General features: G+C 44.2%; 8 protein-coding genes across 16 annotated transcripts; all 8 read right to left on the minus strand.

Annotated features, from left to right (window-relative positions):
* Positions 1–24,435: 24,435 nt before the first annotated feature.
* LOC146761664 (SUN domain-containing protein 3-like) lies at positions 24,436–30,846 on the minus strand. 2 transcript variants are annotated; one of them, XM_085536914.1, is made up of 10 exons: positions 29,017–29,979; positions 28,593–28,901; positions 28,411–28,472; positions 28,198–28,258; positions 27,679–27,835; positions 27,309–27,393; positions 26,720–26,832; positions 25,800–25,970; positions 25,363–25,455; positions 24,436–24,662 (listed from the first exon to the last, which is right to left on the minus strand). In XM_085536914.1, exons 2-10 carry the CDS (start codon positions 28,625–28,627, stop codon positions 24,519–24,521), a joined length of 921 nt encoding a protein of 306 aa, XP_085393040.1. In that variant the 5' UTR covers positions 28,628–28,901; positions 29,017–29,979; the 3' UTR covers positions 24,436–24,518. The 2 variants fall into 2 exon arrangements, with proteins under 2 accessions (XP_085393040.1, XP_085393039.1); XM_085536913.1 differs by lacking the exons at positions 24,436–24,662; positions 28,198–28,258; positions 28,411–28,472; positions 28,593–28,901; positions 29,017–29,979 and adding an exon at positions 30,766–30,846 and having other exon boundaries at positions 25,209–25,455.
* Positions 30,847–32,851: 2,005 nt separating this feature from the next.
* LOC146761665 (SUN domain-containing protein 3-like) lies at positions 32,852–37,892 on the minus strand. The gene is made up of 10 exons (XM_085536915.1): positions 37,399–37,892; positions 37,009–37,283; positions 36,827–36,888; positions 36,614–36,674; positions 36,095–36,251; positions 35,725–35,809; positions 35,136–35,248; positions 34,216–34,386; positions 33,779–33,871; positions 32,852–33,078 (listed from the first exon to the last, which is right to left on the minus strand). The coding sequence occupies exons 1-10, from the start codon at positions 37,414–37,416 to the stop codon at positions 32,935–32,937; spliced, it is 1,179 nt and encodes a 392-aa protein (XP_085393041.1). The 5' UTR covers positions 37,417–37,892; the 3' UTR covers positions 32,852–32,934.
* A 3,341-nt stretch (positions 37,893–41,233) lies between these two features.
* LOC146761666 (SUN domain-containing protein 3-like) lies at positions 41,234–47,607 on the minus strand. 2 transcript variants are annotated; one of them, XM_085536916.1, is made up of 10 exons: positions 45,780–46,273; positions 45,390–45,664; positions 45,208–45,269; positions 44,995–45,055; positions 44,476–44,632; positions 44,106–44,190; positions 43,517–43,629; positions 42,598–42,768; positions 42,161–42,253; positions 41,234–41,460 (listed from the first exon to the last, which is right to left on the minus strand). In XM_085536916.1, exons 1-10 carry the CDS (start codon positions 45,795–45,797, stop codon positions 41,317–41,319), a joined length of 1,179 nt encoding a protein of 392 aa, XP_085393042.1. In that variant the 5' UTR covers positions 45,798–46,273; the 3' UTR covers positions 41,234–41,316. The 2 variants fall into 2 exon arrangements, with proteins under 2 accessions (XP_085393042.1, XP_085393043.1); XM_085536917.1 differs by lacking the exons at positions 44,995–45,055; positions 45,208–45,269; positions 45,390–45,664; positions 45,780–46,273 and adding an exon at positions 47,529–47,607.
* Positions 47,608–49,614: 2,007 nt separating this feature from the next.
* LOC146761667 (SUN domain-containing protein 3-like) lies at positions 49,615–56,341 on the minus strand. 3 transcript variants are annotated; one of them, XM_085536919.1, is made up of 6 exons: positions 56,245–56,341; positions 53,158–53,314; positions 51,864–52,537; positions 50,944–51,114; positions 50,507–50,599; positions 49,615–49,841 (listed from the first exon to the last, which is right to left on the minus strand). In XM_085536919.1, exons 4-6 carry the CDS (start codon positions 51,043–51,045, stop codon positions 49,698–49,700), a joined length of 339 nt encoding a protein of 112 aa, XP_085393045.1. In that variant the 5' UTR covers positions 51,046–51,114; positions 51,864–52,537; positions 53,158–53,314; positions 56,245–56,341; the 3' UTR covers positions 49,615–49,697. The 3 variants fall into 3 exon arrangements, 2 of the variants coding, with proteins under 2 accessions (XP_085393045.1, XP_085393044.1); XM_085536918.1 differs by lacking the exons at positions 49,615–49,841; positions 50,507–50,599; positions 50,944–51,114; positions 56,245–56,341 and adding exons at positions 53,677–53,737; positions 53,890–53,951; positions 54,072–56,238 and having other exon boundaries at positions 51,867–52,537; XR_014942389.1 differs by lacking the exons at positions 49,615–49,841; positions 50,507–50,599; positions 50,944–51,114; positions 56,245–56,341 and adding an exon at positions 54,496–56,238 and having other exon boundaries at positions 51,867–52,537; positions 53,158–54,380.
* A 1,989-nt stretch (positions 56,342–58,330) lies between these two features.
* Positions 58,331–64,739, minus strand: LOC146761668 (SUN domain-containing protein 3-like). 2 transcript variants are annotated; one of them, XM_085536920.1, is made up of 10 exons: positions 62,912–64,739; positions 62,488–62,796; positions 62,306–62,367; positions 62,093–62,153; positions 61,574–61,730; positions 61,204–61,288; positions 60,615–60,727; positions 59,695–59,865; positions 59,258–59,350; positions 58,331–58,557 (listed from the first exon to the last, which is right to left on the minus strand). In XM_085536920.1, exons 2-10 carry the CDS (start codon positions 62,520–62,522, stop codon positions 58,414–58,416), a joined length of 921 nt encoding a protein of 306 aa, XP_085393046.1. In that variant the 5' UTR covers positions 62,523–62,796; positions 62,912–64,739; the 3' UTR covers positions 58,331–58,413. The 2 variants fall into 2 exon arrangements, with proteins under 2 accessions (XP_085393046.1, XP_085393047.1); XM_085536921.1 differs by lacking the exons at positions 62,093–62,153; positions 62,306–62,367; positions 62,488–62,796 and having other exon boundaries at positions 64,661–64,739.
* A 2,007-nt stretch (positions 64,740–66,746) lies between these two features.
* Positions 66,747–73,146, minus strand: LOC146761669 (SUN domain-containing protein 3-like). 2 transcript variants are annotated; one of them, XM_085536922.1, is made up of 10 exons: positions 71,328–71,453; positions 70,904–71,212; positions 70,722–70,783; positions 70,509–70,569; positions 69,990–70,146; positions 69,620–69,704; positions 69,031–69,143; positions 68,111–68,281; positions 67,674–67,766; positions 66,747–66,973 (listed from the first exon to the last, which is right to left on the minus strand). In XM_085536922.1, the coding sequence occupies exons 2-10, from the start codon at positions 70,936–70,938 to the stop codon at positions 66,830–66,832; spliced, it is 921 nt and encodes a 306-aa protein (XP_085393048.1). In that variant the 5' UTR covers positions 70,939–71,212; positions 71,328–71,453; the 3' UTR covers positions 66,747–66,829. The 2 variants fall into 2 exon arrangements, with proteins under 2 accessions (XP_085393048.1, XP_085393049.1); XM_085536923.1 differs by lacking the exons at positions 70,509–70,569; positions 70,722–70,783; positions 70,904–71,212; positions 71,328–71,453 and adding an exon at positions 73,077–73,146.
* A 2,016-nt stretch (positions 73,147–75,162) lies between these two features.
* Positions 75,163–81,541, minus strand: LOC146761670 (SUN domain-containing protein 3-like). 3 transcript variants are annotated; one of them, XM_085536925.1, is made up of 10 exons: positions 79,699–81,441; positions 79,275–79,583; positions 79,093–79,154; positions 78,880–78,940; positions 78,361–78,517; positions 78,001–78,085; positions 77,412–77,524; positions 76,492–76,662; positions 76,055–76,147; positions 75,163–75,389 (listed from the first exon to the last, which is right to left on the minus strand). In XM_085536925.1, exons 2-10 carry the CDS (start codon positions 79,307–79,309, stop codon positions 75,246–75,248), a joined length of 921 nt encoding a protein of 306 aa, XP_085393051.1. In that variant the 5' UTR covers positions 79,310–79,583; positions 79,699–81,441; the 3' UTR covers positions 75,163–75,245. The 3 variants fall into 3 exon arrangements, with proteins under 3 accessions (XP_085393051.1, XP_085393050.1, XP_085393052.1); XM_085536924.1 differs by having other exon boundaries at positions 79,275–81,441; XM_085536926.1 differs by lacking the exons at positions 78,880–78,940; positions 79,093–79,154; positions 79,275–79,583; positions 79,699–81,441 and adding an exon at positions 81,448–81,541.
* A 2,075-nt stretch (positions 81,542–83,616) lies between these two features.
* Positions 83,617–89,226, minus strand: LOC146761671 (SUN domain-containing protein 3-like). The gene is made up of 9 exons (XM_085536820.1): positions 87,686–89,226; positions 87,504–87,565; positions 87,291–87,351; positions 86,772–86,928; positions 86,407–86,491; positions 85,818–85,930; positions 84,898–85,068; positions 84,461–84,553; positions 83,617–83,760 (listed from the first exon to the last, which is right to left on the minus strand). The coding sequence occupies exons 1-9, from the start codon at positions 87,718–87,720 to the stop codon at positions 83,617–83,619; spliced, it is 921 nt and encodes a 306-aa protein (XP_085392946.1). The 5' UTR covers positions 87,721–89,226.
* Between the last annotated feature and the right edge of the window lie 50,934 nt (positions 89,227–140,160).

Genomic DNA, 140,160 nt, shown 5'->3' on the forward strand with positions numbered 1-140,160 from the left:
TTTGAACTTCTTTTCTTCTCACTGGTGGGGATCAGTTTTGCATTTCCTTTAAATATGCCCTAGACAAATATTAATGACACTGAATTAAAAGGAAAAAAAGAAATCTGAATTCTAAGGCTGCTCATGAAATAGCTTCAATATTAGCAGGGTAAGATTGGTTTGCACTTTTGTTTTTTACTTTGTTTGTTACTTTTGGCTCTTCAGAGGGATTAAAGATCTTTAAAAAACATCCTGTAGGCTCATATATATATATAATTAGTTAAATTGCCTGTGCTTTCAGAGGAAGCATTGCCAGTATAGATAATGGCAAAACTGATCTAGTAATTGTGGAAGTTTGGTGGCCCTGCCAGGCAGGGGGGTTGGAACTTCGTGATCCTTGAGGTCTCTTCCAACCCAGGTCATTCTGTGATTCTGTGAAAACTCCCTTCTTCATGTGGTTTGTTCCCAAAACCTATGTCTTATTTCATAATTCTTCCATCACATTGTCTAGATTTGCCTTTAAAGCTTTTACAAGGAAATCAGAAATTATGGAGCAATGAAGAGGAATGGAAAACAGAAATGAGATATCTCTACTTCTCTAAGGAGCCTTCCTACCTCCTAAAACTGCTTAACAGAGCCTGTTGTCTCAGAATATCCACTAAACTGTGCCCTCAGTGTCAGATATACACCTCTCTTGAGCTCTTTCAAGGACTGTGAATCCATCACTTCCATGGGCAGCCTGTTCCAATGCACTGCCACTCTTCCTGAAGAAGAATTTATTTATTTTTTTTTCCAAATATCCGACATAAACCAATTATCTCCCACGGACTGCAGATGCATTCATCTTGAGGCCTCCAGTGCTGCTGTGTAGAATGAAGAATGCTTGGAAATTCCTTTTCAGAGACAGCTGCATACACATCAAAAAGTTTCCAACCTGGAACAGAAATACTGAATTTTTCTGTGATTTGAAAGGATTTACAGTCAGAGACCAAGAGCAGAATTTAGATGCTTTGGAAAGGGAGTGGCTGTGCAACAGCAGATGAAGTGAAGCAAATGAGGTTAGCTTGAGTAAGGAGGATACATAGACACATATTATTTGTGCTATTTTTATGTAGCAGTTCATACTAGCTCATCATACTGCAGGAAGAAGGTTGTCACTGATTGCCAATAATACATCACAGTAAGGAAGGTGCAATTCTTGTCTTTCATTTTTCCTTATCTACTGAAACATAAATAAATAAATAAATAAATAAGAATTAGATTTCAAAGATATCACAAGAAGATATGCAATTTCTCTTTCATAGACAGCGAAAACAAGCAAAAAAATAGCTATCAATTTATCAATTTCCTTTTTGATGGAAATGAATTTTGCAGAAATGCATGCTTCTGTATAATCTCCCATTAACTCCTGTCACATGCATGTATTTTCTCTGTGAGGTTTACCTCTTTACCCTGAATGATTGATCCAGATACCCCTTTACCAAAATAAACAGTAGATGCTCTCTCCTTCAATTATTCACCAAGCTGTAATTATACTGCTGCACTTCAGTGTTGTGCATTACTTTTCATAGAATCATAGAATCATAGAAACACCAGAGTAGAAAAAGACCAGAATGATAATCTAGTTTCAACCTTCTTGCCGTAGTCAGGGTCACCAGCCACCAGACCAGGCTGCCAGGAGCCACATCCAGTCTGGCCTTGAATGCCTCCAGGGATGGGGCATACACAACCTCCTTGGGCAACCTGTTCCAGTGCATCACCACTCCCTGTGTGGAAAAGCTTCCTCCTATTATCTAACCTAGACCTCCCCTGTCTTAGTTTAAAATCATTCCCCATTGTCCTATCATGATCCATCAATTCCACTATGCACTCCTTGAGTGCAGGAGGCCAAAAAAGGGAATTGAATTTCACATAGCAAATAAAAAGGAAAAAAAAAAACACAAGACAGAAAGCAAAGTTTCTTGTCAACACCACTGAACAGTAGACAATAAATTTTCTTCTGTTATTGTGATGTACATAAAGGCAACTTCATGACTTTATAGTATCATAGAATGATTTAATATGGAAGGGGCCTTTAGAGATCAGCCAGTCCGACACCCCTGCTATGGCTTGAACATCTTCCACTAAATCTGCTTGTTAAGAGCCCCATCCAATCTGGCCTTGAATGCCTCCATCCATGGAGCATCCACAGCTACTCTGGCAATCTGTGCCACCACCCTCTGTGTAAAGACCTTTTTCCTCATCTAAATCCAATTACTTTCAGTTTACCCCTTGTCCAGTCACTAATTACCCTAGTAATACCCGCCCCATCTTTCTTGCACCTGAGAGGACGTTCTGATTCAGCAAAGTAAATATTTCAATCTTTACAAAAAACAGTTTTCCTTTATAATTTGGAATAACATTATATCAACAGCCACAATGTAACTTCCAGAAGTCAACTATATTAACATATAGAAAAACGTAGAGAACATATATCTTAGGGAGATGCAACTGTGATTGAAATACATGAACTAAAAATGAATGTTTCAAAAATATTTTCCCACTTCATTAATTGAGAAAATTACAAGACTTTTTCCCTGCAATTATTGATGTAAGAAAGAAAAGATAATAAAAATTCCCAGAAGTTCCTTTCTCCTGCAGCACTTTTTCAATTATTGTGTTTTTCTTGACTTTGCTTAGGTTTGACTCAGCACACACCATATCTTTGTGTAAACAGAGAGATTTTACACTATTAACTTTCACAGGAGACCACACAAAGAGAAAGGTAACTGGCACGGGCAAGTTGCTCTGTTGGCCTCATCAGCAAACTGCATTTCAAAAGCCAGAAGTTCTACAGTTCTGCAGTTTCCCTCCTGGCTACCCAATTCTTGTCTGACAAAAAAAGGTCAAGTGAAGCTGTGTATTTTCTTTGTCTTCCTTCAAATAGAGTCAGGTCCAGAGGGAAATTATTGTCTTATGGCTGTAAACAGGAAAAGTGCTTAACACAAGGCCCTTTATTTATGGGGTCACCAGAGGGAGCTTGGCAGCTCTCAGCTGAAGAAATGTCTATCTTAGCATATTTTCACATCTGCTAGCAGAAAAACATAAATTTCTTCATATACTGGTACACATAGGAGAAACACTACTTTTGTGATGAAATTAATTTTCACAACAGAAGCAACATGGTATGTATCAGTTAATACATATAAAGTATTCCACAAAGAAATCCATGCTGGATGAAACATTTGAAATCTTCTATCCTGGTTCTGAGCAGAAACAGAATAGGGAATTCATGCCTTTGTGTAGCCCAAATTTAAATGACACAAACTATGAGCAAAATGAGCAAACCCAAATGATCTTCTTTTATTTCTGGGAAACTTCTCCTTCAATAGAACCTCAGTGTGCTGAATTTAATGTTATTTGTATTTATTTGGACAGATCACATAAATGTAAGCAAAAATTAGATTGCATAAGGAATTTTGGCAGCAAGATAGATGTTCAAAAGCATAAGGGAATAGTTGTGTGTTTTATTTTGTTGGTTGGTTGGCTTTGGAGTATTCTAAACTTATTCTTCATTTTTTTAAAGAAAATCTCAGCAGGGATTCTTAACTGTTTTTTTATGTTCTGTTTTTCTCCCCTCACCCAAAGAAGATAATATAATCATATAATATAATCATATAGTCATATAATGGCTTGTGTTAGGACCTAAAAAAGCACACAGTTTCAACCTCCTCCCCCCCTCCCCTCCCATCCCCCACCATGGATAGGGATGCTTTTCACCAAATCAGAATGCTCAAAGCCCTATCCAGCTTGTCTTTGAACACCTCCAGACATGGAGCATCCACAGCTTTTCCGGGAATCCTGTTCCAGTGTCTCACCACCCTCTGGGCAAATAATTTCCTCCTAGTATCTAATCTAAATCTTCCCTCTTTTAGTTTAAAACTGTTTTTCTTGTTCTATCTCTATCAAACTGTATAAAAAGTCAATTTCTGTCCTGTTTATAAACTCATAAACCAAATCAAAGAATCAGAGTTCAGTGGTGCTGTGTAGGCAATTTTAAACAAAAGTACATAATATGTATACTTGGAGTATGATTAGTTACTATTATGGAAGAAAACTGGTGAGAGTCAAGCTGACCTTCCCAGTGGCATGATAAATAACATGAGACCGCAGCTTAGCATGGAAGATTCAAATTGGATACTAAGTCAAATCTCATACTCCAGAGGACAGCATGTAGCTTAGCTGCAGACAGTCTGTCCAAGGAGTTTTTTACATCTTGGCATAACAAACTCAAACTGCCTGATCTGCAGATCTTGATTTTGATTATAATCCTGGCTGCTACAACTAACACTGGTGTGATTATGCTTTAGCATGCCATGGAAAACATTCTTAAAATGAAGGATCATTAATCAGATGGGGAATTCTTTCATACCTGAGGAAACAAGTACATGCACACACACAAAAAACTACACAAGAAAGCTATTCAGCACAGAGAAACAAGGATCATAGAATCACAGAATGGCCTGGGTTATTTAAAAATAAAATAAAATAAAATAAAATAAAATAAAATAAAATAAAATAAAATAAAATAAAATAAAATAAAATAATAAAATAAAATAAAATATAAAAAGAATGATAACATTATGCAATAGATAATTCAGTAAGTAAAATACAATGAAGGGTACAGTTCTTGAAGTAGTCTTTTTTCCCTTTAAAAACAACAACCTTTTCATGAGACTCCTTACCCTCTATGAAATACTTGCCACATGAGTGTCTTTGTTGCGCTGGATGCCAATGCAACCTATCTAGAGAGAATATCTCTGGGAACCAACTGATGAACAAACAAGAAGGCTTTCTTTAAGCATCTCTTTTCTGACTGAGAAAATAGTTAACTCCCTTTAATTAGTACTCTGCTAAATAGAGTTTAGATTCCTTTCCTGATGTTCTATACAGGATGAAAAGCTATGCTACATCCTTTCTACATTCCAAGAACATTCTTCCACTAGGTGCAATAATTCTGACAATGCATCTGCAATGATTACAGCTGGACAACATTTTCCTAACAAACCAGAAATAATTTCTAAAGCTTTCAGCAATCTTGGGCAAACTTCTGGCTGCATTTCAGTTAGTCTGTGTCCATATTCTGGGCATGCTCCTCTGCCAGGTTTTGCTGACACTTATCCAGTGAGGCTTTTGCCAGGAAGTTTTTCTGTGTCATCTGGATGTCACCCTAACTTGTTGATTGTGTGGTTACAAAGACATAGCAAGGGCAAAATCACTGTTTTCAGATGAGATAATTTTAATGCCCCTTCATAATGGAGATCAGATCCAAAACTCTTGAGTATGAGCCTACAAAATATAAACCAAAGGAAATGATGAAGCATCCTTCAAACCCCCTGGCAAAGAAATCCTCTCTTTTACAGAGTCTATACTAATATGCAATTCAGTCTTTATTTTTCATAGTTTTGTTGCATGTACTTTCTGCTTTTCCTTGCCTTTTAACAAAAAGTAAGCATTATTAAGCCTACAAGCCCAAGACAATCCCCTGAGATAAGGGCATTTATCTTTGAGGTGAAGAAGAGAACTCAAAGTGGAACAGAAGGGTCCCTTTGCCTGACAAAACTCTTGATTTTCACAAATGCTTTACTTAGATGTACATATCTGTCTAGGAGGCAAGACTATAAACAAGCATTGAATAACCATGTAACTCTAATACAACATCATCCCTCCTTTCTTCAAAATATGAACTACAGATAGATATGTAAATATATATATGTACATGTATGTACAAAGGCTGCTTTGAAAGTAATGACACCTATCTTATTATGTTGGCCCATGATATCAGAGGTTGAAAATTCTAAATAAAATTCCATAAAATTACTCATGAAGCAAAGATGTGTAATTAAATTCCTCCAAGTGGAAAAAAAGAAAAAAAAAAAGAAAAAAAAAAAAGAAAAAAAAAAAAAGGACTCATTAGCATTCATCAGTGCTTGATGAACAGTTATGGAGACCAAACAGTGGATGTCAGCACAGTGAGGTGGCAGTGAGTGGTGCCCTTCAGCAGTGGTGACGATGATAGTGGGTAATTCATTCTTGGTAAGCCTAAATTTCAACCCTTCTAAATAACAGGAAGTGTGCCCCAAATCAAATGAAATCAAAGTCATGTAGAAGATAACAGAACAGTGAATAACATAATTTGTGAGTTTATAGAAAAAAGAGTCATATCAGTACACTACTTTTCTTGAGTAATCAGTGAATGAAAGCAACAGAGCAGAGAATGTATCTGGACTGCACTACAGTACTGGCTATGACATCACAGGAAATTTGATTCAAATCATTTTTTGAGCACAAAAATTATCAAAGAAGAAACAGGCTGTGGAGCCATAAAAGATGATAGCACAGTGCAAGGTCAGTGGGAAAAATCCAAAGAAGCACAGAAATCAACAGTAGGCTCATTCTCATCAAGCTTCCTGGTAATGGCCTAACATAAGAAGGTGAGAAGTATGTAGAAGATATTCAAGATAAGAGATGCTGCAAGCATATGAGAATTCTAACAAAAATGGATACTCAGTAGCCATATTATTCAACAACAACAAAAGATCTATAGGTTTGCTATGAAAATACAAGGCAACGTGATGCTGTGGAAATAGGAAGCATGGCATCATGTTAGGAATGATAACACTAGAGTTTTAAACTTAGTTCTCCAGGAGATTTTAGACATGACAGTGGGTCAGGACTCTTTAAGTCTTTTGTGCATTTCCTTTCACTACAAATTCTTCATAACAGGAAACATTCCTATTCAGCATTTGCACAGCACATAGGACACCATGACATGATCTGGACCACAGCCTCTTTCAACCCTTGTCATTCAAATAAGAATGGAGAGCATAAGCATGACCCCAATTCAAACCAAGTTAAAATTTACTTATATCTGCTCTAGCAAGAGGTTGAAATCTCATATGGTTGAACAACTACAGTATGTTCCAAAATGAATATCCACAGTTCCTCCCCACCTTCTCCATGTAGAGTCAGTCATTTGTGAAGCAGAATTTATTCACCATTCATTCAAATAAGGAACAGAAAATGGATTTTACATATTTGAGAAAATGAATTCCTGTCTTTCCCTTGTATTTGCAATTGTTTGCTAAAAATCAGAAGCAATTCCAAGGGAAGATGGGGTTAAAAAATACACCCGATATTTTCCAGTTTTGCGTGATAATACTAACAGAACAGTATGGAGAGGATATTAAACTTCATGTATCAAGATTTATTCCATTCTCTGTTACTGAAAGTTGAGTTCATTTACATTTCATATAGAGTAGGAGACCAATTTCCAGAAAGCAGGTACTTCACTGAATGTTCACTATGTGTATTACAGTATGGTAACTTGTTCGTACTGTCTTACTTCTGCCAGAGGATCTCTCTAGATAATCTTTTTATCAGCCACAATCATCAACATGATACAAGACTCAGAAGGTCCTTGCAAGTGGTCTTTGTAACCCAAATTTGACTCTGAGCCAGTAACGTCCCTGATAGCATGAAACATCACACAAACTTGGAAATACAAGCAAAAGTAAACAGCATGATATCATTTAAAGAAATAACATTTACACAATGTAACGAACACCTTGAGCACAAAGCAGAATAAAGACAGGCAGTTCATCTATTAGCTGCAAATGAATAAAACGGTATTTATAAAATGAGTAATTTGGATCTGATTAATGTTTTTGAATGTGTTTACATAAGAATTGGATATTAACCTATAGCTTTAGAGGGTTTAATTAGCCTTGGAATATTGTCTCAGTGTACAATGAAAAATAACTAATTCACAAAGGAAAATGCAAAAGAAATCTGCAAGCCCAAATGAGGTCAATTAATTAAGCAATTTACATAAATTTAAATGGTTATTTTCAGGGCAGTTCTGACACTTTGCACTTGCTATTCCCATCACACCAAGAAAAATACTTTTCTGTCACCCTATTTATATGATACATCAATCACCTCATGGGATCACAGTGCAGAAGCACACTGCAGTGTAACAGCTTCTACACACAAGCTTTCTGAACCGTGCAGAATCTAGCATCCCATTTCCAGCTGTACTATCTTATCAGCAGCAGATGCATTTACAGCCTGTTATAGCTTCATTCTTACCTCCAAATGGAGAAAAGAATATGAAATATGACTTCATCCCCATTACGTTTTTACACCCTGAATACCAAACAGATGGTAACAATTACAGATGGGAGGATATTTCTCACACAAGATGCCAAATGCTGCATAGCTCACCAATAGAAATCTGGAACACATCACTTAATGCATTTAATTTATCCTAATCTGAGCTGGTGAAAAAAGGGAGAGGAGTTTGGCCAAACAATTACATATTCCCATGGTAACCCTGAGAATACTACAGCAGAAAACTCATCCTAATAGAGCTGTGTAGACACACACCCTTTGCCTTTTTTCTCTTACCATCATAATCACCACAGCAAATACTGATTTCCAGAGGAGTCCCTTGAAGGATTAATAGGTCTGTTTGGCTCTTTGCTGGTTGAGCAGTGTTGATCTATCAGACCAAAGCCGCGATTCAGGAAATGTGTCATTAGCTCAGGACAGGCTGAAACAGCCTCTCATTCTCAATTCCATAACCTTACAAACTTTTATTCTTTTAGTTCATGTCAGCTTCAGTGAGAATAATGTGGGACTTTTGTCCAAGACTGCAAAATAAACTTATTGCCGCTGTGTCACAAAAGCATTTATTGTAATGTAATGTTATATTGTACCTACTCTGATACATTTTACAACAGGCTTCACGGATTATACTACTGAAAGTTGAAATTTATGGTGACCCTCTATTTTGATCCTTTTCTCTTTAGTATAATCGATGGTTTTAATCTCACTGTACTATTTCTACCTAGTAGTACCTAAACTATAAACTGATGTAAATAAGCACTCTTGACCCAATGAAATAGAACTGACTTAAAACATATACAATATAAAATTTTCTACATAATATATGTCAAATGTTATCATGGAACTGAAAATATAAATTCAAATCTTCAAAACTAAAGTAAACTGTAAAATATTGTAAGAAATCATTTGTTTGTTTTTTTTTAAATCACATGGGAATATTTGAAATTTTTAAAAAAGATGTGCTTTAAAATTGACAGTAACATGAAAGTCTTGAAATACATACTCACAGGAATCTGCAAAACTTCCAGTTTCTGAATGCAGTTGAATTGCTTCATGATATTTCATTTGATTTTGATGCTTTTCAACGTCTGCCTTTTTTTAATTATTATTATTCTCTAGATGAAAGTATATTAAAAAACAAAACAAAACAAACAAAAAACACCTTTAACTTCAGTAAGATAGAAAGTGTTCATTTAGAAAAGGTCATTTTCATTCATTCCAATATTTTTCCCCTTGCTATTTTTGCTAAGCAGTCTTTTCTTTCAAACATTTGTGAACGCACCATTCTAATAATATCATAGAGAAGATAAGCAGATATCACAGCCATGAAGTTTTCCCTTGTTTAATCCTTTGCTAGCCCATTTTGCCTTTGTTCCACTTCTGTGTACCACTAAGTCTCTTACATATGTTATTGCAATTGCTAAAAGATGGTAACAGCAGAAGTTACCTCCCCAGCTTTCCTGTGCTGCTGCTTTCTCTTTAGAGACTGCTTGTTTGGCACCCACAGTGTTTCCATCTGTCTTAAGCTCAGTCTAGTCATGGAGAAAGCAGTACTTCCAAGCAGCTTAAAAGAAAAATATGTTCAGAAAAGAGGAAGTGATTAAGACAACCAGCAGATAGTAAAAGAACAGAGAAGATCTACAAGATCAGGAGACATTATTTTCACAGATTTTATCTTTCCTCCTGCAGTGCTTCAGGACTGAGTGTGTTTTGGTTAGAACTGCCCTTTTCATCACAACATGCGTTACTGAAATCAGAAATTTCTCTTCTTGACAGACTTGTTATCAGCCAGAAATCCTTGGGACCCTGCTGGACTGGTGGTAACTTGAAAAATGTGAAGAACTGCCAACAATTCAGCAGTTAAACTATTCACCAAGACTGCACTTGTTGGATTTCCTCATCCTCTGAGATTGTGCTTAAAACACTAAGTCTACGATTTAAGGGTGTTTATTCTCATCTCTCCCCATCCTCTTCCATAATAAACCTGGAAGATTTCTCCCTTAAGGCAGAACAAAAAAATCAAAAGTTTTACAGAATGGGGATGCCATGACCTTCCCAGCTGTAATTCAGTGCACTATCTAATCTGAAGCATTTAAAAGCTGCAATATCTCTTATAAAGTTTATGACCCTATGGGAATTACTCCTTGTCTCCTGCAAGGAAACAAAGCTGAAAGAAATGGCCAGTGCACTAAAATTCATCTGCAACATGGAGAGAAATGCAGAGTTCAAGCCTGTCTTTTCAGGATGAAGGCAATGCTTTATCTGTTGTACTCTTTGTAGAAAATAATAATAATAATAAAAAAATAGCTGACATGCTCTGATAAAGGACTGAAATTTAAAGGATATACAGTCTTCCTAGTGAAGTTAGTCAAGAAGAAAAGTTTAAACAATTCGAAGCTATCTTGCCTGTATCCTTGCTCATTCTTACACCCTTAAAGATCATGCTAGTCATTTGTTCAACTGTGGATGATCCATATGTCACAGCATCTTGCTGTATATGAGCTGGATTCTGGCACAAATGACTCAAGCAGCATGCAGACCTCTCTATAAAAGCAAACACAACTTCCATGCTGCCCTGTAACTGAATGTAGAGACCTCCAGACACATTTCCTCTGTGCTGCTCACTCCCCAACCATATTCCCTGCTTTCCCAGAATAACTGGAGTCAACACTTACCACATGAGTATTTTTCAGAAATAAGTGCCATGTTTGCAAAGTACAGTTCTTGCTCCTGGGCATGTAACACTTGCTCTGTGCTCTGGTTATGAATTTAATGAACTTGACTGTTACCAAAGGTGCGACGTGCTTCATTTGCTTATGTTGAAGAATATATCAACTCACTCCTAAGAAATGATGGGCAGAGAGAGTCCCAGCTAAGCGTAGGTCCAGGATACCAAGATTTACACTGAATTTGGCAAAAGTGATTTTGGTCCACAAAGGGTTGTAATGTCCACACTATCAAATTTTCCTTCAAATTCTCTGAAGAATTTCCAGCTGTCATAGATGATAAATCAGAGTCAAGGCACAAGTCTGAGCACTGTCCTGAGATTGTCACTAAATATTAATTATTAGCACAGTTGTAGCATGTTTTTTCCCAGGCAAGTTAGCACTTTTTCAGGCAATGATCAGGTGTGTTTGAGGATTTTTCTCAACAGGCTGTAGGGATGAGGCCACTCTGTTTTGTATGGAGAAAGAACTGACTATATGAATATGAAGAAAACTGTGCCACTTGCCCTCAAGGGCAGGGAGCAAGCCCTTTCCCATATGATCATATGCAAAGATATCCCCAGCATAGTGAAGAAAATTGTATGAGACTGGCTGCTTGAGAGTATTGGAGGACTGTGCAGAGGCAAGGCACAAAAACCTGATACTAACTCAGCCATTCTGACACTTGCAAAGGTTAAAGCAATAAACTGTTACCAAACTGCAACTAGTTATTCTTGTTTTGAGGTGACTCACTAAAAATAAAACTCAGAAGTAATTTTGTATTTGTGTAACATGTAAAATCAGTTTTTCTCAGACGTGGGATTGCACTATTGAGTTATTTAGCAGATACTCTGCTTCTGTAAGACTGCTCCGCTGCTATCAAAAAAGAATCAGCTAATCAGCTATAAGGAAAATGAACATAGACAACCAAACCAGTTTGTGAGAAGGTAATGGGGATTATTCCTGGACTCTCCCCATACAAAAAAAAAAAAAAAAAAAAAAAAAAAAAAGAGGAATTTTGGAAAGACACGAAACCTTCTAAATACAGAAGAAAACCTATAAGCACAGCAGAAGAAGCTCAGAGTAAAACAAAGATAATGAAAACTCACAGTGGCAGAAGCATAAAAGAGAACAGGAGTGGTTACCAGTAATCCCACTTAAATCCACCAGATCACTTTTGGTAGAGTTGTGGCTCGAATGAAATTGAAGAAGTCTGCATTTACTGAGAGTTTCATCCAGTCTCCCTTTTCTCACATAGCTTCATACTCATACAAAGAATCTATAAAAATAAGGGAGACTTTTTCTCAATTTCTTGCTAAATCTCATTAGCAAAAGGACTCTTCAAGGGTGATAACTTGAACAGCAACTAAACATGAATTGGGTGCTTTTGGTCTAACAGTTTCTGGATAAGAATTCAGAATTAACGGAATTGCATCCAAATGCTTTGATAAGGAAAAAAATAGGTGTGTTTGGGTTGTTTTAAGATGAATTTCTGGGTTTTCAGCAAGACTGTAAAGTTTTATTAAGGTGTCTATGAAGGCATAATAATGTTTTCATCCAGGCATTATGCAAATTAGAGAAACAAGTTTTGAGAGAAGAAAGATACATTTCTTAATCAGAAATTTATAGAAGTTTTTCACATAATGAAAATACAGAGTCATTTCTACCTAGGAGCTATTTGTAACATTGCAGGGACAGAGTATTACCTTGTATATTAATTTTGTTGCAATTAAACCATTTTAGTTACAAGCAATTACAGAAAATGACCTCTAGAATATGAGAGCAGCCACTCTTCACTAGCATTTTGGTGGACAGATTATCAGCCTCAGGTGCTACACCAGCCATCTCTTTATGCTTCAATCATTTCAATCTCTGAATTGTAAGCCTAAAAGCAACTGAATGCATCCTGCTTCATGGCAGCCAGACTGACTATGTGAAGTCTGGTAGAAGGTAAGAAGCTGGTTAAGCCTGTGAGCTTGATTAAGAAGCTGTCAATGAAACCTGCTAACACTGCTCCTTACAAAATATAGGAGGTTTTTGCACAGTAGTTATACCTGGCAGATTAAAGCTTTGTATATAAGGACTGGGGTGACCTGGTAAACAACAGGTTGGCCATGAGCCAGCAGTGGCCAAGAAGACCAATGGTATCCTGGAGTGCATTGTAAGCAGCATGGCCAGCAGGTCAAGGGAGGTGATCCTCCCCCTCTACACTTCCCAGGTGAGGCCACATTTAGAATACTGTGTCAAGTACTGGGCTTCCCTGTTAAAAGTGACAGGTATCCTCTCCTACAGGAATCCAGTGAAACGCCAAAAGATTATTTAGACTTGGGACATCTCCTGCATACGGAAAATCTGAGTAACCTGGGTCTGTTAAGCCTTGAGAAAAGAAGACTGGGGGGGGGGATCTGATTAATACTTATACATATCTGAAGAGAGGTGGGAGGCAAATGGATGAGGCCAGACTTTTATCAGTGGTGTATAGCAATAGGGCAAGCAGTAATAATCTAAAACTTGAACATAGGAAATTCCAGACAAACATGCAGAATATATTCTCTATAGTAAGAGGAAGAATTCTGTGATTCTGTGATTCTTACAGAACTGTTATCCTTTACTGAAAAGGAAAGTAAAGGAATGGAAGGAAGGAAAGTAGGCAGGCAAGCAGGAAGAAGGGAGGAAGGGAGAGGGGGGATAAAGGAAGAAAATTTTCATAACAAAAATTTAATAATGTCTTTTGTGAAATGTTTTTTCACTGTCTGAGTACTGTGATCTCCAGTGGTATTTGGACAGGTCCATTACCTAAACACTTATGGTGAATTTAAGTTGCCATGGGATCAGAAAGAGTATTTTGACTGGGACTTCCTGAGCCAGAGATGGTGGTTTTGCTTTCAATAGCTTGATAAGCTTTTCTTCCTTCCTTCCTTTATTTATTTACTTATTTACTTATTATTTTTAATTTTAGCATATGTAAATTTTGGCTTCCAGTGCTTAAATTTTATTTCTTTGCAATAGAAGATTATCATTTTAAATTTATCTTCTCTAGGTCAGTTGTGACCATAAAGACTCTCCTGATTAAGCATGTAGTTAGAAAATTGGTCTTATCCTTTTTGTATCAGCTAAGACACTTTCAGAGAAATCACAAAGGGCTAGAAAGATCTGCAGTGCCACCAGAAGTGTGAGTTTTTGTTCACATGTAACACAAATCTATTAATTACATTTGTACTATTGCTGAACTGTAAATACTGATGATAGCTGGAAATCTTTACACACTGTGCTTTGGCTCCACATGTTATCTATGAAAGGCTACACCACACATTGAAGTTATAGGAACTTCACATTGAAGTTAATAAAAGTTACCCCTCTGCAGCATTTATTGGTTCTTCGCTCCTTCCTGTCACTTTTTTGGGTGTAACCCACAAGGGAAGATAAGATGTTAGAGTTTGGCTCAAGTTAAACATCACTCTGATTCCTCAGTACCATGTATTTGGTGGGATTGGTCTGACAGATTTCCTAGCATTTAATATCTGAAGTTTAACTGTAGTATAACATATTGAAACATAGCTGAGAAACTGCTGATGACACTCTTTGTCTATAAGTTCTGCTGGCATTATTAACTTTCAGATCAACTGGCCAGTCATGCAATTAGCTGAGGTAGGCTTTAAATCCAAACTTTTATCCTTCAATGCATGTGTTTTCTAGCACTAATTTATCCTTTCTTTAACAGGAGAACTACTCCAATAGATGAATATTTCAAGCATCCTTCATCAGATCCCTGCAAGGTTTCTGATCAACTCATGTTGATAAGACGTATGTAATGGAGAGTTTGTTTTTCACGGTTTCTTACTGCGTCTCACTAGATTTCAAAACAAGGCATGTGAAGCAGGCTGTAAAGAAGAATGTCATCATAACCACTCTTGAATCAGCATGTTCTAACACCTGGTAGTGTTGAAGCCTCATAAATAAAAAAGGATGATATTTCACTATTCCAATGTTATGGGGTTCTTGGTAAGACAAACATTTAAAAACATTGCAAAAAAAAAACCACAACATTTTGCAAACAAACTATGGGCTTCATTTCATTATCTTTGTTTTTTCCTCTCAGAATGGAATATTTCATGATTTTTACTTACTGCCCATTCTAAAGCATTTAGATTCACTGACAACAAAAATGATGAGGAAAAAGAGGAAAAATAAAAGTGATGTGAGCATGACCACATGTATAGATAATTCTCTTTGACTGAACCTGGAACAACTACAGTACTTCTGCACTAAAACTACTAGAGATTTTTCTGTTATCTGCCGTATGCAGCAACCACCTGACTATCAAAGCTGTATCTGTCATACTTCTAACTCAACATTATCTAAACAGCACTGCACAATAATAGCAATTCCATAGAATCACTGAATTATTTGGTTTGGAAGTGAACCTTAAATGTGATCTAGTCCAGCTCCTTGCAGTGAACAGACAAACCTACAGCTAGAGCAGGCTGCCCAGAGCCCAGTCCAGCCTGATCTGAATGTCTCTGAGGATGGGAAATCTATCAGTTCTCTGGGCAACTTTCTCCTTCTGTATGTTATATTTATCACAAATAATATATGTATATATATTATGAAAATATATATATAAAAGATAAAAGTATATTTTGATATACTTTTTATAAGTTGAATACTGTGTAGTAACTGAATACTATTTTTCTGTGATGTTTGTGATACATTTCTTCACTAGTATTTCAGAAGGCTATGAGTAACTTTTTTAATTACAGAAATGCTCAAAACATTCCCGAAGCATATTAGATTTCTTTTCCATCCACAGCTGTAATATATTTCAGAGCCACATCAACATTCCCTTTGACATGCTTGACAAGAGATGATATCATATTGCTGTGTTTTCCACCCTCATCACCTCATGATTAAAAAAACCGTAACATTAAATAGATCAGATGAGATATGGCTTTACTCTAAGAAAATAAATCTTATGGACAAATAAAAGAAAAAATATTGATACTTCAGTCAGAGAGGCTCTTTAGCACTCATTTGAAAACAAACTGAATTCCGAAGACTTCAGAAAAGACTACAAAAGCTGGGAGAAGATCAGGTAAAACTCATTTTAAACAACTTTATTGTAAGAGATTTATTGTTTTTCATATCTGAACGTATCTTTGAACATAATATAGAATCAGTAATGCAGGTGTTTTTTTTGTTGCTTTTTTGTATTTTATTTTTTTTTTAATAACAAATGCAACAAAGGGTATCAACATGGTTTCAATACATTATTAAGTAAATTCTATATGGAAGATAATACCTTTTTAATTTATTATTAATTTATAACCTACTGTTATACATTATTTGGGGAGATAATGTAGATATTTGGATCAGACATTCATAACTGAAATAAGAAAATTTCAGGTTAACTATAGGTTTAGAGTCTTCTTACTCAGATCAGCAGATTGATACAAGTATGTTTGGTACTTTATCGGAAAGAAATATGGAGTAACACATAGAGAAAAGGGAATTTTCTCAGAATTTGTATCCACAGGCAAAAATAGATATAAAATGCTAGCTCCTGAGAGCCAAACCTCTTATGTAAAATATATCAAAGATGTGATCAGCTAAAGTGTTCATCTCTGGGAGGAAACAGTGTGCGAGTATAGCTTCTTTTATTCTATATGTAAAGGCACTGATATAAAACTAGTGTTTTACATTCAAATACTTTCCTAACTCAGGAATATAGGGTTGCTTCATAGTACAGGCCGAGCTCTCAAACTATCCTGGTAGGACAAATCACTGCTTAATCTGAAAAAAATTAGAATCCTGATTTTATTCCTGTAAGAAATAATAATTTCATAAAACTGGGAAAAATAAAAAGCTTACTTTGGGAGAATGAGCTCCTATGAACTCCACCAATAACTTGCAGCATTAGATCACATTCCCAGGGGAATAATTGCATGAGCTAGTAGAAGTAATGAGCTGTTAGTCTCTAGTGAACCAAACAGTGAAATGGGACATAAAACATCCTCTGTCAATGTTTATATCATAAAAAAATTTCCTATATTCTTCTTATCTCTGATTTTGAAATGTCAGAAATCTGGAGGGAAAAAATAGTTATTCTCATGAGATTTCTAGTGTAAAGTAGATTGGGAATGTGTACTAATATCAGTGTGCATTGATCTTGGCCTCTGTCTAGCATGTCTCTATTTTTCTGAAGATAGACAAAATAAAAACAAACAGATGAACCAACAAAAAAAAAACAAAAACAAAAAACAAAAACAAAGTCATGAAATACATCCAAAATACATCCAAAACTATACAAAACTATATTTTATTCACTGGGAAGAAAAATGAAAAGAAAAAAAAAACCAAAAAAAACCATAAGACTCAAACGATAATCAAGTTTGCATGTTAGCCATGTCCAAGATGAAAGTGTGTATTTCCACCCTAACAGCAGCACACACTCCTCAATATTCCATTATGAGAGCTGCTCACATTGGGACACATGGCATTTCTGATCATGCCTCATCATTTACGGGCTCTGCTGAATTAGGACCTAAATAACTTGAACAGACTTTGGTTAACTATTTATCCATCTAATTATCCCCTCCTCATTAACAGAAATAATAAAAATCTACCACTTTTGCTTTGGCAAAATACTGACCTTGTTCTTTCTCCTGGCAACTGAAAAGAAAGTGTCTGGAGCAGCAAATAACCACTCACCCATGATAATGTTTTCCTATGTTTTATATGTAAAATGTAGGACCAACAGAATACCATTTTATCTGACAAGGAAACAGTAATGAAGTAATAACTTTCTATTGATTTTTCTCCACACAAAATGGCAAAGGCCTACCTCTAATAAGTACATCACAACTTGATTGCTAATTTGAGTCTAACAGAACTTCTTAGTTCAACTGCTATTGATTAACTGCAAAATAAACTATTTTTAAAAATCCTATTAAAAGAAACAAACAAACAAAAAGAACAAAACAGGCAAGTTAGTCTTATTAAATATGTTTCTATTTTAGTTCTGTTAAGGAATCAGAAAAATAGCAGTATCTCAATTTCTTTGTATTTATTTATATTTATATATATTTATTGGAGAAGAGGAGGCTCAGGGGAGACCTCACTGCTTTCTATAACTTCCTGAAGGGAGGATGTAGTGAGCTGGGGGTTGGCCTCTTCTCTCATGTCATTAGTGATAGGACCAGAGGGAATGGTTCCAAGCTACGGCAGGGGAGATTCAAGCTGGACATTAGGAAGTATTACTTCTCAGAAAGGGTGTTCAGGCACTGGAATGGACTGCCCAGGGAGGTGGTGGAGTCACCGACCCTGGGGGTGTTCAAGGAAAGCCTGGATGTTGTGTTGAGGGACAGAGTTTAGTGGGAGCTATTGGTAATAGGTGAACAGTTGGACTGGATGATCTTTTTGGTCTTTTCCAACCTTGGTGATTCTATGATTCTATGATGTAAAACAAAGATGATGAATTATTCCTGGTTACATTTTGATCCTTGGATCAAACACTGATCTTCCAAGAGTAAAAGGAGAAAGAAATCATTTTATATCTAAAATCCAATAAATCAGATTAAAACAAATAAAAATGAATTGCCATTAGGAGTTTGTGATTTAACAGCCACTTAACAGTGGATTTCTAAATGGAAAATGGGAATTTTTGAATTATAAATTGGATATATATGAATATATATTGTGAATATATATAATAATGCATATAATTATATATAGATTAACCTTGCCTGTGGCTACTTTGATAAATAGTAGCTAATCACACAAGGTTCCTTGGATAGTCACTGGAGACGCAGATTTCTACTGATTGGGTTTAAATAACAGCTTTAGTGTTTTGATTTATCTCTGCCAATGCAGGAAAATCAAAAGGATCCCTTCTTCCAAACCATTCCCTATTTATAATAATTGAAAAGAGGAAACCCTTTTGATACATGCATTTTTTCAGGCAAATTCTCCTGGTACAATTAAATCAATTTAGGTGTCAATCAATTAATCAGATACAGAAATTACCAAATGTTACGATTTTCATCAAATATTTCAAATTAGATGTAAGAATCAATTTGTAAAGGTATGAAATATTTTAAGAACAATAATCAGTAACTAATACCAATAATAGGGGGAATTAAAACGACAAGTTACAGAGTTTAAAATCAATAGAACTCATCAGATTTCATAAAACTAAATAAAAGTTAATCAAGTCAAATTCAATAGCTCATTTTTTAAGAATTATTACCTCATTCTGCTGGAGAAATACTTCAGAAAACCTTAATCCAGGCTGTTCTGACTCACTTTGTTTAGCTATTTCTAGTTCTGAATGCAGCATTGCAAGAAAATACACTGCGTACTGAAACAAAACTAACGACTGAATAATTTGTTTATTTATTTCACAAGCAAAATAGCAGTTAAAGAATCCTTTAAACTGTTTTGTCTAGTGTTCCAAAATTCATGAACATTGCAGAAGAGAATCTTAAAAAAAAATAAAAAAAAAAACAAACCACTGAATTCTCACAAGTTTTACAACTTACATTGAAGACAAATGAAGTACATTTTCAGAAAACATGATCGAATTATGTATATACAGGATTGCAAGGACTTTGTATGCAGCATAAGCCACCTGAGCTGTATGTTCTGTAGTGTAAATTATATATTTACGTTGACACCATTCATTGCCGTATAAAGACCTCAGGATCAGTTCAGTAGCCTGAAAAACAAAAAACGAAAACAACCAAAACCAGCCAGTGCTGACTGAGAGGATCAAGAGTATGCAAAATAGTCACAAGGAATAACCAAAACATTCCAGTGTATCTGAAATATTACCAGGAACTGAGAGAGGTCTTTACCTTCCTGATAACTGGAGACCAAACAGCATATTCTCAATACACAATGTTATACTATGCAGTACAAGACAAGACAATATAGTATGATATAATAAAATCACCTAAAGAATTGGAATTTTCATAGGGAATGTTTTCATTCTTGATGAATCTATTTATTTATCCATGTTTAATTATCAACAGCACATATTTCCCCTTCTAGAAACCCTTGGGAGTGTCTCAAAGGATCATACTTGTCAGAGACTTTTTATCTTAAAATAACAGTTAAGATAACAAAGTTTCATACAGGCCCATTTTGGTTTTGTTGGAAATCTCCAAATAATTTTGTCAGGACAGTATTTCTGATAAAAGCAGATTTTATTTGCGACTGCAATGGTGGGCGTCCCACAAGCAGGAGCACACCGATAGCCACAATGTAGTAAATAAGCTAATAAGCTTTTGTACTTTGTCTCACCCATGCCTGCTCCCTCCCCTGTTTTCCCATTGGTTGGGTACACCAATTTTACAATCGTACCAAAGATTTACGTTTGTTAATTACATTCTGACACCTGTTGATTCATGGGTTATCTTGTGCCAGTCAGTGGCCATCCTGCTGTTTCCAAGATGTCTCAGTGCTTTCCCTTATCATGTTGATATGGTAAATCTCTCAAAGGCATTTTTTTTTTTTTTTCGTTCTGTCCAGAGGATGCTTCCTTTGTTAAACAAAGAGCACCAAGGGGGTGATGCCAGCCCTTCCCAATGCCTCTTCAGGTGCTTCCTTGGACAAGTCATGAGTTCCTCTCTGGTTTGATCAACTTCATGCAGGATATTCTTGCAATGTGTATGACAAAATCTTATTTTAGTTTAAAACCATTTCCATTAGATCTCTCTTATTTATAAGCTCCCTTTAAGTACTGGAAGATTGAAGTGTAATGTCCCCAGAGCCTTCTCTACTCCAGGAGAGTTCCCTTGGTCAGTCTTTGTAGGAGAGGTGCTCCAGCTCTCTCATCATCTTTGTGGTCCTTCTCTGGACAACCTTCAGCAGCTCCACATATTTCTCATTCTGAGGGCCCCAGGCCTGGATGCAGTACTCCAGATTGGGTCACACAAGGGCAGAACAGAGGACAAACCCCTCCCTCTCCCTGCTGACCACTCTTCTTTTGATGGAGCCAAAGATACTTTTGGCCTTCCAGATTGCAAGCATACACTGCTGACTCACATCCAGCTTTTTGTTCACCGGAATCCCCATGTCTTTCCCTTCATGGTTGCTCTCAGTGAGTTCCTTGTCTTGCCTGTGCACTTATCTGGGATTGCCCCAGCTCAATTGCAACACCTTGTACTTGGTTTTGTTAAACCTCAGTGGATTCACATTAGCCCAGTTTTCAAGTTCGTAATGTCTTCAAAGATGTTTACTGACAATTGGAGTTGTCTATTCCCAAAACATGTGTTAAAATTGCTGATCTTTTCTAAACTGCACACTACAAGATAAAATAACAGTATAGCTGACTTACTGCATGTGAGGTAGATGGGAAATGTTAATACACTGATGGGAAAAAGGAATCCTCACTTCATCTGCCATGGTATTGTTTTATTAAAATTTTCAGTTATTACATCTTGTTAGCTGAGGGACATGTTTGAACAGAGCCTGATGAAGGCCAAACTGTGGGTGAAAGAAAGCAGTAGCATGTTCAGCCCAGGAACACAGATTCTGACTGTTACAAATGATGTCGTAGAGGATTTTGTAGGTACACTGTCCAGGGCATATTCATCTTTTCTTAGTGTGGATAACAGAATTAAGGTAGTGTGAAATACCTCATATTTCCTTGTGCTGCTCTTACTAACAAAATTAGAGCTACAAAAATTCAGTCCCAGATTATGCTGCTTCTAATCTTTTGAACACTGAGTCAATTGCTAAGTAAAACAGGAAATATGGGCAAAATCACAGCAAATTATTGTGTCTTTATGAACAGCATAAACTCAGTTGTTTGAACACTTCGAGTTATTTAATAGACTTTACGTTAGCAACTTCACTGTAAAGGAAGAAAATGTTAAATTTTAAGGAAAAGACCTAAAGTATAGAAAAGGAAAGAGTCGAGATTTAAAACAAAACCTATCAAATAAATAAATAAATAAATAATAATAATAATAAATAATAATAATAATTAAAAAGACAACTAAAATAAGATGCAATGAGGTGGGTATTTGATGAGTGGAATATTCAAACTGCTCTAAACTGGGGCAAAGGTTGGAAGGAAACAGTGATGAAGGCTACTGACTTCATCCAAGAATGACCACAAGAGGAGGCTACAGCACATGTGCCAGGAGGAAGGACATTATGTAAACAATTTCTCAGAAAAGGACAGAATATGCAAATGAGTTCTCAGAAATCTGCTGATTATGTATGAGCTTGGCTTTTATAAATGTAATGCTTCTGCTTGTGGGTGTGTGAGTTAAGTGGGGCGATCCCCCTTGCGCCTGGCATTTGTGCGCAGCGCTGTACTTAAATCATACATGCTTTATAACCTAACTCTGGGTTGTAGAGTTTGATTTCTGCAAATCATTGATCCATATATCTATGCAAAAGGAGGGAAAAACATTCTTAAAGAAAGAAAAAAACATTAAATAACAGAAATCACTTTAGTGCACGAAAGTTACAAAAATGCCCCCTCTCATTTCAATAAATGTTTTCTTAATTATCACAGAACCATGACCAATTCAGCTATTGAGCAGCCTACGTCAGTGCAGAGTCTTATTGATTTTAGTATGATTTTGTGTTACTGGATCCAAGAGCAGAATTGGAGCCAAAGTCAGAACAGAGAGAACATTGATCTGTGACGGTATGGTGATTCCTGTGTTTCTGTGCTATTGAATCACATCACGTTTGAAAGTCACTGAATTAAAATGAATATGCTTGGATAGATGTGTGAGGCTTTTGCAAACCACAGCACAAAGTGTGTCAAATTACTATCTGAATGATTCAGCCAAAAGTTCTAAATGACTCGGTCACACAATCCATAGAGTTTATAATTAAAAGTATGCAGGTGCATGAATGCGGGTGCATTTTTCTCAGATATGCTTCAGAGACCTATAAAAGCCTCAGACATTAGTAGAGATGTGCCGAATTAACCATAAATAATTTAGATAGTCTGAAAACCTTTGCATCTGCTGTTTTGCAGAGAATCTGCATGTACTGTTATTAACTTTGCTTCTTCCCACTATAATTATTTTTGAAACAGTCCCTTGCTATTTAAAAGGACAGCAGGTATTTGAAAGAAAAGCTCTTACCCCAAAAAAATAATATAATAAAATTGTCCAGATATGTTATGCCAAGTTTTTCTAAGGTACATCAATAGGTTATTTGGAAGACTGATGCTATGTGACTTTAAATGTCGAATATGAGAAAGAAATAAATTACTTCTCAGCTATGGAGAGATGGTTCTGTTCCTGTGCACAGTATACTATCTAAATTCTTGATTGCTTTATAGAAGATCATGCCCCTAATAAAAATACTACTGCATTTCTGACATTAGTCTATTTCTTTTTCAGTTCTCCCGTTCAGTAAAACTGATTCATGCAGCACATTTGGTTCTCACATGCACGTTGTTATCTTGATATGTTAATATTACATGGAATTACATAAAATAATAAAGTGCTAGAGAAACAGAGTAAGTTATTATGAATACAAAAGAAAGTAAAAAAAAAATTAAAATTTGAAAGAGAATCTGACTATTTTGAGCTGAGTTCAGCTGTAAGATCTATAGTCTCCTGAGTGGGGATGGGTGAAATGTTTTTGACCTAAATATTTCTGCTGAAAAAATGCAGCTTTGTGTCAATAATAATAAAAAAATAAATCTAAAAGCGACATAAAGTAGCAGATTTATTTCAATATTTATAAAAGAACAACTACATTTTTGAATATATTTATGCAAGTGCATATGTGAATTTTATTTCATGTGAAAAATTCATTTGTTCATTCAAAAATTAAAAGTATTTTTACAGTGTTAAAAAGCTAACAAATTGAGAAAAGGAATATAGTTCAGTTACGTAAAAACATTTTATTTATAGAATTGATAGAATAACAAGTGTTAACTATTTTATCTTCTCTCAGGTTTAAACAAGAGTCGCAAGCGATTTGTCTAGCCCAGGTATAATTTGCCTCCTTTTGTCTTTCTAGTGAGGAATGGCATTTTTTTCAACTTATGAAGATAAACTTGAAATGATAATCTGCAGAATGTAGGTGGTCTTTGCTCAACTTCAGTGTGGTCTTGCATGATATATGGACTTCGAACAGTTGTAAGTAGCTTGCCCATTCTTCCAAATACCATAAACATTCCTGTTGTCCCGGACTTCCAGTCAAAATTCTCCATTCTGCCTGAACGGCCTCCTTGCCCAGTCAGCTCCTGTCCCTCTAAAATAACTTCCTAAAGGTATTCCCAGCCATCCTGGGCTCCCATGCCCTCCACAACTGCCTCCCCAGGGACCCTCTCAACCACAATCTGAAAGAGGACAAGCTCTGCCCCCTGGAAGTCCAAAGGGGTACCAGTCCTGCTGACTCCCACCTGTGGTACAACGAGGATCAAAAAACAAAACCAGCACGTGGAGATCACTCTGCCAGCTCCCACCCAGTCGCTCCCTTGTTCTTCCTACCCAGGCGGAGAGCAAGAGAAAAGGGGATGAAAAAGCACGTGGGTCGAGATAAAGACCGGGAGATCTCTTAACAGTTACTCTAACGGACAAAAGAGATTCAACATGGGAAATAAATTTTAAGTAATTTATTTTGAGATAAGCCAAATAGATTTCCCCAAGCCAAATCAATTTCCCCAAGCCAATTAAATTTCCCCTAGCCAGATAGTTTTCCCCTGGCATCGTTGTCACGGGCTGGATCGCCGTGGAGTCTGAACTGATACAGACAGGTGTACTCCGGGTGGCCCCAGTTGCTCAGCACTTGCAGCTTCACATAACTGATGAACCCAGAGAGCTCGTTCTGCAATGAGAAAAACAAATGAAATGCGTTTTCCTCTCTGCTCTTTGACCACTGACAATGCGGGAGCGACACAGTCGCGCAACATCTTACTTCAGGCTGCCCTCCTAGTTCTTTGACACGCTGATGTGCTCCCATAGCACAGTCAAGACATTTCTTACCCTGCTCCACCTCTTTGGCCACATGAGTTTTAAGGAAATAAACAGCTACAAAAAGCTGCGGCAAATACGCAGGCAAGTTCTTTGCACTTGCTTTGCTTGTGTGCGCATGCACAAAAAACGGAGGGATGTGACACTCATTAGTTTCTCTAACAAGTCACCCAGGCAGAATGGCCTCCCTTACACTGCCTCTTACCGGCAACAACAAGACCCTTGGAAAGCCACACATCCCCAGTGTGAAAGTAGCACACCAGCAGTATCGCATACAGCGAGAGGTGGCTACTTCTGTGCAATTGCAAGCCACTTGGTCACAGTGGTTTCTGCTGCAAGCGCAGCTGAAGTTTAGCTGTGCTAAAAGCTGTAGTAGCTCGCAAGCTTAAAAGCAACATGGAAGCAAAAACAGCACGGCACTCCGAGCATATGCAGGTAGGGAGTGGCAGCAGAAGAAATGCCAGAAGGCCCTCATACACCTCTGGCTTGGAAGCTTCTGCCCGGCCAACCTGGTTCTCCTCTCCCACGCTTCACGTCCCTCTTAGACACCGTACCTTCAGTTGGAAGGTCTGACTGGGAGCCTGGCCTGGAACAAAGATGAACTCGCCCAGGAAAATTCCTTCCTCGTCATCTTCTGCCTTCATGCCCTACAGGAAGACAAATGTGGAGAAAACAGAACAATGGGATGCGCTGCCGGACAACGATCACAGAGCCCCGCAGGGACTGGAAGCAGAGGTGGTCTGGGACCATCCACTGTGCCATTTCCCTTTCCCTCCGCCTCTCAAACTACCAACTCGCCCCAAGAGTGGGAAACCTTCTTTGCTGCGCTAGGTTGGACAGAAAAGGAATGCTGTGGAAATGGAGCGACTCTAAGGAACTTCTTTCTCCCCCAAGGCAGGAAAGGACTGCATGCTGCAGCGCTCTTGGAGCTGCTACCACCGTCCACCTCAAACGCTAAGCAGAACCCCCACAGCCCAGGGCTATCACTTACATAGACAGCAAAGTCCTTAGGTGCACTGGAGATGCTGTCTGCACGGTACGCCGCTGCTGGAATCCCGTGGTTTATTGTAACTGCCGTGGGAAAGACAACCATGGGCAACTTGATGACAACGTGCCCTTGGCTTCCTGGGAAGGGCCAGCAGTTTCCTGGATGATTGTCAGGCTAAAAAGAGAAGAAGGAACAGTGTTCACGTGTGAAAGAGAGTCCCGGCTGGAATTTCTGCTCCAGCATCAGAGGCTCTAGAGTTGTATTGGCCCATCAGCTCTGCTCCGAAGCACATTCATAAGTGCACTACAGTGAGCTGGGTGCACAAATCGCAGAAGCTCTCAGGCCCCTTCTTTTGCAGAGCAACTTGCCAAAAACAAGGAGGGGCTGCAGTGGTTGAGGGGCACCTGCCAGGACAAAGAAAGGCTCGCTGGCATGAGCCTTTCCTGCAAGGGGAAGCAATCGCTCCCCCTCATCAATTCCCACCTCTTTGCACCAGCACCAGCCGGGGCTCCGATTTGTTAGGTAGCTTGGGAGCAGTGACACGATAGGCTGGCAATCACAACATGGGGCCCTCCTGCAGCGCACGCCCTTGTGCCCACCTGGGTCCACTGAGAGCCCCAGCGATCTCGCACCCCAAATCTCCCGTGGCACCTTACGGGTTCCCTTTCAATGCCAGCCTGACAGTTCCACAATGGCTGGGAAGACAAGCAAGCCAACCTGGCAGAAGCTTGCACAAGGAGGACTGGGGGCAGTCTGGCAGAAGAAATTCTCAGCAGGGATACACAAGAGGGGACTAGGGCCTTGCAAGAAGACCATAGGTAAGGCAAGCTGGGATGTGAGGACAAGTGTAAGGATAATCCTCTGCAGGGCTTTTGGTCTCCTCCACCCCGTACCATTCTTCCCCCATTTCTCAGTGTTCTTACCTCAAGAATAATCTCAGGAGACCTCACATAAGGTGTCACCAGCAGCGACTGCCAAAAGACTTTCCCACTCCCAGTCCAGGAGGGAGAAGTCTTGGAATGAACGATAGCAGCGCCTGCAAATCAAAACACGGGCCCTATTGTCAAGCAAGGTCAGGAGGAATCAAGGCCTCCTGACCTTGCTTTGCACATAAACAGCTGCACAGAGAAGCCGGCTACCCTTGCACTGTCCTCTTGAAAAAGCTGCTAAGCAGTCATACACCCTCAAGACTGATAGTTCCCTCCTCCTCTCTTGCCATTTCCCTCTGCAGCACAACGCAGGGAATCACTCAACTATCCTAACGGGCAGCATAAACTGACAGCCAGCTGAGCAATCGCGTGAGAAACAACACCAAGTAGGAGTAGTGCTTTCCAGATGTGCTCCAGCCCACTGGAGACTCTCTCTTCAAGCACACCCTCAAAGCACAAAGCGGCCGTTCACTCCTCACCCACGCTCCCCCACCGCTGCCCAAATGCCCATCCTGTCAAAGCAGACAAGAAGCGCATTGGAATCAACTTCTGTGGTCTGCTGGTTTCTACAGTGTAATGGCACCTGAAGTCTTGCTGGCATAATTCGGCATCCGGGATGGGCTTTCTTCCAGCTTCTCCAGTACTTGATTGATCATGTCCTGAACAGCCTGGGAAGGAAGACAAAGGAGAGCGCTGGTCAGAAGGATTAAGAAGGGGGAAAAGAGTTGCCTCCCAGGTTCCCTGCAAAGCCAGCCAAAGCAAACTTGGCTGCAAGTTGCCTGGGAACCTCCAGAACTCTACTATGAACATCAGGCACGGAAATGGAGAGGGGCTGCTCACTCCATTGCTCTGGGCACGGATATGGCAGGAAAGGAAAGGAAAGGAAAGGAAAGGCTTTTTCCTGTCGGGAAGCCCCATGACAGACAGGCAGCACTGGCAGACAGTCCTCTTACCTCGCCGGTGAAGCCTGGGAGCTCAGTTCTCCGGAAGGCCTCGTGGAGAGCACGCACAGTAATGTCCCTTGCTCCCCACTGCAGGAAATGAAGCTGCCGCTGGATCTTATTCTGCTCTTCTTCGCGGCTCAGCATTTCCACACTACCAACCGCCACCCTGGAGACAGCAGGTAATGGAGAGAAGTGGACACGGCTCTCCTCTCACAAGCCATGGCACTGTGAGGCAGCGAACAAGTCTCACTGCGCGTGACAACGGGGTAGCCAAGATTCAGTTGAGACTTGACTACGTTGGTTGGCAAGCTCCACGAGATCTCAACCAAGAAGGTGCTTCCTGGGTAACTCTGGGGGATCGTGGAGCTGTAGCGGTTTGAAGGAAAAGCTGGGAGAGGAGAATGGGAAATGGGAGAAGCACAGGCACTGTGCCATAGAAGTGTGACTCGGGTAAGAAGTGGTCACGGACAAGGGGCAGAGCTCCTCTCAAGAACGGTCTAGCCATAGGGAGATTGTTTTGTTTTTTACCTTGGAGTCAGTCCTGCCGCCGTCCTGACCCCTTCAACAGCGTTTCCAATGCAGTAAACGCCTGTCAGGAATTCCACAAAGCTCTCAATACATTGCCGGCACAAAGACTTGGCGTTCTGCCTTGGGCTGCCCACTCCCCTGTCCCTGGGCAGAACAAACCACTGGGGGCTTCCTAAAGAAGCATCCTCTAGTCAGAGCTCTACAGAGACTCACCGAAGGGCACCACAAACACGGTGAAGAACACCAGGGAAACTGTTTGCCTAACCAAAGTTGGCCTACAAAGGAGGAGAAGCGTGGTGATGAACCGCGACGCAGGCAGTATCTCTGCAGCTCTGAAGACAGCAACGGAGCAGCAGATTTTTCCTTTAAAACTCGTGAACGAACCATATCCTTACCAGTCCCCACGCTCGCCTTCACCTCGTTGCTCCATTTCAATGAAGCACAGGATCGCAAAGGAGTGAAAATCGCAGCTCGCTAAGGAGTGAGCCAAACCCTCTCCAACAGCTCGCTAAGGAGTGAGCCAAACCCTCTCCAACAGCTACGCTGTCAGGTCCGAGAGTGGCTAAGGCGTGGGGACAAACTGCCACTGTGCTGAGGGCCCTTTGTGACTTCACAGTGGTCAGTGATGTCACCACAGAGGAGGCGGCGCCATGTTCTGAGGGACAGCCCTGTTCCTGACAGGGAACAGATTCTGCACCTCCTGCCTGCAGGGGAAAGATCCCACATGGTCAGAACACCTCCTGCCAGCGGCCTGCTTGGCAGGATCCTGCTGAAGGGGGGACAGGCTGGGAGCTACAAGACGCTTTTTTCGGTTCCTACTTTTGATGCTCTGTACATCAGATGTCTCACTCCAGGTACCCAGACTTTTCCAACGCTTTCCTGTATCCGTCTTCCTACTGTCAGCCAGCGTTTCAAGCAGACGTGAAGGACTGCAAATGGCAGTTCCTGCAGAAATCACCAACAGGCAGAAACTGCACGTAGTTCTTCCTGCTCGTGAGAATTTCCATGCACTTCAATAAATATATGTTGTTGCCCTCTACAAGATGTCAAGTCATGTCACTGCAAATTTAAAAGTAGCCCACAGGGGAATAGCACGGGAATCACAGAATCATGACTTGGGTTGGAAGGGACCTAAAGGGTCCTCAGGCTCCAACCCCCCTGCTGCAGGCACGGCTACCAACCCCCGTATATAACACTAGACCAGGTAGTCCAGGGCCCCATCCAGCCTGGCCTTGATCGCCTCCGGGGATGGGGCATCCACAACATCTCTGGGCAGCCTCCTCCAGCACCTCACCGCTTTCTCTGAAAAGAACTTCCCTCCCTGCTATCCAACCCAAATCTTCCCTCTCTCTACTTAAAACCATTTTCCCATTACCAGCCTGGACATGTTACCAACGGGACACAGAACCATTGATCCACCCTCTCTCTGTGGCCTTTCAACCAAGCAGACCTTAGCCAACAATTCCTTAAACAGACTGAAGTTTGCTCTTCCGAACTTCAGGGTCCTGACCTCGCTCTTTGCCAGGCCCACATTCCTCAAGACCACACACTCAACCAAGGCGTGGTCAACAGCAGTAGCAACAAGATCATCACTTGTCAAGCGCAGCAGCACTTCCAACTCCTCACTTCCCACACTGCGTGCATTGGTGCAAAGGCGCTTCAGCTGGGCTTCCTGTCTCACTGCTGTTCTGGAAGATCTAGTATCCCCCAGAGCAACAGCATCCCTCAGTCCTTTTCCATCCCTTTGGACTCCACTCTCTTCATCCACCAAGTTCCATATGTACCCTCGAACTACCTGCTCAGCCCCAGAGGCCCTCATCTTGTACCCTTCCCCCTTCACAATTCATTTAACCACGCCAGTTCCTGCACTGGGATCCTTTTACCACCGGACACAGCTGAGTTTCCAGCTGCAGCCATCATGCCAGGTGCTGAGCAAATAGCCCCAGGCTCTTGCCTCCCTTCTCCGGCACCATCAGACTCAGGCACTCGCTGCAGCCACACGCTTCAACCGCCCCTTCTTCAGGCAGAGTCTCTGAGTCCCCGCTCTATTTCTTTCACCCCGGGCCTTTCTGCCTGCTGGACACCCCGCTGAGGCACGCTGTCCGGCACGCAGCCGACAGGCCCACGAACTAGCGGGCACATTCCAGGCCCCGCGCCAACTGCCGTGCCGTTCCACTTCCCGGCCCGGCCTACTGCCGCCCCGCGCCCCGGACGCCCGCCCTGCTCGCTGCGCTCCGCAGCGGCTGCCCCGTCGGATCGGCGCTGCCAGGCGGAGGACAACGGTTCCTTGACTGGGCGAACCCCTCCAGGCGAGGCGATTCCCTGCTGCGCTGCGGAGCGCGGCTGCTCTGTGCCGAGCGCCTCCCCCGAAAGAAGCGCGGGCTGGGACGACTTGGAACGGAGCTCGGAAGGACCGTCCGGGCCGCAGCCCTGCTAAAGCAGGTTCCCTCTGGTGGGCTGCCCCGGAAATCGTCCGGGCAGAGTTGCGTTAACTGTTGTTCAGGCCTTGAATCCCACAGAAGGGGACTCTGCACCTTCTCTGGGCAGCCTGCTCCACTTCTCTGATACCTTCACAGTCAAGAAATATTTCCTCCTGCTCGCAGGGCATTTCCAGCGCTCCTGTGCGTGCCCATTGGCCCTTCGTCCTGTTACTGGGCAGCTGCGAAAAGAGCCTGGCCCCACCCACTCGGCTGCTGCCTGTTGGGTATTCATAAGCTCTGACCAGATCCCCTCTCAGCCTTCCAGGCCCAACAGGCCCAGCTCCCTCAGCCTTTCCTCAGAAGGGAGATGCTCCACGCCCCTCCTCATCCTTGTGGCCCTCCACTGTGCCCTCTCTAGAAGTTCCCTCCCTTTGTTGAGCTCAGGAGCCCAGAATGGGACACGGTACTCCAGATGCGGCCTCACCAGGGCTAGAGGAGATGGGGAGGACCACCTCCCTCAAACTGCTGGCCATGCTCTTTTTAATGCAACCCAGGATCCCACTGGCCTTCTTGTCAGCACGGGCACACTGACTTTGGGGTCCCGGTCCTCTCAAAGGCAGAGTAGAGTCTGACAATCACCTCCCTGTGCCTGCTGGCCACCTCTCCTCTAGTGGAGCCCGCGATACCGTTTTCTTTCCACGCTGCAAGAGCACGCTGCTGGCTCATGTTCAGTTTCTACCAGGATCTCCAGGTCCTTCTCTGCACGGCTACTCTCAAGGGTTGCTCCTTCCAATTTGCATATATCCCTAAGAGTCCACCGGCCCAAGTGCAAAACCTTGCACGTGACTGTGCTGAACCTCATTAGATTCAGCACTTTCAAGTCAGTTGAGGTCCCTCTGAATGGCACCTCTTCCTTCCATTGTTTCAACCACACTGCTCAGCTTAGTGTCCTCAGCAAACTTGCTGAGGGTGCACTCAGTTCCGTCATAGATGTCATTGATAATGATATTAAAGAGCACCGGCCCCAGGACAGACCACTGGGGGACCCACCTTCTCCTAGAATGAAATCGGGTTTGTCAGACAGGGTCTACCGTTCGTAATCCCATGCTGATTGGGCCTCATCCCTCAGCTTACCGTTAACTGATCTGGGACACCTCCCAAGATCGTCCATTCCATGACCTTCCATGGTACCAAGGTGAGACCATAGGTCTTGTAGCTACTGGGATCGTCTTTTCAGCTCTTTTTAGAGACGGGTGTCACGTTTGCCAGTCTCCACTCCACTGGGACATCCCCAGTTAGCCCAGACTGCTGAAGGATGATGGAGAGCAGCTTGGCATCCACATCCGCCAACTCACTCCCCACTGTAGGGTGCAGTCCATCTGGGCCCATGGACTTCTGAACATCCAGCTTTCAGAACAGGCCCAAAACCATCTCATTGTGGATTATGCAAGGCCTATTCTGTCCCCCCTCCCTATCTACCAGCGCAAGGAGCTGTTCCCGGGAAGTAACGAGTCTTGCAATTAAAGACCGAGGCAAAGAAGGCATTAAGATCCTCAGCCTTATCCTGATCCTTGCCACTGTGTTGCCCTCAGCATCATCCAACGGGGGATGGAGATTCTCCATAGCCCTCCTCCTGCCGTTGACGTATTTTTGGAAATATTTACTGTTGTCCTTCCCCTAAGAGGCCAAGTTCAGTTCTAGCTGGGCTTTTGCTTTTCTAATTTTCTCCCTGCACAGCTTCACTATGGACTTGGAATAGTTGTAAGTAGCTTGCCCATTCTTCCAAATACCATAAAATTTCCAGTCAAAATTCTCCATTCTGCCTGACCGGCCTCCTTGCCCATTGGCGCATCTTCCGTGATTTGGTGACGGTCAGCTCCTGTCCCTCTAAAATAACTTCCTAAAGGTATTCCCAGTCATCCTGGGCTCCCATGCCCTCCACAACTGCCTCCCCAGGGACCCTCTCAACCACAATCTGAAAGAGGACAAGCTCTGCCCCCTGGAAGTCCAAGGGGGTACCAGTCCTGCTGACTCCCACCCGTGGTACAACGAGGATCTAAAAAAGAACAGCACGTGGAGATCACTCTGCCAGCTCCCACCCAGTCGCTCCCTTGTTCTTCCTACCCAGGCGGAGAGCAAGAGAAAAGGGGATGAAAAAGCACGTGGGTCGAGATAAAGACCGGGAGATCTCTTAACAGTTACTCTGACGGACAAAAGAGATTCAACATGGGAAATAAATTTTAAGTAATTTATTTTGAGATAAGCCAAATAGATTTCCCCAAGCCAAATCAATTTCCCCAAGCCAATTAAATTTCCCCTAGCCAGATAGTTTTCCCCTGGCATCGTTGTCACGGGCTGGATCGCCGTGGAGTCTGAACTGATACAGACAGGTGTACTCCGGGTGGCCCCAGTTGCTCAGCACTTGCAGCTTCACATAACTGATGAACCCAGAGAGCTCGTTCTGCAATGAGAAAAACAAATGAAATGCGTTTTCCTCTCTGCTCTTTGACCACTGACAATGCGGGAGCGACACAGTCGCGCAACATCTTAATTCAGGCTGCCCTCCTAGTTCTTTGACACGCTGATGTGCTCCCATAGCACAGTCAAGACATTTCTTACCCTGCTCCACCTCTTTGGCCACATGAGTTTTAAGGAAATAAACAGCTACAAAAAGCTGCGGCAAATACGCAGGCAAGTTCTTTGCACTTGCTTTGCTTGTGTGCGCATGCACAAAAAACGGAGGGATGTGACACTCATTAGTTTCTCTAACAAGTCACCCAGGCAGAATGGCCTCCCTTACACTGCCTGTTACCGGCAACAACAAGACCCTTGGAAAGCCACACATCCCCAGTGTGAAAGTAGCACACCAGCAGTATCGCATACAGCGAGAGGTGGCTACTTCTGTGCAATTGCAAGCCACTTGGTCACAGTGGTTTCTGCTGCAAGCGCAGCTGAAGTTTAGCTGTGCTAAAAGCTGTAGTAGCTCGCAAGCTTAAAAGCAACATGGAAGCAAAAACAGCACGGCACTCCGAGCATATGCAGGTAGGGAGTGGCAGCAGAAGAAATGCCAGAAGGCCCTCATACACCTCTGGCTTGGAAGCTTCTGCCCGGCCAACCTGGTTCTCCTCTCCCACGCTTCACGTCCCTCTTAGACACCGTACCTTCAGTTGGAAGGTCTGACTGGGAGCCTGGCCTGGAACAAAGGTGAACTCGCCCAGGAAAATTCCTTCCTCGTCATCTTCTGCCTTCATGCCCTACAGGAAGACAAATGTGGAGAAAACAGAACAATGGGATGCGCTGCCGGACAACGATCACAGAGCCCCGCAGGGACTGGAAGCAGAGGTGGTCTGGGACCATCCACTGTGCCATTTCCCTTTCCCTCCGCCTCTCAAACTACCAACTCGCCCCAAGAGTGGGAAACCTTCTTTGCTGCGCTAGGTTGGACAGAAAAGGAATGCTGTGGAAATGGAGCGACTCTAAGGAACTTCTTTCTCCCCCAAGGCAGGAAAGGACTGCATGCTGCAGCGCTCTTGGAGCTGCTACCACCGTCCACCTCAAACGCTAAGCAGAACCCCCACAGCCCAGGGCTATCACTTACATAGACAGCAAAGTCCTTAGGTGCACTGGAGATGCTGTCTGCACGGTACGCCGCTGCTGGAATCCCGTGGTTTATTGTAACTGCCGTGGGAAAGACAACCATGGGCAACTTGATGACAACGTGCCCTTGGCTTCCTGGGAAGGGCCAGCAGTTTCCTGGATGATTGTCAGGCTAAAAAGAGAAGAAGGAACAGTGTTCACGTGTGAAAGAGAGTCCCGGCTGGAATTTCTGCTCCAGCATCAGAGGCTCTAGAGTTGTATTGGCCCATCAGCTCTGCTCCGAAGCACATTCATAAGTGCACTACAGTGAGCTGGGTGCACAAATCGCAGAAGCTCTCAGGCCCCTTCTTTTGCAGAGCAACTTGCCAAAAACAAGGAGGGGCTGCAGTGGTTGAGGGGCACCTGCCAGGACAAAGAAAGGCTCGCTGGCATGAGCCTTTCCTGCAAGGGGAAGCAATCGCTCCCCCTCATCAATTCCCACCTCTTTGCACCAGCACCAGCCGGGGCTCCGATTTGTTAGGTAGCTTGGGAGCAGTGACACGATAGGCTGGCAATCACAACATGGGGCCCTCCTGCAGCGCACGCCCTTGTGCCCACCTGGGTCCACTGAGAGCCCCAGCGATCTCGCACCCCAAATCTCCCGTGGCACCTTACGGGTTCCCTTTCAATGCCAGCCTGACAGTTCCACAATGGCTGGGAAGACAAGCAAGCCAACCTGGCAGAAGCTTGCACAAGGAGGACTGGGGGCAGTCTGGCAGAAGAAATTCTCAGCAGGGATACACAAGAGGGGACTAGGGCCTTGCAAGAAGACCATAGGTAAGGCAAGCTGGGATGTGAGGACAAGTGTAAGGATAATCCTCTGCAGGGCTTTTGGTCTCCTCCACCCCGTACCATTCTTCCCCCATTTCTCAGTGTTCTTACCTCAAGAATAATCTCAGGAGACCTCACATAAGGTGTCACCAGCAGCGACTGCCAAAAGACTTTCCCACTCCCAGTCCAGGAGGGAGAAGTCTTGGAATGAACGATAGCAGCGCCTGCAAATCAAAACACGGGCCCTATTGTCAAGCAAGGTCAGGAGGAATCAAGGCCTCCTGACCTTGCTTTGCACATAAACAGCTGCACAGAGAAGCCGGCTACCCTTGCACTGTCCTCTTGAAAAAGCTGCTAAGCAGTCATACACCCTCAACACTGATAGTTCCCTCCTCCTCTCTTGCCATTTCCCTCTGCAGCACAACGCAGGGAATCACTCAACTATCCTAACGGGCAGCATAAACTGACAGCCAGCTGAGCAATCGCGTGAGAAACAACACCAAGTAGGAGTAGTGCTTTCCAGATGTGCTCCAGCCCACTGGAGACTCTCTCTTCAAGCACACCCTCAAAGCACAAAGCGGCCGTTCACTCCTCACCCACGCTCCCCCACCGCTGCCCAAATGCCCATCCTGTCAAAGCAGACAAGAAGCGCATTGGAATCAACTTCTGTGGTCTGCTGGTTTCTACAGTGTAATGGCACCTGAAGTCTTGCTGGCATAATTCGGCATCCGGGATGGGCTTTCTTCCAGCTTCTCCAGTACTTGATTGATCATGTCCTGAACAGCCTGGGAAGGAAGACAAAGGAGAGCGCTGGTCAGAAGGATTAAGAAGGGGGAAAAGAGTTGCCTCCCAGGTTCCCTGCAAAGCCAGCCAAAGCAAACTTGGCTGCAAGTTGCCTGGGAACCTCCAGAACTCTACTATGAACATCAGGCACGGAAATGGAGAGGGGCTGCTCACTCCATTGCTCTGGGCACGGATATGGCAGGAAAGGAAAGGAAAGGAAAGGAAAGGCTTTTTCCTGTCGGGAAGCCCCATGACAGACAGGCAGCACTGGCAGACAGTCCTCTTACCTCGCCGGTGAAGCCTGGGAGCTCAGTTCTCCGGAAGGCCTCGTGGAGAGCACGCACAGTAATGTCCCTTGCTCCCCACTGCAGGAAATGAAGCTGCCGCTGGATCTTATTCTGCTCTTCTTCGCGGCTCAGCATTTCCACACTACCAACCGCCACCCTGGAGACAGCAGGTAATGGAGAGAAGTGGACACGGCTCTCCTCTCACAAGCCATGGCACTGTGAGGCAGCGAACAAGTCTCACTGCGCGTGACAACGGGGTAGCCAAGATTCAGTTGAGACTTGACTACGTTGGTTGGCAAGCTCCACGAGATCTCAACCAAGAAGGTGCTTCCTGGGTAACTCTGGGGGATCGTGGAGCTGTAGCGGTTTGAAGGAAAAGCTGGGAGAGGAGAATGGGAAATGGGAGAAGCACAGGCACTGTGCCATAGAAGTGTGACTCGGGTAAGAAGTGGTCACGGACAAGGGGCAGAGCTCCTCTCAAGAACGGTCTAGCCATAGGGAGATTGTTTTGGTTTTTACCTTGGAGTCAGTCCTGCCGCCGTCCTGACCCCTTCAACAGCGTTTCCAATGCAGTAAACGCCTGTCAGGAATTCCACAAAGCTCTCAATACATTGCCGGCACAAAGACTTGGCGTTCTGCCTTGGGCTGCCCACTCCCCTGTCCCTGGGCAGAACAAACCACTGGGGGCTTCCTAAAGAAGCATCCTCTAGTCAGAGCTCTACAGAGACTCACCGAAGGGCACCACAAACACGGTGAAGAACACCAGGGAAACTGTTTGCCTAACCAAAGTTGGCCTACAAAGGAGGAGAAGCGTGGTGATGAACCGCGACGCAGGCAGTATCTCTGCAGCTCTGAAGACAGCAACGGAGCAGCAGATTTTTCCTTTAAAACTCGTGAACGAACCATATCCTTACCAGTCCCCACGCTCGCCTTCACCTCGTTGCTCCATTTCAATGAAGCACAGGATCGCAAAGGAGTGAAAATCGCAGCTCGCTAAGGAGTGAGCCAAACCCTCTCCAACAGCTACGCTGTCAGGTCCGAGAGTGGCTAAGGCGTGGGGACAAACTGCCACTGTGCTGAGGGCCCTTTGTGACTTCACAGTGGTCAGTGATGTCACCACAGAGGAGGCGGCGCCATGTTCTGAGGGACAGCCCTGTTCCTGACAGGGAACAGATTCTGCACCTCCTGCCTGCAGGGGAAAGATCCCACATGGTCAGAACACCTCCTGCCAGCGGCCTGCTTGGCAGGATCCTGCTGAAGGGGGGACAGGCTGGGAGCTACAAGACGCTTTTTTCGGTTCCTACTTTTGATGCTCTGTACATCAGATGTCTCACTCCAGGTACCCAGACTTTTCCAACGCTTTCCTGTATCCGTCTTCCTACTGTCAGCCAGCGTTTCAAGCAGACGTGAAGGACTGCAAATGGCAGTTCCTGCAGAAATCACCAACAGGCAGAAACTGCACGTAGTTCTTCCTGCTCGTGAGAATTTCCATGCACTTCAATAAATATATGTTGTTGCCCTCTACAAGATGTCAAGTCATGTCACTGCAAATTTAAAAGTAGCCCACAGGGGAATAGCACGGGAATCACAGAATCATGACTTGGGTTGGAAGGGACCTAAAGGGTCCTCAGGCTCCAACCCCCCTGCTGCAGGCACGGCTACCAACCCCCGTATATAACACTAGACCAGGTAGTCCAGGGCCCCATCCAGCCTGGCCTTGATCGCCTCCGGGGATGGGGCATCCACAACATCTCTGGGCAGCCTCCTCCAGCACCTCACCGCTTTCTCTGAAAAGAACTTCCCTCCCTGCTATCCAACCCAAATCTTCCCTCTCTCTACTTAAAACCATTTTCCCATTACCAGCCTGGACATGTTACCAACGGGACACAGAACCATTGATCCACCCTCTCTCTGTGGCCTTTCAACCAAGCAGACCTTAGCCAACAATTCCTTAAACAGACTGAAGTTTGCTCTTCCGAACTTCAGGGTCCTGACCTCGCTCTTTGCCAGGCCCACATTCCTCAAGACCACACACTCAACCAAGGCGTGGTCAACAGCAGTAGCAACAAGATCATCACTTGTCAAGCGCAGCAGCACTTCCAACTCCTCACTTCCCACACTGCGTGCATTGGTGCAAAGGCGCTTCAGCTGGGCTTCCTGTCTCACTGCTGTTCTGGAAGATCTAGTATCCCCCAGAGCAACAGCATCCCTCAGTCCTTTTCCATCCCTTTGGACTCCACTCTCTTCATCCACCAAGTTCCATATGTACCCTCGAACTACCTGCTCAGCCCCAGAGGCCCTCATCTTGTACCCTTCCCCCTTCACAATTCATTTAACCACGCCAGTTCCTGCACTGGGATCCTTTTACCACCGGACACAGCTGAGTTTCCAGCTGCAGCCATCATGCCAGGTGCTGAGCAAATAGCCCCAGGCTCTTGCCTCCCTTCTCCGGCACCATCAGACTCAGGCACTCGCTGCAGCCACACGCTTCAACCGCCCCTTCTTCAGGCAGAGTCTCTGAGTCCCCGCTCTATTTCTTTCACCCCGGGCCTTTCTGCCTGCTGGACACCCCGCTGAGGCACGCTGTCCGGCACGCAGCCGACAGGCCCACGAACTAGCGGGCACATTCCAGGCCCCGCGCCAACTGCCGTGCCGTTCCACTTCCCGGCCCGGCCTACTGCCGCCCCGCGCCCCGGACGCCCGCCCTGCTCGCTGCGCTCCGCAGCGGCTGCCCTGTCGGATCGGCGCTGCCAGGCGGAGGACAACGGCTCCTTGACTGGGCGAACCCCTCCAGGCGAGGCGATTCCCTGCTGCGCTGCGGAGCGCGGCTGCTCTGTGCCGAGCGCCTCCCCCAAAAGAATCGCGGGCTGGGACGACCTGGAACGGAGCTCGGAAGGACCGTCCGGGCCGCAGCCCTGCTAAAGCAGGTTCCCTCTGGTGGGCTGCCCCGGAAATCGTCCGGGCAGAGTTGCGTTAACTGTTGTTCAGGCCTTGAATCCCACAGAAGGGGACTCTGCACCTTCTCTGGGCAGCCTGCTCCACTTCTCTGATACCTTCACAGTCAAGAAATATTTCCTCCAGCTCGCAGGGCATTTCCAGCGCTCCTGTGCGTGCCCATTGGCCCTTCGTCCTGTTACTGGGCAGCTGCGAAAAGAGCCTGGCCCCACCCACTTGGCTGCTGCCTGTTGGGTATTCATAAGCTCTGACCAGATCCCCTCTCAGCCTTCCAGGCCCAACAGGCCCAGCTCCCTCAGCCTTTCCTCAGAAGGGAGATGCTCCACGCCCCTCCTCATCCTTGTGGCCCTCCACTGTGCCCTCTCTAGAAGTTCCCTCCCTTTGTTGAGCTCAGGAGCCCAGAATGGGACACGGTACTCCAGATGCGGCCTCACCAGGGCTAGAGGAGATGGGGAGGACCACCTCCCTCAAACTGCTGGCCATGCTCTTTTTAATGCAACCCAGGATCCCACTGGCCTTCTTGTCAGCACGGGCACACTGACCTTGGGGTCCCGGTCCTCTCAAAGGCAGAGTAGAGTCTGACAATCACCTCCCTGTGCCTGCTGGCCACCTCTCCTCTAGTGGAGCTTGCGATACCGTTTGCTTTCCACGCTGCAAGAGCACGCTGCTGGCTCATGTTCAGTTTCTACCAGGATCTCCAGGTCCTTCTCTGCACGGCTACTCTCAAGGGTTGCTCCTTCCAATTTGCATATATCCTTAAGAGTCCACCGGCCCAAGTGCAAAACCTTGCACGTGACTGTGCTGAACCTCATTAGATTCAGCACTTTCAAGTCAGTTGAGGTCCCTCTGAATGGCACCTCTTCCTTCCATTGTTTCAACCACACTGCTCAGCTTAGTGTCCTCAGCAAACTTGCTGAGGGTGCACTCAGTTCCGTCATAGATGTCATTGATAATGATATTAAAGAGCACCGGCCCCAGGACAGACCACTGGGGGACCCACCTTCTCCTAGAATGAAATCGGGTTTGTCAGACAGGGTCTACCGTTCGTAATCCCATGCTGATTGGGCCTCATCCCTCAGCTTACCGTTAACTGATCTGGGACACCTCCCAAGATCGTCCATTCCATGACCTTCCATGGTACCAAGGTGAGACCATAGGTCTTGTAGCTACCGGGATCGTCTTTTCAGCTCTTTTTAGAGACGGGTGTCACGTTTGCCAGTCTCCACTCCACTGGGACATCCCCAGTTAGCCCAGACTGCTGAAGGATGATGGAGAGCAGCTTGGCATCCACATCCGCCAACTCACTCCCCACTGTAGGGTGCAGTCCATCTGGGCCCATGGACTTCTGAACATCCAGCTTTCAGAACAGGCCCAAAACCAGCTCATTGTGGATTATGCAAGGCCTATTCTGTCCCCCCTCCCTATCTACCAGCGCAAGGAGCTGTTCCCGGGAAGTAACGAGTCTTGCAATTAAAGACCGAGGCAAAGAAGGCATTAAGATCCTCAGCCTTATCCTGATCCTTGCCACTGTGTTGCCCTCAGCATCATCCAACGGGGGATGGAGATTCTCCATAGCCCTCCTCCTGCCGTTGACGTATTTTTGGAAATATTTACTGTTGTCCTTCCCCTAAGAGGCCAAGTTCAGTTCTAGCTGGGCTTTTGCTTTTCTAATTTTCTCCCTGCACAGCTTCACTATGGACTTGGAATAGTTGTAAGTAGCTTGCCCATTCTTCCAAATACCATAAAATTTCCAGTCAAAATTCTCCATTCTGCCTGACCGGCCTCCTTGCCCGTTGGCGCGTCTTCCGTGATTTGGTGACGGTCAGCTCCTGTCCCTCTAAAATAACTTCCTAAAGGTATTCCCAGTCATCCTGGGCTCCCATGCCCTCCACAACTGCCTCCCCAGGGACCCTCTCAACCACAATCTGAAAGAGGACAAGCTCTGCCCCCTGGAAGTCCAAGGGGGTACCAGTCCTGCTGACTCCCACCCGTGGTACAACGAGGATCAAAAAAAGAACAGCACGTGGAGATCACTCTGCCAGCTCCCACCCAGTCGCTCCCTTGTTCTTCCTACCCAGGCGGAGAGCAAGAGAAAAGGGGATGAAAAAGCACGTGGGTCGAGATAAAGACCGGGAGATCTCTTAACAGTTACTCTGACGGACAAAAGAGATTCAACATGGGAAATAAATTTTAAGTAATTTATTTTGAGATAAGCCAAATAGATTTCCCCAAGCCAAATCAATTTCCCCAAGCCAATTAAATTTCCCCTAGCCAGATAGTTTTCCCCTGGCATCGTTGTCACGGGCTGGATCGCCGTGGAGTCTGAACTGATACAGACAGGTGTACTCCGGGTGGCCCCAGTTGCTCAGCACTTGCAGCTTCACATAACTGATGAACCCAGAGAGCTCGTTCTGCAATGAGAAAAACAAATGAAATGCGTTTTCCTCTCTGCTCTTTGACCACTGACAATGCGGGAGCGACACAGTCGCGCAACATCTTAATTCAGGCTGCCCTCCTAGTTCTTTGACACGCTGATGTGCTCCCATAGCACAGTCAAGACATTTCTTACCCTGCTCCACCTCTTTGGCCACATGAGTTTTAAGGAAATAAACAGCTACAAAAAGCTGCGGCAAATACGCAGGCAAGTTCTTTGCACTTGCTTTGCTTGTGTGCGCATGCACAAAAAACGGAGGGATGTGACACTCATTAGTTTCTCTAACAAGTCACCCAGGCAGAATGGCCTCCCTTACACTGCCTCTTACCGGCAACAACAAGACCCTTGGAAAGCCACACATCCCCAGTGTGAAAGTAGCACACCAGCAGTATCGCATACAGCGAGAGGTGGCTACTTCTGTGCAATTGCAAGCCACTTGGTCACAGTGGTTTCTGCTGCAAGCGCAGCTGAAGTTTAGCTGTGCTAAAAGCTGTAGTAGCTCGCAAGCTTAAAAGCAACATGGAAGCAAAAACAGCACGGCACTCCGAGCATATGCAGGTAGGGAGTGGCAGCAGAAGAAATGCCAGAAGGCCCTCATACACCTCTGGCTTGGAAGCTTCTGCCCGGCCAACCTGGTTCTCCTCTCCCACGCTTCACGTCCCTCTTAGACACCGTACCTTCAGTTGGAAGGTCTGACTGGGAGCCTGGCCTGGAACAAAGGTGAACTCGCCCAGGAAAATTCCTTCCTCGTCATCTTCTGCCTTCATGCCCTACAAGAAGACAAATGTGGAGAAAACAGAACAATGGGATGCGCTGCCGGACAACGATCACAGAGCCCCGCAGGGACTGGAAGCAGAGGTGGTCTGGGACCATCCACTGTGCCATTTCCCTTTCCCTCCGCCTCTCAAACTACCAACTCGCCCCAAGAGTGGGAAACCTTCTTTGCTGCGCTAGGTTGGACAGAAAAGGAATGCTGTGGAAATGGAGCGACTCTAAGGAACTTCTTTCTCCCCCAAGGCAGGAAAGGACTGCATGCTGCAGCGCTCTTGGAGCTGCTACCACCGTCCACCTCAAACGCTAAGCAGAACCCCCACAGCCCAGGGCTATCACTTACATAGACAGCAAAGTCCTTAGGTGCACTGGAGATGCTGTCTGCACGGTACGCCGCTGCTGGAATCCCGTGGTTTATTGTAACTGCCGTGGGAAAGACAACCATGGGCAACTTGATGACAACGTGCCCTTGGCTTCCTGGGAAGGGCCAGCAGTTTCCTGGATGATTGTCAGGCTAAAAAGAGAAGAAGGAACAGTGTTCATGTGTGAAAGAGAGTCCGGCTGGAATTTCTGCTCCAGCATCAGAGGCTCTAGAGTTGTATTGGCCCATCAGCTCTGCTCCGAAGCACATTCATAAGTGCACTACAGTGAGCTGGGTGCACAAATCGCAGAAGCTCTCAGGCCCCTTCTTTTGCAGAGCAACTTGCCAAAAACAAGGAGGGGCTGCAGTGGTTGAGGGGCACCTGCCAGGACAAAGAAAGGCTCGCTGGCATGAGCCTTTCCTGCAAGGGGAAGCAATCGCTCCCCCTCATCAATTCCCACCTCTTTGCACCAGCACCAGCCGGGGCTCCGATTTGTTAGGTAGCTTGGGAGCAGTGACACGATAGGCTGGCAATCACAACATGGGGCCCTCCTGCAGCGCACGCCCTTGTGCCCACCTGGGTCCACTGAGAGCCCCAGCGATCTCGCACCCCAAATCTCCCGTGGCACCTTACGGGTTCCCTTTCAATGCCAGCCTGACAGTTCCACAATGGCTGGGAAGACAAGCAAGCCAACCTGGCAGAAGCTTGCACAAGGAGGACTGGGGGCAGTCTGGCAGAAGAAATTCTCAGCAGGGATACACAAGAGGGGACTAGGGCCTTGCAAGAAGACCATAGGTAAGGCAAGCTGGGATGTGAGGACAAGTGTAAGGATAATCCTCTGCAGGGCTTTTGGTCTCCTCCACCCCGTACCATTCTTCCCCCATTTCTCAGTGTTCTTACCTCAAGAATAATCTCAGGAGACCTCACATAAGGTGTCACCAGCAGCGACTGCCAAAAGACTTTCCCACTCCCAGTCCAGGAGGGAGAAGTCTTGGAATGAACGATAGCAGCGCCTGCAAATCAAAACACGGGCCCTATTGTCAAGCAAGGTCAGGAGGAATCAAGGCCTCCTGACCTTGCTTTGCACATAAACAGCTGCACAGAGAAGCCGGCTACCCTTGCACTGTCCTCTTGAAAAAGCTGCTACGCAGTCATACACCCTCAACACTGATAGTTCCCTCCTCCTCTCTTGCCATTTCCCTCTGCAGCACAACGCAGGGAATCACTCAACTATCCTAACGGGCAGCATAAACTGACAGCCAGCTGAGCAATCGCGTGAGAAACAACACCAAGTAGGAGTAGTGCTTTCCAGATGTGCTCCAGCCCACTGGAGACTCTCTCTTCAAGCACACCCTCAAAGCACAAAGCGGCCGTTCACTCCTCACCCACGCTCCCCCACCGCTGCCCAAATGCCCATCCTGTCAAAGCAGACAAGAAGCGCATTGGAATCAACTTCTGTGGTCTGCTGGTTTCTACAGTGTAATGGCACCTGAAGTCTTGCTGGCATAATTCGGCATCCGGGATGGGCTTTCTTCCAGCTTCTCCAGTACTTGATTGATCATGTCCTGAACAGCCTGGGAAGGAAGACAAAGGAGAGCGCTGGTCAGAAGGATTAAGAAGGGGGAAAAGAGTTGCCTCCCAGGTTCCCTGCAAAGCCAGCCAAAGCAAACTTGGCTGCAAGTTGCCTGGGAACCTCCAGAACTCTACTATGAACATCAGGCACGGAAATGGAGAGGGGCTGCTCACTCCATTGCTCTGGGCACGGATATGGCAGGAAAGGAAAGGAAAGGAAAGGAAAGGCTTTTTCCTGTCGGGAAGCCCCATGACAGACAGGCAGCACTGGCAGACAGTCCTCTTACCTCGCCGGTGAAGCCTGGGAGCTCAGTTCTCCGGAAGGCCTCGTGGAGAGCACGCACAGTAATGTCCCTTGCTCCCCACTGCAGGAAATGAAGCTGCCGCTGGATCTTATTCTGCTCTTCTTCGCGGCTCAGCATTTCCACACTACCAACCGCCACCCTGGAGACAGCAGGTAATGGAGAGAAGTGGACACGGCTCTCCTCTCACAAGCCATGGCACTGTGAGGCAGCGAACAAGTCTCACTGCGCGTGACAACGGGGTAGCCAAGATTCAGTTGAGACTTGACTACGTTGGTTGGCAAGCTCCACGAGATCTCAACCAAGAAGGTGCTTCCTGGGTAACTCTGGGGGATCGTGGAGCTGTAGCGGTTTGAAGGAAAAGCTGGGAGAGGAGAATGGGAAATGGGAGAAGCACAGGCACTGTGCCATAGAAGTGTGACTCGGGTAAGAAGTGGTCACGGACAAGGGGCAGAGCTCCTCTCAAGAACGGTCTAGCCATAGGGAGATTGTTTTGTTTTTTACCTTGGAGTCAGTCCTGCCGCCGTCCTGACCCCTTCAACAGCGTTTCCAATGCAGTAAACGCCTGTCAGGAATTCCACAAAGCTCTCAATACATTGCCGGCACAAAGACTTGGCGTTCTGCCTTGGGCTGCCCACTCCCCTGTCCCTGGGCAGAACAAACCACTGGGGGCTTCCTAAAGAAGCATCCTCTAGTCAGAGCTCTACAGAGACTCACCGAAGGGCACCACAAACACGGTGAAGAACACCAGGGAAACTGTTTGCCTAACCAAAGTTGGCCTACAAAGGAGGAGAAGCGTGGTGATGAACCGCGACGCAGGCAGTATCTCTGCAGCTCTGAAGACAGCAACGGAGCAGCAGATTTTTCCTTTAAAACTCGTGAACGAACCATATCCTTACCAGTCCCCACGCTCGCCTTCACCTCGTTGCTCCATTTCAATGAAGCACAGGATCGCAAAGGAGTGAAAATCGCAGCTCGCTAAGGAGTGAGCCAAACCCTCTCCAACAGCTACGCTGTCAGGTCCGAGAGTGGCTAAGGCGTGGGGACAAACTGCCACTGTGCTGAGGGCCCTTTGTGACTTCACAGTGGTCAGTGATGTCACCACAGAGGAGGCGGCGCCATGTTCTGAGGGACAGCCCTGTTCCTGACAGGGAACAGATTCTGCACCTCCTGCCTGCAGGGGAAAGATCCCACATGGTCAGAACACCTCCTGCCAGCGGCCTGCTTGGCAGGATCCTGCTGAAGGGGGGACAGGCTGGGAGCTACAAGACGCTTTTTTCGGTTCCTACTTTTGATGCTCTGTACATCAGATGTCTCACTCCAGGTACCCAGACTTTTCCAACGCTTTCCTGTATCCGTCTTCCTACTGTCAGCCAGCGTTTCAAGCAGACGTGAAGGACTGCAAATGGCAGTTCCTGCAGAAATCACCAACAGGCAGAAACTGCACGTAGTTCTTCCTGCTCGTGAGAATTTCCATGCACTTCAATAAATATATGTTGTTGCCCTCTACAAGATGTCAAGTCATGTCACTGCAAATTTAAAAGTAGCCCACAGGGGAATAGCACGGGAATCACAGAATCATGACTTGGGTTGGAAGGGACCTAAAGGGTCCTCAGGCTCCAACCCCCCTGCTGCAGGCACGGCTACCAACCCCCGTATATAACACTAGACCAGGTAGTCCAGGGCCCCATCCAGCCTGGCCTTGATCGCCTCCGGGGATGGGGCATCCACAACATCTCTGGGCAGCCTCCTCCAGCACCTCACCGCTTTCTCTGAAAAGAACTTCCCTCCCTGCTATCCAACCCAAATCTTCCCTCTCTCTACTTAAAACCATTTTCCCATTACCAGCCTGGACATGTTACCAACGGGACACAGAACCATTGATCCACCCTCTCTCTGTGGCCTTTCAACCAAGCAGACCTTAGCCAACAATTCCTTAAACAGACTGAAGTTTGCTCTTCCGAACTTCAGGGTCCTGACCTCGCTCTTTGCCAGGCCCACATTCCTCAAGACCACACACTCAACCAAGGCGTGGTCAACAGCAGTAGCAACAAGATCATCACTTGTCAAGCGCAGCAGCACTTCCAACTCCTCACTTCCCACACTGCGTGCATTGGTGCAAAGGCGCTTCAGCTGGGCTTCCTGTCTCACTGCTGTTCTGGAAGATCTAGTATCCCCCAGAGCAACAGCATCCCTCAGTCCTTTTCCATCCCTTTGGACTCCACTCTCTTCATCCACCAAGTTCCATATGTACCCTCGAACTACCTGCTCAGCCCCAGAGGCCCTCATCTTGTACCCTTCCCCCTTCACAATTCATTTAACCACGCCAGTTCCTGCACTGGGATCCTTTTACCACCGGACACAGCTGAGTTTCCAGCTGCAGCCATCATGCCAGGTGCTGAGCAAATAGCCCCAGGCTCTTGCCTCCCTTCTCCGGCACCATCAGACTCAGGCACTCGCTGCAGCCACACGCTTCAACCGCCCCTTCTTCAGGCAGAGTCTCTGAGTCCCCGCTCTATTTCTTTCACCCCGGGCCTTTCTGCCTGCTGGACACCCCGCTGAGGCACGCTGTCCGGCACGCAGCCGACAGGCCCACGAACTAGCGGGCACATTCCAGGCCCCGCGCCAACTGCCGTGCCGTTCCACTTCCCGGCCCGGCCTACTGCCGCCCCGCGCCCCGGACGCCCGCCCTGCTCGCTGCGCTCCGCAGCGGCTGCCCCGTCGGATCGGCGCTGCCAGGCGGAGGACAACGGCTCCTTGACTGGGCGAACCCCTCCAGGCGAGGCGATTCCCTGCTGCGCTGCGGAGCGCGGCTGCTCTGTGCCGAGCGCCTCCCCCAAAAGAAGCGCGGGCTGGGACGACTTGGAACGGAGCTCGGAAGGACCGTCCGGGCCGCAGCCCTGCTAAAGCAGGTTCCCTCTGGTGGGCTGCCCCGGAAATCGTCCGGGCAGAGTTGCGTTAACTGTTGTTCAGGCCTTGAATCCCACAGAAGGGGACTCTGCACCTTCTCTGGGCAGCCTGCTCCACTTCTCTGATACCTTCACAGTCAAGAAATATTTCCTCCTGCTCGCAGGGCATTTCCAGCGCTCCTGTGCGTGCCCATTGGCCCTTCGTCCTGTTACTGGGCAGCTGCGAAAAGAGCCTGGCCCCACCCACTCGGCTGCTGCCTGTTGGGTATTCATAAGCACTGACCAGATCCCCTCTCAGCCTTCCAGGCCCAACAGGCCCAGCTCCCTCAGCCTTTCCTCAGAAGGGAGATGCTCCACGCCCCTCCTCATCCTTGTGGCCCTCCACTGTGCCCTCTCTAGAAGTTCCCTCCCTTTGTTGAGCTCAGGAGCCCAGAATGGGACACGGTACTCCAGATGCGGCCTCACCAGGGCTAGAGGAGATGGGGAGGACCACCTCCCTCAAACTGCTGGCCATGCTCTTTTTAATGCAACCCAGGATCCCACTGGCCTTCTTGTCAGCACGGGCACACTGACCTTGGGGTCCTGGTCCTCTCAAAGGCAGAGTAGAGTCTGACAATCACCTCCCTGTGCCTGCTGGCCACCTCTCCTCTAGTGGAGCCCGCGATACCGTTTGCTTTCCACGCTGCAAGAGCACGCTGCTGGCTCATGTTCAGTTTCTACCAGGATCTCCAGGTCCTTCTCTGCACGGCTACTCTCAAGGGTTGCTCCTTCCAATTTGCATATATCCCTAAGAGTCCACCGGCCCAAGTGCAAAACCTTGCATGTGACTGTGCTGAACCTCATTAGATTCAGCACTTTCAAGTCAGTTGAGGTCCCTCTGAATGGCACCTCTTCCTTCCATTGTTTCAACCACACTGCTCAGCTTAGTGTCCTCAGCAAACTTGCTGAGGGTGCACTCAGTTCCATCACAGATGTCATTGATAATGATATTAAAGAGCACCGGCCCCAGGACAGACCACTGGAGGACCCACCTTCTCCTAGAATGAAATCGGGTTTGTCAGACAGGGTCTACCGTTCGTAATCCCATGCTGATTGGGCCTCATCCCTCAGCTTACCGTTAACTGATCTGGGACACCTCCCAAGATCGTCCATTCCATGACCTTCCATGGTACCAAGGTGAGACCATAGGTCTTGTAGCTACCGGGATCGTCTTTTCAGCTCTTTTTAGAGACGGGTGTCACGTTTGCCAGTCTCCACTCCACTGGGACATCCCCAGTTAGCCCAGACTGCTGAAGGATGATGGAGAGCAGCTTGGCATCCACATCCGCCAACTCACTCCCCACTGTAGGGTGCAGTCCATCTGGGCCCATGGACTTCTGAACATCCAGCTTTCAGAACAGGCCCAAAACCATCTCATTGTGGATTATGCAAGGCCTATTCTGTCCCCCCTCCCTATCTACCAGCGCAAGGAGCTGTTCCCGGGAAGTAACGAGTCTTGCAATTAAAGACCGAGGCAAAGAAGGCATTAAGATCCTCAGCCTTATCCTGATCCTTGCCACTGTGTTGCCCTCAGCATCATCCAACGGGGGATGGAGATTCTCCATAGCCCTCCTCCTGCCGTTGACGTATTTTTGGAAATATTTACTGTTGTCCTTCCCCTAAGAGGCCAAGTTCAGTTCTAGCTGGGCTTTTGCTTTTCTAATTTTCTCCCTGCACAGCTTCACTATGGACTTGGAATAGTTGTAAGTAGCTTGCCCATTCTTCCAAATACCATAAAATTTCCAGTCAAAATTCTCCATTCTGCCTGACCGGCCTCCTTGCCCGTTGGCGCGTCTTCCGTGATTTGGTGACGGTCAGCTCCTGTCCCTCTAAAATAACTTCCTAAAGGTATTCCCAGTCATCCTGGGCTCCCATGCCCTCCACAACTGCCTCCCCAGGGACCCTCTCAACCACAATCTGAAAGAGGACAAGCTCTGCCCCCTGGAAGTCCAAGGGGGTACCAGTCCTGCTGACTCCCACCCGTGGTACAACGAGGATCAAAAAAAGAACAGCACGTGGAGATCACTCTGCCAGCTCCCACCCAGTCGCTCCCTTGTTCTTCCTACCCAGGCGGAGAGCAAGAGAAAAGGGGATGAAAAAGCACGTGTGTCGAGATAAAGACCGGGAGATCTCTTAACAGTTACTCTAACGGACAAAAGAGATTCAACATGGGAAATAAATTTTAAGTAATTTATTTTGAGATAAGCCAAATAGATTTCCCCAAGCCAAATCAATTTCCCCAAGCCAATTAAATTTCCCCTAGCCAGATAGTTTTCCCCTGGCATCGTTGTCACGGGCTGGATCGCCATGGAGTCTGAACTGATACAGACAGGTGTACTCCGGGTGGCCCCAGTTGCTCAGCACTTGCAGCTTCACATAACTGATGAACCCAGAGAGCTCGTTCTGCAATGAGAAAAACAAATGAAATGCGTTTTCCTCTCTGCTCTTTGACCACTGACAATGCGGGAGCGACACAGTCGCGCAACATCTTAATTCAGGCTGCCCTCCTAGTTCTTTGACACGCTGATGTGCTCCCATAGCACAGTCAAGACATTTCTTACCCTGCTCCACCTCTTTGGCCACATGAGTTTTAAGGAAATAAACAGCTACAAAAAGCTGCGGCAAATACGCAGGCAAGTTCTTTGCACTTGCTTTGCTTGTGTGCGCATGCACAAAAAACGGAGGGATGTGACACTCATTAGTTTCTCTAACAAGTCACCCAGGCAGAATGGCCTCCCTTACACTGCCTCTTACCGGCAACAACAAGACCCTTGGAAAGCCACACATCCCCAGTGTGAAAGTAGCACACCAGCAGTATCGCATACAGCGAGAGGTGGCTACTTCTGTGCAATTGCAAGCTGAAGTTTAGCTGTGCTAAAAGCTGTAGTAGCTCGCAAGCTTAAAAGCAACATGGAAGCAAAAACAGCACGGCACTCCGAGCATATGCAGGTAGGGAGTGGCAGCAGAAGAAATGCCAGAAGGCCCTCATACACCTCTGGCTTGGAAGCTTCTGCCCGGCCAACCTGGTTCTCCTCTCCCACGCTTCACGTCCCTCTTAGACACCGTACCTTCAGTTGGAAGGTCTGACTGGGAGCCTGGCCTGGAACAAAGGTGAACTCGCCCAGGAAAATTCCTTCCTCGTCATCTTCTGCCTTCATGCCCTACAGGAAGACAAATGTGGAGAAAACAGAACAATGGGATGCGCTGCCGGACAACGATCACAGAGCCCCGCAGGGACTGGAAGCAGAGGTGGTCTGGGACCATCCACTGTGCCATTTCCCTTTCCCTCCGCCTCTCAAACTACCAACTCGCCCCAAGAGTGGGAAACCTTCTTTGCTGCGCTAGGTTGGACAGAAAAGGAATGCTGTGGAAATGGAGCGACTCTAAGGAACTTCTTTCTCCCCCAAGGCAGGAAAGGACTGCATGCTGCAGCGCTCTTGGAGCTGCTACCACCGTCCACCTCAAACGCTAAGCAGAACCCCCACAGCCCAGGGCTATCACTTACATAGACAGCAAAGTCCTTAGGTGCACTGGAGATGCTGTCTGCACGGTACGCCGCTGCTGGAATCCCGTGGTTTATTGTAACTGCCGTGGGAAAGACAACCATGGGCAACTTGATGACAACGTGCCCTTGGCTTCCTGGGAAGGGCCAGCAGTTTCCTGGATGATTGTCAGGCTAAAAAGAGAAGAAGGAACAGTGTTCACGTGTGAAAGAGAGTCCCGGCTGGAATTTCTGCTCCAGCATCAGAGGCTCTAGAGTTGTATTGGCCCATCAGCTCTGCTCCGAAGCACATTCATAAGTGCACTACAGTGAGCTGGGTGCACAAATCGCAGAAGCTCTCAGGCCCCTTCTTTTGCAGAGCAACTTGCCAAAAACAAGGAGGGGCTGCAGTGGTTGAGGGGCACCTGCCAGGACAAAGAAAGGCTCGCTGGCATGAGCCTTTCCTGCAAGGGGAAGCAATCGCTCCCCCTCATCAATTCCCACCTCTTTGCACCAGCACCAGCCGGGGCTCCGATTTGTTAGGTAGCTTGGGAGCAGTGACACGATAGGCTGGCAATCACAACATGGGGCCCTCCTGCAGCGCACGCCCTTGTGCCCACCTGGGTCCACTGAGAGCCCCAGCGATCTCGCACCCCAAATCTCCCGTGGCACCTTACGGGTTCCCTTTCAATGCCAGCCTGACAGTTCCACAATGGCTGGGAAGACAAGCAAGCCAACCTGGCAGAAGCTTGCACAAGGAGGACTGGGGGCAGTCTGGCAGAAGAAATTCTCAGCAGGGATACACAAGAGGGGACTAGGGCCTTGCAAGAAGACCATAGGTAAGGCAAGCTGGGATGTGAGGACAAGTGTAAGGATAATCCTCTGCAGGGCTTTTGGTCTCCTCCACCCCGTACCATTCTTCCCCCATTTCTCAGTGTTCTTACCTCAAGAATAATCTCAGGAGACCTCACATAAGGTGTCACCAGCAGCGACTGCCAAAAGACTTTCCCACTCCCAGTCCAGGAGGGAGAAGTCTTGGAATGAATGATAGCAGCGCCTGCAAATCAAAACACGGGCCCTATTGTCAAGCAAGGTCAGGAGGAATCAAGGCCTCCTGACCTTGCTTTGCACATAAACAGCTGCACAGAGAAGCCGGCTACCCTTGCACTGTCCTCTTGAAAAAGCTGCTAAGCAGTCATACACCCTCAACACTGATAGTTCCCTCCTCCTCTCTTGCCATTTCCCTCTGCATCACAACGCAGGGAATCACTCAACTATCCTAACGGGCAGCATAAACTGACAGCCAGCTGAGCAATCGCGTGAGAAACAACACCAAGTAGGAGTAGTGCTTTCCAGATGTGCTCCAGCCCACTGGAGACTCTCTCTTCAAGCACACCCTCAAAGCACAAAGCGGCCGTTCACTCCTCACCCACGCTCCCCCACCGCTGCCCAAATGCCCATCCTGTCAAAGCAGACAAGAAGCGCATTGGAATCAACTTCTGTGGTCTGTTGGTTTCTACAGTGTAATGGCACCTGAAGTCTTGCTGGCATAATTCGGAATCCGGGATGGGCTTTCTTCCAGCTTCTCCAGTACCTGATTGATCATGTCCTGAACAGCCTGGGAAGGAAGACAAAGGAGAGCGCTGGTCAGAAGGATTAAGAAGGGGGAAAAGAGTTGCCTCCCAGGTTCCCTGCAAAGCCAGCCAAAGCAAACTTGGCTGCAAGTTGCCTGGGAACCTCCAGAACTTTACTATGAACATCAGGCACGGAAATGGAGAGGGGCTGCTCACTCCATTGCTCTGGGCACGGATATGGCAGGAAAGGAAAGGAAAGGAAAGGGAAGGAAAGGGAAGGGAAGGGAAGGGAAGGGAAGGGAAGGGAAGGGAAGGGAAGGGAAGGGAAGGGAAGGGAAGGGAAGGGAAGGGAAGGGAAGGGAAGGGAAGGGAAGGGAAGGGAAGGGAAGGGAAGGGAAGGGAAGGGAAGGGAAGGGAAGGGAAGGGAAGGGAAGGGAAGGGAAGGGAAGGGAAGGGAAGGGAAGGGAAGGGAAGGGAAGGGAAGGGAAGGGAAGGGAAGGAAAGGAAAGGAAAGGAAAGGAAAGGAAAGGAAAGGAAAGGAAAGGAAAGGAAAGGAAAGGAAAGGAAAGGAAAGGAAAGGAAAGGAAAGGAAAGGAAAGGAAAGGCTTTTTCCTGTCGGGAAGCCCCATGACAGACAGGCAGCACTGGCAGACAGTCCTCTTACCTCGCCGGTGAAGCCTGGGAGCTCAGTTCTCCGGAAGGCCTCGTGGAGAGCACGCACAGTAATGTCCCTTGCTCCCCACTGCAGGAAATGAAGCTGCCGCTGGATCTTATTCTGCTCTTCTTCGCGGCTCAGCATTTCCACACTACCAACCGCCACCCTGGAGACAGCAGGTAATGGAGAGAAGTGGACACGGCTCTCCTCTCACAAGCCATGGCACTGTGAGGCAGCGAACAAGTCTCACTGCGCGTGACAACGGGGTAGCCAAGATTCAGTTGAGACTTGACTACGTTGGTTGGCAAGCTCCACGAGATCTCAACCAAGAAGGTGCTTCCTGGGTAACTCTGGGGGATCGTGGAGCTGTAGCGGTTTGAAGGAAAAGCTGGGAGAGGAGAATGGGAAATGGGAGAAGCACAGGCACTGTGCCATAGAAGTGTGACTCGGGTAAGAAGTGGTCACGGACAAGGGGCAGAGCTCCTCTCAAGAACGGTCTAGCCATAGGGAGATTGTTTTGTTTTTTACCTTGGAGTCAGTCCTGCCGCCGTCCTGACCCCTTCAACAGCGTTTCCAATGCAGTAAACGCCTGTCAGGAATTCCACAAAGCTCTCAATACATTGCCGGCACAAAGACTTGGCGTTCTGCCTTGGGCTGCCCACTCCCCTGTCCCTGGGCAGAACAAACCACTGGGGGCTTCCTAAAGAAGCATCCTCTAGTCAGAGCTCTACAGAGACTCACCGAAGGGCACCACAAACACGGTGAAGAACACCAGGGAAACTGTTTGCCTAACCAAAGTTGGCCTACAAAGGAGGAGAAGCGTGGTGATGAACCGCGACGCAGGCAGTATCTCTGCAGCTCTGAAGACAGCAACGGAGCAGCAGATTTTTCCTTTAAAACTCGTGAACGAACCATATCCTTACCAGTCCCCACGCTCGCCTTCACCTCGTTGCTCCATTTCAATGAAGCACAGGATCGCAAAGGAGTGAAAATCGCAGCTCGCTAAGGAGTGAGCCAAACCCTCTCCAACAGCTCGCTAAGGAGTGAGCCAAACCCTCTCCAACAGCTACGCTGTCAGGTCCGAGAGTGGCTAAGGCGTGGGGACAAACTGCCACTGTGCTGAGGGCCCTTTGTGACTTCACAGTGGTCAGTGATGTCACCACAGAGGAGGCGGCGCCATGTTCTGAGGGACAGCCCTGTTCCTGACAGGGAACAGATTCTGCACCTCCTGCCTGCAGGGGAAAGATCCCACATGGTCAGAACACCTCCTGCCAGCGGCCTGCTTGGCAGGATCCTGCTGAAGGGGGGACAGGCTGGGAGCTACAAGACGCTTTTTTCGGTTCCTACTTTTGATGCTCTGTACATCAGATGTCTCACTCCAGGTACCCAGACTTTTCCAACGCTTTCCTGTATCCGTCTTCCTACTGTCAGCCAGCGTTTCAAGCAGACGTGAAGGACTGCAAATGGCAGTTCCTGCAGAAATCACCAACAGGCAGAAACTGCACGTAGTTCTTCCTGCTCGTGAGAATTTCCATGCACTTCAATAAATATATGTTGTTGCCCTCTACAAGATGTCAAGTCATGTCACTGCAAATTTAAAAGTAGCCCACAGGGGAATAGCACGGGAATCACAGAATCATGACTTGGGTTGGAAGGGACCTAAAGGGTCCTCAGGCTCCAACCCCCCTGCTGCAGGCACGGCTACCAACCCCCGTATATAACACTAGACCAGGTAGTCCAGGGCCCCATCCAGCCTGGCCTTGATCGCCTCCGGGGATGGGGCATCCACAACATCTCTGGGCAGCCTCCTCCAGCACCTCACCGCTTTCTCTGAAAAGAACTTCCCTCCCTGCTATCCAACCCAAATCTTCCCTCTCTCTACTTAAAACCATTTTCCCATTACCAGCCTGGACATGTTACCAACGGGACACAGAACCATTGATCCACCCTCTCTCTGTGGCCTTTCAACCAAGGAGACCTTAGCCAACAATTCCTTAAACAGACTGAAGTTTGCTCTTCCGAACTTCAGGGTCCTGACCTCGCTCTTTGCCAGGCCCACATTCCTCAAGACCACACACTCAACCAAAGCGTGGTCAACAGCAGTAGCAACAAGATCATCACTTGTCAAGCGCAGCAGCACTTCCAACTCCTCACTTCCCACACTGCGTGCATTGGTGCAAAGGCGCTTCAGCTGGGCTTCCTGTCTCACTGCTGTTCTGGAAGATCTAGTATCCCCCAGAGCAACAGCATCCCTCAGTCCTTTTCCATCCCTTTGGACTCCACTCTCTTCATCCACCAAGTTCCATATGTACCCTCGAACTACCTGCTCAGCCCCAGAGGCCCTCATCTTGTACCCTTCCCCCTTCACAATTCATTTAACCACGCCAGTTCCTGCACTGGGATCCTTTTACCACCGGACACAGCTGAGTTTCCAGCTGCAGCCATCATGCCAGGTGCTGAGCAAATAGCCCCAGGCTCTTGCCTCCCTTCTCCGGCACCATCAGACTCAGGCACTCGCTGCAGCCACACGCTTCAACCGCCCCTTCTTCAGGCAGAGTCTCTGAGTCCCCGCTCTATTTCTTTCACCCCGGGCCTTTCTGCCTGCTGGACACCCCGCTGAGGCACGCTGTCCGGCACGCAGCCGACAGGCCCACGAACTAGCGGGCACATTCCAGGCCCCGCGCCAACTGCCGTGCCGTTCCACTTCCCGGCCCGGCCTACTGCCGCCCCGCGCCCCGGACGCCCGCCCTGCTCGCTGCGCTCCGCAGCGGCTGCCCCGTCGGATCGGCGCTGCCAGGCGGAGGACAACGGCTCCTTGACTGGGCGAACCCCTCCAGGCGAGGCGATTCCCTGCTGCGCTGCGGAGCGCGGCTGCTCTGTGCCGAGCGCCTCCCCCGAAAGAAGCGCGGGCTGGGACGACTTGGAACGGAGCTCGGAAGGACCGTCCGGGCCGCAGCCCTGCTAAAGCAGGTTCCCTCTGGTGGGCTGCCCCGGAAATCGTCCGGGCAGAGTTGCGTTAACTGTTGTTCAGGCCTTGAATCCCACAGAAGGGGACTCTGCACCTTCTCTGGGCAGCCTGCTCCACTTCTCTGATACCTTCACAGTCAAGAAATATTTCCTCCTGCTCGCAGGGCATTTCCAGCGCTCCTGTGCGTGCCCATTGGCCCTTCGTCCTGTTACTGGGCAGCTGCGAAAAGAGCCTGGCCCCACCCACTCGGCTGCTGCCTGTTGGGTATTCATAAGCACTGACCAGATCCCCTCTCAGCCTTCCAGGCCCAACAGGCCCAGCTCCCTCAGCCTTTCCTCAGAAGGGAGATGCTCCACGCCCCTCCTCATCCTTGTGGCCCTCCACTGTGCCCTCTCTAGAAGTTCCCTCCCTTTGTTGAGCTCAGGAGCCCAGAATGGGACACGGTACTCCAGATGCGGCCTCACCAGGGCTAGAGGAGATGGGGAGGACCACCTCCCTCAAACTGCTGGCCATGCTCTTTTTAATGCAACCCAGGATCCCACTGGCCTTCTTGTCAGCACAGGCACAGTGACCTTGGGGTCCTGGTCCTCTCAAAGGCAGAGTAGAGTCTGACAATCACCTCCCTGTGCCTGCTGGCCACCTCTCCTCTAGTGGAGCCCGCGATACCGTTTGCTTTCCACGCTGCAAGAGCACGCTGCTGGCTCATGTTCAGTTTCTACCAGGATCTCCAGGTCCTTCTCTGCACGGCTACTCTCAAGGGTTGCTCCTTCCAATTTGCATATATCCCTAAGAGTCCACCGGCCCAAGTGCAAAACCTTGCACGTGACTGTGCTGAACCTCATTAGATTCAGCACTTTCAAGTCAGTTGAGGTCCCTCTGAATGGCACCTCTTCCTTCCATTGTTTCAACCACACTGCTCAGCTTAGTGTCCTCAGCAAACTTGCTGAGGGTGCACTCAGTTCCGTCATAGATGTCATTGATAATGATATTAAAGAGCACCGGCCCCAGGACAGACCACTGGGGGACCCACCTTCTCCTAGAATGAAATCGGGTTTGTCAGACAGGGTCTACCGTTCGTAATCCCATGCTGATTGGGCCTCATCCCTCAGCTTACCGTTAACTGATCTGGGACACCTCCCAAGATCGTCCATTCCATGACCTTCCATGGTACCAAGGTGAGACCATAGGTCTTGTAGCTACCGGGATCGTCTTTTCAGCTCTTTTTAGAGACGGGTGTCACGTTTGCCAGTCTCCACTCCACTGGGACATCCCCAGTTAGCCCAGACTGCTGAAGGATGATGGAGAGCAGCTTGGCATCCACATCCGCCAACTCACTCCCCACTGTAGGGTGCAGTCCATCTGGGCCCATGGACTTCTGAACATCCAGCTTTCAGAACAGGCCCAAAACCATCTCATTGTGGATTATGCAAGGCCTATTCTGTCCCCCCTCCCTATCTACCAGCGCAAGGAGCTGTTCCCGGGAAGTAACGAGTCTTGCAATTAAAGACCGAGGCAAAGAAGGCATTAAGATCCTCAGCCTTATCCTGATCCTTGCCACTGTGTTGCCCTCAGCATCATCCAACGGGGGATGGAGATTCTCCATAGCCCTCCTCCTGCCGTTGACGTATTTTTGGAAATATTTACTGTTGTCCTTCCCCTAAGAGGCCAAGTTCAGTTCTAGCTGGGCTTTTGCTTTTCTAATTTTCTCCCTGCACAGCTTCACTATGGACTTGGAATAGTTGTAAGTAGCTTGCCCATTCTTCCAAATACCATAAAATTTCCAGTCAAAATTCTCCATTCTGCCTGACCGGCCTCCTTGCCCGTTGGCGCGTCTTCCGTGATTTGGTGACGGTCAGCTCCTGTCCCTCTAAAATAACTTCCTAAAGGTATTCCCAGTCATCCTGGGCTCCCATGCCCTCCACAACTGCCTCCCCAGGGACCCTCTCAACCACAATCTGAAAGAGGACAAGCTCTGCCCCCTGGAAGTCCAAGGGGGTACCAGTCCTGCTGACTCCCACCCGTGGTACAACGAGGATCAAAAAAAGAACAGCACGTGGAGATCACTCTGCCAGCTCCCACCCAGTCGCTCCCTTGTTCTTCCTACCCAGGCGGAGAGCAAGAGAAAAGGGGATGAAAAAGCACGTGGGTCGAGATAAAGACCGGGAGATCTCTTAACAGTTACTCTGACGGACAAAAGAGATTCAACATGGGAAATAAATTTTAAGTAATTTATTTTGAGATAAGCCAAATAGATTTCCCCAAGCCAAATCAATTTCCCCAAGCCAATTAAATTTCCCCTAGCCAGATAGTTTTCCCCTGGCATCGTTGTCACGGGCTGGATCGCCGTGGAGTCTGAACTGATACAGACAGGTGTACTCCGGGTGGCCCCAGTTGCTCAGCACTTGCAGCTTCACATAACTGATGAACCCAGAGAGCTCGTTCTGCAATGAGAAAAACAAATGAAATGCGTTTTCCTCTCTGCTCTTTGACCACTGACAATGCGGGAGCGACACAGTCGCGCAACATCTTAATTCAGGCTGCCCTCCTAGTTCTTTGACACGCTGATGTGCTCCCATAGCACAGTCAAGACATTTCTTACCCTGCTCCACCTCTTTGGCCACATGAGTTTTAAGGAAATAAACAGCTACAAAAAGCTGCGGCAAATACGCAGGCAAGTTCTTTGCACTTGCTTTGCTTGTGTGCGCATGCACAAAAAACGGAGGGATGTGACACTCATTAGTTTCTCTAACAAGTCACCCAGGCAGAATGGCCTCCCTTACACTGCCTCTTACCGGCAACAACAAGACCCTTGGAAAGCCACACATCCCCAGTGTGAAAGTAGCACACCAGCAGTATCGCATACAGCGAGAGGTGGCTACTTCTGTGCAATTGCAAGCCACTTGGTCACAGTGGTTTCTGCTGCAAGCGCAGCTGAAGTTTAGCTGTGCTAAAAGCTGTAGTAGCTCGCAAGCTTAAAAGCAACATGGAAGCAAAAACAGCACGGCACTCCGAGCATATGCAGGTAGGGAGTGGCAGCAGAAGAAATGCCAGAAGGCCCTCATACACCTCTGGCTTGGAAGCTTCTGCCCGGCCAACCTGGTTCTCCTCTCCCACGCTTCACGTCCCTCTTAGACACCGTACCTTCAGTTGGAAGGTCTGACTGGGAGCCTGGCCTGGAACAAAGGTGAACTCGCCCAGGAAAATTCCTTCCTCGTCATCTTCTGCCTTCATGCCCTACAGGAAGACAAATGTGGAGAAAACAGAACAATGGGATGCGCTGCCGGACAACGATCACAGAGCCCCGCAGGAACTGGAAGCAGAGGTGGTCTGGGACCATCCACTGTGCCATTTCCCTTTCCCTCCGCCTCTCAAACTACCAACTCGCCCCAAGAGTGGGAAACCTTCTTTGCTGCGCTAGGTTGGACAGAAAAGGAATGCTGTGGAAATGGAGCGACTCTAAGGAACTTCTTTCTCCCCCAAGGCAGGAAAGGACTGCATGCTGCAGCGCTCTTGGAGCTGCTACCACCGTCCACCTCAAACGCTAAGCAGAACCCCCACAGCCCAGGGCTATCACTTACATAGACAGCAAAGTCCTTAGGTGCACTGGAGATGCTGTCTGCACGGTACGCCGCTGCTGGAATCCCGTGGTTTATTGTAACTGCCGTGGGAAAGACAACCATGGGCAACTTGATGACAACGTGCCCTTGGCTTCCTGGGAAGGGCCAGCAGTTTCCTGGATGATTGTCAGGCTAAAAAGAGAAGAAGGAACAGTGTTCACGTGTGAAAGAGAGTCCCGGCTGGAATTTCTGCTCCAGCATCAGAGGCTCTAGAGTTGTATTGGCCCATCAGCTCTGCTCCGAAGCACATTCATAAGTGCACTACAGTGAGCTGGGTGCACAAATCGCAGAAGCTCTCAGGCCCCTTCTTTTGCAGAGCAACTTGCCAAAAACAAGGAGGGGCTGCAGTGGTTGAGGGGCACCTGCCAGGACAAAGAAAGGCTCGCTGGCATGAGCCTTTCCTGCAAGGGGAAGCAATCGCTCCCCCTCATCAATTCCCACCTCTTTGCACCAGCACCAGCCGGGGCTCCGATTTGTTAGGTAGCTTGGGAGCAGTGACACGATAGGCTGGCAATCACAACATGGGGCCCTCCTGCAGCGCACGCCCTTGTGCCCACCTGGGTCCACTGAGAGCCCCAGCGATCTCGCACCCCAAATCTCCCGTGGCACCTTACGGGTTCCCTTTCAATGCCAGCCTGACAGTTCCACAATGGCTGGGAAGACAAGCAAGCCAACCTGGCAGAAGCTTGCACAAGGAGGACTGGGGGCAGTCTGGCAGAAGAAATTCTCAGCAGGGATACACAAGAGGGGACTAGGGCCTTGCAAGAAGACCATAGGTAAGGCAAGCTGGGATGTGAGGACAAGTGTAAGGATAATCCTCTGCAGGGCTTTTGGTCTCCTCCACCCCGTACCATTCTTCCCCCATTTCTCAGTGTTCTTACCTCAAGAATAATCTCAGGAGACCTCACATAAGGTGTCACCAGCAGCGACTGCCAAAAGACTTTCCCACTCCCAGTCCAGGAGGGAGAAGTCTTGGAATGAACGATAGCAGCGCCTGCAAATCAAAACACGGGCCCTATTGTCAAGCAAGGTCAGGAGGAATCAAGGCCTCCTGACCTTGCTTTGCACATAAACAGCTGCACAGAGAAGCCGGCTACCCTTGCACTGTCCTCTTGAAAAAGCTGCTACGCAGTCATACACCCTCAACACTGATAGTTCCCTCCTCCTCTCTTGCCATTTCCCTCTGCAGCACAACGCAGGGAATCACTCAACTATCCTAACGGGCAGCATAAACTGACAGCCAGCTGAGCAATCGCGTGAGAAACAACACCAAGTAGGAGTAGTGCTTTCCAGATGTGCTCCAGCCCACTGGAGACTCTCTCTTCAAGCACACCCTCAAAGCACAAAGCGGCCGTTCACTCCTCACCCACGCTCCCCCACCGCTGCCCAAATGCCCATCCTGTCAAAGCAGACAAGAAGCGCATTGGAATCAACTTCTGTGGTCTGTTGGTTTCTACAGTGTAATGGCACCTGAAGTCTTGCTGGCATAATTCGGCATCCGGGATGGGCTTTCTTCCAGCTTCTCCAGTACTTGATTGATCATGTCCTGAACAGCCTGGGAAGGAAGACAAAGGAGAGCGCTGGTCAGAAGGATTAAGAAGGGGGAAAAGAGTTGCCTCCCAGGTTCCCTGCAAAGCCAGCCAAAGCAAACTTGGCTGCAAGTTGCCTGGGAACCTCCAGAACTCTACTATGAACATCAGGCACGGAAATGGAGAGGGGCTGCTCACTCCATTGCTCTGGGCACGGATATGGCAGGAAAGGAAAGGAAAGGAAAGGAAAGGCTTTTTCCTGTCGGGAAGCCCCATGACAGACAGGCAGCACTGGCAGACAGTCCTCTTACCTCGCCGGTGAAGCCTGGGAGCTCAGTTCTCCGGAAGGCCTCGTGGAGAGCACGCACAGTAATGTCCCTTGCTCCCCACTGCAGGAAATGAAGCTGCCGCTGGATCTTATTCTGCTCTTCTTCGCGGCTCAGCATTTCCACACTACCAACCGCCACCCTGGAGACAGCAGGTAATGGAGAGAAGTGGACACGGCTCTCCTCTCACAAGCCATGGCACTGTGAGGCAGCGAACAAGTCTCACTGCGCGTGACAACGGGGTAGCCAAGATTCAGTTGAGACTTGACTACGTTGGTTGGCAAGCTCCACGAGATCTCAACCAAGAAGGTGCTTCCTGGGTAACTCTGGGGGATCGTGGAGCTGTAGCGGTTTGAAGGAAAAGCTGGGAGAGGAGAATGGGAAATGGGAGAAGCACAGGCACTGTGCCATAGAAGTGTGACTCGGGTAAGAAGTGGTCACGGACAAGGGGCAGAGCTCCTCTCAAGAACGGTCTAGCCATAGGGAGATTGTTTTGTTTTTTACCTTGGAGTCAGTCCTGCCGCCGTCCTGACCCCTTCAACAGCGTTTCCAATGCAGTAAACGCCTGTCAGGAATTCCACAAAGCTCTCAATACATTGCCGGCACAAAGACTTGGCGTTCTGCCTTGGGCTGCCCACTCCCCTGTCCCTGGGCAGAACAAACCACTGGGGGCTTCCTAAAGAAGCATCCTCTAGTCAGAGCTCTACAGAGACTCACCGAAGGGCACCACAAACACGGTGAAGAACACCAGGGAAACTGTTTGCCTAACCAAAGTTGGCCTACAAAGGAGGAGAAGCGTGGTGATGAACCGCGACGCAGGCAGTATCTCTGCAGCTCTGAAGACAGCAACGGAGCAGCAGATTTTTCCTTTAAAACTCGTGAACGAACCATATCCTTACCAGTCCCCACGCTCGCCTTCACCTCGTTGCTCCATTTCAATGAAGCACAGGATCGCAAAGGAGTGAAAATCGCAGCTCGCTAAGGAGTGAGCCAAACCCTCTCCAACAGCTCGCTAAGGAGTGAGCCAAACCCTCTCCAACAGCTACGCTGTCAGGTCCGAGAGTGGCTAAGGCGTGGGGACAAACTGCCACTGTGCTGAGGGCCCTTTGTGACTTCACAGTGGTCAGTGATGTCACCACAGAGGAGGCGGCGCCATGTTCTGAGGGACAGCCCTGTTCCTGACAGGGAACAGATTCTGCACCTCCTGCCTGCAGGGGAAAGATCCCACATGGTCAGAACACCTCCTGCCAGCGGCCTGCTTGGCAGGATCCTGCTGAAGGGGGGACAGGCTGGGAGCTACAAGACGCTTTTTTCGGTTCCTACTTTTGATGCTCTGTACATCAGATGTCTCACTCCAGGTACCCAGACTTTTCCAACGCTTTCCTGTATCCGTCTTCCTACTGTCAGCCAGCGTTTCAAGCAGACGTGAAGGACTGCAAATGGCAGTTCCTGCAGAAATCACCAACAGGCAGAAACTGCACGTAGTTCTTCCTGCTCGTGAGAATTTCCATGCACTTCAATAAATATATGTTGTTGCCCTCTACAAGATGTCAAGTCATGTCACTGCAAATTTAAAAGTAGCCCACAGGGGAATAGCACGGGAATCACAGAATCATGACTTGGGTTGGAAGGGACCTAAAGGGTCCTCAGGCTCCAACCCCCCTGCTGCAGGCACGGCTACCAACCCCCGTATATAACACTAGACCAGGTAGTCCAGGGCCCCATCCAGCCTGGCCTTGATCGCCTCCGGGGATGGGGCATCCACAACATCTCTGGGCAGCCTCCTCCAGCACCTCACCGCTTTCTCTGAAAAGAACTTCCCTCCCTGCTATCCAACCCAAATCTTCCCTCTCTCTACTTAAAACCATTTTCCCATTACCAGCCTGGACATGTTACCAACGGGACACAGAACCATTGATCCACCCTCTCTCTGTGGCCTTTCAACCAAGGAGACCTTAGCCAACAATTCCTTAAACAGACTGAAGTTTGCTCTTCCGAACTTCAGGGTCCTGACCTCGCTCTTTGCCAGGCCCACATTCCTCAAGACCACACACTCAACCAAGGCGTGGTCAACAGCAGTAGCAACAAGATCATCACTTGTCAAGCGCAGCAGCACTTCCAACTCCTCACTTCCCACACTGCGTGCATTGGTGCAAAGGCGCTTCAGCTGGGCTTCCTGTCTCACTGCTGTTCTGGAAGATCTAGTATCCCCCAGAGCAACAGCATCCCTCAGTCCTTTTCCATCCCTTTGGACTCCACTCTCTTCATCCACCAAGTTCCATATGTACCCTCGAACTACCTGCTCAGCCCCAGAGGCCCTCATCTTGTACCCTTCCCCCTTCACAATTCATTTAACCACGCCAGTTCCTGCACTGGGATCCTTTTACCACCGGACACAGCTGAGTTTCCAGCTGCAGCCATCATGCCAGGTGCTGAGCAAACAGCCCCAGGCTCTTGCCTCCCTTCTCCGGCACCATCAGACTCAGGCACTCGCTGCAGCCACACGCTTCAACCGCCCCTTCTTCAGGCAGAGTCTCTGAGTCCCCGCTCTATTTCTTTCACCCCGGGCCTTTCTGCCTGCTGGACACCCCGCTGAGGCACGCTGTCCGGCACGCAGCCGACAGGCCCACGAACTAGCGGGCACATTCCAGGCCCCGCGCCAACTGCCGTGCCGTTCCACTTCCCGGCCCGGCCTACTGCCGCCCCGCGCCCCGGACGCCCGCCCTGCTCGCTGCGCTCCGCAGCGGCTGCCCCGTCGGATCGGCGCTGCCAGGCGGAGGACAACGGCTCCTTGACTGGGCGAACCCCTCCAGGCGAGGCGATTCCCTGCTGCGCTGCGGAGCGCGGCTGCTCTGTGCCGAGCGCCTCCCCCAAAAGAAGCGCGGGCTGGGACGACTTGGAACGGAGCTCGGAAGGACCGTCCGGGCCGCAGCCCTGCTAAAGCAGGTTCCCTCTGGTGGGCTGCCCCGGAAATCGTCCGGGCAGAGTTGCGTTAACTGTTGTTCAGGCCTTGAATCCCACAGAAGGGGACTCTGCACCTTCTCTAGGCAGCCTGCTCCACTTCTCTGATACCTTCACAGTCAAGAAATATTTCCTCCTGCTCGCAGGGCATTTCCAGCGCTCCTGTGCGTGCCCATTGGCCCTTCGTCCTGTTACTGGGCAGCTGCGAAAAGAGCCTGGCCCCACCCACTCGGCTGCTGCCTGTTGGGTATTCATAAGCACTGACCAGATCCCCTCTCAGCCTTCCAGGCCCAACAGGCCCAGCTCCCTCAGCCTTTCCTCAGAAGGGAGATGCTCCACGCCCCTCCTCATCCTTGTGGCCCTCCACTGTGCCCTCTCTAGAAGTTCCCTCCCTTTGTTGAGCTCAGGAGCCCAGAATGGGACACGGTACTCCAGATGCGGCCTCACCAGGGCTAGAGGAGATGGGGAGGACCACCTCCCTCAAACTGCTGGCCATGCTCTTTTTAATGCAACCCAGGATCCCACTGGCCTTCTTGTCAGCACGGGCACACTGACCTTGGGGTCCTGGTCCTCTCAAAGGCAGAGTAGAGTCTGACAATCACCTCCCTGTGCCTGCTGGCCACCTCTCCTCTAGTGGAGCCCGCGATACCGTTTGCTTTCCACGCTGCAAGAGCACGCTGCTGGCTCATGTTCAGTTTCTACCAGGATCTCCAGGTCCTTCTCTGCACGGCTACTCTCAAGGGTTGCTCCTTCCAATTTGCATATATCCCTAAGAGTCCACCGGCCCAAGTGCAAAACCTTGCACGTGACTGTGCTGAACCTCATTAGATTCAGCACTTTCAAGTCAGTTGAGGTCCCTCTGAATGGCACCTCTTCCTTCCATTGTTTCAACCACACTGCTCAGCTTAGTGTCCTCAGCAAACTTGCTGAGGGTGCACTCAGTTCCGTCATAGATGTCATTGATAATGATATTAAAGAGCACCGGCCCCAGGACAGACCACTGGGGGACCCACCTTCTCCTAGAATGAAATCGGGTTTGTCAGACAGGGTCTACCGTTCGTAATCCCATGCTGATTGGGCCTCATCCCTCAGCTTACCGTTAACTGATCTGGGACACCTCCCAAGATCGTCCATTCCATGACCTTCCATGGTACCAAGGTGAGACCATAGGTCTTGTAGCTACCGGGATCGTCTTTTCAGCTCTTTTTAGAGACGGGTGTCACGTTTGCCAGTCTCCACTCCACTGGGACATCCCCAGTTAGCCCAGACTGCTGAAGGATGATGGAGAGCAGCTTGGCATCCACATCCGCCAACTCACTCCCCACTGTAGGGTGCAGTCCATCTGGGCCCATGGACTTCTGAACATCCAGCTTTCAGAACAGGCCCAAAACCATCTCATTGTGGATTATGCAAGGCCTATTCTGTCCCCCCTCCCTATCTACCAGCGCAAGGAGCTGTTCCCGGGAAGTAACGAGTCTTGCAATTAAAGACCGAGGCAAAGAAGGCATTAAGATCCTCAGCCTTATCCTGATCCTTGCCACTGTGTTGCCCTCAGCATCATCCAACGGGGGATGGAGATTCTCCATAGCCCTCCTCCTGCCGTTGACGTATTTTTGGAAATATTTACTGTTGTCCTTCCCCTAAGAGGCCAAGTTCAGTTCTAGCTGGGCTTTTGCTTTTCTAATTTTCTCCCTGCACAGCTTCACTATGGACTTGGAATAGTTGTAAGTAGCTTGCCCATTCTTCCAAATACCATAAAATTTCCAGTCAAAATTCTCCATTCTGCCTGACCGGCCTCCTTGCCCGTTGGCGCGTCTTCCGTGATTTGGTGACGGTCAGCTCCTGTCCCTCTAAAATAACTTCCTAAAGGTATTCCCAGTCATCCTGGGCTCCCATGCCCTCCACAACTGCCTCCCCAGGGACCCTCTCAACCACAATCTGAAAGAGGACAAGCTCTGCCCCCTGGAAGTCCAAGGGGGTACCAGTCCTGCTGACTCCCACCCGTGGTACAACGAGGATCAAAAAAAGAACAGCACGTGGAGATCACTCTGCCAGCTCCCACCCAGTCGCTCCCTTGTTCTTCCTACCCAGGCGGAGAGCAAGAGAAAAGGGGATGAAAAAGCACGTGTGTCGAGATAAAGACCGGGAGATCTCTTAACAGTTACTCTAACGGACAAAAGAGATTCAACATGGGAAATAAATTTTAAGTAATTTATTTTGAGATAAGCCAAATAGATTTCCCCAAGCCAAATCAATTTCCCCAAGCCAATTAAATTTCCCCTAGCCAGATAGTTTTCCCCTGGCATCGTTGTCACGGGCTGGATCGCCATGGAGTCTGAACTGATACAGACAGGTGTACTCCGGGTGGCCCCAGTTGCTCAGCACTTGCAGCTTCACATAACTGATGAACCCAGAGAGCTCGTTCTGCAATGAGAAAAACAAATGAAATGCGTTTTCCTCTCTGCTCTTTGACCACTGACAATGCGGGAGCGACACAGTCGCGCAACATCTTAATTCAGGCTGCCCTCCTAGTTCTTTGACACGCTGATGTGCTCCCATAGCACAGTCAAGACATTTCTTACCCTGCTCCACCTCTTTGGCCACATGAGTTTTAAGGAAATAAACAGCTACAAAAAGCTGCGGCAAATACGCAGGCAAGTTCTTTGCACTTGCTTTGCTTGTGTGCGCATGCACAAAAAACGGAGGGATGTGACACTCATTAGTTTCTCTAACAAGTCACCCAGGCAGAATGGCCTCCCTTACACTGCCTCTTACCGGCAACAACAAGACCCTTGGAAAGCCACACATCCCCAGTGTGAAAGTAGCACACCAGCAGTATCGCATACAGCGAGAGGTGGCTACTTCTGTGCAATTGCAAGCCACTTGGTCACAGTGGTTTCTGCTGCAAGCGCAGCTGAAGTTTAGCTGTGCTAAAAGCTGTAGTAGCTCGCAAGCTTAAAAGCAACATGGAAGCAAAAACAGCACGGCACTCCGAGCATATGCAGGTAGGGAGTGGCAGCAGAAGAAATGCCAGAAGGCCCTCATACACCTCTGGCTTGGAAGCTTCTGCCCGGCCAACCTGGTTCTCCTCTCCCACGCTTCACGTCCCTCTTAGACACCGTACCTTCAGTTGGAAGGTCTGACTGGGAGCCTGGCCTGGAACAAAGGTGAACTCGCCCAGGAAAATTCCTTCCTCGTCATCTTCTGCCTTCATGCCCTACAGGAAGACAAATGTGGAGAAAACAGAACAATGGGATGCGCTGCCGGACAACGATCACAGAGCCCCGCAGGGACTGGAAGCAGAGGTGGTCTGGGACCATCCACTGTGCCATTTCCCTTTCCCTCCGCCTCTCAAACTACCAACTCGCCCCAAGAGTGGGAAACCTTCTTTGCTGCGCTAGGTTGGACAGAAAAGGAATGCTGTGGAAATGGAGCGACTCTAAGGAACTTCTTTCTCCCCCAAGGCAGGAAAGGACTGCATGCTGCAGCGCTCTTGGAGCTGCTACCACCGTCCACCTCAAACGCTAAGCAGAACCCCCACAGCCCAGGGCTATCACTTACATAGACAGCAAAGTCCTTAGGTGCACTGGAGATGCTGTCTGCACGGTACGCCGCTGCTGGAATCCCGTGGTTTATTGTAACTGCCGTGGGAAAGACAACCATGGGCAACTTGATGACAACGTGCCCTTGGCTTCCTGGGAAGGGCCAGCAGTTTCCTGGATGATTGTCAGGCTAAAAAGAGAAGAAGGAACAGTGTTCACGTGTGAAAGAGAGTCCCGGCTGGAATTTCTGCTCCAGCATCAGAGGCTCTAGAGTTGTATTGGCCCATCAGCTCTGCTCCGAAGCACATTCATAAGTGCACTACAGTGAGCTGGGTGCACAAATCGCAGAAGCTCTCAGGCCCCTTCTTTTGCAGAGCAACTTGCCAAAAACAAGGAGGGGCTGCAGTGGTTGAGGGGCACCTGCCAGGACAAAGAAAGGCTCGCTGGCATGAGCCTTTCCTGCAAGGGGAAGCAATCGCTCCCCCTCATCAATTCCCACCTCTTTGCACCAGCACCAGCCGGGGCTCCGATTTGTTAGGTAGCTTGGGAGCAGTGACACGATAGGCTGGCAATCACAACATGGGGCCCTCCTGCAGCGCACGCCCTTGTGCCCACCTGGGTCCACTGAGAGCCCCAGCGATCTCGCACCCCAAATCTCCCGTGGCACCTTACGGGTTCCCTTTCAATGCCAGCCTGACAGTTCCACAATGGCTGGGAAGACAAGCAAGCCAACCTGGCAGAAGCTTGCACAAGGAGGACTGGGGGCAGTCTGGCAGAAGAAATTCTCAGCAGGGATACACAAGAGGGGACTAGGGCCTTGCAAGAAGACCATAGGTAAGGCAAGCTGGGATGTGAGGACAAGTGTAAGGATAATCCTCTGCAGGGCTTTTGGTCTCCTCCACCCCGTACCATTCTTCCCCCATTTCTCAGTGTTCTTACCTCAAGAATAATCTCAGGAGACCTCACATAAGGTGTCACCAGCAGCGACTGCCAAAAGACTTTCCCACTCCCAGTCCAGGAGGGAGAAGTCTTGGAATGAACGATAGCAGCGCCTGCAAATCAAAACACGGGCCCTATTGTCAAGCAAGGTCAGGAGGAATCAAGGCCTCCTGACCTTGCTTTGCACATAAACAGCTGCACAGAGAAGCCGGCTACCCTTGCACTGTCCTCTTGAAAAAGCTGCTAAGCAGTCATACACCCTCAACACTGATAGTTCCCTCCTCCTCTCTTGCCATTTCCCTCTGCAGCACAACGCAGGGAATCACTCAACTATCCTAACGGGCAGCATAAACTGACAGCCAGCTGAGCAATCGCGTGAGAAACAACACCAAGTAGGAGTAGTGCTTTCCAGATGTGCTCCAGCCCACTGGAGACTCTCTCTTCAAGCACACCCTCAAAGCACAAAGCGGCCGTTCACTCCTCACCCACGCTCCCCCACCGCTGCCCAAATGCCCATCCTGTCAAAGCAGACAAGAAGCGCATTGGAATCAACTTCTGTGGTCTGTTGGTTTCTACAGTGTAATGGCACCTGAAGTCTTGCTGGCATAATTCGGCATCCGGGATGGGCTTTCTTCCAGCTTCTCCAGTACTTGATTGATCATGTCCTGAACAGCCTGGGAAGGAAGACAAAGGAGAGCGCTGGTCAGAAGGATTAAGAAGGGGGAAAAGAGTTGCCTCCCAGGTTCCCTGCAAAGCCAGCCAAAGCAAACTTGGCTGCAAGTTGCCTGGGAACCTCCAGAACTCTACTATGAACATCAGGCACGGAAATGGAGAGGGGCTGCTCACTCCATTGCTCTGGGCACGGATATGGCAGGAAAGGAAAGGAAAGGAAAGGAAAGGCTTTTTCCTGTCGGGAAGCCCCATGACAGACAGGCAGCACTGGCAGACAGTCCTCTTACCTCGCCGGTGAAGCCTGGGAGCTCAGTTCTCCGGAAGGCCTCGTGGAGAGCACGCACAGTAATGTCCCTTGCTCCCCACTGCAGGAAATGAAGCTGCCGCTGGATCTTATTCTGCTCTTCTTCGCGGCTCAGCATTTCCACACTACCAACCGCCACCCTGGAGACAGCAGGTAATGGAGAGAAGTGGACACGGCTCTCCTCTCACAAGCCATGGCACTGTGAGGCAGCGAACAAGTCTCACTGCGCGTGACAACGGGGTAGCCAAGATTCAGTTGAGACTTGACTACGTTGGTTGGCAAGCTCCACGAGATCTCAACCAAGAAGGTGCTTCCTGGGTAACTCTGGGGGATCGTGGAGCTGTAGCGGTTTGAAGGAAAAGCTGGGAGAGGAGAATGGGAAATGGGAGAAGCACAGGCACTGTGCCATAGAAGTGTGACTCGGGTAAGAAGTGGTCACGGACAAGGGGCAGAGCTCCTCTCAAGAACGGTCTAGCCATAGGGAGATTGTTTTGTTTTTTACCTTGGAGTCAGTCCTGCCGCCGTCCTGACCCCTTCAACAGCGTTTCCAATGCAGTAAACGCCTGTCAGGAATTCCACAAAGCTCTCAATACATTGCCGGCACAAAGACTTGGCGTTCTGCCTTGGGCTGCCCACTCCCCTGTCCCTGGGCAGAACAAACCACTGGGGGCTTCCTAAAGAAGCATCCTCTAGTCAGAGCTCTACAGAGACTCACCGAAGGGCACCACAAACACGGTGAAGAACACCAGGGAAACTGTTTGCCTAACCAAAGTTGGCCTACAAAGGAGGAGAAGCGTGGTGATGAACCGCGACGCAGGCAGTATCTCTGCAGCTCTGAAGACAGCAACGGAGCAGCAGATTTTTCCTTTAAAACTCGTGAACGAACCATATCCTTACCAGTCCCCACGCTCGCCTTCACCTCGTTGCTCCATTTCAATGAAGCACAGGATCGCAAAGGAGTGAAAATCGCAGCTCGCTAAGGAGTGAGCCAAACCCTCTCCAACAGCTCGCTAAGGAGTGAGCCAAACCCTCTCCAACAGCTACGCTGTCAGGTCCGAGAGTGGCTAAGGCGTGGGGACAAACTGCCACTGTGCTGAGGGCCCTTTGTGACTTCACAGTGGTCAGTGATGTCACCACAGAGGAGGCGGCGCCATGTTCTGAGGGACAGCCCTGTTCCTGACAGGGAACAGATTCTGCACCTCCTGCCTGCAGGGGAAAGATCCCACATGGTCAGAACACCTCCTGCCAGCGGCCTGCTTGGCAGGATCCTGCTGAAGGGGGGACAGGCTGGGAGCTACAAGACGCTTTTTTCGGTTCCTACTTTTGATGCTCTGTACATCAGATGTCTCACTCCAGGTACCCAGACTTTTCCAACGCTTTCCTGTATCCGTCTTCCTACTGTCAGCCAGCGTTTCAAGCAGACGTGAAGGACTGCAAATGGCAGTTCCTGCAGAAATCACCAACAGGCAGAAACTGCACGTAGTTCTTCCTGCTCGTGAGAATTTCCATGCACTTCAATAAATATATGTTGTTGCCCTCTACAAGATGTCAAGTCATGTCACTGCAAATTTAAAAGTAGCCCACAGGGGAATAGCACGGGAATCACAGAATCATGACTTGGGTTGGAAGGGACCTAAAGGGTCCTCAGGCTCCAACCCCCCTGCTGCAGGCACGGCTACCAACCCCCGTATATAACACTAGACCAGGTAGTCCAGGGCCCCATCCAGCCTGGCCTTGATCGCCTCCGGGGATGGGGCATCCACAACATCTCTGGGCAGCCTCCTCCAGCACCTCACCGCTTTCTCTGAAAAGAACTTCCCTCCCTGCTATCCAACCCAAATCTTCCCTCTCTCTACTTAAAACCATTTTCCCATTACCAGCCTGGACATGTTACCAACGGGACACAGAACCATTGATCCACCCTCTCTCTGTGGCCTTTCAACCAAGCAGACCTTAGCCAACAATTCCTTAAACAGACTGAAGTTTGCTCTTCCGAACTTCAGGGTCCTGACCTCGCTCTTTGCCAGGCCCACATTCCTCAAGACCACACACTCAACCAAGGCGTGGTCAACAGCAGTAGCAACAAGATCATCACTTGTCAAGCGTAGCAGCACTTCCAACTCCTCACTTCCCACACTGCGTGCATTGGTGCAAAGGCGCTTCAGCTGGGCTTCCTGTCTCACTGCTGTTCTGGAAGATCTAGTATCCCCCAGAGCAACAGCATCCCTCAGTCCTTTTCCATCCCTTTGGACTCCACTCTCTTCATCCACCAAGTTCCATATGTACCCTCGAACTACCTGCTCAGCCCCAGAGGCCCTCATCTTGTACCCTTCCCCCTTCACAATTCATTTAACCACGCCAGTTCCTGCACTGGGATCCTTTTACCACCGGACACAGCTGAGTTTCCAGCTGCAGCCATCATGCCAGGTGCTGAGCAAATAGCCTCAGGCTCTTGCCTCCCTTCTCCGGCACCATCAGACTCAGGCACTCGCTGCAGCCACACGCTTCAACCGCCCCTTCTTCAGGCAGAGTCTCTGAGTCCCCGCTCTATTTCTTTCACCCCGGGCCTTTCTGCCTGCTGGACACCCCGCTGAGGCACGCTGTCCGGCACGCAGCCGACAGGCCCACGAACTAGCGGGCACATTCCAGGCCCCGCGCCAACTGCCGTGCCGTTCTACTTCCCGGCCCGGCCTACTGCCGCCCCGCGCCCCGGACGCCCGCCCTGCTCGCTGCGCTCCGCAGCGGCTGCCCCGTCGGATCGGCGCTGCCAGGCGGAGGACAACGGCTCCTTGACTGGGCGAACTCCTCCAGGCGAGGCGATTCCCTGCTGCGCTGCGGAGCGCGGCTGCTCTGTGCCGAGCGCCTCCCCCAAAAGAAGCGCGGGCTGGGACGACTTGGAACGGAGCTCGGAAGGACCGTCCGGGCCGCAGCCCTGCTAAAGCAGGTTCCCTCTGGTGAGCTGCCCCGGAAATCGTCCGGGCAGAGTTGCGTTAACTGTTGTTCAGGCCTTGAATCCCACAGAAGGGGACTCTGCACCTTCTCTGGGCAGCCTGCTCCACTTCTCTGATACCTTCACAGTCAAGAAATATTTCCTCCTGCTCGCAGGGCATTTCCAGCGCTCCTGTGCGTGCCCATTGGCCCTTCATCCTGTTACTGGGCAGCTGCGAAAAGAGCCTGGCCCCACCCACTCGGCTGCTGCCTGTTGGGTATTCATAAGCACTGACCAGATCCCCTCTCAGCCTTCCAGGCCCAACAGGCCCAGCTCCTTCAGCCTTTCCTCAGAAGGGAGATGCTCCACGCCCCTCCTCATCCTTGTGGCCCTCCACTGTGCCCTCTCTAGAAGTTCCCTCCCTTTGTTGAGCTCAGGAGCCCAGAATGGGACACGGTACTCCAGATGCGGCCTCACCAGGGCTAGAGGAGATGGGGAGGACCACCTCCCTCAAACTGCTGGCCATGCTCTTTTTAATGCAACCCAGGATCCCACTGGCCTTCTTGTCAGCACGGGCACACTGACCTTGGGGTCCCGGTCCTCTCAAAGGCAGAGTAGAGTCTGACAATCACCTCCCTGTGCCTGCTGGCCACCTCTCCTCTAGTGGAGCCCGCGATACCGTTTGCTTTCCACGCTGCAAGAACACGCTGCTGGCTCATGTTCAGTTTCTACCAGGATCTCCAGGTCCTTCTCTGCACGGCTACTCTCAAGGGTTGCTCCTTCCAAATTGCATATATCCCTAAGAGTCCACCGGCCCAAGTGCAAAACCTTGCATGTGACTGTGCTGAACCTCATTAGATTCAGCACTTTCAAGTCAGTTGAGGTCCCTCTGAATGGCACCTCTTCCTTCCATTGTTTCAACCACACTGCTCAGCTTAGTGTCCTCAGCAAACTTGCTGAGGGTGCACTCAGTTCCATCACAGATGTCATTGATAATGATATTAAAGAGCACCGGCCCCAGGACAGACCACTGGGGGACCCACCTTCTCCTAGAATGAAATCGGGTTTGTCAGACAGGGTCTACCGTTCGTAATCCCATGCTGATTGGGCCTCATCCCTCAGCTTACCGTTAACTGATCTGGGACACCTCCCAAGATCGTCCATTCCACGACCTTCCATGGTACCAAGGTGAGACCATAGGTCTTGTAGCTACCGGGATCGTCTTTTCAGCTCTTTTTAGAGACGGGTGTCACGTTTGCCAGTCTCCACTCCACTGGGACATCCCCAGTTAGCCCAGACTGCTGAAGGATGATGGAGAGCAGCTTGGCATCCACATCCGCCAACTCACTCCCCACTGTAGGGTGCAGTCCATCTGGGCCCATGGACTTCTGAACATCCAGCTTTCAGAACAGGCCCAAAACCATCTCATTGTGGATTATGCAAGGCCTATTCTGTCCCCCCTCCCTATCTACCAGCGCAAGGAGCTGTTCCCGGGAAGTAACGAGTCTTGCAATTAAAGACCGAGGCAAAGAAGGCATTAAGATCCTCAGCCTTATCCTGATCCTTGCCACTGTGTTGCCCTCAGCATCATCCAACGGGGGATGGAGATTCTCCATAGCCCTCCTCCTGCCGTTGACGTATTTTTGGAAATATTTACTGTTGTCCTTCCCCTAAGAGGCCAAGTTCAGTTCTAGCTGGGCTTTTGCTTTTCTAATTTTCTCCCTGCACAGCTTCACTATGGACTTGGAATAGTTGTAAGTAGCTTGCCCATTCTTCCAAATACCATAAAATTTCCAGTCAAAATTCTCCATTCTGCCTGACCTGCCTCCTTGCCCGTTGGCGCGTCTTCCGTGATTTGGTGACGGTCAGCTCCTGTCCCTCTAAAATAACTTCCTAAAGGTATTCCCAGTCATCCTGGGCTCCCATGCCCTCCACAACTGCCTCCCCAGGGACCCTCTCAACCACAATCTGAAAGAGGACAAGCTCTGCCCCCTGGAAGTCCAAGGGGGTACCAGTCCTGCTGACTCCCACCCGTGGTACAACGAGGATCAAAAAAAGAACAGCACGTGGAGATCACTCTGCCAGCTCCCACCCAGTCGCTCCCTTGTTCTTCCTACCCAGGCGGAGAGCAAGAGAAAAGGGGATGAAAAAGCACGTGTGTCGAGATAAAGACCGGGAGATCTCTTAACAGTTACTCTAACGGACAAAAGAGATTCAACATGGGAAATAAATTTTAAGTAATTTATTTTGAGATAAGCCAAATAGATTTCCCCAAGCCAAATCAATTTCCCCAAGCCAATTAAATTTCCCCTAGCCAGATAGTTTTCCCCTGGCATCGTTGTCACGGGCTGGATCGCCATGGAGTCTGAACTGATACAGACAGGTGTACTCCGGGTGGCCCCAGTTGCTCAGCACTTGCAGCTTCACATAACTGATGAACCCAGAGAGCTCGTTCTGCAATGAGAAAAACAAATGAAATGCGTTTTCCTCTCTGCTCTTTGACCACTGACAATGCGGGAGCGACACAGTCGCGCAACATCTTAATTCAGGCTGCCCTCCTAGTTCTTTGACACGCTGATGTGCTCCCATAGCACAGTCAAGACATTTCTTACCCTGCTCCACCTCTTTGGCCACATGAGTTTTAAGGAAATAAACAGCTACAAAAAGCTGCGGCAAATACGCAGGCAAGTTCTTTGCACTTGCTTTGCTTGTGTGCGCATGCACAAAAAACGGAGGGATGTGACACTCATTAGTTTCTCTAACAAGTCACCCAGGCAGAATGGCCTCCCTTACACTGCCTCTTACCGGCAACAACAAGACCCTTGGAAAGCCACACATCCCCAGTGTGAAAGTAGCACACCAGCAGTATCGCATACAGCGAGAGGTGGCTACTTCTGTGCAATTGCAAGCTGAAGTTTAGCTGTGCTAAAAGCTGTAGTAGCTCGCAAGCTTAAAAGCAACATGGAAGCAAAAACAGCACGGCACTCCGAGCATATGCAGGTAGGGAGTGGCAGCAGAAGAAATGCCAGAAGGCCCTCATACACCTCTGGCTTGGAAGCTTCTGCCCGGCCAACCTGGTTCTCCTCTCCCACGCTTCACGTCCCTCTTAGACACCGTACCTTCAGTTGGAAGGTCTGACTGGGAGCCTGGCCTGGAACAAAGGTGAACTCGCCCAGGAAAATTCCTTCCTCGTCATCTTCTGCCTTCATGCCCTACAGGAAGACAAATGTGGAGAAAACAGAACAATGGGATGCGCTGCCGGACAACGATCACAGAGCCCCGCAGGGACTGGAAGCAGAGGTGGTCTGGGACCATCCACTGTGCCATTTCCCTTTCCCTCCGCCTCTCAAACTACCAACTCGCCCCAAGAGTGGGAAACCTTCTTTGCTGCGCTAGGTTGGACAGAAAAGGAATGCTGTGGAAATGGAGCGACTCTAAGGAACTTCTTTCTCCCCCAAGGCAGGAAAGGACTGCATGCTGCAGCGCTCTTGGAGCTGCTACCACCGTCCACCTCAAACGCTAAGCAGAACCCCCACAGCCCAGGGCTATCACTTACATAGACAGCAAAGTCCTTAGGTGCACTGGAGATGCTGTCTGCACGGTACGCCGCTGCTGGAATCCCGTGGTTTATTGTAACTGCCGTGGGAAAGACAACCATGGGCAACTTGATGACAACGTGCCCTTGGCTTCCTGGGAAGGGCCAGCAGTTTCCTGGATGATTGTCAGGCTAAAAAGAGAAGAAGGAACAGTGTTCACGTGTGAAAGAGAGTCCCGGCTGGAATTTCTGCTCCAGCATCAGAGGCTCTAGAGTTGTATTGGCCCATCAGCTCTGCTCCGAAGCACATTCATAAGTGCACTACAGTGAGCTGGGTGCACAAATCGCAGAAGCTCTCAGGCCCCTTCTTTTGCAGAGCAACTTGCCAAAAACAAGGAGGGGCTGCAGTGGTTGAGGGGCACCTGCCAGGACAAAGAAAGGCTCGCTGGCATGAGCCTTTCCTGCAAGGGGAAGCAATCGCTCCCCCTCATCAATTCCCACCTCTTTGCACCAGCACCAGCCGGGGCTCCGATTTGTTAGGTAGCTTGGGAGCAGTGACACGATAGGCTGGCAATCACAACATGGGGCCCTCCTGCAGCGCACGCCCTTGTGCCCACCTGGGTCCACTGAGAGCCCCAGCGATCTCGCACCCCAAATCTCCCGTGGCACCTTACGGGTTCCCTTTCAATGCCAGCCTGACAGTTCCACAATGGCTGGGAAGACAAGCAAGCCAACCTGGCAGAAGCTTGCACAAGGAGGACTGGGGGCAGTCTGGCAGAAGAAATTCTCAGCAGGGATACACAAGAGGGGACTAGGGCCTTGCAAGAAGACCATAGGTAAGGCAAGCTGGGATGTGAGGACAAGTGTAAGGATAATGCTCTGCAGGGCTTTTGGTCTCCTCAACCCCGTACCATTCTTCCCCCATTTCTCAGTGTTCTTACCTCAAGAATAATCTCAGGAGACCTCACATAAGGTGTCACCAGCAGCGACTGCCAAAAGACTTTCCCACTCCCAGTCCAGGAGGGAGAAGTCTTGGAATGAACGATAGCAGCGCCTGCAAATCAAAACACGGGCCCTATTGTCAAGCAAGGTCAGGAGGAATCAAGGCCTCCTGACCTTGCTTTGCACATAAACAGCTGCACAGAGAAGCCGGCTACCCTTGCACTGTCCTCTTGAAAAAGCTGCTAAGCAGTCATACACCCTCAACACTGATAGTTCCCTCCTCCTCTCTTGCCATTTCCCTCTGCAGCACAACGCAGGGAATCACTCAACTATCCTAACGGGCAGCATAAACTGACAGCCAGCTGAGCAATCGCGTGAGAAACAACACCAAGTAGGAGTAGTGCTTTCCAGATGTGCTCCAGCCCACTGGAGACTCTCTCTTCAAGCACACCCTCAAAGCACAAAGCGGCCGTTCACTCCTCACCCACGCTCCCCCACCGCTGCCCAAATGCCCATCCTGTCAAAGCAGACAAGAAGCGCATTGGAATCAACTTCTGTGGTCTGTTGGTTTCTACAGTGTAATGGCACCTGAAGTCTTGCTGGCATAATTCGGCATCCGGGATGGGCTTTCTTCCAGCTTCTCCAGTACTTGATTGATCATGTCCTGAACAGCCTGGGAAGGAAGACAAAGGAGAGCGCTGGTCAGAAGGATTAAGAAGGGGGAAAAGAGTTGCCTCCCAGGTTCCCTGCAAAGCCAGCCAAAGCAAACTTGGCTGCAAGTTGCCTGGGAACCTCCAGAACTCTACTATGAACATCAGGCACGGAAATGGAGAGGGGCTGCTCACTCCATTGCTCTGGGCACGGATATGGCAGGAAAGGAAAGGAAAGGCTTTTTCCTGTCGGGAAGCCCCATGACAGACAGGCAGCACTGGCAGACAGTCCTCTTACCTCGCCGGTGAAGCCTGGGAGCTCAGTTCTCCGGAAGGCCTCGTGGAGAGCACGCACAGTAATGTCCCTTGCTCCCCACTGCAGGAAATGAAGCTGCCGCTGGATCTTATTCTGCTCTTCTTCGCGGCTCAGCATTTCCACACTACCAACCGCCACCCTGGAGACAGCAGGTAATGGAGAGAAGTGGACACGGCTCTCCTCTCACAAGCCATGGCACTGTGAGGCAGCGAACAAGTCTCACTGCGCGTGACAATGGGGTAGCCAAGATTCAGTTGAGACTTGACTACGTTGGTTGGCAAGCTCCACGAGATCTCAACCAAGAAGGTGCTTCCTGGGTAACTCTGGGGGATCGTGGAGCTGTAGCGGTTTGAAGGAAAAGCTGGGAGAGGAGAATGGGAAATGGGAGAAGCACAGGCACTGTGCCATAGAAGTGTGACTCGGGTAAGAAGTGGTCACGGACAAGGGGCAGAGCTCCTCTCAAGAACGGTCTAGCCATAGGGAGATTGTTTTGTTTTTTACCTTGGAGTCAGTCCTGCCGCCGTCCTGACCCCTTCAACAGCGTTTCCAATGCAGTAAACGCCTGTCAGGAATTCCACAAAGCTCTCAATACATTGCCGGCACAAAGACTTGGCGTTCTGCCTTGGGCTGCCCACTCCCCTGTCCCTGGGCAGAACAAACCACTGGGGGCTTCCTAAAGAAGCATCCTCTAGTCAGAGCTCTACAGAGACTCACCGAAGGGCACCACAAACACGGTGAAGAACACCAGGGAAACTGTTTGCCTAACCAAAGTTGGCCTACAAAGGAGGAGAAGCGTGGTGATGAACCGCGACGCAGGCAGTATCTCTGCAGCTCTGAAGACAGCAACGGAGCAGCAGATTTTTCCTTTAAAACTCGTGAACGAACCATATCCTTACCAGTCCCCACGCTCGCCTTCACCTCGTTGCTCCATTTCAATGAAGCACAGGATCGCAAAGGAGTGAAAATTGCAGCTCGCTAAGGAGTGAGCCAAACCCTCTCCAACAGCTCGCTAAGGAGTGAGCCAAACCCTCTCCAACAGCTACGCTGTCAGGTCCGAGAGTGGCTAAGGCGTGGGGACAAACTGCCACTGTGCTGAGGGCCCTTTGTGACTTCACAGTGGTCAGTGATGTCACCACAGAGGAGGCGGCGCCATGTTCTGAGGGACAGCCCTGTTCCTGACAGGGAACAGATTCTGCACCTCCTGCCTGCAGGGGAAAGATCCCACATGGTCAGAACACCTCCTGCCAGCGGCCTGCTTGGCAGGATCCTGCTGAAGGGGGGACAGGCTGGGAGCTACAAGACGCTTTTTTCGGTTCCTACTTTTGATGCTCTGTACATCAGATGTCTCACTCCAGGTACCCAGACTTTTCCAACGCTTTCCTGTATCCGTCTTCCTACTGTCAGCCAGCGTTTCAAGCAGACGTGAAGGACTGCAAATGGCAGTTCCTGCAGAAATCACCAACAGGCAGAAACTGCACGTAGTTCTTCCTGCTCGTGAGAATTTCCATGCACTTCAATAAATATATGTTGTTGCCCTCTACAAGATGTCAAGTCATGTCACTGCAAATTTAAAAGTAGCCCACAGGGGAATAGCACGGGAATCACAGAATCATGACTTGGGTTGGAAGGGACCTAAAGGGTCCTCAGGCTCCAACCCCCCTGCTGCAGGCACGGCTACCAACCCCCGTATATAACACTAGACCAGGTAGTCCAGGGCCCCATCCAGCCTGGCCTTGATCGCCTCCGGGGATGGGGCATCCACAACATCTCTGGGCAGCCTCCTCCAGCACCTCACCGCTTTCTCTGAAAAGAACTTCCCTCCCTGCTATCCAACCCAAATCTTCCCTCTCTCTACTTAAAACCATTTTCCCATTACCAGCCTGGACATGTTACCAACGGGACACAGAACCATTGATCCACCCTCTCTCTGTGGCCTTTCAACCAAGGAGACCTTAGCCAACAATTCCTTAAACAGACTGAAGTTTGCTCTTCCGAACTTCAGGGTCCTGACCTCGCTCTTTGCCAGGCCCACATTCCTCAAGACCACACACTCAACCAAAGCGTGGTCAACAGCAGTAGCAACAAGATCATCACTTGTCAAGCGCAGCAGCACTTCCAACTCCTCACTTCCCACACTGCGTGCATTGGTGCAAAGGCGCTTCAGCTGGGCTTCCTGTCTCACTGCTGTTCTGGAAGATCTAGTATCCCCCAGAGCAACAGCATCCCTCAGTCCTTTTCCATCCCTTTGGACTCCACTCTCTTCATCCACCAAGTTCCATATGTACCCTCGAACTACCTGCTCAGCCCCAGAGGCCCTCATCTTGTACCCTTCCCCCTTCACAATTCATTTAACCACGCCAGTTCCTGCACTGGGATCCTTTTACCACCGGACACAGCTGAGTTTCCAGCTGCAGCCATCATGCCAGGTGCTGAGCAAATAGCCCCAGGCTCTTGCCTCCCTTCTCCGGCACCATCAGACTCAGGCACTCGCTGCAGCCACACGCTTCAACCGCCCCTTCTTCAGGCAGAGTCTCTGAGTCCCCGCTCTATTTCTTTCACCCCGGGCCTTTCTGCCTGCTGGACACCCCGCTGAGGCACGCTGTCCGGCACGCAGCCGACAGGCCCACGAACTAGCGGGCACATTCCAGGCCCCGCGCCAACTGCCGTGCCGTTCCACTTCCCGGCCCGGCCTACTGCCGCCCCGCGCCCCGGACGCCCGCCCTGCTCGCTGCGCTCCGCAGCGGCTGCCCCGTCGGATCGGCGCTGCCAGGCGGAGGACAACGGCTCCTTGACTGGGCGAACCCCTCCAGGCGAGGCGATTCCCTGCTGCGCTGCGGAGCGCGGCTGCTCTGTGCCGAGCGCCTCCCCCAAAAGAAGCGCGGGCTGGGACGACTTGGAACGGAGCTCGGAAGGACCGTCCGGGCCGCAGCCCTGCTAAAGCAGGTTCCCTCTGGTGGGCTGCCCCGGAAATCGTCCGGGCAGAGTTGCGTTAACTGTTGTTCAGGCCTTGAATCCCACAGAAGGGGACTCTGCACCTTCTCTGGGCAGCCTGCTCCACTTCTCTGATACCTTCACAGTCAAGAAATATTTCCTCCTGCTCGCAGGGCATTTCCAGCGCTCCTGTGCGTGCCCATTGGCCCTTCGTCCTGTTACTGGGCAGCTGCGAAAAGAGCCTGGCCCCACCCACTCGGCTGCTGCCTGTTGGGTATTCATAAGCTCTGACCAGATCCCCTCTCAGCCTTCCAGGCCCAACAGGCCCAGCTCCCTCAGCCTTTCCTCAGAAGGGAGATGCTCCACGCCCCTCCTCATCCTTGTGGCCCTCCACTGTGCCCTCTCTAGAAGTTCCCTCCCTTTGTTGAGCTCAGGAGCCCAGAATGGGACACGGTACTCCAGATGCGGCCTCACCAGGGCTAGAGGAGATGGGGAGGACCACCTCCCTCAAACTGCTGGCCATGCTCTTTTTAATGCAACCCAGGATCCCACTGGCCTTCTTGTCAGCACGGGCACACTGACCTTGGGGTCCCGGTCCTCTCAAAGGCAGAGTAGAGTCTGACAATCACCTCCCTGTGCCTGCTGGCCACCTCTCCTCTAGTGGAGCCCGCGATACCGTTTGCTTTCCACGCTGCAAGAACACGCTGCTGGCTCATGTTCAGTTTCTACCAGGATCTCCAGGTCCTTCTCTGCACGGCTACTCTCAAGGGTTGCTCCTTCCAATTTGCATATATCCCTAAGAGTCCACCGGCCCAAGTGCAAAACCTTGCACGTGACTGTGCTGAACCTCATTAGATTCAGCACTTTCAAGTCAGTTGAGGTCCCTCTGAATGGCACCTCTTCCTTCCATTGTTTCAACCACACTGCTCAGCTTAGTGTCCTCAGCAAACTTGCTGAGGGTGCACTCAGTTCCATCACAGATGTCATTGATAATGATATTAAAGAGCACCGGCCCCAGGACAGACCACTGGGGGACCCACCTTCTCCTAGAATGAAATCGGGTTTGTCAGACAGGGTCTACCGTTTGTAAGCCCATGCTGATTGGGCCTCATCCCTCAGCTTACCGTTAACTGATCTGGGACACCTCCCAAGATCGTCCATTCCATGACCTTCCATGGTACCAAGGTGAGACCATAGGTCTTGTAGCTACCGGGATCGTCTTTTCAGCTCTTTTTAGAGACGGGTGTCACGTTTGCCAGTCTCCACTCCACTGGGACATCCCCAGTTAGCCCAGACTGCTGAAGGATGATGGAGAGCAGCTTGGCATCCACATCCGCCAACTCACTCCCCACTGTAGGGTGCAGTCCATCTGGGCCCATGGACTTCTGAACATCCAGCTTTCAGAACAGGCCCAAAACCATCTCATTGTGGATTATGCAAGGCCTATTCTGTCCCCCCTCCCTATCTACCAGCGCAAGGAGCTGTTCCCGGGAAGTAACGAGTCTTGCAATTAAAGACCGAGGCAAAGAAGGCATTAAGATCCTCAGCCTTATCCTGATCCTTGCCACTGTGTTGCCCTCAGCATCATCCAACGGGGGATGGAGATTCTCCATAGCCCTCCTCCTGCCGTTGACGTATTTTTGGAAATATTTACTGTTGTCCTTCCCCTAAGAGGCCAAGTTCAGTTCTAGCTGGGCTTTTGCTTTTCTAATTTTCTCCCTGCACAGCTTCACTATGGACTTGGAATAGTTGTAAGTAGCTTGCCCATTCTTCCAAATACCATAAAATTTCCAGTCAAAATTCTCCATTCTGCCTGACCGGCCTCCTTGCCCGTTGGCGCGTCTTCCGTGATTTGGTGACGGTCAGCTCCTGTCCCTCTAAAATAACTTCCTAAAGGTATTCCCAGTCATCCTGGGCTCCCATGCCCTCCACAACTGCCTCCCCAGGGACCCTCTCAACCACAATCTGAAAGAGGACAAGCTCTGCCCCCTGGAAGTCCAAGGGGGTACCAGTCCTGCTGACTCCCACCCGTGGTACAACGAGGATCAAAAAAAGAACAGCACGTGGAGATCACTCTGCCAGCTCCCACCCAGTCGCTCCCTTGTTCTTCCTACCCAGGCGGAGAGCAAGAGAAAAGGGGATGAAAAAGCACGTGTGTCGAGATAAAGACCGGGAGATCTCTTAACAGTTACTCTAACGGACAAAAGAGATTCAACATGGGAAATAAATTTTAAGTAATTTATTTTGAGATAAGCCAAATAGATTTCCCCAAGCCAAATCAATTTCCCCAAGCCAATTAAATTTCCCCTAGCCAGATAGTTTTCCCCTGGCATCGTTGTCACGGGCTGGATCGCCATGGAGTCTGAACTGATACAGACAGGTGTACTCCGGGTGGCCCCAGTTGCTCAGCACTTGCAGCTTCACATAACTGATGAACCCAGAGAGCTCGTTCTGCAATGAGAAAAACAAATGAAATGCGTTTTCCTCTCTGCTCTTTGACCACTGACAATGCGGGAGCGACACAGTCGCGCAACATCTTAATTCAGGCTGCCCTCCTAGTTCTTTGACACGCTGATGTGCTCCCATAGCACAGTCAAGACATTTCTTACCCTGCTCCACCTCTTTGGCCACATGAGTTTTAAGGAAATAAACAGCTACAAAAAGCTGCGGCAAATACGCAGGCAAGTTCTTTGCACTTGCTTTGCTTGTGTGCGCATGCACAAAAAACGGAGGGATGTGACACTCATTAGTTTCTCTAACAAGTCACCCAGGCAGAATGGCCTCCCTTACACTGCCTCTTACCGGCAACAACAAGACCCTTGGAAAGCCACACATCCCCAGTGTGAAAGTAGCACACCAGCAGTATCGCATACAGCGAGAGGTGGCTACTTCTGTGCAATTGCAAGCCACTTGGTCACAGTGGTTTCTGCTGCAAGCGCAGCTGAAGTTTAGCTGTGCTAAAAGCTGTAGTAGCTCGCAAGCTTAAAAGCAACATGGAAGCAAAAACAGCACGGCACTCCGAGCATATGCAGGTAGGGAGTGGCAGCAGAAGAAATGCCAGAAGGCCCTCATACACCTCTGGCTTGGAAGCTTCTGCCCGGCCAACCTGGTTCTCCTCTCCCACGCTTCACGTCCCTCTTAGACACCGTACCTTCAGTTGGAAGATCTGACTGGGAGCCTGGCCTGGAACAAAGGTGAACTCGCCCAGGAAAATTCCTTCCTCGTCATCTTCTGCCTTCATGCCCTACAGGAAGACAAATGTGGAGAAAACAGAACAATGGGATGCGCTGCCGTACAACGATCACAGAGCCCCGCAGGGACTGGAAGCAGAGGTGGTCTGGGACCATCCACTGTGCCATTTCCCTTTCCCTCCGCCTCTCAAACTACCAACTCGCCCCAAGAGTGGGAAACCTTCTTTGCTGCGCTAGGTTGGACAGAAAAGGAATGCTGTGGAAATGGAGCGACTCTAAGGAACTTCTTTCTCCCCCAAGGCAGGAAAGGACTGCATGCTGCAGCGCTCTTGGAGCTGCTACCACCGTCCACCTCAAACGCTAAGCAGAACCCCCACAGCCCAGGGCTATCACTTACATAGACAGCAAAGTCCTTAGGTGCACTGGAGATGCTGTCTGCACGGTACGCCGCTGCTGGAATCCCGTGGTTTATTGTAACTGCCGTGGGAAAGACAACCATGGGCAACTTGATGACAACGTGCCCTTGGCTTCCTGGGAAGGGCCAGCAGTTTCCTGGATGATTGTCAGGCTAAAAAGAGAAGAAGGAACAGTGTTCACGTGTGAAAGAGAGTCCCGGCTGGAATTTCTGCTCCAGCATCAGAGGCTCTAGAGTTGTATTGGCCCATCAGCTCTGCTCCGAAGCACATTCATAAGTGCACTACAGTGAGCTGGGTGCACAAATCGCAGAAGCTCTCAGGCCCCTTCTTTTGCAGAGCAACTTGCCAAAAACAAGGAGGGGCTGCAGTGGTTGAGGGGCACCTGCCAGGACAAAGAAAGGCTCGCTGGCATGAGCCTTTCCTGCAAGGGGAAGCAATCGCTCCCCCTCATCAATTCCCACCTCTTTGCACCAGCACCAGCCGGGGCTCCGATTTGTTAGGTAGCTTGGGAGCAGTGACACAATAGGCTGGCAATCACAACATGGGGCCCTCCTGCAGCGCACGCCCTTGTGCCCACCTGGGTCCACTGAGAGCCCCAGCGATCTCGCACCCCAAATCTCCCGTGGCACCTTACGGGTTCCCTTTCAATGCCAGCCTGACAGTTCCACAATGGCTGGGAAGACAAGCAAGCCAACCTGGCAGAAGCTTGCACAAGGAGGACTGGGGGCAGTCTGGCAGAAGAAATTCTCAGCAGGGATACACAAGAGGGGACTAGGGCCTTGCAAGAAGACCATAGGTAAGGCAAGCTGGGATGTGAGGACAAGTGTAAGGATAATGCTCTGCAGGGCTTTTGGTCTCCTCCACCCCGTACCATTCTTCCCCCATTTCTCAGTGTTCTTACCTCAAGAATAATCTCAGGAGACCTCACATAAGGTGTCACCAGCAGCGACTGCCAAAAGACTTTCCCACTCCCAGTCCAGGAGGGAGAAGTCTTGGAATGAACGATAGCAGCGCCTGCAAATCAAAACACGGGCCCTATTGTCAAGCAAGGTCAGGAGGAATCAAGGCCTCCTGACCTTGCTTTGCACATAAACAGCTGCACAGAGAAGCCGGCTACCCTTGCACTGTCCTCTTGAAAAAGCTGCTAAGCAGTCATACACCCTCAACACTGATAGTTCCCTCCTCCTCTCTTGCCATTTCCCTCTGCAGCACAACGCAGGGAATCACTCAACTATCCTAACGGGCAGCATAAACTGACAGCCAGCTGAGCAATCGCATGAGAAACAACACCAAGTAGGAGTAGTGCTTTCCAGATGTGCTCCAGCCCACTGGAGACTCTCTCTTCAAGCACATCCTCAAAGCACAAAGCGGCCGTTCACTCCTCACCCACGCTCCCCCACCGCTGCCCAAATGCCCATCCTGTCAAAGCAGACAAGAAGCGCATTGGAATCAACTTCTGTGGTCTGTTGGTTTCTACAGTGTAATGGCACCTGAAGTCTTGCTGGCATAATTCGGCATCCGGGATGGGCTTTCTTCCAGCTTCTCCAGTACTTGATTGATCATGTCCTGAACAGCCTGGGAAGGAAGACAAAGGAGAGCGCTGGTCAGAAGGATTAAGAAGGGGGAAAAGAGTTGCCTCCCAGGTTCCCTGCAAAGCCAGCCAAAGCAAACTTGGCTGCAAGTTGCCTGGGAACCTCCAGAACTCTACTATGAACATCAGGCACGGAAATGGAGAGGGGCTGCTCACTCCATTGCTCTGGGCACGGATATGGCAGGAAAGGAAAGGAAAGGAAAGGCTTTTTCCTGTCGGGAAGCCCCATGACAGACAGGCAGCACTGGCAGACAGTCCTCTTACCTCGCCGGTGAAGCCTGGGAGCTCAGTTCTCCGGAAGGCCTCGTGGAGAGCACGCACAGTAATGTCCCTTGCTCCCCACTGCAGGAAATGAAGCTGCCGCTGGATCTTATTCTGCTCTTCTTCGCGGCTCAGCATTTCCACACTACCAACCGCCACCCTGGAGACAGCAGGTAATGGAGAGAAGTGGACACGGCTCTCCTCTCACAAGCCATGGCACTGTGAGGCAGCGAACAAGTCTCACTGCGCGTGACAACGGGGTAGCCAAGATTCAGTTGAGACTTGACTACGTTGGTTGGCAAGCTCCACGAGATCTCAACCAAGAAGGTGCTTCCTGGGTAACTCTGGGGGATCGTGGAGCTGTAGCGGTTTGAAGGAAAAGCTGGGAGAGGAGAATGGGAAATGGGAGAAGCACAGGCACTGTGCCATAGAAGTGTGACTCGGGTAAGAAGTGGTCACGGACAAGGGGCAGAGCTCCTCTCAAGAACGGTCTAGCCATAGGGAGATTGTTTTGTTTTTTACCTTGGAGTCAGTCCTGCCGCCGTCCTGACCCCTTCAACAGCGTTTCCAATGCAGTAAACGCCTGTCAGGAATTCCACAAAGCTCTCAATACATTGCCGGCACAAAGACTTGGCGTTCTGCCTTGGGCTGCCCACTCCCCTGTCCCTGGGCAGAACAAACCACTGGGGGCTTCCTAAAGAAGCATCCTCTAGTCAGAGCTCTACAGAGACTCACCGAAGGGCACCACAAACACGGTGAAGAACACCAGGGAAACTGTTTGCCTAACCAAAGTTGGCCTACAAAGGAGGAGAAGCGTGGTGATGAACCGCGACGCAGGCAGTATCTCTGCAGCTCTGAAGACAGCAACGGAGCAGCAGATTTTTCCTTTAAAACTCGTGAACGAACCATATCCTTACCAGTCCCCACGCTCGCCTTCACCTCGTTGCTCCATTTCAATGAAGCACAGGATCGCAAAGGAGTGAAAATCGCAGCTCGCTAAGGAGTGAGCCAAACCCTCTCCAACAGCTCGCTAAGGAGTGAGCCAAACCCTCTCCAACAGCTACGCTGTCAGGTCCGAGAGTGGCTAAGGCGTGGGGACAAACTGCCACTGTGCTGAGGGCCCTTTGTGACTTCACAGTGGTCAGTGATGTCACCACAGAGGAGGCGGCGCCATGTTCTGAGGGACAGCCCTGTTCCTGACAGGGAACAGATTCTGCACCTCCTGCCTGCAGGGGAAAGATCCCACATGGTCAGAACACCTCCTGCCAGCGGCCTGCTTGGCAGGATCCTGCTGAAGGGGGGACAGGCTGGGAGCTACAAGACGCTTTTTTCGGTTCCTACTTTTGATGCTCTGTACATCAGATGTCTCACTCCAGGTACCCAGACTTTTCCAACGCTTTCCTGTATCCGTCTTCCTACTGTCAGCCAGCGTTTCAAGCAGACGTGAAGGACTGCAAATGGCAGTTCCTGCAGAAATCACCAACAGGCAGAAACTGCACGTAGTTCTTCCTGCTCGTGAGAATTTCCATGCACTTCAATAAATATATGTTGTTGCCCTCTACAAGATGTCAAGTCATGTCACTGCAAATTTAAAAGTAGCCCACAGGGGAATAGCACGGGAATCACAGAATCATGACTTGGGTTGGAAGGGACCTAAAGGGTCCTCAGGCTCCAACCCCCCTGCTGCAGGCACGGCTACCAACCCCCGTATATAACACTAGACCAGGTAGTCCAGGGCCCCATCCAGCCTGGCCTTGATCGCCTCCGGGGATGGGGCATCCACAACATCTCTGGGCAGCCTCCTCCAGCACCTCACCGCTTTCTCTGAAAAGAACTTCCCTCCCTGCTATCCAACCCAAATCTTCCCTCTCTCTACTTAAAACCATTTTCCCATTACCAGCCTGGACATGTTACCAACGGGACACAGAACCATTGATCCACCCTCTCTCTGTGGCCTTTCAACCAAGCAGACCTTAGCCAACAATTCCTTAAACAGACTGAAGTTTGCTCTTCCGAACTTCAGGGTCCTGACCTCGCTCTTTGCCAGGCCCACATTCCTCAAGACCACACACTCAACCAAGGCGTGGTCAACAGCAGTAGCAACAAGATCATCACTTGTCAAGCGCAGCAGCACTTCCAACTCCTCACTTCCCACACTGCGTGCATTGGTGCAAAGGCGCTTCAGCTGGGCTTCCTGTCTCACTGCTGTTCTGGAAGATCTAGTATCCCCCAGAGCAACAGCATCCCTCAGTCCTTTTCCATCCCTTTGGACTCCACTCTCTTCATCCACCAAGTTCCATATGTACCCTCGAACTACCTGCTCAGCCCCAGAGGCCCTCATCTTGTACCCTTCCCCCTTCACAATTCATTTAACCACGCCAGTTCCTGCACTGGGATCCTTTTACCACCGGACACAGCTGAGTTTCCAGCTGCAGCCATCATGCCAGGTGCTGAGCATATTGCCCTGTGAAGGGAGGTGTCACACAGATCAGTTAACGTTAAGCTGGGATATTGAGGCCCAATCAGCATGTACTCACTGAAACACATACTGCTCACTAATTATCTCATGTGTTTAAGTTTAATACCAACAACTACAGAAAATTTAGTCTACTACAAGGTAAAATAATTGCAATTTTAGAGGATTTTATTACTGTATGGAAGATCAGATTCTTGTGTTGCTCTGTGTTCTAATACTATTAAGTTAATGGGCCTCATTTTCTGCTGTCCATCTAATTTTTTTCTGTCCATCTACATATCCTATCACTACTGTCTTTAAATACTTCTGTGTGAGTTAATTTCTTTTATCCAGTCTGAGGACTGCTTGTCTGCCACAGTCAGCTAACTCTCTTTTCATGTTGCCTTCTTGAAGCCTTTATAACCACCTTTGCCCACTTCATATTTTTTAAGGCAAGAGGAGTGTCTTCAGCGAGATACCATCGGAGAAATAATGATTTGTATTTAAAGCTCACTTATGACAATTACAGTCTGAAAAATACTTTTAAACATATCCACCGAGTTGCCAGGATGTTGGAAGGACTGATGGAGCCAGGAGCAGCAGAGGATCCCCAGTGGAGTGGAGGGGGAGGGATGAGTGCAATCCATTTTCTGAAAGCCGATCCCCAAATCCACTTACACTACATGGAATGAATTGTTCTGTTTTTTTCTCTGTACTGTAAAATAATTTTATGAAGATGTGTTTTAGTCAGTGTCTCTCAGACTGTTTACCTTCCCTGCTTGATAATCAATACTGTAATATTCTTTTTGAAGTTTCACATTTTACATTTCACATTTTAATATAAGCTGTATTGCACATGTATAAAAGTTCATGCACATTTCTGAACAGAGACTTTAAAAAACAGGCACTGAACATGATAATATAAGTATTTTCATGCATCTGTATTGGTAAGCATTAACAGCAAAATTGCTCTGGCAATGTAAATCTCAGCAAAACTAAAATTTAGTCAGAATTGATTTTCTTTTTGTCTTTGCTGTAATAATGAGTGTACATGGAAATAAACCTCATATTTCTTCATTCCTACTTTCCGGAAGACTGTGACGATTTGTGAAAGGGGGATTTTTCTAGATAGCAGTAGAAATAATGTGAACAGCTTCATAGTTCTAAGTTTCAGGCTAGCTATTTATATTATAGGGATGCATGTTGTAAGCTGGCTAATAACTCACAGAGGTCTCTTCCAGTCCCAATGATTTCACAGGCTAGACCAAGTATGTGCAAACACAAAAGCTAAAGTACTTGCCACAGGTCGCAGAGCAAGTCCATTAGAAAGCTCAGGAGATAACACATTTTCACATCCAGGCAGAGGTCTTAACAACTTGACTGTTCTGATTTCTAACGCACATTTTGTATGACTGCTGTTTCCATAAAATCCTAGCCGTGCATGAGGCTATTCACGTGGCAAATCCTAATCCATTAGGATTAGGCCCTGAGCCCAAATCAGACTAGAACACAATGCTGTTCAGTAGCTTGCTAAATAATGAACTGCTTGGCTGTGTTCCCTAGAGTTTGTCCAGTGCTGAATAAAGCATATCTGTATATTGTATATGTTTTTTTTTCTCATAAGTTTGAGTATCTGACAGAAGAAAGAGGGATGTAAATGTTAACAAAAAAGTAATAATTTCATTAATTGAATTAATTGATATTTTTCAGGTATTCCCACAGATAACTTAGGTGGTAGGTAAAGAAACAAGTAAGCATGAAATGTACTGATGTTTCACTAAACTGTTCACCGAAATCAGTTTGTACTGAAACCCATTTCTAATTACTTCTGTAGTTCTGGGGAAAGCAAGAAGATTTAATAATTTCAGACTCACCATTGTCCCCTCCTATGTACAAAATTCCAACATGATATAAATTTAAAACTATTAAATTAGCTGTTAATCCTCATTTGCATTCCACTTTTCTATCATCTTAGGAGAAAGGAAGACAGTCAGCCTGGCGTAAAGTTGTTCTGCAAAGGGGAAAATAAGCGTAACAACACAGATATTACAATCACTGTCAAAGCATAAGGAGATTTAAAGGCCAGGAAAAATAAATTACATTTTAAGAATTATTCTGAAGGGCCTTGGTTTTCATGCAGTCATAGGATCATTAAGGTTGGGAAAGACCGCTAAGATCATCTAGTTCAACCATCAATCTATTCTCACCACGTCCACTAAACCATGTCCCTGAGTGCCACATATACACATTTCTTGAACACCTCCAGGGATGGTGACTCCACCACCTCCCTGAGCTCCTTGCCCTCTTCCTTTCACATAGTTGTATACAGCTAAAAGGTCTCCTGAGCCTCTTCTTCTCCAGTCTAAGCAATCCCAGTTCCCTCAGCCACTCCCCAGAAGACTTGTGCTCCAGACTCTTCACAGTTTTACTGCCTAGCTCTAGAGTTAGTCCAGGACTTCAGTGTATTTCTTGTAGTGAGGGGCCCTAAACAGAACACAGAACTCAAGGTGTAACTTCACCAGAGCTGAGTACAAGAGGAGGATCACTGCCCTGCTCCTGCTGGCTATGTCATTTGTGATACAATCCAGGATGACATTGGCCTTCTTGGCCACCTGGGAACACTACTGGCTCATGTTCAGCTGGCTGTCAGCTAAGCTCTCCAGATTCTTTTCCTTCATGCAGCTGAAGCCTCAGTAGACTACATCAGGAGCCTTTCCCTCATCTACCAGGTGGGTCACCTGGTAGCTGAAGGAGATCAGGGTGATTAGGAAAGATCTGCCTTTCTCAGACCCTTGCTGATTGTCCCATGCATGCCTTGTGATTGTACTCAGTAATATCTCCCATTAATTTTTTTTAGCCATCAAACTTTTCCCATATAATGTTGTATCTACTGATGGATTAGATTGTTTACAAAGTCTGCAACTCAACAGATTTTGAAAACTGCTGCAATTTAGAAGTTAATAGCTGGTTCTCTTGGAAGTGGAAAGCCAGAATTAAAACTCTGTGTACCATGAGGCTGTCACTGTGAAAATGGCTTTGCGAATAATTTCTGAGGCACAAACAGAATATACAACAGCAACATTTATTACATATCTTTTAAACACTTAGGAAGATGTTTTAGATTGACTCTGATGTGTAGGTACGCTAGACGCTTACTAAATGGAGCATTCTGGAAATTGTTTTGACAAACGATGCTTCCTCCAGCAATTGGCCAGCAATGGAAGTGGTGTCACTTCTAAGTGCATCTAAATTGCCCAGTACAATTAAGAAGTCATTTAAGCTTTAGCAGTGTTTTGTCTGATTCTGAAAGTGAGAACTTAAAATGAATGACTTGTCCAAACACATAATGAAAGCATTATTTTCTACTTTCTTTTTAAGCTGATCTTCCTCCACAATCACATACACATCCTGAACTGAGAAGAAATAAAATAGTAAATGATGATGACACATTCTATCAAACCAAGGAGTGAAATAAGATCTATCAGTGTCTGACTACAAGAGCTTTTTCTGGGACTCAAGGGGATATTAAAATAAGAATGCCCTTTTAGCACTTTATGTGATTTGTGTTTTAGAAGCAACATACATGAGCTTTTTAAGACAAGGAAAAGCTTATGTAAATACACAGTAAGACAAAATAAGTGAAAAGGATTTTTCTCTCTACTTGAGTGGGAGAGAGAATAAAAGAACATAATCTTGTACACAGTTCTCCAGTAAAATGAAAGGGAGAAAATTTGTGTGGAATTTAACAAGTACACAGGCTGCTCTGAAGGTAAATATTATTATCACTGTTGTGGTCTCATTATGTTATCACTCCTGTGGTCTGTATGTTGGCCCACAACATCAGCAGCAGACGTTGGTGGTATGACAGTAGAGGTTTAACATTTCCACAGGTATTCCATTACATTTTGTCGTCATGTGACAAATGAAAGCAGAGGGGCAGTCTGGCAGAATGGCTTCTGACATGGAAGTTTGTATGACACAAAAGTAAGGAAATGAATTCTTCTATTTGGGGGGAAAAAAAAATTACATCCACTAGCATTCATCAATGCTTGCTAAACATTAATGGAGAATGAACAGTGTATGTGAGCACAGTGAGACAGTGGGTGGTGCATTTCAGTGTTGGTGACACTGACAGTGGGGCATATCCACTGGTGCAGATGTTTACAAGCAAGGCATGAAAGATTTTGTTCACTGCTGGTGAAAATGCATAGCTAATGGTGATGACTGCATTGAAAAAGAGTTTTGTAGCTCAGAATTTTATCTTATCAACTTGTGTTATTGTGCTCTTTGCATTTGTTGTAGTTTCCATGGGGGAAAAGAAAAATAGGAGACATTAACTCTCAGAGCAAAGTACACCAATTCTACAAAATCATACAGAATACTAGAATTTGTTTCTCTTTTATCCTTGTATATTTTTGCAGCACCTAAAACTAGTAAGAGGCAAAAAAATTATGGGAATTAAATCCAAATCCTATTTCAGTAGTCCAAGGAAATTGAACTTTTTCCTTCTGATCAATTTTGTGGCCATTTTTCTATCTCTCCCAATGGAAATCCATGAGAAAAAGTATAGATGAGTACAATGCAGGAGTTGTCCAGTCACACAATAATGCTCTAAACAATTTAGAAGTTATTGACACCATACATGCTTATAAGGGGATGCTCAAACAATGTATAATAAGTTTGAAGAACAGTCTATCCTTATCCTCAAAAAAGGGTGGAGATATTAATGTACTGGATAAATTTAACTCTTATGAAAGCTTCCATTACATTGGTTCAAACTCCATCTTTCAATTGTTCTTCTTACACTAAGGTGGAAAATAACTAACCCGTTTGTGCAAGACTAATTCTTTTTCCTTAATGTTCTTCCAAAAACTTTGTACATAAAGGACATTAAAAAAATAGCAATTCACAGTTCAGCAAGGCCAAGTGAAAGGTTCTGCACCTGGATAAGGGCGATCTCAAGCACAGATACAGTTTGAGCTGGGAATGGCTTCAGAGCAGCCCTGAGCAGGTCTTCAGCCTGGAGAAGTCTGCAAGGAAACCTTATACAAGCCTTCCAGTACCTGAAGGAGGGCCTACAGGAAAGCTGGGGAGCAACATTTTATAAGGCCAGGTAGCAGCAGGATGAGGGGAAATGATTTCAAACTGGAAGAGGGTAGATGTAGTATAGATATTAGGAAGAAATTCTTTACTGTGAGGGTGGTGAGACAGTGGAACAGGGTCCCAGAGGCCCAAGAACAGGTCCCAGGATGCCCCCTCCCTGGAAACATTCAAGACCAGGCTGGATAGGGCTGTGAGCAACCTGGTTTAGAGGGAGGTGTCCCTGCCTATAGCAGGGGTTTGGAACTAGATGATTTTATATGTTCCTTCCAACCCAAACCATTCTATAATTATGTGATTCTGTTGTACTGAGATAATTTCTTAGCATGCCAGGTAATAATTCTAGCTTAATTGTCTTCCTCATTATATCTGTGTTGTTATGCTTTTAAATTTGATTGAGAGATTTATTCTCCAAATAAAGTATTTTTTGTTCACTTTTTTTGGAGTCTTATTTCACAGCATCAATTTTTAGGTAATATGGCACTCTATATTTAAGCCATAAGGGAATATATGAATACATACTTAACGTGAGTGAATCTTCCTTCACTTAATAGCAGGAGTGTTCAGAAGGCAAAGTGATGGTAAGGAAATTGGCATGGCAGCCATGGTGTTCCCAAGCTTAAAGATTTTATTTATTTTTTAATACAGCTATGAAAATACAACTCTAGAGTCATCTTTTTTTTTTTTTTTTTTTTTTTTTTTTACTGTATGCAATCACTGAAGGCAATCCAAAATCTTGTATAATCTTGTATTTCTTTAGTGGACAGAAGAAGGTTGGAAGGGAAATACTCCACCCAATGCAATCAAAGTTTCTCACATGCTTATCTCAGAACTTAAATGCATTATTAATGATTTGCTTTGTCCTGTACATTGTCTTTGAGTTGCTAGCACAGTAAAAGACAAGAGATAGTGTAAACTCAGTAACAGATAAGTAACCTTTCCATATTTTCCTGATCACAGAGTTGTGAACTTTCAATATACCTTTTCCAGAAATGTTCTTGAGAGCCTACCTCAAGGAAACACTTCTAACACCAAATATACATTTTTAATATCTGTGAAAAAGGTATTTTAATAACCCAGTCTCTTAGGTTACCAAAGTTCTTGTGGATTCTGTATGTATATATATATATATATATATAAATTTACTCTGAGGCAACACAATAGAGTTTGAAAAGTTTTTATTTGTATCTATTACAGTGAAACCAAGAGCTTGTAGTTAATTATCTATTGAAATAAAAACGTCATGTTGTTTTACAAGTAGAACTGGATATTAAATGAAGAACTATTGCTGTCTTGTTGAACCGTAATGCTATCTATGTCCAATTTATTTATTTAGTAGTTAAATTTAGAACTGGACTCATTCCAGAAGTTTTCAGTGTACAATCTGCTCTAAAGTACAGCATCAGAGCAATGAATATAGTAAGACAATATGCTTTTGCTACAGAAATAAGTGAAATTCAGCACTGACATGCAAACAAGTTCAACTGAGTGCCCCTTACTTCAGCTTCATTAAAGTTTCAGCTTACTAATCAATAACTGAGTCAGCCATCGCTGCAGGCAATCTGAGGAGATGAATATGAGAAAAAATACTGTTCTTGGAAGTATCACTTCCAGTAGATACTAGCTCAAAGGTTCACAGTTACATGCCACCACAGCACCCACTCAGGCACTGATGAGAGTGTATCAGACAATGGGAGAATGTATCCCATTGAGCAAATTAAAAGTTTCCAGCTAATTAAAGATATTGGTCTGGACACAGAACTTTTAAGATCAAAATGCTTACAGTGGACAGGAAGTTGAGATAAATTGGATTCACATAAATCAGTGACTTACGTAGAAATCTGCCTGTATTGTAGACATGTGCTTATGAATCACTCAGATCCACCCTGCAAAAGAAAATTAAAAATATTATAAGCCAAAATTTTCACCATCAGAATTAGTCAATTCATTGGTCAGTCATCCATCACATTACATACATATTGTTACCAGTGATTCTAAAAAAGCTCTGGCTACTACTATTGTGAAACTGGTGAGTCTCACCAGTGTACCTTCCTTTCCATGTCTTCTGCCCTGTCCTCTTACTTCTGCCACTGCTCACAATCCTGCTCTCCTCTGGCCTGGGCTGGCAGGGGGGTGCAGGTATTCTTATGATCTCCCTATGCCAGCCATGTGGCCCATGCCTATGTGACACAGGAAACTGCCAACATTCCTCCTACTGCATCATGCCCATGGCACCACCAAGGAAGTTGCCAGCAGCGGATGCCCAAAAATACAGCCAAGGTGGTGTGATTTTTATTATGTATCTTTGTGTTGATGCCTTTGTAGAAGGTGGAACATCTCACCAGCTGAGCCTCCTGGTACAAGTGGTTTCCATGGTCTGATGACATTCTCCTCTGGGCCTCCATCCCTCTGAGACAATGGAAGAGGACACACAAGCTTTGCAAGACAGCTGCCTTTGCCTCTATTCCTTCTTGCTGCAATTATTTGGGGGAGTGGACATTCTGTTTTATATTTACACCCCACAGCTGAATTAAGACACATTGAATTAAGCGGGTCAAACATTTGTCCAACAAATTTATTATAAATCTCAGCCACTTATTGATCTGGGGAAGAAATGCAGGCAATATAAATCTTGCAAACATAAGCAGAAATATTGTTGCATGGTGACACTTACCAGCTGTTTTTTAGATAATTTCCTGTTGTCTTTTAGAGCCTTATGACAAAATTAATTACAAGGTGAGCTTTGAGCTAAGGTTCAGCTACCATCTTTCACAGGTAGTTGTGGTGAGGTGGAGATCTGCCTTTTCTCCCTTCTTTCTAGAAATAAGACTAGAAAGAATGGTTTCATGTTGAACTAGCAGGGGGTTCAGGCTGGGTATTAGCAAAAAATTATTCTCTGAATGGATGGTCAAGTGCTAGAATGGGTGCTGTTTATCTTGCTCCACAGCTGCTGATCTGAACAGCTTTCCTTGTATTCCCACAAATGGGCTATCCAGGGAGGTGGTGGATTCATTGTCCCCAGAAATGTTTAAGAAGCACTGAGATGTTGTACTAAGGGACATGGTTTAGTGGGAAATATTGGTGACAGGCAGACAGTTGGACTGGGTAACCTTGGAGGTCTTTTCCAAACTTGGTGATTCTATGATTCTGTGATAGTGTTCTTCATGCATGTAGTTGTCTGTTAAATGGGAAAATAAAGGAGATCTTGGTCTGATGAAGCCAAAATATCCAAGATGCCAATCCAGGATCAGACTAGAAAATAGGTTGTTCTTTACACTTGGTCCAATTGTATCTCTGCTTGTTTTGTCATTTTTTTTTCCTTACGGGTCAATCACTGTCATCCATGAGCTTCTTGTCATCATGTGCCATGAATAAACTGAACAACATAAATCACAGTTATTTAATATGGGAGATCATACTTTTGCAATCAACTTCTGTGCAGTGGCTGGTGGAATTCAGCAATATGCAGTATGTAAATCCATTGTTTTGTTTTGTTTTCATTTTCCTAGTTGAAGAATATTTCTTAAAATTGATTTTTACTGTTTATCTTATTCTTAATAAAAAAGAGACAGGACCACCTGGATATAGATAACAGGGAGGGAAATGAGTTTTTGTGACTTCTATTTTAAGTACAGACATTGCTTTTCATAGTTAAACCTTTCGAAGGGACTGGTGATAACTTGACTGTATTTGTTTTACTTCTAGATTCAATTTACAAAAATGTCCCAGTGCAATTGTCAGTTGCCAGTGTTTTACCTAAGTATTAAATAAAGATTCCAATGCCACAGTAATTTCACCTTAGAATTTCGTGCTTAATGAATTAATAACAGTCATCTATGCTGGGAAACAGAATGTTGGAACAGGACTTGCTTTGCATCATTTGCAGGATTGATCCAACAAATAAAAAAATGCACAACTTCTCATACAAAATTCTACTATATTTGTAGTATGAAGAGGACATACTACATGTTACCATAGCAAACTAGGTCTTTCCGTTTTCCTGAATGGGAAACCTGAAGGTCAGTCTATACACCCATGCTTCTCTTGTTTGAAAATCATATCATTAAGAGAGGGTAGAGTGGAAGGGAGGTAGATAGCAAATGTTTATATGTAGTTTTGCCATGAAGCTGAGATATTAGCCAGGATGCACAGTCCCCAGAGCTAGAACTTCTTTATGGTTGTGGTAGATACTTTGCTCTATAATTTATTAAAAGCACATATAATCTGATGCAACTTTTCATAAGGTATCACATCTTACAGTATCTTCTTGCGTGATGTGAAAATTTGTTCTGTGTCTGGACGCTAAGTTTCTGCAGAAGTCCAGAGCTGACTTGTTAATGATTGGATTGATGTCATGTTTCTGTCTTAGTCCCATGACAGCCACCACAGTCTCTTGCTGAATGTCATGGGAGATGTGATGCAAAAAGGGATCATGGCAAAGCATTCAGTTTTCTGTAACAGCTGGGACATTCAGCCTAGGCTTTAGTCTGGGCTCCAAATATGACGCTTGTTTCCTGATCCAAGAACTCTTTTATATCAATGTGCTGTACAGAAGTAAAAAAACCCTCAGAACTCAGATTTTCTTCTACAGGTTAGTGGACTTAATGAAAAGCACAAAGTGCTTTCTTGTGTGTTATCTTATTTTCCCTCTCTGGACCTGTAAATATAACATGTCTCTTCTGCCTCGAGGCAGAAAAAAAAGATAAACTAACCCTTTTGTGTGCGTGCAATCCAGAAAGCCAACAGTATCTTGGGCATAAAACAAGGGGTGGACTTCAAGGTGAGGAAGGTGACTGTACCCCTCTACTTGGCCCTCATGAGGCCCCTGAAGTACTGCACCCAGGCATGGGGCACCGAGCATGAGAAAGCTGTTGAACTTTTGCAGCAGAGGAGAGCCACAAAATCAATCAGATGGCTGAAGGACCTCTCCCATGAAGAAAGCCTGAGGGGGCTGGGAATGTTTAGCCTGGAGAAGGCTCTGGGAAGACATTATGTGTGTCCCAGTGGCGCAGTGGTAGGAATGCCACGTTGCAACACCAGAGGCCCAGGTTCAAATCCCCCCTGTGGTGCAAGTGGTAGAAGTGCCGCTCTGCTACACAGGGGCTCGAATCCCAGGGGTTGGACTCGATGATCTTTAAGGTCCCTTCCAACCCGCATGAAACTGTGATACTGTGATACTGTGTGATAATTGTGATCTTCCAGTACCTAAAAGAAGTGTATGAACAGGAGAAAGGCTAACTTCTTCATGGGTAGGTAGTGATAAGGCAAGGGAATTGGATTTAAATTTGATGGAGCCCTGGGTATCCTGATCTAATGCGTGGTACCATTGCCCATGGCAGGGTTTTAGAAGTGGATGATCTTCAAGGATCCTTCCAATCCAAGCCATTTTATAATTCTATGATTCTTCTGGTGCCACTGAAATTAAGGGCATAAATAAAAATATCTTTTCTGTACATTTTCATTGGAACATGAAGTAACATGATCATGCTAAATTCTGCTTTGGATTGATTTAACATTTCTCAGAGTCATAAATGTTTAGATTCTTTTTACAGTAGGTCACTTTATTTCTTCATGGAGTAAAAGTAAGGAAATTGAGATCTTCCACTTTCTTCCAGCTTCAGTCTTTGTGTTCTCTACTGAATGACATTAGGCAAAATGCTATTTGCTCATGTTCCTGCCATTGTGAAAAAAAAATAAAAAAATAAAAAAAATCTTTCGGAGTCCATGTGCATTTGAAATCAGTGATTTCCTCTGCACTACTCTAAACCTGGTAACCAATTGGAATGCAGACATCATAAGCTAAATTAAACTAATGACATACTGTGAAAGCTCCATGTTCCATTACCGTAACTTCTTGAAGAAAGCCAAGGGCTTTATTGAATGGATTAATGGTGATGAAATATAGTTTCTTAGAGAAAGCTTCTGATCTTTCTTTTTATATCTTTTTGAGAACTACTCCACTAATGAACATTACTATTAATTGAATATTTGAAAAACAGATGTTTCAGTACAATTTCTGGCTCCCTGATGTTCATCCAGCTTGCTAATAATACTTACAGCCACTCATCAAGAGAAAATAGTCTTCGTACAGTGTAATAAGATTAAACTGATTATGCGATCTAACTAACCTCAGTGCCTGCTATCTGCTAGTGCCATCTAACTCATCTAATCATTTTAGGAAGTTTTACTTTGTTGATTTTGTTACAAAATACATTGAATGTGACACTCCTAAAACATCCCTGCTATTAACGGTAATAAAACAATGTGTGAATGTGGGAGTCCATTTGGTATTTACTCTGTTCTACCAATCCTGCTGTCATGGCAGCAATCTTTCTTGGAAGTCCTGGACAGACAGCATAACAGCTCCCAAAAATCCCTTCACATATTTAATCTCAGTGGTCAACATTTTCAGTTCCTGTAAATCAGAGTAATTCAGTTATGAAGGTGATATTAAACAGTTCAGTTGGCTTTTGTTTTTCACTTTGTTTTTCTCCTGTTCAAAAGCTGAATTTATATATACAAAAACATAAGCTAAATATAAACTCATTTTGAAGCATAATAGCCATGAGAATCAAACCTCTCAAGCACTATTTTCAATAATGTCTAATTTTTTCCCTACTTTTTTCAATTGTTTGCCCTTAAATTTCAAGTGCTTAAGGCAGATCCCAGAGAAACCTAAAACTATATTTTTAAAAACTATTTCTGAAAATGAACAGTGTCTTTCCCTGGCTAACATATTGTATATTATTTTTTGTTCCCCTTATCCCACAGGTATTTTGATCTAATGGAGCTGACTTTTCATTTCAGAGACAAAAACTCATGTTCAGATCTAAAAGTGGCATGGTCTTTGTTGTCAAAATAATTCTCATTTCTATATTTTTTCAGAAATAATTGAAGCTGTGAATGTAAGCCTGTGATTAGAATAATCATTCATGTACTTACTGGAGTTATACTGTAAGAGCTACTATTGCTAAGTGTGGAAGAAGTAGTAGTGATTGCCCTGACAAATTGCCTCCCTTAGTGTATAAATAGCACACTTTTTATTGTATTAATTGAAGAAGGATCCAGGAATAGAAAAGGCAGGTTTTATTCTATAAATCAGCTTGACAGACTGTGGCTTACCTGAAATATATCCATCAGTGACAAGCTGAAAATTAATTAATATCAGAGAAAGGAAATGAAAAAGAAAGACATCTTGGAAGATTTTTCAGATTTCCCTAGGAACTTATTAACAAAGAAACATTTCTGTTTTCAAAATCCCTTTTTCAGCCATCTTTCTTCAGGGCTTATACATGGTACCTATGAATAGAGCCACAGCTACTTACAAGTAGGCTGAAGACATGTCGCAAATCTCTCATCTCAGCAGCTCTCTAAATTCACTGTGAGACTGTACGTATTTTCATAATTATCTGGGGTTTAAAACTTTGGATCCGATGAAACAATTTGAAGATCCTCAAAGTTTTTTAGAGGCTCTACTATTTTTTACATACTATGTGATATTTCTCATAAAATGCTTTTCATGTGATTCTGAATGAGTAAACATTCCTTTTATTTGTAGCTTACTTCACCAGAACAGAATCTAAATTCATCGAGGCAATATTTGACATTTTATTCTAGTGCATTTCTGACTTTTAAAAAATAGCATTTCATTAGAAAATGAATAATTCCTTTAAAGGTTTGGGGTTGTGCTTTGTTTGCTTGTTTGTTTGTTTGTTTGTTGAAGTGATTGAGGATGAACTTGTTTGTAAGAGGCTCAGTAACTTCTGAGGATTAGGAACACTTCACATCCAATTCATGAATTTGAGCAAAGGTCAAGAATAACTCAGCCGATATATGATCATTAAGATGCATCTGCACATTCTTTACAGTTAAGTTTGTTTAACTCTTTGCATAACTGTGGATTTCAACATCGCTTCGTTGAAAATGTAAAGCATTGATTTGAATTGGACTTGATAACTGTTATTGTATCCTTTCCATTTCTTGATATGTCTTGATCTATGGTTCTATGACATATATTTATTATTTTATGATTTTATTTATGATTTTATTTATTATCTTATGATATATGTTTCACTGAGTTTTAGTTACCTGTGAAAGAGCTTGAATAAAATATCCATTATTCTAGGGATATGTTTATCTGGAGAGGGCAATCCAGATTCTTCCACACTTTTTTTACTTACTTTCCTTCTTTTGTTTCACACACAGTTAGATAATGGAGATAAAGCAGAGTAAAAGCTTCATTTCATTCAGTGGTCAGTAGTATTTGAGAGACTCTTCATAATTAAAAGCATGGTCAAAATATAACAATATATAACAAAATCTACTTATTATTTTGGTGGTAATGATTTTGAAGGTTAACAGATCTAATATCCAGTATTTTAGCAGATAGAACATAGGTAACCAGAGCAACTATTCTTAAGTTTGAATCCAAACATGGAATTATTGCTTATAGATACCAACCCAACTCTTTTTCCTTCCAGGAACAAAATAATTTTAACTAAGGCAAGTTGGACGTTGACAAGGTCAACCCACCACAGCCCTTTTGACCTGCAGCTACTGTGCACATTTTAAGGGTTTCATAAGAGAAAAGGAGACAGATAGTTTCAGGTTTAGAGCAACAACTTCTGTGAAGTCTGGTTAGTGGTTTGTTCGGCTGATACTCACAGGCTTACCTAAGGTCACTCAGTTTTATGAACTATAGTCTTTAAAAAGTTTCTTCATAGATTTGGCCTTGTGCCTATTAATCAATAAATAACATTAAAGTTAAGCTGTGTATGCAATATAACTTCCTTTTGTAAAACAAAAGTAAAATTGTAAGCTTTGTAAGTTTAGACTCAATGAAAGTCTACTTCTAAATAAATTTGCAATTTTTTTTCACTGAAATACAGAGCACTGGTACTTATAACAGTACCACAGTAATTCAGCCAGTTAGCTGCTAAAGGCATCTGTGGCCACAACACTGCACCCTTACTCCCTTCTCTGTTTATTAGGCATGTAGTGGTCTGAAAGTCAACAGATGTAGCTGCACAGGAGACTCAATGAAGAGACTGCCAGAATCCCTCTGTTTCTGTATTCAACATCTTCAGCTTAAGTTTTCCTGCTGACTTATGACTCAGTAAGCTCAGTAAGTTCAGTAAGCTGTTGTTTTCTTCACCACTTCCAATTCAGACCCATACAAAACACACTGCAATCTCATTTTGAACAACTATATCAGATGGATCTCAGTGCTGACCACCTCCAAATGTGACTAAGTAAATGCATCTTGATAACTAGCAGACTTTGTAAGTAGTAATTATGACCTATTGAGATAACGGAATGTTAACTGCAAGAGTGAATGTTAATGTGATATATAATTAATCTAACAGGACTCTAAAAGCACACCAAAATTTGGAAAGTAAAAGTAAGCAATTCAAGCCCATAATTATATATGTATAATTGGGTTGTTTTAGGTGAGACAGAAGCACAGATTATTATACTCAGAAGTACCTTTAGTTTTATCTAGTGTCTCAAGAAACAAGCTATATATTTGGGCTAATGTGGGGAAAAAATTTACTTGCCTACAGCAGAATATGACCTGAGAGGGTATAACTCTGATGTCAGAGTCCTATTACCTGTCAACAGTAGTTCTGTTTACATTACTCTAAGATGTACAGTATTTACACTTCTATAACTAAAATTTGTTGCTCTTTCTGACAAATTTCAGCAATAGAAAACGTGACCATCTCACATAAACTGTGCTATGAAAGAAGTACAGCCATGATAAAACAGCATCTTTCTAATCTTGATGGGCTGTGTACACAGAGACACTGCAACTCATGCTATTTTATGGAACATTCCTATTCCTGTCAACAGGAATTGTGTGGATGTATCTGTGGCAGTATATAGCCCTATTTCTAATAGAAAGAGTGAGATTATGAATAGGAGTATTACAGCAAAGGTTGAACCATTTCATTACGGAGAAAGAGTGAATTATACTAGCTCCTGTGTAAGGAACAATTGACAAGACAAAGAGACTTTCACTTGAAAAACAGCTGTCAGAAGCGTGGAGGAAAAGGAGCTAAGGAAGTGTGCAATACCGGCCTGTAAAATCAGGTGTGACAAAAATAAGGTGTATAGCATACAACTGAAAACAATGCTGCATTAGAGGATTTTAAGGTATGAATCTTTTTTACAGGAATCAGATAATTAGGTAAGTATCTACCGCAGTCTATTAAACAGAAAAATAACTAACTCTTCTGGCTTAGGAAGCCTCTAAAACACCAACCATGATGATAACCACACCTACTAAATCACATAATGGTAGGGATAGGTATATATACTTATTACTTAAATAAACAGAAAAGTTATGTGCTAATTTCATTTATTTTTGTTTAATATTGCAAAGGACTGCAAGGTAGGCAGTTACTGATTATATCAATTCTATCTAGGAAGGAAAAGGATTTTCAGCAAGCCAGGGGGAGATGCTTCCAAACTTCAGACACTTAGCACTGACTCTCCTGATTTCTCAATGCACTTGTGTTTTCAGAGAGTCTGAAAAAGTTGGTTGCTGACACTGAAAGAAATATTCCACTGATCTCCTTTTGAGATCCACTTATCTCCTCTTTGATATAGCTTAAATTTCAATTAAAAGGCAATATAAAAATAATCAACATTTGACCTCTGTATGTCAATAGATAAGAAGTTTGGTATCTTTGCAAGCTATGTAACTGCTTTATCACGTTTCCAGTGAGTCTAATGAGAAAAATCATCTTCTGAAACTATCTAGATCTTTTACATATCTAACAATATAAAATAAACACAGTTCATATTAAAATCAATACTCATTGACTTTTCAATGCAAAATAGTTTCAACCTCAAGAGAGCTGTGTTTTTTTGTGTTGTATCACAAAACATCATTTCAACTGGCAATACATATTTTTTACTAATAGCACTTTTCCAGTGCATTTTTACTTCTATTTATTTATTGCTGAACATCCAAGCATAAGAAAACACTTTGCAAACACTATCAAACAGAAGAGTGAAGAATGTAAGCAAAAATAACACCATTCTTCAGATTTTTCCTTCTTGCATGTTTTCAGAGCCAGGTCTGCTAGTTTACTGGCATTTAGGCAGTTAGATGTTTTTGACTGTTTTTACTCCTATTTCTTCCTACTGAAGCCACACAAGGGTGTAAAGGCAATGTTGCAGTATATTAGCCACTGCAGCAAATCTGGATTTACTTTGTGCTTCTAATATGAATCTACTTTTATCAGAAAAACAAACAAACAAGAAAAGTAAATTAGATGCCAGGAACCCAAAGTAGGATTATACAGTGAGGGTATTACTAGGACAAGAGATTATAACCTTAAGATACGCCAAGGGAGGTTCAGGTTGAATACTAGCAAAAATTTGTTCTCTGAGGGAGTGGTGAGATATTGGCACAGGCTGCCCAGAGAGATGATGGAGTCACCATCCCGGGGGGAGTTCAGGAAACATGTAGATGTATCATTGAGGGACATGTCTGAGGGTGGTGTTGGGCTGTCGATTGGAATAGGCGATCCTAATGGACTTTTCCAATCATAATGATTTCATGATTCTATGATTCTATGATATAATTCATGTCTCAGCTGCAAAGATGGATATAATGAACAAATAAACAGCAATTCCTATTAGTACTGAATTATTAGTATAATATTACTATTAGTATTAGTATATTAGTATTAGTATAATATTATTAGTATAATACTACTATTATATCTGAATTATGACAGAATTCTTAGATTGACTCTTTCAGTAGGTAATTTTATAACATTTCTGTGAAAACAATTCACAGTTTTTGGCACTAAGACACACATTTTAAGAATTCATTTTTATTCTTTACAGATATCACAGGTAAATGGTTTGGTAGATTCTTTCTTTAACCAACATTTTTCTAAAACACTGTATCAACATCCATGTTCTGCTTCCACAAGTTTTACTTTCTGATACATCGTCATCTGTCCCCATTTGCATTATTTTAACCTTTTCTGGAACTGGGATTGTGTTACAAAATGTAGAACAAATTGAAATAGACAATCCATTAAATGTTTTTGCTATTGGACAAGGCTTTTTGTGTGACCAACATTTTTTTTCCCCCCAAGTTTATATCAATTTTTATTATCTTTTAAGGCAATTCATAATTTTATTTTCAGCTCATATTGATATTTTTAATGTTAGATCAATAAACCATGACAAATTATTTGAACTTTATGCGTATGACTTTCAAATACTTTTTCTGTTTTATTTAAGGTAATTTTCAGTGCAGTGATGAATAGTACACACAAAGATTATAGCTGCTTGTTGAGTCAGGAAAATCCAGAAAAGGTCAGTATGCAGCTGAACTTCACAGTTTTTTTCCATTCCATGTTGTCCATGTCTTCGTGTGATTCAAGTTATATGTATATCCTTGCTCTGTTTTTGACTTATAGATGCCTGGCTTTAGTTTGTTAGCTAGTTAGTTCTTACCTAACCGGAATTTCTCATAACTTAATCAATCTCGAGAAGAACTGAAAAATCTCACTTTCCCTCTTTTATCTGCCTACTTGATAACTTCTACTTTCGAACCATTCCACAATCTTCTGTAGATTTTTTCTATGCAAGCTTTTGTTCCCCATTTATTAAAAATAATTACTCAACTTCATCAATTATTTTATATTTTAATTTTAAATTTCTGTATGTGGAGCTGTCTCCTACTTAAAGTTTTTTTCTAGGAACCAACGCAGCAGAGAACAGTTACTTTATTTGGAGCTTCTAGTTGAACTCAATCATTAGAAAAGCAGAACTAGAGCGGTAAGTCACAGCTTTGTAGGCCTCCAATAATCTTATGATCTCTTTTACAAAGAATATAACAAATAGAAATATTTACTTTCTTTGTCTTTCCTCCTCCCTCCTGCATATAAAAGATTCTTGATCTCTGATGTCCTTAGGGAAATAAAACACAATAAAACAGACTAGTAATTGTGCTAGCAGTTAGCACTCTCTATTGTATTGAGCTCTGAACAATTGTAGATATAACCCATGCCTGAGGAAAAAGGCTGTCATCAAAACCCCTCACTCCAAACTGAACAACTAACTAATAAAAATGCTAGCCTTTTTGAGGCTGAACCAAAAAGAATCAGTATTCTTAGAGAGGGAGATGGAAAGCAAACACCAAGCTCTCATGGTTAAATGGGAAACTTGAGTGTTTCCCTTGATAGAAAGTCTCAATACATGAAAAGGGACTTTCCTGGGTATGGCAACATAGGTGAAAACTGACATCAGAGTTTCCTAGGCTGCAGAAGAACACAGGCCATGGAAGAAAAGCCATGCACAAGCTTTGCTTAGTAAAGGGCAAGTTCACAATCACTCTGAGTCAAGCTCTGGAAATTATAATGCATTTTTAAAACTTTTTCTCTTTTTCTGTAATTCAATTCCTCTTCTCTCCCAAAGCACAAATGTATGAACACCACACTATAAGAGCGCTTGGATATCCAGATCACTACAAGGATTTCTGCTATGACTTCCTTGATTCTGTAGGTCTATATCAGCTTCAAAAGTAACTGTCAGAATATTTTCTCACAACACAAGTTTAATACTTTTCCACACAGTATAGAGGACATCATTTCATGGGCAAGTCCTAACTAGGCTGCCTGAGAATGATTTAATAAAAAGTCTTTTTTTTTTTCCTATTCTGAAATCATATGTTTAATTTAATAGTTTATAAGACTAAAATATTGTTGCAACCCATGTTAAAAAATGTTTCTTGAACTGCAGAATTTCTGCACGGCATAGCAGACAGCTACATTAACTTCACTGTCCTTTCCAACCTAAACCATTCTACGATTCCATGACACTGAAGGAAGGGTCTCCCACTCTCCCTTCTAGTTCCACCTGACCTGAAGTTAAAACCTCCCCTTCCAAAAAAAGAAAACAATTAATTGAGGTCCTCGCTAAATTTTTAGCCACTTGATATTTCTAATGAAAAGTTAATCCTTTTAAAGGTATTAATGCATGCAAAGATAGTCTTACATGGGGTGATACAGCTAAAAGTGTGAAATTTAAGCAATAATAAACTGGGGAAAAAAACAAACCAACAACTAAATTGAGAATGAAACAGATTTCAGAGTTCTGTAGCCTCACACATACTTAGCTAAGGAAAAAGGATCTGACATGCCATCCAGTTTAACCAGACACTCACCAAGAGCTGCATTTCTTCATAGGCTAACGATGCCCCAGTAAACTTCCTTCTACTGCTTTTATCTAATTTATTTGCTTTTCACATGAATGCTGCAATTTATGTGCTCAGTATCCTAGCTGACTTCCAGCATCCACTCCAGAAATACACAGGTTATAACTCTCCTGTGTCATACTTGCCTGCATTATGGATATTTATTTTGAATACTCTAAAACATTCTAAGTGGCAATAGTTGCCTGTGTGTAGAGAACTGAACTGAATCCATCAAGCAGAAATACAGAAGTTCAGAGGTTCATTCAGCTGACATGCCAGTAAATGCTTATTTCAGTATGAGTTTCTTAGATGATCAAAGTACTCAACATTTCATTAATTGTAACGGGAAATTAAATATGGATTGTATATGAGGATGGTGTACTCAGCTGTATTAAACTGGAGCTGAACTCTCAGTTTAAACTTCAGATCCTTTTTTAAACTTGCTGCATGAGCTCTGCTAAGTCATGAATAACTTTGTACTGAATATTTTCAATAGTAGAATTTCCTTTCCTGGAAAGGCACTGTGGAGATATATGTCATTTTTAAAACAGAAATGTGAACAACCCAGATGCAAATATTTCTCAGAAGTACCACTTATATACAAGGCATAGATTGTGGAAATATTATGTCCATCTCTTTGTCATATATGACAAATATTGTGCTTTTTTTTGGATGTAAATAAGTCACTCCAAAACTAATGTTGCTGAATTATTTCCATGGAAACTACAACAGATACAAAGAGCACAATAACACTAACAGGTAGAGCAAATTCTCAGATAGAAAATACTATTTTTCAACATAATCATCACTATTAGCTGTGCATTTTTGCTAGTAGTGAGCAAGAACCTGCAATGTTGCACTTGTAAAAATCTGCACCATCAGAAGTGACACAGTGCCACTCTCACCTCCACTGAAATGCCTCACTCATCACCTCTCAGTGATCCCATTCACTTTTTGGTCTTCATAAACCTTCACCAAGTGTTGATGAATGTTAATCTGTGCAATTTCTTTACCAAATAGAGGAATTCAGTCCCCCACCTTTACTTCACATACTTCCATGTCAGATGTCAAAGGAAAACAAAAATAATTTTGATTTGGTCCACAAAAATAATTAGTTCATTGTGAATATATATTTTTTTAATCCTTTGTGAAGCCTAAGTGCAGATTTACTTTCAAAAACAGAAATGTATATAAATATGCTTGATGCTATTTTATTATTTTTTCAAAAAGTAGAGAATATTCCCTATGTATTTGTTTTGATGGTTGAATTAGTTGCAAATTGAAAGAGAAAATCTGCAAACAATCTATATTGAGAAGAACCTATATAGTTCCTCCTAATCAGGTGTATAAATATATTGCATTCAAAACTGTGCTATGGGAAAAAAAAAAAAATAATCAAGCATGTAGTATTAGTGTAATTGAAATCTTAACATTCTAATCAGAGTCATTATTAGTCGAAACCAAAATACTACCGCAGATTTTATTTATTTTCTTTTACTTCGTTTCATACTTTTTCAGAGGTGATTTATACCTTATTCTTTCTTCTTCTTTGTGCAACTATATAGTAGTACTGAATTTAATGTATTTGAATTATCCTATATAACTCCAATATTTTCTCTTTTTTCTTGTCATTATTCCTAAGATCAGTTTCGTACCTATCTGGTATGCATTTCTCCAGCTCACCTTTTTTGAGTTGCTTATAGTCTTTGGATTTTCAGCATCATGGTCTACAGTTTTCTTCACTGTACTTTGTATCCTCACTTTTGAGGTCTCAGTTATTGTCCCATAATTACACACCTCCAAGCTATAGTATTATACTAGGGTCAAAAGTAGCTCACTCTACAAGGAACAAATACTTTTTGCCACTGTCTATGCGAAAATTATGTCTGTAACATGTAATTGCAAATAAAAGCAAACATAAAATACATTGTGCAATAGACATCTGATCTTTAGAAATTGCTGCTGCAAGTGAACAAACTAAAACAAAGGTCTAGGCAGGCAAAGTTAAGGTGTGGCTAAACCTGACAAATCTGGCCTTGCAGAGTTAATTTGAAACCTGTGGCGTATTTCTGACAAAGGCAAAATTGTATTTACCGGCCTTCAGGGCTACAGAAAGAAGACATAATGGCATTTGGATGGTTAACATTGTTTAGTGCTTATACCATGAGATCAGTAGTCATGACATTTTAATCTTATTCTTTACAGTTTCCCAGATGCATCTTGTCACTTACGTTTCCATAGCTCAGCTCTCTTTCTAAAAATATGGGATAATATTGTCTTTGTTGCATAGATATCACAAAGATCAATTAAGTAATGCTTCAGAAAGATTTCAGTATTCTCTGAAGGGTCTTTATCTTATGAAGTGCAGAACACCATAGCTTTATTACAGCATTTGAACACACATTTAGCTTAAACTTCTGAGACTTTCCATGTAGTTAAAGTGAAACACATGATTCACTGCACTGAAAGAAAATCAAGATAGAAAGCACTCAGTAGGACTGAACCCAGGAACACTGGAACACTGTTTGCTTGATTGTTTGTTTTATTTATTTTGTTTTTACCCCAAAGTCTTGACAGTTAGGCAGGAAAACTGAAGTACACTGAGAGTCTGATGCACCGACTGCTTTATTCAGTAAGGAACGGCATCAATACAAATTCTGTACACCAGAAGTCTTGTTCCACTAAAGCAATGCTAGAACGTGTCTAATTGAAATAATTAGGCTTCCACCAAGAAGGAAAATACTCAAAAACATTTGCATGAGTATCAGATGGTAACCTTTTTCCTTTTCTATTTCCATTTCCTTTTCCTTTTCTTTCCAGGACCCGAAGCGAAGGGAAAAAAATCTGCATCAGAACACATTTGTGCTCAGTTGTCATCCACATGCACTCCAAAGTGTCAAGCAAGAACTGTTGTTTTGTTTTCTGCACACAGTTAATTGGTAGGTATATGAACATCCATGATGCTCGTGAGCTGAAAGTTGTGGTGAACACAGCTGAGACTTCTGGCTAATGCTAAGCCGGAGTCAACAAGTAGAAATGCTTAAAAATGCCCCTAATCCTTTTACATACAAGACCACAGAAAGGCCACAGACATTGGACTTTCAGAACAACCCGGAGATATGATAGCAATTCAAATACTAAACAACATGCTGCAGAGCCATTATCTGGCTGCATAGGCTGCTGAGTAGTTAGAGATTCAAAGTGTAAAAAGCAATTGGGTGGATCTGTGTTAGTGGAGACTTTTCAACACCATCTGAGTTGTTATATTGATTAAACTATTTCAGTTATCTGGATCATCAGCCCACAATGCCAAGTCATTGATTCATTGCATAGAGATGAAGAGGACAAGGTAAGGATTTTTTCCACTATTTTTATCCCCCTATCAATGCAGTTGAAGTGCTATATTTTTTTTAAATTTGTAAGATGCAAAGACATTTACTTTTCACAAGCATCTCGAGAGAAAGATATAGTTATTTAATGAGTGAAGATCTTTATTCAGCTCAAACACACAGAACAGCAAAGTTCAGCTACCCTCAGGGCAAGCTGCTCTGCCTCTATTTGCAGGGAAGAAAGGTTTGAATTTAATTAGAACATAATTTTGTATCTGATACATCCTGAATCATTCTGCTAAACAGTGGAATCTGAAAAAATGACGAAGATCTCTTATCTGCTTGTGTTTTCAGTGACTGGACAGAGCAGCAGAGATGCAAATGGAAAGAAAAACAGAGTAAAATTTATCATGATGACAAATGAAATGATTTTTAAGTTTTGATGGAAAATACTGATAATGTATTACTAAACCAAACATTGCAATTGAGTGTAACAGTGTAGAACAGTTTGGAATAAAACAGTGAGGTATTTTAAATCTTTTTTCTTCCTTCCTTTACCCCTTTGCATGACCTAACATCTCAGGTTTAGAGGGAACAGTCAAAACATGCAGAAGCAGGGCTCCAATATACTATGCTGGAAGACTCACAGTGTTCACACTAATTGATATAACCACAGTCATTAAGCAAACATGGTGTTTTGCTTCCTGAGAGCTAGGATGTCACAGATTACATTTTATAAGGAAACAAATGATTACTGTCAAAGCAGCAGATATGTGCATACAACTAGATCAAGAAATATATTAAACTTTTTGATAAAACAGAAGCATATTATATCAAGAATGTAAATGACATCAAGTTGGAAGGAAGAGTCTATCTGCCAGGGAGTAGGAAGGCTATACAGAAATCTGGACAGGCTAAATCACTGGGCTGAAGCCAATGGGATGAAGACCAATAACACCAGGCACTATATCCTCCACTTTGGCCACAACAATTTTAGGCAACACTACAGGCTTGGAGTACAGTGGCTGGAAGACTATGCAGAAAAAAGAGAACTGGTATGAATTGATGATCAGCTGAACATGAGCCAGCAGTGTGCCCAGGTGGTCAAGAAGGCCAAGTTCATCCAGGTTTGTATCAGGAACAATAGCAGGAGCAGGGAAGTGATCATCCCTCTGTACTCTGCCTTGATAAGGCCACACCTTGAGTACTGTGATCAGTTTTGTGCACCTCACTACAAGAAAAATACTGAGGCCCTGAAGCATGTTCAGAGAAGTGCAATGCTGTCGGTGAGGACTCTGGAGCACAAGTCTTATGAGGTACAGATGAGGGAATTGGAATTATTTAGTCTGGAGAAGAAGCGGTTCAGGGGAGACCTCATTGCTCTCTACAGTTACCTGAAAGGAGGTTGTGGTGGGGGGGGAAGGGGGTCAACCACTTCTCCCAGGTAACTAGCAATATTACAAAAGGGAATGGCTTCAAGTTACACCAGGGGAGATTCAGTTTGGACATTAGGAAATACTTCTCTGAGAGAGTGATCATGGTCTGCAACAGGCATCCCAAGGATGTGGTGGAGTCACTGACCCTGGAGGTGTTCAAGAAATGTTAAGAAATGTTATACTGAGGGACATGGTTAATGGGAAATATTAGTGATAGGTGAATGGTTGGTCTGGATGATTTTGGAGATCTTATCAAACTTTGGTTATTCTATGATTCTATGAGAGAGAACACTGCTTTATGTCCTTATCAAGAAAGTCAAAAGGACACTTGTTCGATGTGGGATCTTGGACACATAGCTATTTATGCCTCATCACATTGTACAGCAGTTGGTTAAAATGGCCGTGTGTCTCTGGCCCTGCCAGCTAAATGGTTATGGAGTAACATACATATATCTTTATCTTCAAGTTATAGGTATTTTTTTGCAACAGTATGTAAATCTATGTCTCATCTTTCTATCCCATTGCTTAGTCTATGCTTTTGTGGTTAGGGTGGCTGAAATCCTCTACTTTGAGTATGGACACTGATAAGGTCTCTCGCTTTCTGTACAAGCATCCTAAAGTCATTCTGTATGTGGTTATCCCCTTCTCTGCGTGCATTTCCTAACCCCCCTCTGTGAAACTGCAGTGTGAACTGCACATCTCTGATTCAGAAAACCATGGGTTCTTCATAATCTTGGGCAGCAATCAATTACTTTCACACTCACACTGCAGCACTTTATAACCAACTTTTAGGTCTAAGTACAAATTAAGTTTTCTGCATCAAAGAAGTGATTAATGATTAGAATTCTGGAACAGTAATGTAAATCCTACCAAAGTCCTGTCTAGCACAAAAAAACAAACCACACGAACTTAACATTATGATGTAATAACACTGGAGAAATATGATCATGTTAAGATTCCTACTGACCTGGACCGTTAGTTGAAGAAGGGAGTTCTGAAAATACATGTTAGCAATATCATGCAACTTCACAAGCAAACACAGCAGAAACTGGAGAACTAAAGCATATAATTCATCAGCTACCTGCAAGCTAAAAACAATATTCTTGCTGGAAAACTAATAATTTTTCAGATTAAAGAAAAGTAAATTGTTCTCCAGAATTTATTCGTTACAAAATACTCAGTTTTATTTTTAATTCTTACTCTTCTGAACAAAACTTTCGTCTTTTAAGGTTTATACTCCTCTTTGTTGTACTCCTTGAATAGATTTAGTACATTTTGTATGAATCACTGCAAACTTACTTCAGGATTTAAATCTGTAGTTGTCTATTCTCTTGGCATCCTACATACAGTAAGACATTTAACAATAATCTGAAATGATTCCCAAATTTCAAATGAGGGATGTAGAAAAGAAGGAGAAAAGGTTAACTGACACACACAATTGTTTCTTTCTTTATGTTTTCTTGTCTTCTGTCTCTGCCAATAGATGAAACTTTATTTCTTTGTGACTCTCAAAACTCCTACCATCATTGCTTTGCAGCCTCTAGTGGCTTTCATCAATACCGGACTGCATATATCTTCATATGCACCTCTAGATCTTAAAGTGCATCCTTCATCCAATGAGTTTCAGTGTTCCATCATTCTTCATTGCCTTTTCTGTGACACATTTGGTATACACAGTCACCAATCCTGCTATACGTTTTTTTTTTTTATTTTATTCTTGTGAGAAACTTAGTGCAGTAAAAGGGACTTTATCAGATGCAGTTTGTCCATTATTTTATTCTTCAGCTAGATTCCATCATCTGTTATTCTTGCAATGCTAGAATATCTTTAATATCCCCTCTGCAAATTACTGGGACATTTCTTTCAAGAAAATTTTCCTCATAATCCCATACTCATATCATCATCCTTTTAGATACATGCAAGATGCAACCATGCATTTGTTTGTGCCTTCTTCCAAAATAAAGGATTTTTAAAAGAAAATATTCATTACCTTGTTACACTGCTTCCTTTAGATGGATTGTTCTTCAAAGACTGTATTACACAGAAATCCAATCATTCTTAAGACTTCAAGATCTCCTTCTCTATCACTTAATCTCTATCAGATTGCTTTTACATGACGAAGTGTTATGGTAGAATTCAAAACTGTAAGATGGTATAGACTACTTTCTGTCTTTTTTCTTTCTTTCATTTTCCCTACCATTTGACATCTCTATCTGCTTATAAATCTTGGATGTAATCTGAAAAGTAAATGTCAAGATCTTGCTTTAAAAATCTTTAAATAAAATGTATGGTCTTTCAACATTTTAAAATATGTATATTTTCTATTGGAATGAATATACTTGTATTCACAATGCTTAAAATAGTAAAATAGTAATTGCAACTCTTAAAATTAATTTAGAAACACATTTTCTTTGGCTAGAAGATGTGATTTTCTGATGTTCCTTCAAGTTAAAGGTCTGCTAAAGTCTTACATTAAAAAAAAAAAGAAACAAAATATATTCTACAGAGTGTAAAAGTTTAGAATGTTAAAACAGACACATCCAAAGAAACCTAGGTGTAGGATATCTTGCCCAGCATTTCCAGCATCATTTGTCTACCTTGCAAATTACCTGCTTCTCTTGGGCAGATGTTCCTTATGCCTCCTTGAGGAGCTCATCCAACCAAAGATAGATTTGTGCCATATACTTGTTCCAAAGTTGGGTTCATCAGTCTTCCTTTTAGTCCTTCTTCATCCTTGATCAGTTTTACTAGAATATATTGCAAACTTACTGGGACATCTTTTATGTGATAATTCATGTTTCCCAATCCAGACAGCAAATTAAGCCTTTCATTAGTTCTTTTAGACACTCTGCACTTCCACAGATAAGCACAACACACATAAAACACATGCACACATACTCCAAGTTAAGCTAGTGAGTACAATTCTTAAATTATATCTAGTTTGCAAAGGAAACAGCATTTCACATAATTGAAACTGTAACAATAGAAAGCAGAAGTTAATGGAGTTTACTAGATTTATTCCTGCTAATATTCTAATAGAATTCAGTAGAAACAAAAATTATTGCCTTAGAAAATGTCAGTATTTAATTTATTCAAATAAACTGCTTTTGTTACATGTCGTGTTCTAAGAGCTTTTCCTACTACTTGTAGTTAAAAGCAACAGATTACACAGCATGCTTAAAGCATCAGTGAAAATGTTCCAAAATTTCTTCTAGCAAACTCACTTGGACTGAAAGCCTTGCATTTTTCCCCATACACTGAGTTTTAGCAACATGCTTTTATAAAAATTACAAGGTAATAATATCAAATGAACCTGGGTAGTTTCTCTGTTTGAACTAATTTCCCACAAGAATGAGTTGACTTACCATGAGTGTGTGATGGTGGAAATAAAACCCCTAGGCCCTTAGAAAGCTAATTTGTCTCATTATTTTTGACCAAAAAAAAAAAAAAAAAAAAAAAGTTATAACTGTGGAGTCATAAAGCCTAAATTAGGTGAGTGTCATACTGCGTCAATCTTTTAAGTAAAATGAAGTTGGTCTTTCTTGGTTTACTGCACTGGGAAATTCTTTGCCTGGATTACTTCAGTATTTAATTAAATTTTCACGTAACACATAAAATAAAATAGGGAATAAAATAGTATTTTGCTGTGCCACTACATTAATTTCCTGACATCAAAATTGTTTATCTTGTTAGCTAACTTAAACTTGCTCAGTATCAATTAAGTATTATGTCTGAATACACTTAAAATAAATTCCTTCTTCATTGCTCTCTTGTTAAACTTCTAATTTTATTTTTGTTGTAATTAGCCTTTGGTGAAATCAGTTTCTTTGATAGTCTCTCTATAATTTACTTTTCATATTGCTCTACTTGTTTGTCATGAGATCAGTCAAATAACTCCTGATGTGTTTGACAGAAAAATGTTGTAGGAGTACAGTTCAGTTTATAAAAGATTGTATTAGCTGTATTTCCTAGGGGTGCAAATCTTACTGATTAGCATTTCAGCTTTGTGTCTCTAGACCTCACCCTACTGATTTCTGAATGCAATATTGAGTGTTAAAGAAATCTGTTGGAAAGACAGCCTGGGTCACATTCCCCTTCATGTCAGCCATGTTGTGCCTCATGGGGATGTCCCAGCATTGCCCAAATTCACTCTTCTGTGTAAGAAGGTCTCAACTATGTTACTCTTCGAAAGTGTGAAGTTGGTCTGTGTAATTAACATCAAGTTTTTTATTCCCTCTTCTCAAGTATTAAATAGTTCTTCAGAGAAATTTGTGAACTTGAATGTCTCTAATATACTCTGAGATCCATGGTTGTAATTAACTTCACAAGTGACAATTTCTCTAGCTTCTAAATGTACATTTCAGACTGGGCTGAAAAGCTCCAAGAGACCAGCCAACATCATGACTGTAATGGAAAATAAGAGTCCAGTCTCCCATGTGAATTCTATCCATAAAAATCTAAACTGCAAACACTGAAGAGAAAAGGAGAGATCTGAAGTCTCAGGAAAATACTCACTTCCACACCTTTCTTACTATCATTCTGATAAAGGGAAACTTTCAATCACTTCATCTGTGAGAATTTTTAATTCAGCAAGGTTATCTACTTGAGGATCTTGTCAATTGGGAAATGAAGGGGAGGGAAAAAAAAAAAAAAGAAAGAAAGTATATTGAGACAAAGAACAGAATGTAATGACGAGGATAAAACCCTGAAGACAAACCTTTCAGTCACACCTGATGGGCTCTCAGGAAAACACAGGTGCTGCTTCCAAGAACAAACTGGGCTTGTGTAATTGCTGAGACTGTGAAATAGGGAGGTCCATACTGGGAGAGTGCAGGAAAATGTAATACTCTGAAAAAACAGGGAGTATGCAGGGAGAAAGGGAAACAGGAAGAACAAAGATGAGGGTAAGTGGAAAAGGATGTAAAAGGACTGATCATGTCTAAAATGGGACTGGTCAGTGCTCTTGTCTGACCGATCTCTGTTCATGGTCATCATATGTACATAGCATTATAAACATATCTTGGGATCCAGAATGGTAAAAACAGAGTGTTTCATAGGAAAACTTGATATACTTAGCTGCAATACCAGTGGGATGTCTCAATAAAGCCAACCTCTTACCTAGGGAATCTGTCAACATCCTTTTTCACTTAACTGGCATTATCCACATGAGAAGTTCCTTTGAAATCCATTGAATCCTTTACTCATCCTGAAGAGGCTTATTGGTTGCTCTGAGATATTCCTGACAATGTATCAAACCAACTGCAAAAGTTTAATATAACTAATGGCAGCAGACTATTTCTTGTACTAAAAGGTCACTGAGTCACAGTCAGACATCTGGCTCTACTTAATCTTTGCTGATCACAATTATTGTTATATATTGTTTTTCTTTATTTTTAATAAATGCACACAAGTATTGAAAAAAGATATCTATCCAAAGAAGTAGGAATCTTAGCCAGAAATAGAATATGAAATTTAAATTAAAACCAGCAGCTGTGCCTAATCAGCAGGCCAAAAAGAAATAGCCAGTCACAATAACATGATATCCAGATCGTGTCTGCGTTTCATGCAAATTTCAGTCCTTAATATGTCATTTTATGAAATACTAACTGGAAAGACAGAGCACAAGCACTTCCTTGAAGTTTTTCATATTTACTCTGACCTTCAACTTTCTTTTCTCTTTAGAAGAACACTTCTTTTACAACCAATATGTAGTCTGGGTCACCTCTAAGATGTAGTTTAACATGCCATTCCTTGCAGTGCTGTAGTCCCCAGGGAACAAGACAACAGTGTACAGCAACTAAATCTGCTTTCTTTCCAAAGCTGACTTCTTTGATATTGCTGTTGTGAAATTATTAAACATTAGCTAGGAATCCAGCAAAAATCCCAGAGGCCAAATTTCAGTACCTAAACACGGATTCTAAATCTTAGTGGCTACTTCAGACTTTGCTACCTCTTCAGTCAAGTTGGAGCAGCTGATCTTTGTATGGGTCATTTATGAGATTGCTCTGGTTGTCTCAGGTACTGAAGATTCATGTATAAATCTAAATACCACGAGGAAGATAACGTTACAGTCCTATGCTTGATATATGCTCTATCTCTCCCCCTAATGCACCAAGTAGAATAAAATGTACGTTTTTTGAGTTGTGTACAGAAATGTACACACTGGGATGAAGAGCAATTGCACAGACTTATGAGACAAAAAAGAGTACAAACCGTGCTCACAGCTTTACCACTTTCTGTTCCAGTCTGTTAGCAGGCTAATAACACTCAGCTCTTGTTCAGCTCTTAATACTAGCAAACAATCTTATAATATCAATATGGAAATTGACTTTTGCTTCAGAACAGTGTTTACTTTGATCATTTGTACATGAGTACAGTGTTTAACTTGAGCAAGTAAGTGGTGATAATTTGTGCTAATGATTTTCACAAAATACATGAGTTATATGAATTATTTAATCACTTTTTAGGTTGCTTGCTTTTGAGTTTCCTGAGTTTCTTCTTTTTGTCTCTTCACTCTCATATTTGTTAATTTACTAAACCAATAAAAAACTTTGCATTTCTTTCTTATTGTCCACTTACCACAAGACAGAATCATAGAATCATAAAGGATGGAAAAGACCTCTACAGTCTTTTCCATCCTTTGATCTAGTCCAATCATCAATGCACCACCACAATGACCACTAAACTTATTGTAGTTTCTTCAGGATATGTAACTATGAGAAGTCTTCTCGTCCAGCTGCTTCTTAACTTGCATAAAACTCTGTTGGTTACATTTAGTTGTCACTCTAACAGATCATAATTTTAATAGTACTCTTTGGCCATCTCTACCTTAGAGAGAACTGTGCTTCCTGATATGCTTTCCTTTTGAAATGTGTCTTTCAGAAAAGACAAACTGCCAGTGAAAGCTGTGCTTAATAACCACTTGTGCCAATCAAAGACATTCAGCAAATGGATTATAATACCAGAGCCTAAAGCTTCAGTGTTTCAGCAACTGAATTAGGCAATAAACCAGATGCTGACAGTACAACACCTAACTTGGTAGCATCCCAAATGTGTCCTTTTTATTTACTAGAGATCATCCGAATGTTAGTCTGAGATAAATTTTGCATCACTGCTTCTCCAAATTTCTGAAGGGAATAAATGATTGTTGCTATTGTGAGTTAGGATGGTTTTGTTATTGTTGCTTTTAGCTTTTCATTCTTCTTGATTGGGAAATGCTAACTGAATGACAACATGCTATCACCTAAGCTAGGTGCAAACAACCTAGTTTCTTCATTTCAGTTCATGGTTTTTCACAAATTAATTTCAGAAGTAAATATTTCTGATGTTATCTCTAGTACCGGGAAACTACCATTTCTCCATAGTTCTGATTTTAATGTTCAGGATACTACAGTTTCACTAAAGAAAACCCCAAATGTCTGAGGATACCTATGTGGATGCATGTGACAGAGATTTGAACATCAAGTGAAGAATTCTTATTTGCTTCTTATTTCCTCATCCCTACTTTAGTTTTTAACTTGTGCTTGCACTTTCATTGCATCTTATCATGATCACTACAGGTAGCTTATGGCAACTGGAAGCACTCTCTGCTCTGTTCCTGAAAAGCTGCTCTATTTTGCCATAAGTAGGAATGATTTCTGAGTGAGTACTGATTTATATTCAACCACAGCATAAATTTTAAGAGGTATTTAGCATTCACAACTTAAGTCAATGATTCAAGAAACCACAAGAAGAGTCATATAAAATCAAATAAGGATTATCTAATACTTTGCAGGAATAGAAATTCATTCAGTCAGTTGGGTGAATTATGCCTTTGTAGTTGGGATGGATTAGATACTAGTAATTAATGTGGGTAACAGGACATTCAACAGGTAGAAAAAGTCACATTCTGCCCAGTGCTTGCATTCTATGTTTACTAAACATCTGAACAAATCCAGAACAAGCAAGACCATTGAGAAGATTAACCACATTAAATATTTTGAGATAATTAAGAAACAGAGAATTTGCTCTTTTATAGGGTAACTCTAAAAACCATTTTACAAGGATACCTCTGACAGTCCAAATGAATCTGCCCTGAGCTAGACTATGAAATGCAATGGCGCATGATGTAACTTGAGCCATCAGTTTGGGTGAACACAGTGCCTTAAGAGAGAATAGTAAATCCCAGAATCAAACTGGTGTCAGTACATTAACATAATAAATAAACTTCCTATTCTGACAGGAAGATTGTGCTAGTGAAGAAGTCAGAGTGCTGAAAGGGCTATTTGAAAAGAATGAGGTCCAGCAAGATCAAAAAGTGTTTTGATATTAACAATTAAGGTAGAGTATAGAAGACAATGCTTAATTTTAGATTACACATCTTATTTAATTAATCAAATGGACAACTACATAAGGACTTGATCTTTTCTCCTTTTCTTGTTTAATTAAAAAAAAACCACAAAACAATTTTGCAGGAGGTGATTGTGGGAAATTACTGTTATCATTCACCATAAACAGTCATGACTTACTGCACACATCTGTGAAAAAGGGAAGATTTAAGAGTAACATGTTACTTATCATGTGGGTATAAATGGGTATATATGCTGTTATTACACTAATAGAATCATAGAACGATAGAAATCATAGAACAGCTTGATAGAAGAGACCTCAAAGACCACTTATTTCCATCTCATCTGCTGTGGGGCAGGGAAGTTGACCTATGGGTCACTTGTAGATCAGGTTTATGATGTATAGGTAAATGTTAATTTTGAAATTGTACCTGGTTCCCTGGACTGATAAGTGAAGACCATGTTACCTTATTAGAATACTGAAGAACACAGGAGAGTCTAATATAGCATAACAGGGATGAACTAGAAAGCAAACAGAATTTTGCATAGGTGATGTCATTTCATCTGGGACAGTGTTGAATTTAACAACAGGAAAGCACTCAGATACATTGGTAGCCAAAATTTCATGTTCCAAGAAAAGTCTCCAGCATGTGGCAGAATCTTACTGCAACTGACAGAATCAGCTTCTTTCATATTATCACATAGAAATCTTTCCTGTAGGTTTGTCTGTTCCTAACCTATCTGAACAGTTTAATTTAAAGACTGTAACGGCAAGATTTTAGAAATACTCTCACTCAACTAATGTGATGGACAACATACAGAGACTTTTATTTCTTTCACTTTTTCTCTTCCTTCTCCCATCTGACATTTGTAAACAACTTAGTGCATTTACCCATTTAAGAATTCTATTGTAAGACACCATGAAAACAGTGACAAGAGGAACTCAACAGGGATGCAGTGGTGCCTTTTGTACTATGTTTGAAAAGTGCACAGTTAGGACAAGCAATTTCATTCAGGTTTGGTCCAATTAAGGTTTTTCAAGTTTCAGGTCATTTTAAGTTAATGCCATTTTGAAGTCTGATTTCCTCTTCTCATCCTTTGTGATATTAAAAATGTATCAGCAAATGGAAGATTTAGGCAGTTTCTATGTAAGAAAGTTCTGTGACAGGTTGAAAAAGATTTAAAGAACAGCACAGTAATTTGACAACTACTTTTGTTCCCCAGTCAAACATGTAAAAAATAAAAAATAAAAAAGTAGAATGAGGGAAGTAATATCAGGGAAGTGCCTCTATGACAGTTTCCTTTCAGTTAAATGAAAATTCAGCAGAATACTGACTGGATTTATGCACAGTCATGTAATATCCTTACTTTCTGCATATACCCCAAAGAAGACATTATGAAAAATTACTCTTTACACTTGAATTAGAGGCATGAGGAGAGCACTCTCCAAAACCTCTGCACATTAACTTGAATTCAATGGCACAGGGCCACACCTACAACCAAAGTGCTTGACACAGGTAGGAATTGTGTTTCACACAAGAGAACCACACTGTAGAGAAAAACAACATGGCTTTTGTGTCTTGTATAATAACTGGTTCAGTAGGTTTAAGAAATAATGTAAGAGTGTAAGAGAAAACATTTCTACTTTGGAATGTTCAATTTTTTTTTATTTACTGAGGGCATCAAGTTGTTTTCTTTCATACATAAACAAAAATACCTGTTTTGAGTTCCCTGTTTCCTACTCAGATTTATGAGGAATATAAATATTGACATACAAAAGTTTAAAAGTGTGCTGAGTATAAATGAAAGTATCACCCAAAGGTTTAAATTTACTTCAGCACAAAATCCCCATCCGTTTGGCTAACAGTTTTATTTAACTTAGAAACCTGACAAGCCAGAAATTTTTCTATTCTATTTTCTTTTCTATTTCCAGCATAGTAATACTGTGTAGTAACTATATGTGTAGCCAACTTCAACAAACTAAATTTTAAAGGTAATATATTTCTTTCATATGCATTAACAATTAATCCTCATGTGATATCACTGGATTTTAGGAATTCTCAGAATACTTGCAATTTTATTTATTTATATATTTTTTAAAGAAATAATATCTCTTGAAAAATGCACTCTGGATATTCACCAATGCTTAATTGTGTATAATTTAGTTTTGAAATTTGTTATTGGAACATTATCTTAATGCAAGGTGCCAGTGCTCTTCAGGTTTTGGAAATTCCTAATGGAAAGCTAAATGCTGTCTACAGGAAACACTGTAACATTTGAGATATCAGAGCAAGTATATAAATAAATGAAAATTCATGCTTAGAATGACTTGACATTTTAGAAATGTCTATTTGTCACTATCAATTTCCCTTTAAGACTTTCTAAGTACTACAAATTGCTAAAAGCAACTAGGACGTGGTCCAATATCTCTCTTCATTGCGTTCACAAAAATAACTGTATTTTCATTTGGAAAAACAAAAAAGAAAGAAAAAGAAAGAAAGAAAGAAAGAAAGAAAGAAAGAAAGAAAGAAAGAAAGAAAGAAAGAAAGAAAGAAAGAAAGAAAGAAAGAAAGAAAGAAAGAAAGAAAGAAAGAAAGAAAGAAAGAAAGAAAGAAAGAAAGAAAGAAAGAAAGAAAGAAAGAAAGAAAGAAAAGACCATTATATATATACATATTGTCAGTTTTATTCCAGATAAGAAAGATAAAACATTATGTCTGTGTGCTATTTTCATTAAAATTGCCTTTGTTTCCAGTCTCACTGCTGTGTCCAGTTGAAAAGCTGCTGAAGATGGCTCGTGGGTTTCTTTGAATGTAGCACAAAATGAGGAATTTTCTGTAACACTTCGATGACTCCTTTAAATCTGTTGCTTCCAAATCTTCCTCAGCATTTACCTTCACCACAGTGAGAAATATATTTTATACTGCACAAGTTCCCCCAGTCCTCCTCTAAGCAGTATAAGGCAAATGTAGCTGGAAGTTGGGCATTAGTCAGTACCCAAACCACTCTATCTCATTCTATATCTGACATCCTAGAGTATCCCTGATGTCTGTGTATGTAGTAGATGTAACACATGACCTACATGAGCCCCATATCCTGCAAGATCAGCAGCTGAAGGCATGCAGGATGGCATGAACCTCTCACACAGTACTGGATATTTCTGTTCAGATAACTTCATTAAACTCTTTCAGTCAAGCAATATAGTAGAAAATACATTCAGGAGGAAGGGAGGAATCAAATATAAAAGTATGCACCATTTGATGACTATTTATTTTGATACATTCCAAAGAGTAATGTCACTGATATCTAAACAGAAAGTCAAGAAGCAATAAGGAATTTGTGACGGAGTTTGCTCTCAGTCAGGGGACAAATCTCACTGCTGAATATGAATCTTATTGAGGGAATGTCAAACCCAACAATACATCATGAGCAATCAGAATGGGAACTGTTGCACAAAACATCCAGAATTACTGCATGTATTGTCACCTCAAGTGGAGGCACACAAAGTGCTTACCTTTTCTTCTTGACCCTAGAACCAAATCAGGCTTTCATTGTGCTGTGTTCACACAGGCACTCACCAAGAGTCAGCACTTAGAAAGAAAGTACCCAAAAAATTCAGTGCATAAGCCACTGATGCTGCTAATACCGCATTGCTGATTCCTGCACATTAATGGTTCCATTGAATCTGAACATGATTGTTTTCAAGAAAAGAGGTCAGAGCTCTTGAAGCACATTTAGAAAGCGGAGAGACAAAAGTACTCATGACGAAGAGAAAGTAGAACCACTTTATACATCTACATATCTATCAATGAAAAATAATAAACAAGCAGGTGTCATTTAATTACAGTACTCTTGCTGCCTCAATCCTATTTATTTTTTCTCTTTCCCAAGCCAGCTTGCTACTTCACTCTGTCTGCACACAGACAGAATGCTGCACTTCTGCCTAGTGTCTGACTGCATCAGCAGTCTGTGCATATGTCTTGAACTGTAGAAGAATTACTACTAAATAAGGTAAATACAGTTCAGAAAATGTCTGGCTTTTAAACAAATATTTGAAGCTTTATTTTTTTTTTTTTCAGTTTGGAGAAAGCTTTTATTCTGAGATCTGCTTTCAAATAGGTTGACTCCATGAATTCTAATGTAAAGTAACACTACAAAAAGCATCCTAGTTTCCAGAAAAGTACTGATTTTTATTTATTTTTTTTTCTCTCCATTTAATTTTTGTGAGCTGCGGTGTGTTTCCTCCATTTTATACACTTTTCTCTTTAAAGGGGATTTCAGGTCATATGAGTAATATGCTGAACAAGATTGTATAAGATATAGGAAAGAAACCCAGCCACAAGAAATCTCAGTATTTCTTTCCCACATGATTTTCACACAAGTTTAAACATTCTCCAGTCTTCCCCTCTCTCCCCAACATTAGAAGGACTACTGTGTACTCCCTTGTAAAAGACATTTGTTTCTTTAAAGGCAACACTTCATAAGCTGTGAAATTAGTACTATTTTAGAGAGAGAAAACAGAAATACTCGCATAATAGCAAGAAGCAACAAATTGTGTGTCCATATGTGTCGGTGTGTGTATGTAAATACGTGTGTATGTAAACGATAAGCATAAACATATCAATATATGTGAACAGATACAATCATAAAGGAGAATAACATCTGGTATCATGCATTTCAGAACTGTGAGAGGAAGTGTAAGCAAAAGTGCAATGTTTGGATGCAAAATCTTTCTTTTACAATCATGACATTAATTAGACTCCTTAAGGAACTGCCATAATAAAGTATCAATGTGCTTTAAATCATTTTCTTCCACTGTCTCCTTCTAAACTAGATCTGATCTCTGATCTTTTACCTTTCTCCCCGAGGTCCACATCAAACTTTGGTGACTGGAGATGAAAATGTAGCCCAACTAAAGTTGAGGGGAATTTCACTCCCCTTCAGTAGTGACAGTGACTTAGCCCAGTAATCTGAATTCTTGGTCGTATTTTGGGGTCTGGAGATAATCCAAAGCTAATCAGAAAGACTTCATTGTTTCCAGTGGACTTTGGAACACTTTTGTATTTCAGATGGCACCAGCACTTGACGGAAGTGCAGAATAAAATCATTCCTTCAGTCATTGCTTCTACCTGTACTTGCAGAAGTATTGGTCTTTTCTCTAATGATCTTTTCATTTCTAAATGTGTTTAAAGTTTCTGCTATCTAACACATAATTTCCCTCTTATTGATTATTATTATAAGGTAAAATGGTCTCATGTGCTCTTGAAAGAATTTGCACGCCGGGTCACATATTGGACAGCACAGGTCCCTAGCCTTTGAAAGCACACAGGGCTCATTATTTTTCCCTTTGTGTGAATTTGTAGGCCATGTTTCTTTTCAAGAATCAGTATGAATTAAATTTTCTCATTATATAAGTTGGTTTCACATCTTCATCTTTCTCAAATTGAAAATTATTTAAGATATATCTTATAAATTCCTCAACCCATGAAAGAAAACAGAATGGGATTTTTTTCCCTCCCTTTCTGCCTGTCTGGAAAGCTGAAAGAAAGCACTGAAAACTTTGCTGTAGATTATTGTTATATGGATATTATTTAGCCTTGTTTTTCTGGCTTATTTTTTTTTCATTATATTTTCAACTTTATTTCCTTTTTACAGTATTCAGTGTCTCAGAGCCTTAGATAAACATTACAAGGAACATATATCTATTTTCTATTGATTACCAATGGCAAAAATTATACCATTTCTAAAGTTTGACAAAAATCCCACCAATGACTTTAATAACAAATTCAGGTGCTGGGATTCTCTGATGGAAAAAGTAAAAGCCTATGATATTCCCAGGTGGAGAAGGCAGCAATCCACAGGAAACCTCTCTCATAACAGTCCATTCAGTATTTTAGCATTTCTTTCTTTAGTCATAACTCTCTCCTGTCTGTGATTATTACAGAATTCTGCACTTATTATAAAAAGGCTCTGTTTGCTGACTTATATTTTGCTGATGTGTAACTTCCAAAAGAAATTTCTCTTCTGCCCCCAGATACAATGGCTATCAGGCAAATTTCTTCCACGTCTCTCTGTTTATTCTACTAAGGATAAATTAGTACCTGATCATTAACTGGTGATCACAGCTAAGTGAGTTGCATCTTAGTCTGGAATTAATTCTGTAGGACAAATAAAAAGTTATCAAAACACTTTTCTTCTTTTTACGTCCAGTGATTACACTAAATCATTCAAATAAAGCATGTTAATAAGGGGGATGTGTAAACACATGCACAACCAGGATCTTCAGAGGGACCTGTCCTTATCACTTCTTTGTTTGTATTTATTGGAAAAATCAAAACAGCAGAATTCAGAATGAATTATAAAGCCAGCCAAAATTCTGCTTTCAGACTGAATGGACCCAGTTCACAGGGTCAGTACCAGGTCATGAGTCTTTTCTTGTACCACCACTACTTGGAGAAATCATTGTGTTCCATTGCTCTGAGCAAATTCATCCTCTTCTTTATACACTGTTGTGAAACTATGCTTCTTCAATAGTCTGTTCAGTACAGAAGAATGCTTGTGTGCTCCTACCTTAATTTTTAGCTTGGCCTTCCAGAATGAAGCAAGGAGGACAGAGAGAAAAGAGAAAATAACAGAGCTCAAATCTGTTGAATTGCAGTAAGGATATAAAATATACACTGTCTGTAAAAGAGTCTGAGTTCCTTCACGCACTGTGAATCTTCATTGTCCTCTTTCAGTCAGTGCTCTTTTAACAATCCCTGACATGCTGTGTCTCACTTAAAGTAAAAGCTCTTTGGGTAAGAATGTATAAGTGACCTGCCTATGTTACTGCCTAAATAACAATAACATGACTTCATGCCTTGAATTACAATTCACTCAAATGTTTACACAGAGGTCAGAACACCACCATCAGAAAAGAAAAAAAGAAAAAGAAAAGCCCTCTAATTTCTGCTAATATTACATACATCTTCCTCTTTAACTTTTACTAAGGTAGTAATAAAATACATTATGATATTTTTTTTTTTTTTACCTGAATGGTGGGAATACATGACATCTTTGCAAGTATTTTGTTACCTAAATTACAGGAGCAACTATGTCTAGAACTGAAAACACAAATGTGTTGACATGGGGCCCTGAGGTCTCAGCTATCACTGGCACAGCCCTTTTCAAAAATCTCAAAGATTTTTAATTCCCCAAATGTATGGGTAACACATTCCTGTGCCAGCTCAGCTATAATTACAAGGTTGCTTATCTATGGCAATGCATCTACAGTGATGTGGGTTGAAACTACACCTTTAAGTCACAAAGGCCCCATTGCTTTCCAAAGGGAAACAGCTTTGTTCTTTCTCCCTTTAAATGCTTTTGAACTGTGTTACCCAGAGGTTAAAAGGCTGCTTGTGACTCCCAGACCTTCAGAGACCTTCCAGGACTGTGTTAATTTATACAACAGATAGTTCTCTTTCTACAGTAAATTAACGAACTTCACTGGAACACGTGCCACATGCAGCAATGCATCTAGGCAGTGGCTGCTTTATTTCCCATAGATATAATAAATTTGAGAAATACAAAGCTTACTCACCATGACCAGCTCTGGATTTGAGAAAAATACATCAGATGGGACAGTGAGTAACATTATGCTGGCATTTTATAAGGTAGTACACACAATCTCTATCAGTTTCATAGACATTTTCTTGTTATTAATGTCAAATAATATAAATGTTTTCTACGTCTACATATTTCTGACTTTCAGTCACCATCATCTTATTGGCAGTTCTCAGGCTTTTTTCCCCTAATTTTTCATTGATGGAGATATCCTTCTTATGCCGTTCAGGTACTTTTATTCCCTGCCTACCTTTACCTAGTCTGGTAATGTGTGGGTGGTTAGCTCAGCAAGTGGGTCTTTATCTAACACTATTCTTGCCTCCCTGACTCAACCTGTGCTTTTTCCACTTCTCTTTTTCATACTCATGTTTCCTTTTTCTCCTTAATTTGCTTATATTACCCTTTCTGTAATCAACTGTTTTGACCTGTTTAATAGTTTCATTTTTTCTGTACCAGTATCTCTTTTTCTTTCTTTTGTCTTTTTTTCCCCAATGAATCTTATTAATTTCATTTTCTGCTTTTTTTTTTTTTTTTTTTTTTTTTTTTTTTTTTTTTCCCCCTCAGGGATCATAATGTACCAAAGATCCATTATTCTGATGGTGACTGGCAGTTCATGTTTCATGATGAGTATAGGGTAAAGAAACATTCAATTATGATCTTCATAGTTTCTGGAAAGAATTTGCTTTGGGATTGCTTGGACCAAAAGCTGAATCAGTCTTTTGTTGCCTTAGATAAATGCATTTCCTTGTTTTGATAGTTTGTTTTCTGTTAATTCATAATCTTCTGCAATACCCAATACCCAATAATAAAGAGTTGCACCACTAATGAATGTGGTGTTAAAAAAATAAATAAATAAAAATAATAATTAAAAAATCACTTCTTTTTCCCTGGTATTTAATTCCATTTTCTTGGGATGTTTCTTGTTCTGTCATTATAAATGCATTAAATTAGTATTCTTTTTAATATCCTTTTTTCCTTTCTCAGCCTCTCCTCTCTTCCTTCCCAGAATGTCCATGTTTTTATACTGATCAGAAATGGACCATTATCTTAGATGACTTCTGAAATGCTTTCTTGGATTCGGTAAAAAAAATGAAAATGGGGAAATGTACAGAGAGTTTTCAGTAAATCAAGAAGCTGAAACAATAGATAACCTTCTCAGTGGGCATTAGCCATTATTTCTCTCTGATCATTAGCATGGGAGAGCTGACTGTGCATGACTTCATACGGAAGAATTAATGGGCCACATCTGAAAAGATAATAGCTGAGCTATTAAAGCCAAAAAAGAACCTAAGGGAAGAGCAAGGAATGCTGAAGAAAGATTAGATGTGAAAATACTGCACCAGAGACTTTGTAGATAAATATATATTCCTATTAGTGTTGCAGACTATGCAGTTGGAAGTATCTCCTTTCATTCACTCACTCCGTTTCAGAATTTCAGAGCATTTGTGTGTAAAAACCACACAGCATCTAAACACCACACCTGCTCATGCACCCTCGAAAGCACAGCAGCCTCCAATAAAATTATGTGACCAAAAGAAAGGTTCTGCCAGGACTTAGTAAAAAGTAAAATATAAGGAGTCAATATAAAACAAAATAATATTAATAAAGATAGCAATATAATAAAATATAAAAACTAAGCAGAATCCAGAGACAATTACATAAAATATTCCAGTGCTCAAATAAGCATATTTTCCCTTTCCAAGAAAAATGAATCAGGTGAGCAAATAAGATGTTTTATAGTTAGAGGAAAAGAAAGAGATGTAGAGAAAAAGTCAGAAAGTTTCTTTATATAACTAACTCTTACAGCAAAACTATACTATTAGAAATCCACGATGTTGACTGACGGCTTTCTCTTTCCTGCAGTAACTTTCATTCATACTGTAAAAATTAAAGTCACAGTAGCCCAACTGAGGCTGAACTGACCTTTTGATGGCCACCTGTACAAGCTGTGCCTTTCTGTGCTGTCACACCATAACTCGGGTTTTGTACCAGTACTTTCCTCTAGTTTCTCCCCTCTCTCATATGTGCTTTAGCTAACTTAAAAGCTCTGCACAGTGCTTTTGCACAGTACTGGAAACTAAGAAAGATGATATACAGCATCTCCTCTTGTCCCAGCTCTCAAGGGACACCTAGAAAAAAGATCAGCTTCTCTTTCTAGTACTACACAAAAGAACCTTACACAAAAATAAAACTTGTTTTCCTTCTTTTTTCTTAACCTAAAGTCTTTGTCCTTTGTGTGAGAGGCATTTGAGTTCATGGTATCTTTTAACTCCCTCCTGGATGTGTTTGATAGTGGTGATTTTATTGTACTTCTGTACTCCAATATAATAAATGTTATCTATTTTGTAAGTATTCTTTTTTTTTCTTAAATGAAATAAATGTCAAAAGTAATAATGCAACATGCAAAATAAATAAATAAATAAATAAATTCATAAATAAATTCTTTGAACATGTCATTTTCAGTTTACCTAACAGTTTCCCCATCAAGCTGTCCTCAGAGATTCTCTTCTTCAATGCTCTCCAAGATGCAGCACTCCTATGGTGGTCCTTTGCCATCAGGTTTATTTGGATGAGAAAGTCAAACAGCAATAAAACACCTTGAAGAGGCAGATCAAATTTTTTACTCATTTTATGTCCTAAACATTATAAGTAGAGTTGAACTATCTGCCGCAAATAGAGTTCTCAAAGTATATAGAGAGCATATCAGTACTGAGAGACACGAGTAAGGGTGCAATGTGAGAATCTGAACAGAAAAATTCCTCATGTGTTAAGTAGGGATGTTCACAGTTAAATAGAGGCAGTTCTCCTGTAGAACAAGGTGAAAAGAAAAATATTTCCCCACCAAAACAACAGGCAAATATTCTTAGCATCTTGTATAGCCTTCTGTGGTCAAACAGTTCCAGAGGGAATTTCATTGTGAACTAAAATAGAGCTCCAGGGTGAGATAAATCAGCTTCTAGAAGAGATTAATTTTATCTCTGATTTCAGAAATAACCCGTGTGTTTTTATTTTGTTTTTTGTTTTTTGTTTTTTTTTTTAAGGTGTATGTTATTACTTTTGAGTTTGTCATCTAGCATCACGCAAAATGAGAACAGGATTTTTGTAGATAGTTTGTAGTGCTGATGGAAGAACTCTGTTCTTCTAGTAAGGCAGATGAAGTGTACCCTAGAGCATCTCAAATGATTAAAATGATTACAGGTACTTGTAAGCATGTAAATTATTAGATATGTTAATAATATAGAAGACAAATTCCATTCTAACTGCAGTAGTACAAATAATACAGGTGTTTAATATAATATTCTATATGACAGGAAACATGTATGCAATAGGCAACTGAGATTCAATTTTATAATTATTATTTTATATAAATGCAATTTGATATCAGATTTATTTACACTTTTATTTATTCATATGCAAGCATACACAGAGATTAGATGGACTAGCCAATTCCCAATTATAGCATATAATATAATATATAATATATAACTACTGATTACTACATCCCAAGAATATGACCTAGGCATAAAGCACCTGTTTATATACTATGTAAAAACAGTTTAATCCTTTCTGGGTTATGTTTGTCTGGTTCAACATTTAGACAAATAGTAAAAGTTATATGAATATAAGAAAAGTTATATACTTAAATTCTTCCCTGGAATGAGATTAGTCTATTGTTATGTGTTTTCTTGGTCTAGGGCTACAGAACTGGCTTTTAACTTATAGTTATTGGTGTTTATTTTTAATACGTATTTGGATTTTACAAATAACTCACTAGGAAGCATAACTTTAGCTTTATGGACATATGGAAGCTACCTCATGTAAAGAACAGGAAAAAAAATCCTATAAGCCTAGCACAAAAGAGAGAATTAATGAAAGCAGGTAGAAGAAAGAAAACACTAAAATGCGTCAACAAGGTTACAGTCTTCTTTTTAAACTGAAATGGGGGAACAGTGCTGGGGCTTAAGATTGCAAACGTTTCTAGCCTCTCTTTTTATTGGCCATAGGAATTGAAAATATTTAGAGTTTTTATAACTTGCTTTCCTGAACTCTCTGAACTTCCCATTAAGGTTTTCTACATGACATAGACTATGACAAGAAGTGAAGATTTAGAAATAAATGTTCCCTGTTTTTTGTCTTGCAAATGCCTCCTGCTGTGCTCTACAGTTTGCTCTGTCCCAGCTTTGTGAAACACAAACAGTCAACTGCCTCTATTCATTTCTTGTTCATCTCAGAGTTACAGAATACGACAGTCTTAGCATGTGACCTACAGCAAAAAAGCTGGGCAAGACCTTCAAGCGTTCAGCACCCTATAACCCAACTATAACCTTTTACATAGCATTGTTTTAATTAAAAAAATTTCCAACAAAAAACCCCCACAAAAGTAGCTCTTTGTGGAGCGTGTTCCCTATGGACTCATTAATGTCAACTGGAGACATCACTAGATAGGTTATATCTCTCACAGTCCTTATTTTTCCTTGTCTTCTTGAAGATTGAAAGTTGTACATCTAGAGTTTTCTGTCTGTGAAACATAGGAGGAAATACACTTCACTGAAGGTCATGGCCTATTAAAAATACAGGTGTGTAAGAAATGAACCATCTTCGACCAGACTTTCCAGAACTTCCTTTAATGAAAAATCATTCTGTTATTTCAGCATTTCATGAAAAAGATAAATAACATCCAAGTCATTTCCAAAGGAAATAAAAATGTTGTTTCACTTGTCCTGCTTCATGTCTAAATTTTCTCTTCCATTACTGCGTTGCTGAGAGCAGATGAAAATTTTAACCATAAACTCTGTATTCATACAGAAAAGTTGGAATGAACTGGGCAATCCTTGCCTATCCCTCTGTTATCTACTGTTTCTTCCACCAGCCTGTACACATTGTTTGTCATTTAATTTAAGTTCTACTCTCAGTTTTCAGGGACCGGCAAGTTTAAAGGACACCTCCAACTGCAGGTGAACTACAGAATAGACCTGTAGTGAGAACTACACTAATAAGACAATTTAAAATAATTCAGCAATTTTTGTATATATGCATATACATGTCCGGATGGCATGCTATAACAATTAATTCATACATTCTCCTCAAGTTTAGAACTGCTGTGATAAAAGCTCCCACATAGGACTTGAGCATTATTCATTTATTATATAGCATCATTGTTACCTAAGTACAGGTGGAGAGAAAAAAATAGTGAAAACTTGATTCTCCATACTTAGTATCATTCATTTGGTACCTTCTTCAGCTTTATCTGTAGACACAATGAAACCATTATTTTGGAAGGAATCAATGGACCAGTTGGAACAAATCCCCACCTGTAACATCTGCCAGTGCATCTGCATCAGAAGGGAATGCAAAATTGTTGTAGTGAATCTGATCATGTGGTACCTTTTTTTTCCCCCATTCCTTACATGAGGTAACTTCTGTGTTGGCCATAATGATAACTTACAAGACTGTTATGCCTAACCTCGGAGGGTCACACTGTGCCTTAAAAATGAGATCAGTTAGCTAATGTAGCTGTTCTCTTGCTGTTGTATTACCATTGTTATTTGTGCTTATTGAATGCTTCATGCTTATATACACAGAAAACTGCTGAGGTTGGAAAGACCCTCTAAGTTCATCTGCGTCAACCTCTGCTCAAAGCAGGAGGACCCCCAGAGCAGGGTGCCCTAGATCATGTCCAGGAGGCTTTTGAAGATCTCCAAATTAGGAGAACCTGCATTCTCTCTTCACAGCCTAGTCTGTTGCTTTCAAAGTAAAGACTTTCCTTACATTCAGGAACTTCCTGTGTTTTGTTTTGTGCCTGTTGCCCGTTATCCAATCACTGGGAACCACTGAAAAGAGTTTGGCTCCTTCTTGTCTGAAACCTTACTTCAATAATTTATGGACATTTTTAAGACACATCCTGAGCACCCTTGTTGCTCTCTCTGCCTCTCCTCATAAAGAAGGATGCTCCAGTCTACCCATCATCTTTGAATCCCTCTCTCCAGTGTGCCCATGTTTATTTCTTCTGTGGAGCTCTCAAGTGGACAAAATATTCCATATGTGGCCTCATCAGGGCTGAGCATTGGGCAAAGATCAGGTCCCTCAGTCTGCTGGCAGCTCTCTTCTTAATGCATCCCGGTATACCACTGGCACTCTTGGCCAGAAGGGCACACTGTTGTTTTGCAATTCACTTACTGTCCTTCAAGAATCCTTCTCCAACTCCCTGCTTGAATCTGCAAAGCTACTCAGTAGTACTGACACATTACCTTCTTGTAACAATGAGTTATACTAATGGGTTAACCAGTTTTCAATGAAATACATTATTATTTGGGCAATTATAAAATATGAATATGCCTTTAAATTGAATTCTATGCTTCTTCCTCCTGAAATTTGGTTTGCTTATGTTGAGGAAATACAAGGGTGAATATCAGCATGTCTTTCTGTATTATCCTTTATGTACATGTTTCTACAGGAGCCTCTTGACTCTGAGATCACTAAGCTTCTTGCACATACCCCTGCTAACACTGGAAAACTCAGCAGCAGGGCATCCCTTTGATCCTGAATACAACCTTCTAATCGCCCTTAACTACTGTACTGCAGAACAGAGGAATAAAGACAAACTCACCAGAGGAACTGGTTTGTAATGCCAAACTCATTTTATCCAAGCCAAATGTGAAATTGGGTCTCCTGGGCTATAGCTTGAATGCATTAATTTGGCCTTAAGAAAATCCAATGTTTTTCAGCTACCTGGCATATTCTTCAAAGCCATTGTTTCAATATACTCTGAATTTTCTCTCTCTCTCTTTCTTTTTTTTTTTTTTTTTTTTTGGGGGGGGTGGGTGTGCTGACTTCATGAAGGCTATTTCACCACAGATAAGCAGCACCTCAATGCTTGCTTTCTGAAGTATTCAGCAAATTTCTTTCTTTTGTTATTTTAAATAACTCCCTATGTATTTCCTGGTAAGCATGCTTTACGTTACATGTATCTTGGCACATGCTAAGCCTTGCACTCTTTCCTAGCCCCTGGCACTACATCTTATATTTCCACATACTCACTTACATGCAACAGACAGAGAGGTACCACTGTTACGCTTCTTCTGTCTGAAGATGTATTGCTTGAGTGTATCATCGAACAAGATCACTTTAAGAGCTTAATGCAGCGATACATTGTTATATATTATATTTTGATGATGTATTGCTGTGGTACATCAGAGAAATGCAAAATGGCAGAAAGTCTGTATATATAAAGGTTGGAATTAGATGATCTTTAAGGTTCTCCCCAACTTAAGCCATTCTATATGTTCACCTTTATTAATGTTTGAGGGCTGCTCCAAAAGTAATGCCTCCTATCTTATAATGTTAGCCTTTGAAGTCACAGGTGGATGATGGTGGTATAGCAGCAGAGATTGAACCTTTTCAACAGTATTCCATTACATTTTGTTGCCATGTGACAGGTGGTAGCTGAGGGATAGTCTGACAAAATGTCATCTGGCACAGAAGTGCATATGAAGAAAAGGCGTGGAATTGAATACCTCCATTCCTGCCTGATAGAGACCAAAAATAGTCTGCATACACTAAGAATTTAAGTAAACTTTAGCTTTAGTAAATTCAAAGTAGGAGTTTGTCTGCTTATTTTTTAGATGTCAGGTCTGGCTTGTTGCTTCCAGGGGAAAAAACAAAGCTATATGCCATCAAAATCCCAGTTCCAAATAGCTAAGGTCCTTCTATGCAACTCTATGGGACACCAGAGGACCAAATCAGTCACTCCAGGTTTCCTCATCAGTTTTATGTCTGGCTGCAGACAAAGGAGAGAGTGAGGTTCCTGTAATGTCACATTTGGTCTTCGCACTTTGCACCACTATCATTCACTCTTGAAAATAAAAATAAACAAATAAATAAATGGATATCCCTAAAAATTGGATATCCCTAAAAATTAAGAACATGTCATTTTCACAGTTGATTTTTAATGCTCAGTGGTTTTCAAAGTGTCTTTTCTTTCTTTGTGAGTATGGAGTTACTCTATAGGACAGTTTCTCTAGTAACAATAGCAAAATCTCTGCTGGAAGCAGCAAGCATAATTTCCTCTTCTACTACTAAATTGCAAGACTCTCTTTTCTACAGGTAGCATTGCCATCCAGCCTGCCATACTGAGCCCCTTGCTTATCACAAATTAACAGAAGGCATGAATCACTGAGTTGTAAAAATAGTCTCCTCACCAGAAAATCTACACTAAATCAACTTTCTTGTACTCAGTTTGCAAGAGGGAAGTAAAAGGCATTTTGACTCATAGAGTGGAACCAAAATGAGCACAGTTTTATATTAATATTTGAAAGTCTTTCTTCAATAATTCCCTACTGCTCTTCCATGATTTATCAGAAATTATCTCTCTCACATTGCATTTACAATGTCTTCTTTGATTTAACTTTAATTAGATAAATCCAACACATTCCTACTGATATGATAGAAGATATACTGAAGTAAAAGCAAGGCAATATAAGATCTAGACCTACCATTTACTCACTCCATTTATAAAAGGTGCCAATGACATAAAATATTCTCCCTCATTTATGCATAGATACTTATTCAAAGCTTATTACAGGATAACTGTTGAATCTGTTTAACCAGCTTCTATGACATCAGAAGGTACACTTTGATGTACTTCTTTCTTTGATGTTCAAAAAGATGACCTTTAGCATCTTATAAGACATCATAATCAGGTTTAAGTAAGCTGTATATTCATGCAAAATCCCTTTTATTTGGTCAACTTTCCTGCAGAATAAAATTTGGTTTGTTTTGCAGAGCTTGCACAAGCAGGTATGAATAATAATAGCATAAATACAAATACAGCTAATATAAGGCTGTTTGCTGTTTTCAGAGTTCTATGTCTCTTCCCATTTATGAAAATCCCAGTACATGTTTTCCTAAAGCCTGCTAAAAAGTTCTTCTAATGTAAATTTGTCTTACTTTATTGACTTCAATGGGGCTATGCCAATAAACATTGTCAGTGTCCTCCATCATGCCTGCATTTATAATTAGTTCCAAACACTGATTTTCCACTCTCACATGTTACTTTTTCAGAGCTTAAGGTCTTTCTAATCTTTTTAATAAAAGAAATAATACTTTCAAAACACTGATTATATTTACACTGGGATCAACTAGTGGATTATGAAGATGTTTGAATCCATCATCTGAGATGCTAGCAACACAGCAAGTTCCAAAGATGAGTATATTTTATGCAGTTTAAGTATTCTGCTATCATGAATCACTAAGTTTAAATATTACAGCTAAAAACCCTTTTTAGCCTGTTCCTAAGACATATTCATCATTTTTAACTGAACTTTTTCATTTCCTATGGAATGGATTAGTCTGGAAAAAATCTCTCTCTCCTTTCTAATTATAGGTATCCATCTAAAGGCAAATAGCAGCAGAAAAATGTTGGTTATCTGTTAACAAGTTCCTCTTAGAAGGTTACATTTGCTTAAAGATAGATCTGTTTATCCAGTGCATACTCTTCCTTCCACTGTCAGAGAAAAATCGATTCAGAATAAATTGTAGCTGATAAAGTTTAGAGGAGCATCGCCACTAATATTTGCCTGGAAGACATTAGCTATCATGGGAGGATAACTAGCTGAACTTGGGTGAATGGGGAATGTTGCACTTTCAGAAGATGAGCATCCAACCCACCACCTTCCTCTGTGCAAACCCTGAATTTCATACTCAGAGGAGGTTCATTGGTCTTGCCATACTGGAGTTCCCATTAGACTCTTTAAAAATAAGAGAAAATGTGTAGGAGGGTCTTACCAGCTGGGTTACCCAATGAGCACAAGCATTTTCTCCCTGGAATCATAGAATCATAGAATGACTTAGATTGGAGGTGACCGTAAAGATCATTCAATTCCAACCCCCCTGCCACTGGCGGGGTTGCCAAGCACTAGATCACAATGTCATCTTTTGCTCACTTTCCAAGCTCAACTCTACTACCCCAGACTTCAGAGCATCTCAGAAACACTGCACAGGAGTAACTGGAGACATTAGTCAGACTTCAAATTTGCTGTTTCTTTCCCAAATATTATTAATGACCATCATAATTCAAGTACATGTATCTGTATTTTTGATTTATTTATGCTTAATGTAATATTGCATTACCTGTCAAGAGGGCAACACAATACTTCATCGTAAATGGATCGGCAAGAAAAATGTTTTTGCAGTGTCATGAATTGTTGATGGTTTCCTCTGCCAAAGCTGACATCTGGAAGCTTAATATAACCGTATGTTACCAACAGTGTTTGTACTCCATAATGACCTTTTTTCAATTCTAGAACCAGTAGGCCATACTGAGAGCAGCCACATCATTGTGCTCAAGGGAAAAATCCTAATTTGAAGAGAAAGCAATGAATTTAAGGTGGCCGTAGTTGCCTGTGCAAAGAACCCTGATGTACTATTTCACTTTTTAAACATTTGGATGATGTCATCATGGTAAGCAGAAATAACAGTAGGATGGAGGAAGATACATTGCCTGACTATACACTAATTAGGTAAACATGTCAGTATCTAATAACACGTACTACTCTGGAGGCACAGGGTGAAAATACAACAGGTTTCATATGCTGTGTGAGAGAACATGTACAAATGCTCAGACAATCAAACGTCTGGTAGTTCTCCCTGTCTATGTCAAGACATAAATTATAAAGAGAATGAAAGCTTAACGAGTGGATTTCAACAGCTGTTACTGAATAAAATCTGTTTCTAAAAGCAATACACTGAACAAGCAGGAAGCATCCAACCATCTGATCAGATCTTAACTGTGGATAAAATTCAACTGACTAAGAATATGTGCCTACAGAATAACTGCTATCTATACCTGGCTCACTTCTGGTTTCCTTTACAGTCAAAATAAATTAAGTAATCTCTATTACTATGTGCACTACTTCTCTTTCTTA

Source organism: Coturnix japonica, chromosome 2, assembly GCF_054131305.1.
Source record: "Coturnix japonica strain WE chromosome 2, WE-NBRP24, whole genome shotgun sequence".
Lineage (NCBI taxonomy): Eukaryota > Metazoa > Chordata > Aves > Galliformes > Phasianidae > Coturnix > Coturnix japonica.

What these genes read in the sequence shown, in the direction of transcription:
- LOC146761670 (XM_085536925.1), bottom strand. Translation starts at nt 79,309, where the DNA reads ATGGAGCAACGAGGTGAAGGCGAGCGTGGGGACTG. An exon ending in CGTGTTTGTGGTGCCCTTCG is followed by an intron (nt 78,941 to 79,092) that starts GTGAGTCTCTGT and finishes AATTCCTGACAG; the next exon opens with GCGTTTACTGCATTGGAAAC. An exon ending in TCCCAGGCTTCACCGGCGAG is followed by an intron (nt 78,086 to 78,360) that starts GTAAGAGGACTG and finishes CTTCCTTCCCAG; the next exon opens with GCTGTTCAGGACATGATCAA.
- LOC146761671 (XM_085536820.1), bottom strand. Translation starts at nt 87,720, where the DNA reads ATGGAGCAACGAGGTGAAGGCGAGCGTGGGGACTG. An exon ending in GCGGCAGGACTGACTCCAAG is followed by an intron (nt 86,929 to 87,290) that starts GTAAAAAACAAA and finishes TGCTGTCTCCAG; the next exon opens with GGTGGCGGTTGGTAGTGTGG. An exon ending in TCCCAGGCTTCACCGGCGAG is followed by an intron (nt 86,492 to 86,771) that starts GTAAGAGGACTG and finishes CTTCCTTCCCAG; the next exon opens with GCTGTTCAGGACATGATCAA.
- LOC146761666 (XM_085536916.1), bottom strand. An exon ending in GAAGGCGAGCGTGGGGACTG is followed by an intron (nt 45,270 to 45,389) that starts GTAAGGATATGG and finishes CCTCCTTTGTAG; the next exon opens with GCCAACTTTGGTTAGGCAAA. An exon ending in TCCCAGGCTTCACCGGCGAG is followed by an intron (nt 44,191 to 44,475) that starts GTAAGAGGACTG and finishes CTTCCTTCCCAG; the next exon opens with GCTGTTCAGGACATGATCAA.
- LOC146761669 (XM_085536922.1), bottom strand. Translation starts at nt 70,938, where the DNA reads ATGGAGCAACGAGGTGAAGGCGAGCGTGGGGACTG. An exon ending in CGTGTTTGTGGTGCCCTTCG is followed by an intron (nt 70,570 to 70,721) that starts GTGAGTCTCTGT and finishes AATTCCTGACAG; the next exon opens with GCGTTTACTGCATTGGAAAC. An exon ending in TTATGCCAGCAAGACTTCAG is followed by an intron (nt 69,144 to 69,619) that starts GTGCCATTACAC and finishes TTTGATTTGCAG; the next exon opens with GCGCTGCTATCGTTCATTCC.
- LOC146761668 (XM_085536920.1), bottom strand. Translation starts at nt 62,522, where the DNA reads ATGGAGCAACGAGGTGAAGGCGAGCGTGGGGACTG. An exon ending in GAAGGCGAGCGTGGGGACTG is followed by an intron (nt 62,368 to 62,487) that starts GTAAGGATATGG and finishes CCTCCTTTGTAG; the next exon opens with GCCAACTTTGGTTAGGCAAA. An exon ending in CGTGTTTGTGGTGCCCTTCG is followed by an intron (nt 62,154 to 62,305) that starts GTGAGTCTCTGT and finishes AATTCCTGACAG; the next exon opens with GCGTTTACTGCATTGGAAAC.
- LOC146761667 (XM_085536918.1), bottom strand. Translation starts at nt 54,106, where the DNA reads ATGGAGCAACGAGGTGAAGGCGAGCGTGGGGACTG. An exon ending in CGTGTTTGTGGTGCCCTTCG is followed by an intron (nt 53,738 to 53,889) that starts GTGAGTCTCTGT and finishes AATTCCTGACAG; the next exon opens with GCGTTTACTGCATTGGAAAC. An exon ending in GCGGCAGGACTGACTCCAAG is followed by an intron (nt 53,315 to 53,676) that starts GTAAAAAACAAA and finishes TGCTGTCTCCAG; the next exon opens with GGTGGCGGTTGGTAGTGTGG.
- LOC146761664 (XM_085536914.1), bottom strand. Translation starts at nt 28,627, where the DNA reads ATGGAGCAACGAGGTGAAGGCGAGCGTGGGGACTG. An exon ending in GAAGGCGAGCGTGGGGACTG is followed by an intron (nt 28,473 to 28,592) that starts GTAAGGATATGG and finishes CCTCCTTTGTAG; the next exon opens with GCCAACTTTGGTTAGGCAAA. An exon ending in GCGGCAGGACTGACTCCAAG is followed by an intron (nt 27,836 to 28,197) that starts GTAAAAAACAAA and finishes TGCTGTCTCCAG; the next exon opens with GGTGGCGGTTGGTAGTGTGG.
- LOC146761665 (XM_085536915.1), bottom strand. An exon ending in TCCCAGGCTTCACCGGCGAG is followed by an intron (nt 35,810 to 36,094) that starts GTAAGAGGACTG and finishes CTTCCTTCCCAG; the next exon opens with GCTGTTCAGGACATGATCAA. An exon ending in CTCCTGAGATTATTCTTGAG is followed by an intron (nt 34,387 to 35,135) that starts GTAAGAACACTG and finishes TTCTCTTTTTAG; the next exon opens with CCTGACAATCATCCAGGAAA.